This window comes from Ornithodoros turicata, chromosome 3 (genome assembly GCF_037126465.1).
Source record: "Ornithodoros turicata isolate Travis chromosome 3, ASM3712646v1, whole genome shotgun sequence".
NCBI classification, from domain to species: domain Eukaryota; kingdom Metazoa; phylum Arthropoda; class Arachnida; order Ixodida; family Argasidae; genus Ornithodoros; species Ornithodoros turicata.
In genome coordinates this window covers 33,888,086-34,009,179 of record NC_088203.1, presented here as the reverse complement: position 1 = coordinate 34,009,179, position 121,094 = coordinate 33,888,086, and the positions used below count along the sequence as shown (strand labels likewise).

General features: G+C 46.3%; 3 protein-coding genes and 2 long non-coding RNA genes across 5 annotated transcripts; 3 read left to right on the top strand and 2 right to left on the bottom strand.

The window, feature by feature from the left end:
• The first annotated feature begins 4,137 nt into the window (after positions 1 to 4,137).
• LOC135390186 (uncharacterized) lies at positions 4,138 to 16,378 on the top strand. The gene is made up of 3 exons (XM_064620156.1): positions 4,138 to 4,283; positions 15,820 to 15,972; positions 16,028 to 16,378. The coding sequence occupies exons 1-3, from the start codon at positions 4,143 to 4,145 to the stop codon at positions 16,253 to 16,255; spliced, it is 522 nt and encodes a 173-aa protein (XP_064476226.1). The 5' UTR covers positions 4,138 to 4,142; the 3' UTR covers positions 16,256 to 16,378.
• Positions 16,379 to 21,417: 5,039 nt separating this feature from the next.
• On the bottom strand, positions 21,418 to 35,271 carry LOC135390185 (uncharacterized). The gene is made up of 3 exons (XR_010421756.1): positions 35,212 to 35,271; positions 22,795 to 22,914; positions 21,418 to 22,461 (listed from the first exon to the last, which is right to left on the bottom strand). It is a non-coding gene; the product is annotated as an uncharacterized LOC135390185 (long non-coding RNA).
• LOC135390184 (uncharacterized) lies at positions 21,826 to 77,756 on the top strand. Its single transcript, XR_010421755.1, has 3 exons — positions 21,826 to 21,925; positions 38,817 to 38,944; positions 77,657 to 77,756. It is a non-coding gene; the product is annotated as an uncharacterized LOC135390184 (long non-coding RNA).
• LOC135387660 (uncharacterized) lies at positions 55,116 to 65,015 on the bottom strand. The gene is made up of 7 exons (XM_064616768.1): positions 64,737 to 65,015; positions 63,255 to 63,278; positions 63,065 to 63,125; positions 62,886 to 62,954; positions 61,181 to 62,822; positions 55,503 to 55,567; positions 55,116 to 55,277 (listed from the first exon to the last, which is right to left on the bottom strand). Exons 1-7 carry the CDS (start codon positions 64,817 to 64,819, stop codon positions 55,116 to 55,118), a joined length of 2,106 nt encoding a protein of 701 aa, XP_064472838.1. The 5' UTR covers positions 64,820 to 65,015.
• LOC135387659 (BEN domain-containing protein 5-like) lies at positions 67,127 to 72,497 on the top strand. Its single transcript, XM_064616766.1, has 7 exons — positions 67,127 to 67,325; positions 67,401 to 67,513; positions 69,197 to 69,494; positions 69,556 to 69,623; positions 69,727 to 69,949; positions 70,003 to 70,205; positions 72,303 to 72,497. Exons 1-6 carry the CDS (start codon positions 67,127 to 67,129, stop codon positions 70,185 to 70,187), a joined length of 1,086 nt encoding a protein of 361 aa, XP_064472836.1. The 3' UTR covers positions 70,188 to 70,205; positions 72,303 to 72,497.
• Positions 77,757 to 121,094: the final 43,338 nt, after the last annotated feature.

Genomic DNA, 121,094 nt, shown 5'->3' with positions numbered 1-121,094 from the left:
ACCCTCTCCTATAACATGTTAAAAATCTGCTGGCGTACGTATTAAACTGGACAAAAAATTTGCTAGCGCATTCGCACCCCTCTCTGTGAAGTACCATTACTATCTTTTTACAACGGTAGCTCCATGAGGGAACTTGTTTCTCAAAGGACGGCGTAGGTCCTGACTAGCGACTCGGCACGCCATTCGTTCGCGCAGCAGCAAATCGGAGAGCACATGAAAAGACGTCAAGAGCCTCGCTGCGTCGTTGCAAACGTTGACAAAAACGTTGACGTTGACAAACCGGGGGGGGGGGGGGGGGGGGCTCGTACCTCTCGGTTGGCTACCTGCCACAGGGCGACCCACTCGAAACGTGCGAAGGAGAAAAAATAGTATATATAAAGGGATGGGGGGGGGGGAGGTTCAGCGTGACCATCTCTAAGTTTCTTATCACACTTAGTTATCGGCGTCCAGCATGAGGCAGTCTCACCGCTCATGACACCCCATATGTAAACGCACTAGGAAACGTTAACGTATTCTATATACTCGCCTCGCGCTGTGCACAAATTTGAGTGTGTGTGCATACCCAGTGTAAGCGGCGTCGGGGAGGGGGGAGGGTTTTTTTGTATCGAGCCCCCCCCCCCCCCAACTTTTGAGGTCTGGCTACGCCACTGCCCTGGATGCAGCATGCCTCATTCTGCTCCATCATTAGTGATTTCTGTGTTTCCACCTCAGTTGCATTCCGTCGTCCAAAGCAGGCGAAAAATCGGGAGGCGTGACCTTTCGGTCACCTTATTGGTCGCAAGGATATCGTTCTCGGCAGCTCTCGCCGACGTCGTGAAACAAGTTCGGCGCGGCAATTTTTTAAGGCTCGACGTCTGTCCTCTCCCAACCCCCTGAAATGCGCGTTTATTTCGCTCACGACGTCGCGCCGGGCGCGTCGCCAAGAGAGAACTGGCCCTAACAGTGTCAGGTGATCCGAAACGATGACGAAGCTGTTATGAAGCAGCGGTTGTGAATACCCGTGATAGAAGAGTTGCAGGCGGAATTCCTTGTTTGTCTCGCCTAAGAATAATACTCCTGTATATTTTCAAAATGAAAAAGAGAAGTTCTCTTTTCACAGGAGAGGGACACAATGACGTCACTTTTTACTTCATAAACGACCTCAACTAACGCGGGGGCTGCAGAGAAGTCTGATGGCGATTTTTTTTTTTTTTTTTCACGTTCAACACAAAAATATACTTGTGAATTTTCAATATGCTATAGGAGAGGATCCGTTCCTTCACTTCCTACACGGCCTCTTGGTGTATAAAAAACTTCTTTTTTACGAATGTTGAATGTTTTCTATTGCCTAGTTAAAAAATGAATATAGATCAGCTTCATATGTTGACGAAGCTAGTCTCCGTACAGTAGTTTATGAGCACACATAATCTAGGGCTCCTGCAAGGATGCTAACTTGCCGAAAATTAGTTGTAAAGTTAGCCTCAGCACGTAACCAGATTTGTCCTCCATATGCCCTTCGAGAAGCTAAATCGACCCTTCGCCCCCTAACACCGGGCAAAAAAAGCACAGGAATCTGTCAGGAGTCGCGGAACTTATGACACTTCTTCGTGTTTGGGCCAAGTTCGAGGGGATCAAGATCAATCAATAAATCAACAATGATCAAGAAAAGAAAAGATTGGCCGCCCTCGGTGGCTTAGTCGGTAGCGCGTCCGCCTTCTGATCCCCAGATCGCGGGATCAGATCCGGCGCAGGACGGTGGCAACTGGGTAGAAGGGTACAATTTGCTTAGACACGCAGTCTTCCGCGAGGGACGTTAAACGTGGTGTGCCCTGTATCGAGATTTCGAGGCACGTTAAGGAACCCTCAGGTGGGCAAAATTAATCAACGGACCCGACCACTGTGGCGTCGCTCATGATCGCAGTTGTCTCGCGACGTAATGCCACGAATTATTGTTACTACAAAATCTTGAGAAATCCGCTATGCACACTTTTTTTTTCAGCTAAATCGAAGAGGGTTGAGCTACACCGCTGACTGGTGTCGGCTGGAATGGCCTATAGTTGTGATTACTGATTACACGCACATTTTGACTACACGGGTCAACCACAACGCTATAGTCACAATCGACGCGTCTAGAACACAGTTCTGCAATATGTTTTTCTTTCTTTAATGCGCTTCGCCACGCAGGAGATAACTGTGATCTGTTGTAGATTTGCTTTCAATGACGAGTTCTGAATGTCGGAATATTCCAGTATTGGATTCAATAGCGAATTTTAGTACATATATACGGAAAGTGTATCGCAGCGTGGCTCCCGTGACGTCGTCCCACAATAGACGACTCCCAGAGAAAATCCCAGAGAGCTTAGCGCCGCTTTGAACTATGGGAACTTGGTTATCAGAAAGAAGGGAAAGGTCTCCAAACTTGTTCGATTTCTCCTCTCTCGGCCTATTGTCGACGAGGTGTCAAGGTCAGCGAAAACGAAACGTGGAGGGCTGTTCTCTCTTTCTGATGACAATAATCTCCCAGGGTGCAACGGGTGCGCAAGGAGCAATGGGATTTCCTGAAATCATCTATTCAGTGTTAGAGGTGCTCGAGAGTCGACTCGCAGCCTATGCTACTCTCTGTGCCAGTAGCTGGAGTCGATGACGTACTACGGCTCTCCTGTGAATCTTGCTTTCCCTTCAAAGTAGACAAGGAAGCACAGAAGGAAGTGTCTTGATGAGAGGGCAGCTTGATGTTGTAACACTGACAGCGTGATCGGACGCGAGCGAAGGCTGCCAAACGATTATGTAGAGGAGCACCGGGCTTTCGAGGTGTTAACCTCGCCAGGTGATCGTGCCATATACCGGGTGTCCCACCGAAATCTCCCGGCTGGATAATTCGTGAACAGATGGCGCCATCCAAGTCCGATTGTTGAGACTGGTTTGTGTGTGTCTCACAAACCCGTCTCAACAATCGGACACTATATACCGCGGCCGAAAGATCGCCCACCGAATGAAAAAGCACAAGGTGTAGTCTATAAAATTCCATGCACCAAATGCAGCGCATCATACTTCCCAGAAAGGCTACGGCAACATGAGAATGATGTACAGAAGTCGGACATCGAACGAAGCGCTCTCGCCGAACACTGTCAAGTTCGAGACCATCCTATCGACTTTCAAAACGCCTGCATCATCGACCTTGAGTGTAATCAGATCAAAAAAATGTAGAGTCGTGTCATATACAATCCACACCTGGAAACCTTAACCGATCTGTTGGAGCGTTACCCAGCGTATGCATCAGCGGCCTCCGTCACGTGACTGAAAAACAATCCGACGAATCACGAAATTCGAACCACGGCAAGAACGCTGCTGCCAACGGCAACTACAGTCACCCCTGAGGAAGGAGCCGAACTGGCTCCGAAACGTCGGGTATCCCCGTCCTGTACCTTGGTTGGAGATTTTCGTTACTATCATAGTTCTCACCCAACCAGACACACTAGTGTCGAATATGTTCGCTTTCAAGTGTTTCGTGTGCGCGTGTGCGCACTAGAAAATGACTTCGCCACAAAGCACGGTGAAGGTCAACCATGACAAAATAACGATACCGTTATCACGGGGCGTACGCCCTTTTATGACTATAGTAACTGCATAAGTGTCCCAGAAGAACACCTCTCGTTTTCCAAGAGAACTGTGTCATTCATGATGACGGTTGGTTAAGGGCGTGCTATGCGGTGAAGTTCTGTTTTAAGAGTGTGTGGCAAAATTTTGTTGCAAGCCTGATTGGAACGATAAACAATAATAATCGTTTCACTGATATAAGCTGCATGTACATTAGCATCCGCGCGCCTGATACAGGCGTATCTTATACTAGATGTAATCATGATCTGTACCTTTGGAGCGGTGTGCCTTATAAGCGTGCCGTCCCGTGTAAAATAAAACTTATAACCCTACAAAATTGCATTGAAAGTATTTTTAAGGGTACAGACTAAGGGGTAAGGGTTTCTTTTACTAAGTTACGCAGGTAACGGGACGACACCAGATTTCTATTTCTTGTATATTTCGTTGCGGACATACGATATGACGGTCCCTTCACTCTGCCATCGGCCGGACCCGTTGCGATGACTGGGGAGTTAACCAGCACACGTTCCGCCTTGTTTCAGAATGACTAACTCAACTTCAGGGACATGCTAAAAATACCACATGACGTCGTTCAGCTACTGTCTCTGACGGTACATGGTCGGTGGTCAATGTACACTGAGAAAACGAGGCCCCCGGGAGGAATGAGAAACTGCAACGAGACCATCATTGGCGACATCCTCAACTACGTATGGGCTTTCATCTATTAAGTTCGTCGCTGGAAGTAGCCTGGCGCTTTCGACTTGGTGTCAAGAACACGCCACAGGGTTTAAGAACTATTTCCCCTCGGTGCCATATCTATATTGCAACATACGTGTATTCGGAGAATCGCCTCATGGTTGGCGATTAGACAGAAATACGATTATCAGTTTCCCTTTACGTGCACATGGTGCACAAGCATCTCTAAGTGTGAGGATTCTCCTTCGAAGCAGCCGACAATATCCTCCCTGCACGCGTCAGCTGTCACGTATAGTAGCATGTTTCGGTCTATGCAAGTATTCAGATGATTATGCTCACCCTTATGGGCGTGAAGGTATAGCACAACAGTCCTCTCCTGTTCACGTACTGTCTCTGGTGCTTCCCGGTAACCTCTCCGTCTCAGCTTAGATGAAACAAGGAAAATATGGAGGGACTGGCCCTACTGTACTGGCCCACCACGCTTAGGGTGGCATAACTGCACGGGCAGTATTTGTAGGTCAGTATTTGTAGGTCAGTATTTGTAGGTGTTCAGTGTGCTGCCCACAGCAACACCGCGCATGCGCAGATGGCGTGTCTTATATGTAACCAGTAAAGTGATCTATACAGGCGACTGACAAGTCACCTATTGTTTTCTACATGTCAAGGGTATACCGTTGAAGTTTCTCTCGAATGCACTGTGTTGCATAGCAGTGCAACACAGCCGATGTTGCACTTGCGGAGAGCATTCGCACTGCTGCGTTCAGTGTGCTGCCCACAGCAACACCGCGCATGCGTAGATGGCGCGTCTTGTATGTAACCAGTAAAGTGATCTATACAGGCGACTGACAAGTCACCTATTGCTTTCTACGTGTCAAGGGTATACCGTTGAAGTTTCTCTCGAATGCACTGTGTTGCATAGCAGTGCAACACAGCCGATGTTGCACTTGCGGAAAGCATTCGCACGGCTGCCTTCAGTGTGCTGCCCACAGCAACACCGCGCATGCGCAGATGGCGCGTCTTGTATGTAACCAGTAAAGTGATCTATACAGGCGACTGACAAGTCACCTATTGCTTTCTACATGTCAAGGGTATACCGTTGAAGTTTCTCTCGAATGCACTGTGTTGCATAGCAGTGCAACACAGCCGATGTTGCACTTGCGGAAAGCATTCGCACGGCTGCCTTCAGTGTGCTGCCCACAGCAACACCGCGCATGCGCAGATGGCGCGTCTTGTATATAACCAGTAAAGTGATTTATGCAGGCGACTGACAAGTCACCTATTGCTTTCTACGTGTCAAGGGTATACCGTTGAAGTTTCTCTCGAATGCACTGTGTTGCATAGCAGTGCAACACAGCCGATGTTGCACTTGCGGAAAGCATTCGCACGGCTGCCTTCAGTGTGCTGCCCACAGCAACACCGCGCATGCGCTGATGGCGCGTCTTGTATGTAACCAGTAAAGTGATCTATACAGGCGACTGACAAGTCACCTATTGCTTTCTACGTGTCAAGGGTATACCGTTGAAGTTTCTCTCGAATGCTCTGTGTTGCATAGCAGTGCAACACAGCCGATGTTCCACTTGCGGAAAGCATTCGCACGGCTGCGTTCAGTGTGCTGCCCACAGCAACACTGCGCATGCGCAGATGGCGCGTCTTGTATGTAACCAGTAAAGTGATCTATACAGGCGACTGACAAGTCACCTATTGCTTTCTACGTGTCAAGGGTATACCGTTGAAGTTTCTCTCGAATGCACTGTGTTGCATAGCAGTGCAACACAGCCGATGTTGCACTTGCGGAAAGCATTCGCACGGCTGCCTTCAGTGTGCTGCCCACAGCAACACTGCGCATGCGCAGATGACGCGTCTTGTATGTAACGAGTAAAGTGATCTATACAGGCGACTGACAAGTCACCTATTGCTTTCTACGTGTCAAGGGTATACCGTTGAAGTTTCTCTCGAATGCACTGTGTTGCATAGCAGTGCAACACAGCCGATGTTGCACTTGCGGAAAGCATTCGCACGGCTGCGTTCAGTGTGCTGCCCACAGCAACACTGCGCATGCGCAGATGGCGCGTCTTGTATGTAACCAGTAAAGTGATCTATACAGGCGACTGACAAGTCACCTATTGCTTTCTACGTGTCAAGGGTATACCGTTGAAGTTTCTCTCGAATGCACTGTGTTGCATAGCAGTGCAACACAGCCGATGTTGCACTTGCGGAAAGCATTCGCACGGCTGCGTTCAGTGTGCTGCCCACAGCAACACTGCTCATGCGCAGATGGCGCGTCTTGTATGTAACCAGTAAAGTGATTTATACAGGCGACTGACAAGTCACCTATTGCTTTCTACGTGTCGAGGGTATACCGTTGAAGTTTCTCTCGAATGCACTGTGTTGCATAGCAGTGCAACACAGCCGATGTTGCACTTGCGGAAAGCATTCGCACGGCTGCGTTCAGTGTGCTGCCCACAGCAACACCGCGCATGCGCAGATGGCGCGTCTTGTATGTAACCAGTAAAGTGATCTATACAAGCGACTGACAAGTCACCTATTGCTTTCTACGTGTCAAGGGTACACCGTTGAAGTTTCTCTCGAATGCACTGTGTTGCATAGCAGTGCAACACAGCCGATGTTGCACTTGCGGAAAGCATTCCCACGGCTGCGTTCAGTGTGCTGCTCACAGCAACACCGCGCGTGCGCAGATGGCGCGTCTTGTATGTAACCAGTAAAGTGATCTATACAGGCGACTGACAAGTCACCTATTGCTTTCTACGTGTCAAGGGTATACCGTAGAAGTTTCTCTCGAATGCACTGTGTTGCATAGCAGTGCAACAGAGCCGATGTTGCACTTGCGGAAAGCATTCGCACGGCTGCGTTCAGTGTGCTGCCCACAGCAACACTGCGCATGCGCAGATGGCGCGTCTTGTATGTAACCAGTAAAGTGATCTATACAGGCGACTGACAAGTCACCTATTGCTTTCTACATGTCAAGGGTATACCGTTGAAGTTTCTCTCGAATGCACTGTGTTGCATAGCAGTGCAACACAGCCGATGTTACACTTGCGGAAAGCATTCGCACGGCTGCGTTCAGTGTGCTGCCCACAGCAACACCGCGCATGCGCAGATGGCGCGTCTTGTATGTAACCAGTAAAGTGATCTATACAGGCGACTGACAAGTCACCTATTGCTTTCTACATGTCAAGGGTATACCGTTGAAGTTTCTCTCGAATGCACTGTGTTGCATAGCAGTGCAACACAGCCGATGTTGCACTTGCGGAAAGCATTCGCACGGCTGCCTTCAGTGTGCTGCCCACAGCAACACCGCGCATGCGCAGATGGCGCGTCTTGTATATAACCAGTAAAGTGATTTATGCAGGCGACTGACAAGTCACCTATTGCTTTCTACGTGTCAAGGGTATACCGTTGAAGTTTCTCTCGAATGCACTGTGTTGCATAGCAGTGCAACACAGCCGATGTTGCACTTGCGGAAAGCATTCGCACGGCTGCCTTCAGTGTGCTGCCCACAGCAACACCGCGCATGCGCTGATGGCGCGTCTTGTATGTAACCAGTAAAGTGATCTATACAGGCGACTGACAAGTCACCTATTGCTTTCTACGTGTCAAGGGTATACCGTTGAAGTTTCTCTCGAATGCACTGTGTTGCATAGCAGTGCAACACAGCCGATGTTGCACTTGCGGAAAGCATTCGCACGGCTGCGTTCAGTGTGCTGCCCACAGCAACACTGCTCATGCGCAGATGGCGCGTCTTGTATGTAACCAGTAAAGTGATTTATACAGGCGACTGACAAGTCACCTATTGCTTTCTACGTGTCGAGGGTATACCGTTGAAGTTTCTCTCGAATGCACTGTGTTGCATAGCAGTGCAACACAGCCGATGTTGCACTTGCGGAAAGCATTCGCACGGCTGCGTTCAGTGTGCTGCCCACAGCAACACCGCGCATGCGCAGATGGCGCGTCTTGTATGTAACCAGTAAAGTGATCTATACAAGCGACTGACAAGTCACCTATTGCTTTCTACGTGTCAAGGGTACACCGTTGAAGTTTCTCTCGAATGCACTGTGTTGCATAGCAGTGCAACACAGCCGATGTTGCACTTGCGGAAAGCATTCCCACGGCTGCGTTCAGTGTGCTGCTCACAGCAACACCGCGCGTGCGCAGATGGCGCGTCTTGTATGTAACCAGTAAAGTGATCTATACAGGCGACTGACAAGTCACCTATTGCTTTCTACGTGTCAAGGGTATACCGTTGAAGTTTCTCTCGAATGCTCTGTGTTGCATAGCAGTGCAACACAGCCGATGTTCCACTTGCGGAAAGCATTCGCACGGCTGCGTTCAGTGTGCTGCCCACAGCAACACTGCGCATGCGCAGATGGCGCGTCTTTTATGTAACCAGTAAAGTGATCTATACAGGCGACTGACAAGTCACCTATTGCTTTCTACGTGTCAAGGGTATACCGTTGAAGTTTCTCTCGAATGCACTGTGTTGCATAGCAGTGCAACACAGCCGATGTTGCACTTGCGGAAAGCATTCGCACGGCTGCCTTCAGTGTGCTGCCCACAGCAACACTGCGCATGCGCAGATGACGCGTCTTGTATGTAACGAGTAAAGTGATCTATACAGGCGACTGACAAGTCACCTATTGCTTTCTACGTGTCAAGGGTATACCGTTGAAGTTTCTCTCGAATGCACTGTGTTGCATAGCAGTGCAACACAGCCGATGTTGCACTTGCGGAAAGCATTCGCACGGCTGCGTTCAGTGTGCTGCCCACAGCAACACTGCGCATGCGCAGATGGCGCGTCTTGTATGTAACCAGTAAAGTGATCTATACAGGCGACTGACAAGTCACCTATTGCTTTCTACGTGTCAAGGGTATACCGTTGAAGTTTCTCTCGAATGCACTGTGTTGCATAGCAGTGCAACACAGCCGATGTTGCACTTGCGGAAAGCATTCGCACGGCTGCGTTCAGTGTGCTGCCCACAGCAACACTGCTCATGCGCAGATGGCGCGTCTTGTATGTAACCAGTAAAGTGATTTATACAGGCGACTGACAAGTCACCTATTGCTTTCTACGTGTCGAGGGTATACCGTTGAAGTTTCTCTCGAATGCACTGTGTTGCATAGCAGTGCAACACAGCCGATGTTGCACTTGCGGAAAGCATTCGCACGGCTGCGTTCAGTGTGCTGCCCACAGCAACACCGCGCATGCGCAGATGGCGCGTCTTGTATGTAACCAGTAAAGTGATCTATACAAGCGACTGACAAGTCACCTATTGCTTTCTACGTGTCAAGGGTACACCGTTGAAGTTTCTCTCGAATGCACTGTGTTGCATAGCAGTGCAACACAGCCGATGTTACACTTGCGGAAAGCATTCGCACGGCTGCGTTCAGTGTGCTGCCCACAGCAACACTGCGCATGCGCAGATGGCGCGTCTTGTATGTAACCAGTAAAGTGATCTATACAGGCGACTGACAAGTCACCTATTGCTTTCTACGTGTCAAGGGTATACCGCTGAAGTTTCTCTCGAATGCACTGTGTTGCATAGCAGTGCAACACAGCCGATGTTACACTTGCGGAAAGCATTCGCACGGCTGCGTTCAGTGTGCTGCCCACAGCAACACTGCGCATGCGCAGATGGCGCGTCTTGTATGTAACCAGTAAAGTGATCTATACAGGCGACTGACAAGTCACCTATTGCTTTCTACGTGTCAAGGGTATACCGTTGAAGTTTCTCTCGAATGCACTGTGTTGCATAGCAGTGCAACACAGCCGATGTTGCACTTGCGGAAAGCATTCGCACGGCTGCGTTCAGTGTGCTGCCCACAGCAACACTGCGCATGCGCAGATGGCGCGTCTTGTATGTAACCAGTAAAGTGATTTATACAGGCGACTGACAAGTCACCTATTGCTTTCTACGTGTCAAGGGTATACCGCTGAAGTTTCTCTCGAATGCACTGTGTTGCATAGCAGTGCAACACAGCCGATGTTGCACTTGCGGAAAGCATTCGCACGGCTGCGTTCAGTGTGCTGCCCACAGCAACACTGCGCATGCGCAGATGGCGCGTTTTGTATGTAACCAGTAAAGTGATTTATACAGGCGACTGACAAGTCACCTATTGCTTTCTACGTGTCAAGGGTATACCGTTGAAGTTTCTCTCGAATGCACTGTGTTGCATAGCAGTGCAACACAGCCGATGTTGCACTTGCGGAAAGCATTCCCACGGCTGCGTTCAGTGTGCTGCTCACAGCAACACCGCGCGTGCGCAGATGGCGCGTCTTGTATGTAACCAGTAAAGTGATCTATACAGGCGACTGACAAGTCACCTATTGCTTTCTACGTGTCAATGGTATACCGTTGAAGTTTCTCTCGAATGCACTGTGTTGCATAGCAGTGCAACACAGCCGATGTTACACTTGCGGAAAGCATTCGCACGGCTGCGTTCAGTGTGCTGCCCACAGCAACACTGCGCATGCGCAGATGGCGCGTCTTGTATGTAACCAGTAAAGTGATCTATACAGGCGACTGACAAGTCACCTATTGCTTTCTACATGTCAAGGGTATACCGTTGAAGTTTCTCTCGAATGCACTGTGTTGCATAGCAGTGCAACACAGCCGATGTTACACTTGCGGAAAGCATTCCCACGGCTGCGTTCAGTGTGCTGCTCACAGCAACACCGCGCGTGCGCAGATGGCGCGTCTTGTATGTAACCAGTAAAGTGATCTATACAGGCGACTGACAAGTCACCTATTGCTTTCTACGTGTCAATGGTATACCGTTGAAGTTTCTCTCGAATGCACTGTGTTGCATAGCAGTGCAACAGAGCCGATGTTGCACTTGCGGAAAGCATTCGCACGGCTGTGTTCAGTGTGCTGCCCACAGCAACACTGCGCATGCGCAGATGGCGCGTCTTGTATGTAACCAGTAAAGTGATCTATACAGGCGACTGACAAGTCACCTATTGCTTTCTACATGTCAAGGGTATACCGTTGAAGTTTCTCTCGAATGCACTGTGTTGCATAGCAGTGCAACACAGCCGATGTTGCACTTGCGGAAAGCATTCGCACGGCTGCGTTCAGTGTGCTGCCCACAGCAACACTGCGCATGCGCAGATGGCGCGTCTTGTATGTAACCAGTAAAGTGATTTATACAGGCGACTGACAGGTCACCTATTGCTTTCTACGTGTCGAGGGTATACCGTTGAAGTTTCTCTCGAATGCACTGTGTTGCATAGCAGTGCAACACAGCCGATGTTGCACTTGCGGAAAACATTCGCACGGCTGCGTTCAGTGTGCTGCCCACAGCAACACTGCGCATGCGCAGATGGCGCGTCTTGTATGTAACCAGTAAAGTGATCTATACAGGCGACTGACAAGTCACCTATTGCTTTCTACATGTCAAGGGTATACCGTTGAAGTTTCTCTCGAATGCACTGTGTTGCATAGCAGTGCAACACAGCCGATGTTGCACTTGCGGAAAGCATTCGCACGGCTGCGTTCAGTGTGCTGCCCACAGCAACACTGCGCATGCGCAGATGGCGCGTCTTGTATGTAACCAGTAAAGTGATTTATACAGGCGACTGACAAGTCACCTATTGCTTTCTACGTGTCAATGGTATACCGTTGAAGTTTCTCTCGAATGCACTGTGTTGCATAGCAGTGCAACAGAGCCGATGTTGCACTTGCGGAAAGCATTCGCACGGCTGCGTTCAGTGTGCTGCCCACAGCAACACTGCGCATGCGCAGATGGCGCGTCTTGTATGTAACCAGTAAAGTGATCTATACAGGCGACTGACAAGTCACCTATTGCTTTCTACGTGTCAAGGGTATACCGTTGAAGTTTCTCTCGAATGCACTGTGTTGCATAGCAGTGCAACAGAGCCGATGTTGCACTTGCGGAAAGCATTCGCACGGCTGCGTTCAGTGTGCTGCCCACAGCAACACTGCGCATGCGCAGATGGCGCGTCTTGTATGTAACCAGTAAAGTGATCTATACAGGCGACTGACAAGTCACCTATTGCTTTCTACGTGTCAAGGGTATACCGTTGAAGTTTCTCTCGAATGCACTGTGTTGCATAGCAGTGCAACACAGCCGATGTTGCACTTGCGGAAAGCATTCGCACGGCTGCGTTCAGTGTGCTGCCCACAGCAACACTGCGCATGCGCAGATGGCGCGTCTTGTATGTAACCAGTAAAGTGATTTATACAGGCGACTGACAAGTCACCTATTGCTTTCTACGTGTCAATGGTATACCGTTGAAGTTTCTCTCGAATGCACTGTGTTGCATAGCAGTGCAACAGAGCCGATGTTGCACTTGCGGAAAGCATTCGCACGGCTGCGTTCAGTGTGCTGCCCACAGCAACACTGCGCATGCGCAGATGGCGCGTCTTGTATGTAACCAGTAAAGTGATCTATACAGGCGACTGACAAGTCACCTATTGCTTTCTACGTGTCAAGGGTATACCGTTGAAGTTTCTCTCGAATGCACTGTGTTGCATAGCAGTGCAACACAGCCGATGTTGCACTTGCGGAAAGCATTCCCACGGCTGCGTTCAGTGTGCTGCTCACAGCAACACCGCGCATGCGCAGATGGCGCGTCTTGTATGTAACCAGTAAAGTGATCTATACAGGCGACTGACAAGTCACCTATTGCTTTCTACGTGTCAAGGGTATACCGTTGAAGTTTCTCTCGAATGCACTGTGTTTCATAGCAGTGCAACACAGCCGATGTTGCACTTGCGGAAAGCATTCGCACGGCTGCGTTCAGTGTGCTGCCCACACCAACACCGCGCATGCGCAGATGGCGCGTCTTGTTTGTAAACAGTAAAGTGATCTATACAGGCGACTGACAAGTCACCTATTGCTTTCTACGTGTCAAGTGTATACCGTTGATGTTACTCTCGAATGCACTGTGTTTCATAGCAGTGCAACACAGCCGATGTTGCACTTGCGGAAAGCATTCGCACGGCTGCGTTCAGTGTGCTGCCCACACCAACACCGCGCATGCGCAGATGGCGCGTCTTGTTTGTAAACAGTAAAGTGATCTATACAGGCGACTGACAAGTCACCTATTGCTTTCTACGTGTCAAGTGTATACCGTTGATGTTACTCTCGAATGCACTGTGTTTCATAGCAGTGCAACACAGCCGATGTTGCACTTGCGGAAAGCATTCGCACGGCTGCGTTCAGTGTGCTTCCCACACCAACACCGCGCATGCGCAGATGGCGCGTCTTGTTTGTAAACAGTAAAGTGATCTATACAGGCGACTGACAAGTCACCTATTGCTTTCTACGTGTCAAGTGTATACCGTTGATGTTACTCTCGAATGCACTGTGTTTCATAGCAGTGCAACACAGCCGATGTTGCACTTGCGGAAAGCATTCGCACGGCTGCGTTCAGTGTGCTTCCCACACCAACACCGCGCATGCGCAGATGGCGCGTCTTGTTTGTAAACAGTAAAGTGATCTATACAGGCGACTGACAAGTCACCCATTGCTTTCTACGTGTCAAGTGTATACCGTTGATGTTACTCTCGAATGCACTGTGTTTCATAGCAGTGCAACACAGCCGATGTTGCACTTGCGGAAATCATTCGCACGGCTGCGTTCAGTGTGCTTCCCACACCAACACCGCGCATGCGCAGATGGCGCGTCTTGTTTGTAAACAGTAAAGTGATCTATACAGGCGACTGACAAGTCACCTATTGCTTTCTACGTGTCAAGTGTATACCGTTGATGTTACTCTCGAATGCACTGTGTTTCATAGCAGTGCAACACAGCCGATGTTGCACTTGCGGAAAGCATTCGCACGGCTGCGTTCAGTGTGCTTCCCACACCAACACCGCGCATGCGCAGATGGCGCGTCTTGTTTGTAAACAGTAAAGTGATCTATACAGGCGACTGACAAGTCACCTATTGCTTTCTACGTGTCAAGTGTATACCGTTGATGTTACTCTCGAATGCACTGTGTTTCATAGCAGTGCAACACAGCCGATGTTGCACTTGCGGAAAGCATTCGCACGGCTGCGTTCAGTGTGCTTCCCACACCAACACCGCGCATGCGCAGATGGCGCGTCTTGTTTGTAAACAGTAAAGCGATCTATACAGGCGACTGACAAGTCACCTATTGCTTTCTACGTGTCAAGTGTATACCGTTGATGTTACTCTCGAATGCACTGTATTTCATAGCAGTGCAACACAGCCGATGTTGCACTTGCGGAAAGCATTCGCACGGCTGCGTTCAGTGTGCTTCCCACACCAACACCGCGCATGCGCAGATGGCGCGTCTTGTTTGTAAACAGTAAAGTGATCTATACAGGCGACTGACAAGTCACCTATTGCTTTCTACGTGTCAAGTGTATACCGTTGATGTTACTCTCGAATGCACTGTGTTTCATAGCAGTGCAACACAGCCGATGTTGCACTTGCGGAAAGCATTCGCACGGCTGCGTTCAGTGTGCTGCCCACACCAACACCGCGCATGCGCAGATGGCGCGTCTTGTTTGTAAACAGTAAAGTGATCTATACAGGCGACTGACAAGTCACCTATTGCTTTCTACGTGTCAAGTGTATACCGTTGATGTTACTCTCGAATGCACGGTGTTTCATAGCAGTGCAACACAGCCGATGTTGCACTTGCGGAAAGCATTCGCACGGCTGCGTTCAGTGTGCTTCCCACACCAACACCGCGCATGCGCAGATGGCGCGTCTTGTTTGTAAACAGTAAAGTGATCTATACAGGCGACTGACAAGTCACCTATTGCTTTCTACGTGTCAAGTGTATACCGTTGATGTTACTCTCGAATGCACTGTGTTTCATAGCAGTGCAACACAGCCGATGTTGCACTTGTGGAAAGCATTCGCACGGCTGCGTTCAGTGTGCTGCCCACACCAACACCGCGCATGCGCAGATGGCGCGTCTTGTTTGTAAACAGTAAAGTGATCTATACAGGCGACTGACAAGTCACCTATTGCTTTCTACGTGTCAAGTGTATACCGTTGATGTTACTCTCGAATGCACTGTGTTTCATAGCAGTGCAACACAGCCGATGTTGCACTTGCGGAAAGCATTCGCACGGCTGCGTTCAGTGTGCTGCCCACACCAACACCGCGCATGCGCAGATGGCGCCTCTTGTTTGTAAACAGTAAAGTGATCTATACAGGCGACTGACAAGTCACCTATTGCTTTCTACGTGTCAAGTGTATACCGTTGATGTAACTCTCGAATGCACTGTGTTGCATAGCAGTGCAACACAGCCGATGTTGCACTTGCGGAAAGCATTCGCACGGCTGCGTTCAGTGTGCTGCCCACAGCAACACCGCGCATGCGCAGATGGCGCGTCTTGTTTGTAACCAGTAAAGTGATCTATACAGGCGACTGACAAGTCACCTATTACTTTCTACGTGTCAAGGGGTACCGTTGATGTATCTCTCGAAGGCACTGTGTTGCATTTCACGGCTTGCGTTGTGTCGCACATTCGATCTGCTGTAATTGTAAAAACTCACTCTAAAAACCTGCAACCCATTTTTCAGACATGCGTTAATAGCACCGATGACCGATATCGTCAATACCGAAACGCCGACGCACAGGACCGTGTAGACCATGAGCGGATTACCCGGGTCATGAGATCAAGCTACACTTATTGGGAGGGAGCCTACGACAGCTGGGCGACCATGCAAATGAAAGTGAGTAGCCTCACAAATGACAGTGGATAGGAAATAACCGGCTTCCGTGTTTCAGATGTGCAAGGCATGTCACGACAGCACGCATCGTGGTGGCTGGGTCGTGTTTGACCTCCAGTACGCCGACGTCCATAACATCTGTAACACTAATTTCGTACAAGGTTTCGGCTACGTCCGCCGCATTAAGGACTACATGTTGAAACCGATGACCGAGTGTGTTATGAACGAGACGGTTGATATCGTCGAAAGGGGTATAAGACAGGAGTGGCTGTTGCCTCCTTCATAGGCGTGTGTTGTATGTTCAATTGATACAGTGGGCAGTCGAGTCTCGCTTCATATTTATGTTGTAGAGGTGCTAATGGTCGCAGATAGAAACATAGATTAAAGTGCAACGAGGTTTTGATTTGAATGTCACGTGGTTGTGTTGAGTGGGGCGTGCGACAACCCAACTGGATATTCTAGTGAAAAAAAAAACACGGGGCAGAAATTGCGTATTATGTTGAGCATTCGCACGGGGTTTTAGCACACTTTTCAGACAACAGCATCAGTATTTCTTGTCTTGTACGTAATATCCTGAGGCTGGGCCGCATTGCACGAAAAGACGCGACGTTCAGCGCATGTTCTTACGCAGCAGCGGATAGCTTGTTTGAATACACGTACTTGAACTGGACAGGAACTTGACAGGAACTTGACAGTTGGCTGAAGTCTGTCGACGGCGTTGATATGTGAACGGTTAACATCAGGAATATCAGATACCCACGAACGATTGCAGTAACGACTGCACGACTGGAGAGAGCACAGTGTGAACGACTGCAGAAAGACAATACTGTAAAAAAAAAAAAAATGCTGTGGATGTCTAACGTAGGTATCTTCGACAGGAGTGAAAACTAGGCGGGCAAGTTATCAAGGTGGTGCAATTTGGTCCGTACGGCTGCGCCTTGTGATCGGAAATTGTGGCACCAAGTATGACCCACTGTGGACAAAAAAAAAAAAAAAAGCTTCAACTAACGTCCGTGTGACAGTGTTGTATTATCCATGTGGGTCCGCTGCACTGTGTGTACCGCTCGTCTGTCTGGCCTACGGGTAATGAAATGAGTCCCTCCCCCCGCCCCCTTTTGTGGATTTTAGAGGCCTTCCTGTTGGCTGGTTGGTGTTCCATGTGTAAGTGCAAGTGGGATATAAGTAAGCTATAAGTAACGCCAGAGCGCCATTGCAGCCGGAGGTTGCGATCGCCCTGGCGCACTGCGGCCGCAGCAGCTTGAGGCGTCCTATAACATTAGCGGCAGCATGGCTGGCATGGCAACGTGGGTGTTGTTTATGTGTAGAATCATGCCGCGGAGCCTGTACACAGCATAAGTATCCGAGGTCCTTATTGCCGTGTGGACTGGAACAAGAACAAGACTCGCGTGAATCTCGAAATAACCGCTCCGTGTCTCTATATGATGTCGTTCGTTGATGTGTACAGACGGAAGTGAACGTCGTATTGTGGACCCGAATGTGCTTATACGTGTACCTCGATACACTGTACAGACTTCTCAGGTACTTTTTTTACATGTCACATTCTCGGACGCGTTCGATACAACTGACTATCCTGCAACCCTAATTTGTACGTAATTCATGTCATTGATGAAATAAAGATCGTTGCGTCAGGAATTTCTCCCAAGGCCCTTTTCTTTCAACAATTCTGCTTCTGCCCATCCTACGTGAGTGAAAGTGCAAAAACACGTCCAGATCTACTGATGTAACCACCACAGAGCTTGATGAGCCCTACAAGCGTACGCCACACACACCATAGAAGTCTTGTATATTTCTTTCAAAGTCATATATTTCTTTGACCAAGGTCACCATAATGATGAGCCGTCGACCGTCGATTTAAACAATGCATCTGATTGGCTGGAAAGACGAGCGCCAGAGCAACCAAATTTTTGGATACGGCAGCGCCAGAGAATTTCTGCCGCTCCGGCGCTCTGGCGCTTCCGCCAAAAGCTTTGGAACCTCTCCTGCAGCTGGTGCTGTGGCGTTGTCGCTGTGGCGCTGCAGCTCAAATTAGAGCTATGGGACCCGGACTTACGACCTTAAGACGGGTGGCGTTCGCATTTTCATAGGCATGATGCAGTGCCAAACGCAAAGCAATGATGAAACAAGACTGAGTATATGGACAACACGAAAAACCACCAGCTTTTCGCGTCCACGAGCTGTCCTGCGTTTACGCTATTTTACCAATCACAAACGCAAAGCCTTCAATTTAAAAGCCTTCAGCTTCATTATTTATATCTGCGGCGCAAGTACTCCTTGCTGTGTGCTGCAGAACAAAGGCGGCTTTATTCTACCCTGTTATCCCTAATAAGATATTCACTTTTTGAAAGTAGGCATTTGGTGCATTGCTGTGATACCAAGAACAACCAAAAATATTGCATATGTTGAGAGTCTTTACTGCGTGTTTCGAAGATTTTTAGTCCCTAGTTGCATGCGTATTTTGGGAGTTTTTAGTGCACATATATCTCTCTACCCATCACACTGCGTAATGCCGTTGATGGCTTTGTTGGCCATGCGTTCCATGCATGGAAGAAAGCACGACCTACTAGGTCATGTCGTAGGTTGTGCAAATAAAAGAAAAGAAAAGAAAGTGCTGAGTTGAAGACGACAAACTGAACGAAACCGTATATTCACATGGGCAACATTCCCAGGAATGTACTAGCGGGTGATGCGGAAAACGTCATACTTTTCTGCTGTCATTTCTTTTCTGTTGTCTTTCCTGCTGTTTCATCTGTCACGTAGGAGCGAGCGCTCAACATTATTGTCTTCTCATGCACTGCTGACTGTGGGGGGATATCCTGCAGCATAGACACAAGATATTCTATAGCGGGCGATAGGAAAAGACAAAGACATGTATTGGCTTCGGAGCGGAAGACCAGTCACACAGACTGGTTCCCTCTAACGTTTCACGCCGACTTGACTGTAGGGCTACGTATAGACGCCAACTGCGTATGTGACAACGTATGTGCGTATATATGCCTGCGTATGTGACAACGGCGCAATCTACATGGCCACCTAATAGTGAAGCACAAACGTATACGACTGTCACCTTCAAAGAGGACCGTAGATGTCTGCCACCGCCTTGCGAAGTGCACAGCTCCCAGCACTGCTCTCTCTCTCTCTGCGAGGAACTGGGCGAATTCCTGCTCGTACACGATTTAGCACCTCGCCTACAGTACGGACGCGGCCACCCTGTGTTGCAGTACGGCGAGCAGTCCACACCTGGAAATAGATCACGACTGCCAGAAAAAGGGACTCTTTCCTATCACGATGCGGGACGGGAGGCTGGAAGAGCAATTGAATCGCACTCCACCGAATCCTGAGGACGCCAAACAGGACCTCAACTCTGTACAACAGCGTATCGAGCACGAAGCGGTCATGAAACACATGCTCCGCAGTCTCGTGATAAGCGCAGAATGGACAGAAAGAAGTGGCAACTCCGAACTGAGAAAGAAGGTCCCAAAGCGGCAAAACTTCGTGTGCCAGGCGCCATTGCAGGCTACGTCGACTCAGATGCTGCCGTCTGCCAAGTGCACAGAGCCCCAAATGCCGAATGCTCAGCCGAATGCTTAGCGCAACTTCCGCGTCGTGAGATAGTTTTGCGTGCTTTTTGTCTGTTTTTCACTAGAATATTCCGTGGGGATGTCGCTCGTGTGAATATATGGGAAGACGAAGAAGAAGTCATAAACTAATCTCTGCCGCGAGACTATGCCATAGCGAGACGGAATACAGCAGTGGTCATGGCGGAGAAGAATCTATCGGCGCCAAGCTTCTTTCCTTTCTGGGCCGACGTGGCTCGAACAATTGTGCGCAAGCTGATCTCTCCACCGGAAGACCTGGAGCTCCTGGAGCGCATCAGACTCTGTCCAAATGATTCTTTAATTTGCACTCAACTATCTACAAAACAGGGAAGCTACTCTTCCTACTACGGATCCGTGCCAGAGTCCGAATTCGATAATCTGGTGAACGTGGACATATGGCCCGAGGGCTGTATATTTCGACAGTTTCTCGGTGTTCTCAGGGCGAAGTCAAGTGATGAAGAACGAAACGCGCATACCAAGTGACGCTGTGTGCTCACTTGTTCAATGTCATCATGGCGCACCTGCCCCTCCAACTGCATAATCATACTCACATCACCATATATGCGCATATTTGCCTATGGAGTTCTGCTTTGCGGCATGATATCATACAACGCCGTATATGCAATCTGCTCCGGACTGTGTCATATCTCGCTGACCGAGGGCTATCAGCATCGCCAACGAAAACCGTGGCTATGGAGTTCATGCGGCGGTCATTCTGCAGCTATACCCTCTCTTCTTGACAGGTTCAACACTGCCGTTTATACCTTGGCGTCGAAAGAACAAGAAAAACAAAAACGCGTAGGACTAGGAGATCTGTACGTCTACTGTATTTATCGCCCGGGAAGACGTTGACTCGATTGCGGAAGAGCATGGCGTGGAACTTCCCAATGACTCACTAAACCTCCAAAGCTTCAGGTACCACCACACCGGTGTAGGAAGAGATTAAGCGGAGAGACCCTGAAGTTCCAGAACGTTATTACAATGACCTCCGCTTGCTAGGAGTGAAGGCAAGACGCTTCTTCGAAGATGCGCAATGAACAAAATAAAGAAAGAAAATGGTGTTCCTTCACGGTGTTCCTTTATCCAAAAAGACCACTGGAGAGGACCTTCTTAAAAATAACCGGATTTTTTTTCAACCCTGCCCACCATCCCACCACCACCAACATACTTCCCCCTCCCGCTGAAAAAAATTATGGCTGCGCCCATGGTTACATGATGATGATGGCGATCAACATTTGAATGTGAGCAGCAGCGACGAAGTCTATGTCTATCTAAAAATGTGCCGTTATGACATTTTAAAGCATTTCTATACAACATCATAAATTGAAGTGATATATTTATTGAAATGGTTGGCATGGGGAAAGGCACACCAACGTGATGCATGTATGATAAGATACGTATACTCCTTATGGCCTATTGTTTTTGTTTTATTTTTACTAAAGCGTTAGCATCAGAAGGCACAGCAAGAAGAAGAACAGCACGGTTACGTAGTTCGATCTTCATTTACTTTTGCCTTTTGTATGCGTTATAATATACGGAAGTTCAGTGGCATTTTGTTGGTAAGGTTTTCGTGTGTCTTATGCCGGTTGATGTATGCAGACGAGATCTACTGAGCATGATCATCGAATACGGTACACACATTCGTATCTGCGTCTTGAGCTTTCGTTTATATTTTGTTAAAGTGAACATATCCCCCCGTCTTGACTATTATTAATCACAGTAAGTGAGAAGACTCCCCATTACTTGGGAGGAGAGAGCGGGGGGTACCAACGGGAGGCGTATTCGCTCCCGGCCGGCCTTGACTTGAATGACAGCTGCTTGCCACTGTGGGGGCACACGTGGTCGGGTCGCCCACAGCAGTTTGGCACATGCCTAAATTAACTGAAATCTCCAACCACAGTTGGTGGAGCTTAACTTCAAACAACGTCTAATTTGCACGCAGCGGGCCGCCTAGAGCGCTTTCACAGGTGCCCAGCTTAATTGCAAAATTGAACCACAGTGGGTGGAGCTTAACTTGAACCACCGCGGTACCGGGCCGAGGCGGGTCTCATCGGTGACCGATTCATGTTGCTACACAGAGCGTATTTAGCATTGGTTGACATATAATTATTTGCTACACACCAGCTGACATTGAACTGATTTTATCATTTTGCTAGATACGCACCTCTACAAACAATCACTACTGGCGGCTGAGTGGCGCGCTTTGCTGTATTTAAACGGAACGCGCCTCCACACTCTCCAGATTTCACTCCTTTTTGCAGAGCTCAAGTCGTCTAGACCGAGTAGTCTACGTACCAGGATAAAGAGAGGCACCTTGATTGTGTTTCACATGCTGCTAGGTAAGTTTCGTCATTTCTGTTCCTTTATAGGTTAGGTGTCATTTGGTAAGTGGCGATGAAATTCCCCATTCATCATCTTCAGAATAAAGTTGTTGTTGTTCTGGTTTATAGTTAGTACAGATGTGCGGTCTCTGATAAGCTGTGACAATTAAACCTGCCATTAATCGTCATACACAAAGTCTTACGTATACAATATGTACGATACCCAGGAGAAGCTTTAGGATAGATACCAGGGTTAATAAGCAATTGCATTGCCATATTCAGTTACCCTCTCTGAGGTGTGACATCCACTTACGCTCGACGCCAAAAATACTGCCGCAATGATTCTTCAAGGTATGCACTATCCAAAATCAAAAAACAACTGTTGAATGGAGTGAATTGGAAGAGGCATATTTGCAGCAAACGGAGGGGACTGCGCCTTGGGTCGCGTCGCCGCGTCGAAGACAAATCTCTCGCTCTAGAGATGTTCCATGGAAAAAGCAGAACGGAAGGCAGAAATCTTCATATTCACTTGGCGTCTCGATGTCTGGTTCCGGCTGCGGATAAAGAGAAACAAATATGAAACTGCAGCGCTCAACGTAAATAATTGCATGCTCAGCAACTAAGGCTGGTGATGCCGAATACCTAATACTTCTAGGTTAAAAGGAACAAAGGAGAAAAGACCACTGCGGCGTATCAATGTTGTTTCAAAAGTATAACACCACAAAATTTGTGAGAGTCAGTTGGTGTATTTAGTTATGTTGGTCACCCCCTGCACCAATTTTTAATAAGGTTCAGTTGCGTTGCTACCAACCAGGACCTAAGCCTGACCTATGATCTAATAATAATAATAATAATAATTATAGTATCTATCTAGGAGCAATATGGACCTTCAACACTAGTTTGGTCAAGGTTTCACTGGTGGCTTCTAGTGAAATCCGCAGCTGGTCTGTAGAGCTGACAGGAGACTTGCAGAGTAGATAATTTTTTATTTATATTTTCCAAGGAACCTGTAAAAAACAATGTCACCTGTATTCAAAGACATACAAATATACTTTGTTTTAGCTATGTGCATCTTAGCAGATTTCAGGTGAACGATGACACACAATGGGCGTCAAGGGTGAGAACACAAGAATACTACCACTGCAGGCACTGTTCTGAAATTATAAATCACCATTTGTCAGAAAGCAATGACCACGCACAGCCTAAGGATCATATTGAGCTCCTTTCACTATTGTTTTTATTGACAGCATGTTGCCCGCCATCGAGTTCATGAAAGTGACCTTTATCGTTGAAAGAATGGTTCAAGAGTAAGCGAGCTGGTGATGGTGTCCATGATGGCGAGACCTGAAGAGGAGATACAAGAAGGGACATACATACACTATGTTGAGACATTTTATAGTCCCTTCCTATCCCTCGTCTCAGGGTTTCTCGCTATGGACCTTCATGATGTTTCCTTCCGGAAACTCTACATATTTTTATGTAGAATAGTGAAGGTATAGCCAGGCGCTGTTAGCAAATCACACAGTACTTTTCTAGAAACATGAATCCATAGAAGGTACACAGTCATCTTCAGCATTGCACACATCTATGGGACATGTCACTTTGGAATGTCACAGACATGTCATGGAGGACGGCACATGATTTGTGGTGTTGAACAGACAACTATTTGTCATATTTTAGGCACAAAAAGCAGTTTTGGCACCTGCATGTTGAGACAGATGTATCTCTACATACTTTGCCATGACACAAATATATGAAGCAACAAATGTACTCTCCGCTTTATTATAGTTATTAGTCACCACTGCCAAGAATGTGGGAACACGGTCTTGTACCACCAACACTCTTCAAAATTACCTTCACACACGACACACTGTAGGTCAACGAGACTCCAGAATGATGTCCTCTCCCTCCCCATTGGCTGAAAAAATTTTTCTACTAATTTGCATAAGGGGAAGTTAGTACAAGAAACGCACACGTTCCTTTTTTGATCAAATCAGTATTCAGAGCGTTATCATACCGTGGTGGGCCCGCAGTGCATTACGTGGTACAGCACACACTGTAAAAAATTTCACCGTAGAACATGTCCTCCGTTCTAATGACAGACTTCTCCAGTTTTTCAAACTGCCATTTCCCATAGTGCTTTATGGTATGACACAGTATGTCTAAATAGTTACTGTAGCTTACAGGTTGTAGCATCAAAAGATACCACTGTTTCCGATCACAGGACGCAAGCCATAAGTGCTACACGGCAACAGTGCATGCTGCTGTCCAGCAGTTGTTCGTGTTTGGACATGGTATGGTGCATGCAGGGCAAATTCCATGGTTAAAATATCCAAACGTGAACAACTGTTAGATTACATGATGTAGAATGCTGTATAGTACATAATGAAGTAAACACGACGCAAAGGACAAAGGGACAGAGGAACAGGCAGGAGACGCTCGTGCTGTCTGTTCCTCCGTCCCTTTGACTTTTGCGTCGTGTTTACTTCATTATACATTTGCACCAACTAGCCCAATTGCTCCTCGTGTATAGTACAGTAAAACCTCCAAAGTCGGACACCTCCCTACCTCGGACAACTCCCCATGTCGGAGAAGATTTCATTGCACGGTCAGGCTCCCATTGAAACTACATGGGGACGAAATTCTCTATGTCGGACACCTCCCTATCCCGGAAGTAGGACAGGGTTTTCCCTGCTAAGTCGGACAAAACCCTGGCCAAATTACCTCAATCTCGGCCCATCTTTGCACCAAAAAGACCCAAAATGAGCCTGGAAGGGAGTTGCCTCAGGACAGAAGCCACCGATATTTCGAACAGAGACTGTTCTTCTTCTGGGCACCGTCCTCATCATTGGCATGGTATTTAAAGGGTTAGGTGTGACGTGTTTAAAGGTTCATGCGAATTGTGGGTCAACAGCCAGGAGGGAAGAAAGGTTCCGTACGGGCTTCTACGGCCGGAGTGAATGGCTGCTTTGTTAGAGTGTGGAGGGGACTATGTAAACGTTGTGATCTAGGCTACAGACCGGTTACAGAAGAATGGAAGGTTCACGAACACGTGGACGAAACGGGACAACAGGCAAGAATTGGCAAGCATAGCGACAGATAAGGAGGTTAGTGGTTACGTGGGGAAAATTCCAGAACCAGCAAAGGTTTTTTTTTTTTTTAATAATATTTGTAATACAAAGTTTTGGCATGCAATAAAGAAAGTAGAAAGCAGTGGCTATGCAGAACATAACAGATGATAATGGAGGTAGAAGGGAAAATCATATTTTATTTGTGAAGTGTTTCTAGGGTGCCTTGTGATTTGTTGATACCGGACGGGTGAAGAGCGTTGAACTTGTATAAGAGATAAGACTCCCTATCACGTCTGTCACGTGTGGATCTAAACCCGGTTTCTAGAATATATAGTTTAATGTTGTCAAAATTGTGACCAGGAACGTTAAAGTGTTCGGCGATTGCTTTGGGGAGTTTGTTGGACGAAAATGAGCCAGTGGCCTTGACTTTTTTCCCCTATACTGGTCTCAGCATTTTGTTGTTTTAGTTTTTCGAGTCCAAGAACAAGTGCTGTCAGTCTACATTGTAATTCTTTGTGTGAGCACTTGTCTTCGGTTTGTCTAGACCTTTTGAACGCGCACTGCACCAAAGGAATGAAAAGCGGGCTGACGCTTCTGGGAAAAGTCCTCGCTGCTCGAAAAGCTCCAGAGTTAATGCCATTGAGTGGAATCTGAACGGAATTGAATCTACAAAAATCAGCAATAATTATCAGTGAAGAGTAGTAGAGGTACCACTAAGGACCATAAATTGAAGAACGGGGAATTTCTGGCAACACAGCTGTGATCTTTTCCATTTTTTGTTTCCCTCATATTCTGTAATTCGGGCACCTCTATAAGTAGGACACGCTTCGGCTGCACCGCGGGTATCAAACACAGGAAGGTTTCACTGTATTTATACCCGTGTCATGTGACCAAAAACAATATATGCTTTTGTTCATGCTGCACAGCACAGGCGAAATGAGCTGCATGTGAGGATAACAACATAAAACCCGAGGCGCGGAGGAAAAGGCATGACTTTACGAACTCTGTGCGAGTTGTTTCATGCTGTAATTGCATACCAGCTCACCTGTACCTGAGAATAGGTTTGATGCATTGTACACGCACCTTAGACATGCAGTGTGTGGTGTGTTGTGATAGTAATGCCAATGCCAATTGAAAGATAATGCTCCAGGTTGATTGTTTCGGTACATTCTTGAACTAAGCATACCAAGGGGTATGGCATCTGCGTGGCAGGTTTACCTGGAGGTAAGAATATAAATGTTAGCTGAAGTCATTGCATAATTAACATTATCAATATACTGCTGCAGATCATACCAACAATAGCACACAAGATGCTCCGATATGTTCTGCAGGAATGTTCTTGTACTCACAATATTAGTACAGCGGCTACAGAAAGGCATAAAACAAGTTTTTGTATACATGACACCACATGAATGCAACACAAGCTTTTACGGCAATGCCAGAACACAACAGCGGACAGATTTACCATACTTCAGCTGAGAAAACGAATGTACTGTTACACACATGATGCTGTTTGAATGTAATCCTGAAACTTCTCGAAAAACATAATTTATTACAGAAATACATAAACTGGAAGATTTCGATTTACCTTACTCAAAACTGAGAAAATGTATGGGCTGTTGCACACTTGAAACCGCTTGAACTGCCCTTGGCTCTGGAAGAACACCTTATTTGTGACCAAAATACAACAGCTGGGCCAACATTTTAATTTATACCTTACTCAAGATACACAAGATGTGCTGCCGTGCATATGATACGTTGATACTGGTTAAAAGTACTCTGAAAGCGCTGGAGTAAGAACACAAACACCTCAGGCATGGTTGCTCTAAGCTAGCGAGCAACAGCAAGGGTATACGAACACAAGAAATCGAGCACAAGTGATGCAGTGCACTTGATTCATGAGAAAATGAAACGCCTCAGTACCAGGTGTTACTGTTCCGTCAACAAAAACAGATGAGCTTTGAAGGGGCGTTTGGTTGGCACTGGTGACAGCCTTCAGCTTGAAACCCAGACGGTAATAGCTGAGACGTCGAGTGCAAGCTTCTCGGTGGTGCAAGAATGCCTGCGAAATCATTTAACAAATAAGGCAATTCCAGATCTGTACTGAGAGTACACCCGCTGGGGCCTAATCTCTGAAGGATGAAGCAGTAACTGACAGATAGCGTATTTTCTTTTCTATGTGGTGGCATTTGCACCGCATGACTGATTTGTCTAACATTACGCGTCTTACCTTTATCTGCTGCCTAATCCTGCCCCTGCAATATCCTGCTGCAGATAAGGTTGGCACAGCATCCTGGACGAGACATCTTCGGCTTCGTGTGAAACAAGTTGCGCATTGCTTCCGTAACATTCGTACGAGCGAAATGAACAGATCAAATCGCTGCTTTGGAAGGTGGCACCCAGTCGGAGTTGTAACTGATTGTTGCAGTCAATAGCTTTTTCTTTCGCCTTTCGGAAAGTCGTGGTTTGAAGCATTGGAACTGCATGCTGAAGTGTTCTTGCAGCTGGGAGCAAAACGCTCACGCATTCTCGGCACGCAGCACACGAAACACACCAGCAAGTCTGTACTGGCCTAGCAAATGCTTTGCAGTCGAGGGAAGCAAAACTCACGTTCCTCGTGGGTTCAGTGAAGTCCAGAAATATACTGGCTCCCTAATGGTATGGTGAGCTAGAATGACTGGTGTGCTTACCGGCCTATCCAATGCATGGGAGCGCTTTGTCGCGGCCTTGGCACTCGACCACGTGCGATTGTTTACATGGATGCGCTGAAGCTCGCTGCGCGCCTTGCGGAAGGATTTTTGTGGGGATCCGAGGTACTCTCCTGCTTCGTATCACATGACGTTTCCGAGAAATGCAGAGGATCGCACCGCGCCGGCCGAGAAACGGAACAGTGTCGATGCGTGGTTTATCAAGAGCATCACGAGCTCAGTGCAAGGTCGTTGCTTGCTGAGGTTATCTCTCTCTCTTGCAATTGATAATTTGTTGATTACAACAGTTATCATAAGCGATGCAACAGTGGTCGGTCTGTGCATATCGCCGTATTCTCGCTCAGACTTGAGGGATATTTGCGCTTCGGGGAACCCTTCAAGAAGGATTGGCAATGCGTTGGGCATTCGCTCGCAGCGCGTGCACAACCTATAAGCAACTTGTAAAACTTGTACCCCGCCGAAAAGCAGATAGCCCCCTGAGCCGGAATTGTATCCATAACCTGACCCCAAACAACTGAGGGTTTTAGAAAGGGGGCCTCCATAAATCACTGATTGTAAAATACGCGTACAGTTGGTTAGACGAAGTGCAATGGCTATTCCTTGCAATCTAACCGTGCTTGTTTTCTCTCATTCGAAATCGGCTATCGCATAAGGATCGCGTCCAGGCGCAAGTATGCAAGGATTGTGTATCGAAGGCAAGGGAAGAGTCGTTACAGGACCTCGCAGTATTACCCGAGACAGCACGGTTTCAATAGAGAAAGCAGCAGCAACAAATTGTATATTTTCTCATTTCACACATTTTTCAGAAACCGTTTCTCACAGTGATTCACAGGTTAGAGCGCATGAGTCGGATCCGTGCGTAGTGCAAGAATTAAGGGCTTGTGATGCGTATTCTTTCGCGTTTTATTAGGCCGGTAAGTGGCCGGGATAAGTAGGGAAGCGCACCAAGTGTGCGGATAAACAGTTTTCCACGGTTTAATCACGGGTCAGATAAACCCTCGTCGCTTCGGACACTGACCGGGTGGCAAACGTAGGACCGCGCAGTGCTTTACAGACGATTGCCTCATCAAATACCGCGATCATATGCACTACACCGCAATGTAGTTGATGCGATATAAATTGCATCTAGGCATGCGACATTATCTTCACTTGTTATCCCTTAACTTTGAGCAACCCGACGTTTCGTTGCTTTTCTATTCATCCTGTTCTGAACCCCTTAGCTGGTGTACGTACAAGTGGAAAAAACTTCGGCGATAATGTGCCTGCTTTTCACAGTCACACCATAACTACTGCTTGTTGCTCGCTATTTTCAAGAAATGAGACTCCATGTGAGAACGGATGGAAGAGTGTTTGGGGAACCCACTCATTGTTTTAGCCCGTACTTGTATGTGTACATCTCGCGCTTTTTTTATTGTACACACCAGCATATAAGGCCAATAAAATTTCTTTATATATATCTGGTATTATTGAATGCCAGTATTCAATAGCAAGCAATGGAAGAACGTCGCTAAAGTTGGAAGTAAGAACGACAAGATAAAATCGGCAATAAAATAAACATTATACCGTCCTTGTTTTCCGAATATTCACCAACTGAATAAGTGAAAGTGCGGGTAGTCAGATAACAATGCCGAATTTCTGAAGAAAAAGACTATAGATTATGCAACAGCTTCGTTTGCAGCGGACACAGAAAACTTTTCTTTAAGAACGAAGATGACGAAAATAGCAGCCGCGCTCGGCATGTATCATGATACCTGATAACAGCGCGATGAAGTCTTTCTGTAAATGATAAAGATTAGTGAAATTACGGGGGGGGGGTAACCCTGAATGCTGTATCAAAATAGCACGGTATACACAGTCTGCTTAGCATAAAAGGTGGTGGACACAACCGAGCGACCTGCCTGTCAGTCTGGCGGCACATGCTGCTCGAGGTGGGGGGGGGGGGGGGGGGGGGGGCTTCTGGACAGACTTCACAGGCAACTGAGCTGACATTTGTCTTAAAGTGTACGAGGAAAGCCCAGCCTCAGACAGCACAGCTTCCTCTCAGATTGGAACCCACACTCTTAAAAATGAACTTCACCACATAGCACGCTCCTAGCCAACCATCACCCCGAATGACAATGTTCTCGCCCTAGATTTGTTGAAAACGGGAGGAGGAGCCTATCTAGGGCGAGAACATTGTCATTCGGGGTGATGGTTGGCTAGGAGCGTGCTATGTGGTGAAGTTCATTTTTAAGAGTGCAGGTCACCTCCCAGTCTCGGTATGCCATGTCAGCATAAAGGGCATAACACATAGTGAACCCCAGCACCAGGAGGGACGCCGCAGATTTACCAGCGTTCAGGGAGTGGCCCGGACTTGACCCCCTTTGGAGTTGCCGGTTCTGCTGAAACTATCTTCCCAAATTTGGGCGGATTTGTTAGGAAGACATCTGCTCCTGAGCACTAAAGTTATGGAAGTTCTCTTTCTCTCTTTTTATCAGTCATGATGTACTTTGCGAACTTGGCTGCTCTGTGGCGGCGTCCATGAAAGCAAAGTACTGGTCACTGCTAAGCATGGAGCGAACACTAAGGACTGTTGCGCTGAGAATGCGCCCCCGTTTTGAGAGATGCTCACCTCATCCAGTATAGGACGAGTTTATTCTGCTGGAACTGTTTATGCTTTCCCCTTTGGTACGGGTACCAAATTTACAAAGTCGGGAAAGGGGGTTTCGGTAAAGCCGGGAAAGGGGAGAGCAGTGATATAGTGTATAAACCCTGTTCTGAAATCGTAAGCAAAAACCATTGCTTCTACGACGAAGGTATAAAAGAGACAGTGTTCCTACATGATGTGACTTTCTGTCTAAACAGGATCTCACCTTGTACTACCTCTAGTACGATGTTCGCGACAAATACATAGTACACCCCGACTTTTGCTTGTCAAACGACGCGATTACATGTTATGAGGTAAATAAGGAGATGCTCTTCAGCTTGCATAATTAGATGTCAAGAATTGGCTGAGGTATCTGACTGATTTTCCAAATGCTCTGCATCTATTAGTACATGACGCTGTTTTTGGAAATGGAAAAACTTCAGGGCCACGAGTATGGAATGATTTGTGTGACTTTCAGAGCGTTTGTCACGATGGTCCAGACTGTCGTGCCCAAAACTTTATACATTGTGCACCAGTGTATCATTGCATTATATCACAAGCGCATCATTTTGGATTGTACAACAATGGCATGTAACACATCCTACAGCCAAAATTTTAGCCAACATGTCTCAAAACGGAGGTATTTTATTACCAAACAGGGGCTGGGCATATACAGACAAGCAGCAAACCAGTATGTACTTTGCTGTGAATGCAAACTACCTCAAGTATACCTTCATGACTATCGAAGTCACTTCCATGTGCATTAATTTATACATAACGTATCTGTGTGATGTACGCAAGGAGACTGGAATGGAATGCCTTTGTGCTACCTCACAAAACATGTGAGAGCTTCACACAGAATTGTACATAACGAAAATACTCTACTCAAGTTACTTTACCTTAAGTGCTTTTGGGAGTAACTTGGTATCTTACAAATACTTTTAAAAGGCAGTATTTATTATCTTGACTTGAATACTTTTTTTAGTATATTAATATACATGCTTGCAGCAGTGAAAGTCCACTCCATTCCTCCCTTTTATTTATTTATTTTTTTTCTTTGAGTTATATATGGCTAGGCGGACACCCTCTTGAATAAAGTATGTAACTACAAGGTCACTAATTACCTAAAATTCATTTATTAACCTCTTTAATTAGGGGATTTCGCGCAGAAGCGATGTAGCAGAACCAGAGATATTCCTTATCCCCCGAAGAGAATTATCTCCCGATTATCCCAAGAAGGAATCGAAAGGCATTGAAACACTGCCTTTACCGCAACATTCGAAAACGCGAACTTCTCCGTCCGTCGTAATCATATCTCCGAAGCGTGACGTGTCAGCACGCCCACATTTTTTTCTCCCTCCCCCTGTATCTGCCAGATTGCTTCAATTTCGGCCATCCCGGGAACTCCCTGCCGCTCCCAGGTGCTGTTTGCGCATGCGGTCACGTGGCCTTGAGGGCGCAAGAAGCGGCAGCGGGCCGAGCCCTTGGTAGCCACCTGTCGGCAGGCCCGTCGTCACGACCCGGTTTCAGTTGCCGTTCAGCACACCATTCATTCTAGCTCACCATACTAATGGTGAACTGTTTATCACCTCCCCAATGTCAATCTGCGCACCAGACGGCTCGGCATGACGGAAGAAACCAAGCCAAATGTCATGCCAAGCTGAAGCACGGCAGACCACGAACGTGTCGTCGACACAGCGTATGCGGGCCACAAGGCGGAATGTCAGTGAAACTAAAAATTCACTTTTTCGAAAAACCGTGAGGAGTTTGGGATAACTATTTTGCACACATAATCAGTGTTCCCTTATGAACACATCGTGTGAGTACCATTTCATTCTGTAACACTCGAAAATCGGCGTGGCTGAGCTTTAACACCGTTAAACTGGCAGCCGCCCAGTGAAGCTCAAGTAGTATGAGACATCACGTGCTCCTAAGCTGCTTCGGAAATGATCTGCGACAGCGGGAGCGCTCAGCGGCCGATCGTGTCGGGCGGACAGCCCAGTGGGATCGCAAAAATATGACCATAGGTACAACGCATTTATAAAATAGTGGTGCACCATAATTCTTAATAAGCTTACACTCCGTTCGGTTCTTTCCTTGCAATCTTAAAATTTCACACCTGTTGTACTTTAAAGGTACTGTAAAGTAGCAGGCATACGATTTTATACAGCTGGGCTCATTTGGCCCCTGGGGGTTCAGTATGCGAACACCACAAATTTCATTCAAATCCACCCCGTATTTGTTTTAGAAAATTCAGATTTAATATCACGGGCAACCCTGCGTCGGAGACCCGACACGAACATCGCACTTCCCGCCACATAGGGTGATGAACATAATTTAAATGACAATAACAATGAGACCGTGTAAGGACATCTGTATACCGCTACCATCACTCTAAATCCGGCACCCGATATGTACCGCATGAAAGAGGACCCACACCTGGGCCAAGCGGTACACATGAGGTACAGTCCTCAACCAGCACGCACAGTTCGCGACGTACGCAGGCTTGCTGGACGTGGTGCATTTTTCCGCACGTGACTCACGTGATGTTTCTCCTGCGCAGTTCTGTTATTCATTTCCACGGTGTGAGAATATTCTTGAATTTTGAGAGAATTTCATGACATCAGAACATCACGCGATAGTAGGAACTATCTCGCTCAAACAAACTTTTCAAAGAAACTTCAAGAAGCCGGATACTTAGCGCATCACTTAGACGATAAAGGGCAGGGGATAGCCGCCGGGTCTAAAGCGAAACGCACCGCCTCCAAAATACTGTCGCCACCGGCGCAGCTGATCTGAAGATCTCTGATTGGCTGCGCATTATATGTGTAAATATTTGGATGATCATTGGTCTCCGAGAACTGGCGTCAGTTTCCTTCGTGGTGATTGGGCAAGAGTCATATGATTGAGGTGCGAGTATCCGAAAGGTCGGTCGAACGGAGGAGAAAGAAAAACAGATGGAGGAGACATCATGTTTGTCCGGCCACGTGTGTTCTCTCGGACTACAACCGTTGTGCTCGCAGACGTTAGCGGGTAGTTTAGAGGGTTTTGAATCCTTCAGATTTGGATTGTGGTGAACAGCTAATGTGAGAACGGAATGGCACATCCACCTGATCATCACAACAGCGGGAAGACGAACATGACAGGGAATCCCTGCACCTCCAAAGGAAGCAGAAATCGTCAGAGAGGAAAGCATGGTTCACACTAGTGCGTTCTGCTGCGTGCGTATGCGTGCGTTGTAAGCAATCCGTTCCGCTGTTCACATACCTGCGTCCGAATGCGTGCGTCACCAAACTGTAAGCCAATGAGCGCCGAGCGGGATTTGCACCCTGGTGTCCGCCATGTTGAAAACAGTCTCGCAGAGAGAAACCTATTGCGCACGCTCGGAAGGCGACATCTCGATTCGTTCTCCGTTTGCGGGCTGCTGCGTGCGTCGGAAAAAGTTAAGCTCGGGCGAACTCCTTGCGTTCTGCTGCGGGAGGTTGCGCACGTATCTGTTGCCACGGTAACCAGCCCTGTACGCATCCGCACGCAGCAGAATGCAGTAGTGTGAACCATGCTGAAGTCTGCACTCTTTCGGATGTCCCTCAGTCAACGGTAAGACAAGGTTGGTTACTTTTTGTGACCGAAGGAAGTAATGCAGGTTTATCACGTTAAATGTATTACGTACAACATTTACGAGTCACTGGGTACGTTATCGGCGTTCCATAGTGCAGTGCATTGCCGTAGCTTGTGCTTTTCGGATATGCCGCTAATCAAGTTATGTGTGGTTATGCTACACTCTTAAAAACGAACTTCACCGCATAGCACGCACCTAGCCAACCATCGTCTTTAATGATACCGTTTTCTGCCCTGATTTGTTGAAAACGGGAGGCTTTTCTGTGACAATTATGAACAGCATAAGTGTCACAAAAAAGGCGTACGCCACAAAAAAATCCATGGCAGCAGGCCCGGAGGTTTCTCATAAGTGCGCTTGCATGCGGGGTAGTCGACGCTTTCGATACTTTACACAGCCCAGCTTTCATGCCTGCTTTCACTTGTGCACAAGGCCAAAATCTATGTCGCGAGGTCCACTCGCTCCCACTAAAGGCCACAGCGTCTGCGTCTATCGCCCGACATACGCTGACGCCCATCTTTCACCCCTCAGTGGCGTCAGGGGAGCGCTGAAAACGGGAGAACATCGATATTCCCGGATGCGAAATGCCCGATCTCGAAAATATTTATTTCACACACAGGTCAGGTATTATTTGATACTCAGGTAATTAAAACAAAGTTCGTTGTTGGCAGTTTCCAGCGCACGACTGTGCATTTTATAGTCGGGTAAGATTTATTTACAGCAGTTTATTTTGCAACGGGTATTTCGATCACCTCATTTTCAGGTACACCCGCTAAAAACGACGTGCGTTGTCGGTGAGCGAGGCACGGAGTGTGCAGTTAGCACATAACGGCGCCGTATACGCTCGAGTGAGCGTGGCTTCAGAGTTTTCCGTGCATCGAGCTGTTTAATAATGATTTCTAACCGCTGTCAGACGAAAATCATCTTTGGGGTACGAAAGTACAAAAGCTCCAACCGTTGTGCAAGACTTTTTGGCTCCAGAGAACTGGCTCTGATTGTAGCTCCAATAATATGCCAGTGTATCGTTTTGGCTAGCGATCATGCGCGGCTCGGCCGCTTTTCCAATGCTTCCCCGATAATTCCATCCCTCGTGTCACGTGTCATCTCTGGCGCGAAACATCGGCGAACTGAAGGGCTCGAAGCATTGCATTGTTTATATTCCTTTGATCAAAGCTGTCCCGTTACCTTCTCTATTGAGATCGCAGTGCATTAACACAGTGGGGGGGGGGGGGGGGGGCGGAGGAAATACAAAGCATCTCGGAAGGGGTCCCATGGAAACTTACCCTTTACACTTTGGAGGAGGACTTCGCTGTCGTTCTCACTTCGGAGGCGACAAGTTTGGCCACCTGGTGGACACGTAGTCAAACCGCAGCTTCGTAACTGGCCAGTGGGGCAATGTAGGTCTAGAGCTAGAGATTGGAAAATCACAAAACCAAACACGATACCATCGTCTGAGGGGCGTCCCGATAGCACGTCGTTCGAGATAAGACGCAATAAAACGTGGGATACAATCGAACTAGCCCGGAAGTGCAAGCACACGGCCAAGTTTGACACGGGCAGCAGACATCGACAAAGCTATTGAATGAGATTACAATAAAAGTGATAATGACACTTTAGTCACGAAAGTGCGAAATGGGACTGAGCAAAAACATACAGCATGCGGCTTCATGATTTCCGTTTCACACACAGCAGTGCGGCATAGACAAGAAATAATTACACAAAGTGCTACTGAAAATTTGTCGTCAACTACATTTCAGGAATGGGGAGGGCGACTGAATGTCTCGAAGCTCCCCTCTCGCTTCGCCCCAGGGTAACATGTCTCCCACTGATCCTGGCCGAAGACGCGGCGCAGTGCAAGCTAGGGTGCCTATACAAGCCCCCTCTGCATAGGGTGAAGACAACCGCGCTGTATGCTACGAATTTCCGCCATTCGGACGTCCATGCGCAGCTCGCGATTCACTCACAAAAGTGTAGCTATACACTTAGCGACATAGTACGCTTTGGAGTTGAGTAAATACATAGCAGAGGAGGATTTACAAAGTGTGTGAAATCGGTATGTATGCATAGTGAGCATGGGAGTCAACATGGCAGCTTTGCGGCATCCGCGACTGCAAAGGGTAACTCGACCCTACACAGAGGGAACTATAGTACTCAGGCATTCAGTCAGGTATCCTACACTCTTAAAAATGAACTTCACCGCATAGCACTCTCCTAATCAAATATCATCTCGAATGATACCTTTGTCTGCCCTGATTTGTTCTAAACGAGAGGCGTACGCCTTTTTTTTTTTTTTTTTTTTTGCGACACTTAATTATACTGTTCATAATTGTTACAAAAAAGGCGTACGCCTCTCGTTTTCAACAAATCAGGGAGGATAACGATATCACTCGAGATGATGGTTGGCTAGGAGCGTGCTATGCAGTGAAGCTCATTTTTAAGAGTGTAGTGCAAATTGCTTAGCCACGCCGTATTGCGGGAGCGGCGTAAAAAGCAGTACGCCGTGTGCTGAGATGTCGGTGCTATTTAAAGGGACAGCGTAGACCCCAGATGTGATCCCCTAATGGGCCTTATCAGATAACCCCTTGTATCTTTCATAGCCACCATTCAACACAATTCGTTTATATTCGGCTCGGAGAATTTGTAATGCAATCTTCAACTTGCATTTGTTGCCTCCGACTGATAGTCACACTTCCAACAGTCGTGGCGTCAGGAGTGTTCTCTTTCCTGTCTTTGTGGCATCTGCTCGGCTCCTTTCGGCGGCCTGTGTGTTGTGCTTTGTGCGTCGCTGTACCTTGTGCCTGTACTTTCAATACGCATGGCATTACTGCGTTTCACTAACAGTGGTTCGTTGTTGCACATATGGCAGTGTTGTTAAGTGATGAGGCGTAGATGTTGTTTAGTGCATCGTGAGAACAAGAAGGAAAACGCAACTTGCGTGTCGTTTTTCGGGTCTGCACAGACCGAACCCCTAAAGCAGTTGCGGATAGTCCGTATTCACCATAAATCACGTTCTGCATAAAATATCGGTGCAGTACCAATGCCTTTTGAAGAGAAAGTGTTACTAAGTAACTACACTGTTAAAACAGAACTTCACCACATAGGACGCTCCTAGCCAACCATCATTCCGAATGATATCATTCTGTGCATTGATTTGTTGAAAATGAGAGGAGGCGCCTATCTGGGACAGATTTTCTTGTCCCAGATAGGCGCCTCCCCCCCCCCCCCCATTTTGAACAAATCATGACATTGAATGATATCATTTGGTATGATGGTTGGTTAGGAGCGTGCTATGTCGTGCGTGAAGTTCTGTTTTAGCAGTGTACCTCGTTCTCGTGACACATTTGGCCTACGCTGCATAAGCATTTGCAACACTCTTAGAAATGAACTTCACCGCATAGCACGCTCCTAGCCAACCATCATCACGATTGATATCGTTATCTGCCCTGATTTGTTGAAAACGGGATAGAAGGCATACGCCTTTTTTTGTGACACTTATGCGGTTCATAATTGTCCCAAAAAAGGCGTACGCCTCCCATTTTGCAACTGAATTTTTCAGTTTTTGAAACACTCGACCCGTAAGGGGTCAACGGCTTTCTTGTTTATTATTTGTATTGTAGACATACGCCTGCCTGGTGGTTGATGATAACCAAGTCTGTAAGACTAAGTAAGGTGTAAGTAAGTAGGTAAGTTGATAACCAAGAGTGTTTCAAAAACGGTGAAAAATTCAGTTGCAAATTGTGTAATAACTAATGCCTTGAATAGAACATGTATCCATAGAATGAAAGCGGGCTGTGAAGGTCAGATTCAAAGGCTGGTGGAAGCAGGGTACCCTGAGGGAGTGGTCAGAGATATATTGAAGAGGATGATAAGGGGATGTGTTTAAAAAGAAGCCAAGAGTTGTGGAGGAAAAGAGGAATAATTTTGGAGTGATAACGTACACACATAAAGCCTCACATAGGTTGAAAAAAGTTGGAAGTAAATATGACGTGGACGTTGTTTTCAGGAAAAAAAAACAGGGGTTGAGATCTTTAATTACGAGAGTAAATCAGGAGAAGGCCACCGGATGTATTATCAAACACGAAAAAAGGTTTATAGATTGTAGAGTGGGGGCGGTTTATTGCATACCTCTGAAATGTGGGCGCGAGTACATTGGGCAGACCTCACGATATATCAACACATTGAAAGATTGAAAGATCATTCAAAGATATTCTATGAATAGGGGGTATAGTAGGGGTATGGTAGACCATCTGAGGGTTTGTCAGGGTTGTTTTTTTTTTTTTTTTCAAATTTGAATATACAAAATTATTTATAAAGGAAGGAAGTTGGGCGCGTTACTGTACCGTGAAGCTATGGAAATTAAGAAATCTGGTTTAAAATGTGTAAGCTCGCCGTCTGTGCACTTATCAGAACGGGTACAGGGGTTTCTTGGTGATAACTATCGTTCAGCTATTGATAGGAAAGAACAACAGGGCCTTGTTAGAGCATATGATCAGACAGACCAGTTGGAGGAGGATAAACCTTGAGAAGAAGGCGGAGCTGAATCCGAGAAGAATTTAAGCTGGTTTGAATGACAATAAAGTTATTGGTTCGTCAGTCAGTGCATGTGTTTGTGTCTGGCTTTTTAGCTCCCCGGCACTGGGGTTTTAGCGCTTTTAATCATTTGGAATACACTCCGGAGGTCCGGACTGTCGCCTTGAGGAACCCTCAGGTGGGCAAAATTAAATCGCGGACCGATCACTGTGTCGTCATTGATGTTCATAGTCGTCTCGCGACGTAACGAATCATCTAATGTAAAAGAGTGAGGTAGATGGTGAAAGGACGAAGACGTAAATGCAAGAGCATTTTGCAAGCAAGAAAATTGTTTACTGTTCCGATTTGTCCTTTGCAGCATGCATCTTTATTCACGCCTCTGCTGGGAAGGCTGTTCATGGAAAACACACAGATATCGAGGAACGCAGTGACTGTGCAGAAAAAGAGAAATAGTACTTTCGTAAGAACATCATCGAAAACCACGGTGTGAGTACCCAAGCAGCAAAATGCACTGAAAGTCGAGTGCGATGGGGGTGGACGGGTAGATGAAAGGCCTTGAACAGATTCATGAAACTACAGAACATTGATAAGACACATACTGTCCACCCCTAATGCACTCGACTTCCAGTACATTGTGCTGCTTGGGTAGTTTTCGTTTTTATTTACGGATTCGGTACCAGACATGGTGGGGGCTTTGTACGTTCTTCTCTATTTCGCGTGATTTGCAGCGGATATGTAGCGTAAAAGGTACCGTAGGCAGGCAGCTTAGAATCTGGTGTCGAGTTTGTTGTTTGTAAAAATATCCCGCCACAGCGTACACGTGATATGTCGCTTTAAAAATTGCTAACTTCGATTAAATGGGACGGGGAGACTCCTGGTGTCAATCAACCCTAATTTCAGCGACTAACCTTGCCGCCCATGTTTCCAGCATTTTGTAGTGACAGCTGTTAAAGGAACAATGAGGTGAGATTTAACATCGCTCGAAATCCTGCCTCGTCTGTCAAGCTGTCCACCAGGAGTCACCATGCAAAATATTTTTGCTCAGTGCTGCGTTATAGCTGTGCAATCTAATTTACAAAAAAAAAAATATATATATAATAAAAAAAATGAGTCGGAGAAAGCAGCCGTGGGTGGCTGACACGGTACTCCTGTAACGTGGTGAAGGCTCCGTGACTTCGTTGTTTGTTTTTTTTTTCAGCCGCTCACGCCGCGCTTATACATCCTAGAGCTGTGCAGGTGTACGTCACGGTCACGTGATGGGAGTATCATACACTCTTAATATTTTTACACCCTTTAGGGTGTAATAAGGGTGTAATCCCAATGTGCGATAACTCACTCCCTTTAGGGTGTAATATCACACCCTTTTCAACCGGCTACAACCTCAAAAAAGGGTGTAATTTACTACTTCAAAAACACCCTTTAGGGTGTAATCCAAAAGTGCTATAACTCACTCCCTTTAGGGTGTAATTTAACACCCCTGGTAATATTACAGCCTTCAAAAAGGTGTTGTCAAGTAATACATGTGCTACTTGAGAGATAGATGCTATAGTTCTCACAAATGCCAGCAGCCAGAAACTGTGAACCTATGTACATGTACGCAGTCCAATAAATGAGGACTTGAATTACTCATACATAATTCAGTATATCAAAGTGTGCCAAAGCTTAATGTGCCCTCAAGGAGGAGCGAAAGAGCGAGCAAGGAGCAGCGGCTTTTTCGCTTCACAGGTTTTCTTGAATGCTCTGGAAAAAAAGTCATATTGAGCTGGACATGTACTGCTGGCGACATACTGTCTGTCATTTGGGTTTCATGGTTTCGCTGCTTTCTGCGGCATGCTGCAGGTAGTGAGTAACAAACAGGCACCGCAGATTTTTCCCGACCTGCCTGCTGCATACTACTTGCAACGACTCTTCACAGAGGCTGCAGCATGCTGTGAAAGCCCGAAACCCAAACTTCAGACAAGTACGTCTCAAATAGGTACAATGCACATTCTAAACCCATTGACGGATAGGTGCAGCCTGATCAACTGGTACATTTCACAAAAAGTGCACCAGATGACTTCAAGAGGAAGCATGCGAAAGCTGTACGTGCCCTGTGCCCCCTGAAACAACTGGTACGACATCGCTGCCGACGTCAGGAGCCACAGTGTACCGGATGTAATGAAGGAATGCTTGTACCAACCAATACACGAGACACATTATACCTCTCGAGTTCGCTAACAGAAAATGATCTCCAGGCTTCGCGAAAAAAAAAGAAAAAAGAAGAAGAAGAAAATAGGGAAAAAAATCCACCAAGGACATCGAACTTGAACCACCAAATTTTATTGGCGTGCACATACCTTTAAATTTCATCCAGTACATCATCGTTGGCTGAATGGAAAGCATACACGGTTCACTAATCCCAACACACACATATGAAGCACACGTTGCATGGACACAACCCCTCCGAAGCACCAGGCTGGCACTGCAAAGCTCAACCAAGATCATCCTTAGTGACGAACACGACAGTTCCCCAAACGAAATGGCCGACGAATAATTGTCCGAGCATGTGGCACCAGACCCCTCTTCGATGTGAGAAGCAGTTGCAGTTTTGCACGCATATGCGTGACCGTTGAGACAGGACACCTGACAGGATACCTGTAAAGAAACCGAAGGGAACATCACGCTGGTATTGTTCAAACGTTAATGCTAGAATATTACAGCTTTTTGTAACTCACGTCCTTGCAGTCGATACAGTCCCACGTTCACCTGTAATGAAAGAATACAATTAGCCTTTCTTGTAATATAAATCGTCCCTTCACCGATGTAGCCGATCCACCCCTGCCGCCATTTGCAATGTGTCCATCGTCTGCAACAGAACGATTGTTAAACACAAGTAAAACGCAGGCGTCGTACGTTGCATCACAGCCAGGTTGACTTACCTTAAGCAAACATTAAACTTGTAATTAAAAAGCAAGGTTGTCGGCCTTTCAAAGGCGAGGTTGCAGCGCACATAACAGGCACGAACGCAGCGACGAATGCACTGCGGTAGAATACGCGGTGCCACGTCACTCCTCACGGGCGGAGCGCGGAACAACGTAGTACGCTCCAGCGAAGGCACACATATTCAGCCGGCACACGGATTATTCGACAAGCACACGAGTATACGGCTCAGGAGGCACACATATTATTCAGCGGGGCACACATATTTGGCGATAGGGATCGTTGAGCTTGCTATTTGATAGCTGCTACGGCTGCTTCCAGACGGTTACGGCTGTGTACCGGCTGTACTTTCTGAGGGAACTTTTTTAACCGGCACATGTTCGTCACTGGGTTTAGAGTATAGACTCAACATTTCTGCTGAGGTGCCCTATTGTATGCATCTGTAGGTAACATGAAGCATATCATGTGCTTTCAAAAGAAATACAGTTCATGTAAAAGCGCTATGCCCGGTACACCCATTTTACGCCTCTTTTACACCCGAGCTCAGTGGACGTTGTAAATAAGGTGTGACGTTATTACTACACCCATTTAACACCCCTCATCCCAGGATGTTTCTTCGAGCTGGTGTAATTTGGGAGTAAAAATTTGTTTACACCCCAGTTACACCCGGATTACACCCTAAAGGGTGTTTTAAATTTAAGAGTGTACGTCGAGGCACCCTTTCATTCTGCTATGTCTTTTTTTTTTGCGGAACAGAATCCTAGCACTCGCTCTGTAGGTCAACTACGCTCATCGTTGTTTCGTTGGAAGCGATTTTATTCGTAAGAGTCAGTGTTCCTTTAAGGACCCGGTTTGGCGAGGATCCCGTCCTGTACGTCGCATCGTCGAAAACACTCATCACTATGTATAAAGGCTGGATAGCGCGTAGGAGAGGGGTTCGTGGGAGACAGGTGTGGCCTCTTTGGTGATTAGCGCACATTCTTCTTAGGAGACAGTACGTTGATGTATTGCAACCGTGCTTCAGCGGTGTTCCTGTAGTTTTTTATGGCAATTGCCGTCTTTTTCTTCTCCGCTGCCTGTACTCAGAATATGGGGCCGTTAGTGTCATGCACGGGAAGCATATGCATTTACGCATGAAGAAATTCGGTGAATGACAGCCCATAAAATTAATTCCTTTTGCTCAGAAAGGGTTTACACTGTTTGTTATTGGAAGGTAGTTTCGTTTTTTTTTGTTATTCTTTTTTTGTGTGTGGTTTTCATTCGTTGTTCGGTTTTCGTGTGGTGTTCTGTTGTTTTCGTTCGTTGTGTAGTTTTTTTTTTTTTGTGGTGTTCTGTACTTTCCGTTCATTATTGTGTGGTTTCCCTGTGGTGTTCCGTGGTTTTCGCTCTTTATTGCGTGGTTTTTGTTTGGCGTTGTGTGGTCCCCGTTTGGCTTTTCCATAATCGTATTATGTTCTACGAGTGCGTGTGTGTGTTCTACAGTAGGACTTCGATCCTTATTCTGAAGGGCCTCATTATTTCATTCGCCACATCACCAGGCCAGTGGGGTAGAGTATCGCCCCTTGCGATGAAACTTCCCGTTCCTAATCTTAAAATAACGATGTTGTTACCAGTGTGTTTCCGTTGTTTAGCTGCCGGAGTAGTCAGCCCTATGCACGAAGAGCATGAACATGCATGACTTATTACACGTGCTGTAGGAGGGTGCACTTCATTTACGAGGTTGACGTAGCGGTTTATTTACTTCGACCCTACCTCACAAAGAAAAGTGGAACAAATTGGCATATTTAGCTTCGTACTGCTTAAAATGATTCCGAGATGAAATTGGGTAAAACGGCACAGTAACTTCACTGCGAACATGACATGTATAAATTAAAAATTAACATTGAAACACACGGCTTCTACGGCCATGAGTCAGAAGTCATGATTCTGAAGATTTGTACTGAGTTCGTTGGATCAACTACCACATTTAGAACTGCCACACAGCTCCACAGGTACCCCAGCAAATTCTAATGTGCTATTATTGTGTTTACCTGTATAGGAGGTGCTGCGGAAAGTGAAACTTTGTAAGCACAGCATAGGGTCGCACAGTTTGCCCTGTACACTCTAAGTCGTTTAACACATTTAAAGGTGTAAAATAGGTGTATTAACAAAGATCACCAACCCTTTCACACCCTACAACTTTGTTTTGGAAGTTCCTGAGAGTGTAACAATGGTGTACTACACCCTCAGGTGAGATATGGTGATAAGTGTGTCGCCTGGGTGTAGAAAGGGAGTATGTTCATTTTCGTTCACATGAACAAAAGTAAATATATACAACAACAGGGAACGGGAAGTTACATTACAAAAGTGCATGACGTGGATTTACAACACGTCTACCATCTGGTAAGGTACGCAGATTTAGAAGATCTGTTCAGATAGTGCTTAAAATTTTTAAAACACGTTGCTCCTTATTGCAAGACAGAACAAATACGTGATAGTGCTCATCATACTCAACTGTAGTTAATGTTCGTATGAGAAAAATGGTATCCGAGTCAATAACATATATGCCCTGCTATCTCAACGAACACTGGTAAGTCCTCCTCGGAAGATCCTTTGGAAACAACACAGCCAACAGCAAATGTGTTATCATTATCAACTGCACTTTTGACATAGACTGTAGACTCTGCGTGAACATCACGGTCGTGAATGTAACTCTGAATTGCTTCTGGGGCATGTTGAAGTAGAATCTCCTTAGAACCATCAGTAGATGTGGCATTTCTGATGAAGGGCTGCAACCACACATACATTTGATAAAATTGATGTCTTCTTGCTAATGAAAGGGTTATGTTCTTAAAATGTCGAGTTTTTCTAGCAAGATCTTTAAAATGCTGGTGTTTCCCTTCGAAACGCATACACCATACAGCTAGGAGAGGACGAAACATCCTGATGAGTCGCGGATAATGAACAATGTAATGCATTTTACAGGGGTTAGATATTTGGGGTGCAATACTGCAAAGCCTAGATGAAACGAATAAATGCAACGTTCTAAGTAATGAACATGCATATGGGGGAGGTGCCTGCTCATGAGAAGGTCTACAATTTCACGAAAAGCTATATACAGCTGCCATACTTCATTGCCATGTACAACTGCCATGCCATACATGATTGTCTGTCGGCTGTGCATGTTTACACACATATTTAATTACCTTGATGTGCATACATATATGGACCTCAATGTGATGATTCTATGCAATATGCTGGTAATTGTGAATACACAGTTACCAGCATATTGCCATGAACCCAGCAGTTTTATTCGGCGTTACACCCTTTACACCCCAATTGCCATGAGGGTGTTAAAATACACCTTAAAAAGTGTGTGCCATGAACATTTCGATTTACACCCTTTAAGGTGTAAAACGATTTACACTGTACGATCGAACAGGTCTCCTTAATGTGTCTCCCGCAGAGCACCGAAGACTTAGATGGGGCCCTAATTTTTGCGACGCAGGTTCTACACCTGCTTCGTCGACGCGGTGTGGTGACTGCGAGGGAACCTGTATAGCACAAGCGCATTCAGGCATATGTCTGCACAGTTCCCTTAGAAGTCGGCGCAGGACGCACATTCGCCCGGGGCGGTAGTCGTGACGTTGCCCACCTCTGTGAGGCCGGCAACGGCGCGCCCTTTCACCAGCACCACCACCACAAGCCATAGTTAATAGAAGATACATGGTTTTGAGATTGATAAGAGCAACTCTAAGCAACCCTAAGGGCAACTCTAAAAGCAGAACTTCACCGCATAGCACGTTTCAGACCTACCTTTGTACAGTATGGTATCTTTCGCCCCTCGGTTTCCACAAATCACAAATGACAAAGGCATCATTACGTGCAATGGTTTGCCTTCAGCGTGCAATGCGGTGAAGTTCTGTTTCAGAGTGCTCCGCGGCCGAGACAAGGAGGTAGTAATCTTAGTAGTAAGTACTGGACTCTCATAGTGCACAATGCTCAACTGTCCTGAACACGATTTAATTAGCAATTAGAGCTAATTGACACCCCCCACATTAATCAGCACCCCCTCAGGGAGCCACCACACTAATTGGGGAGAGTCTAAGTCGTGTCCAGACCAGCTGAGCGTTGTGCACTGCGAGAGTCCATAAAAAAGAAAAAATAGATAGAGATAGAGTGGAGAGAAGGAGTTTAGTTGAAGATCAACGACGCCATCTTGAAGAAAGCGGCCCGGAACGGCCGCTGACCGTCGCTGGGCGACGGAGCGCAGAGGCAGGTTGCAAAGCATCGCAGCTGTGACCACCAGTTCCGGACATCCTGTGACGTAAGCTGTGACATCATCATGGCATGTCTGGGCAAGTTAGGACAGCTCTGGACATGCAAGGAGAAAAACACTCTTAATACAGAGGCTGGGAAAGCAAGAGTATATATGCAAACCATCAATAGCTAACAAGAAAATAGAATTAGTTACACAACAAATGATCCCACCACAACAGGAGCGCAGAATGATGAGACTGCTCTATCCGACAGCCAGGCAGAGAACTGACTCGTAATGGTTTTTTTCTCCTGTATAAAGCCCCACAGCTGCACCCCCTAGCGGTTACTTTCTCAACTAAAAAATTATTAAGAATCACGCTAGTGCTACTCCTGTTCCCAAGGCAGAAGAAGATAGAAAATGGCAGGGATGCCCGGACAACAGCAACCAGCACTCGACGTGCACTGGCACGAAAATCGCAAACAAAGCGGGAACAAAGTTGGCGAAAGCAGTAGTTACACAACAAATCAGCTCACCACAGCAGGAGCGCAGACCGATGCGACTGCTCTCCGCGACAGCCAGCGAGAAACTGACTGGGACACCACTCTGCGGCCGCTACTCATGCGCACTTTCCTGTGCCCCCTGCTGACCGTTCTCATTGGTCGTGAGGCTAAGAGAGAAGAGCATTCCTGCGCCCCCCCGCTGGCCGTTCTCATTGGTCGTGACGTCATCCTATTGTCTCAGGGCTACCCTGTTTTTTCCACTAATGCTCCTCTAGACAAGGTCAATCTGCAGTGAAGCCACGATATGACGTCATCATGCACCTGCGTGGCTCAAGGACGCTTGTGCTCTAGACAGGGGACCTATTATTTATTGAATCACTATCCCAAGATTATTTCCTTTATTCTTCTATAACGATTGAATAGGAAACTATTGCAGAAGAGCACCATGCATGAAACCTGATCGTAGGAATTCCAAAGTCTTACTAAATGAGACTTGCAAAAGAACAAAATATCCTAACACGTAACTCCATCAACGGCAAATAAGAGGAATAGGCACTCAACAAATCAACACAGAGTATGGGTAACCAGGAACGCAGAACTTAGGGCAGCACTATCGTCAAGACAACAATGTTTCTTGTCAAAAAAGAAAAAAATACAAAGCGCCAACAAAGGAAAGCATGCATGTCGGGGCATGTCAGAACACGTCAGGACAAATTGCACAACTGCTGGGCAACAGAGGAAAACAAACACTTGAACAGAGTGAAAAGACACTCACCATCATTTTTCACGTTCACAGCATTCCCCCATTGTAAATCTGCTCGTCACAAAATCCACCTGCATCGTCGAACACCATTCACCAGTGACGAACCACACATCCGCACCCCATCAGAGGCAGACAGAACCCCACCGAAGCTACGCTCTTCCACTGACAGCCAACGCAATTACCAGGAGCAGAATTTGCGCGTCCAGACCCGTCAGTCTTCAAGAGAGAAGTGAATCCTTGCGCCCCCTGCAGGCCGTTCTCATTGATCGTGACGTCATCCTATTGTCTCAGGGCTACACTGTTTTTTCCACTAATGCTCCTCTAGACAAGGTCAACCTGAAACAATAGTCTCGCGGTATGACGTCATCATGCAGGTGCGTGGCTCAAGGACGCGTACGCTCTAGACAGGGGACCTGTTATTTATTGAATCACTATCCCTAGATTATTTCCTTTATTCTACTATAATGATTGCATAGGGAACTATTGCAGAAAAACACCATAGACACGAGGAGATTGTAGCATTTCATTCCCAAAGTCTTGCTGTACAGGGAAAAAAATGGTTCAGCAAGACATGTCCATCCCAGCCAAGAGCCATGCACCTAACTAATAACGCTTTGTTCCTCCTGAATAAAGTCACACACCTGAGCCCCTCACGGTTACTCTCTGAACTAAATGAATCGCAAAATTATTAAGAATAGCTCTACTCCCATTCAAGGCAGCACTATCATCATCGTCAAGAATATTCCTTGTACAAAAAGAAAAAAAAACTACATGTAGAAGGAAAGCATGTCAGAACAGGCCCAGGCATCTCAGCGCATGTTTGTCAGACAACAAGGGGGAAAAAGCGAAAAGAAACAAAGAAGAAAACCAGTATCAAACTATTTCTAAGCACACGCACTCCTCTTATTCAAAAACAGTGCTCATCATAAATCCGTACAGGGCAATACACACCATTTTTCTATTGCTACAATTTTTTTCCAGTAACGGTCAATGCATTGCTACAGACTGCGTGACGTCATCACATCCTGTCTGAAGCAGAAGACAGCGGCAAAGACTCCTATTATTCATTGAATCGCAAGATTATTTCCTTTGTCCTACTCTTAATGACATTCATTCTCTCATTAAAATTCAACAAAAAAGCACCCTTCATATAACGATTTTCACCCCAAAGGCTCATCATGGTCATTAGAATTACAGTAAACTACCACTGCTCTTTTAAAATAATAAGTGAGACCACTCAACATCACCTCCAGGCTTATGTAATACATGACCCTTTCTATGCTCATACATTCGTTGTCTGAGGCTACACCTGCGACTAAAAAGGCGCGGAAGTCGGGGGGCAAAGTTCCATTCGCGCATTGCGAGCAAAAAGGAGGGAAAGCCTGGGAGCAAATTTCCATTCGCGCACGCCAAAGCACAAGACAGAACGCCTTTACGGGAACATGATGGCATTCTTACCATATTAATGATTTTCTACCTTGCATTGCCGTTTAGAAAAACTACTGCAAAACTATAATTTTAGGAGCTCATTAAAATTCTACTTTCTATGGAAACTATAATTGCCCTATTACTTGGATCGCTATTAATGAAGCGCTCCAATTTTTTCTCTCTTCCCATTTCAGCCTTGCCATGCAGTGAAGCAGACTCACATCCAAAATAATTAATTTACACTGAGGGTGCCGTGCTTCAGGAATTCCTATCCTGCGCTCAGATGCAAGCATTTCTTCACGGATACCTTTAACAGCTGACTTCCTCAACATACCGAGCTCCTAACAACATCTAACAAACAATCAGAGAAACCCTATTCTCAGCTGTACCATGCGACTTTCTTCGGCGTAAAATCGGTGATTTGAGGAAGAGAGCAGCGAAAAATTGCGCGCACTTGTGCTTGACTTAAAAAACCTGAAACATATGCTAATAAACTAAGGAAAAGACACTCATGTCTGGTATCTGATAGTGCCACATACACAGATGCATTGCCCTTGCGTAAAGAAAGCACAGGACAGGGATACACAAATTTCCTTAGGTGAGCAGGGAAAAGGCTTAAGACCTCAGGTCACCACACATCGTCACGCGGCTAGCACAACATGACACCAACAAGATACTAGCAGCAGGAAGAACTGCAGCACTGCTAAACAAGTCCACACATGCCATGATGACGTTACAAATCAAAGGAAAAAAAAAACAGGAAGGAAAAACAAAAGGGAAAAAAGCACACGCATGCACGCACAGAGGACAACGCATTAAACACACGGAGCGCTCAGGAATATTCGTAGCTTTACCGCACATCGCTACGAAGCTCAACGTCTAACACAAGACGACAACAACAAGATATTAGCGAAGGGTAAAAATCGCAACACTACTGAACAAGTCCAGACATGCGACATCGCATACAAAACACTGCTCATCGGGGAAAAGGCCTAAGCCCGCGGCGGATCATCATAGAGCATACACAACTTCATTTTTCTATTTCGCGTAAACTAAACGCGGTCTGCTTGGAAAACGACGTACAAATTTTCTTAAGGAGCAGAGAAATATATAAATTTCTACTCCGTGCTCAGATACCAGCATTTCTGCTCAAAAACCTGCAAAATTAAGCACTGCTTACTTCGTCAAGATATCGAACACCCAACCAAATCAAACAAACAACCCCACTTCTTCTGGTAGAACACTATTCAGCTTTTACGCAGGAGGCTTTCTTCTACATAAAAGTAGAGAAAATAAGAAAAGAGCAGCGAAACATTACACGCACTTTTGCTCGCATAGCTATAGGAGAAAAAATAAATAAAATAACGACGCACACGCTAATAAACTGTGACAAAGACACCATTTCTGCTATCAGATAATTATTGCATAATGCTAAACACTCATTTGCATTGTCCCTGCGTGAAGAAAGCACGGGACAGGGATACACAATTTACCTTAAGCGAGCAGGGAAAGTCACTCCTGCTCGGACAGCTTAATACCATAAAGTCTGAATTTTTGCAAAGAAAATAAAGCTTGAACAGCGCTGCGAAGGTGACAGACACATACTAACAAACAAACAAACACTTCTATTCATTTCTATTGATAAAGGCGTAAACCACACTGCAAGAACAAAGCACACTGCTTCAGGAAAGCGTATCAAATGCAACGCAACAAGACCGGCTCTCATAAAATAGCCTGCCCAAAACAAAGACGTCACCAGGTTCGCGAGGCAATTCCATTAAAAACGCTCTCGGTCTATCCTACAGATAGGAATGCAAGCGCTGCTACCCTTATTTTTTAAACCACTATTCCACGCAATAGTACATAAATGTATCACTCGTGTCACATGAAAAGGCACACACAAAGAAGTTACTTGTCAAGTGGGATCCCTGGTTCAGAAAAGCGCGCGCACACACAGAGACACACTCACATTTTCACACTCACAATCACAAAGTCTATTCCCACAACCACATAAATCCACATTATTCCTCAGGTCAATAATTATCCTACCATCGTCAAAAGATGTCTCACTCTTGTATGCGATCGCAAAGCGATAGGTCCTCGTTCCGGATGTAATAGGATATCGCCCCTCGACCGACGCGAACCAAAAAAGAAAGAAAGGAATGCACGTTCGCTATACCTCCACGAAGAAAACGGTGCCGTGCTTCTACGCAGCGATCATCATACAGGAGTGAATTGTCTTCTTCGTTTTCCTTTTATTTTCTTGTACCCATATATTTTTCAAGAGTACTATAGAGACCCAACAGAGCAGTGCGCTCCCAGCAACACACCTTGGGCTGACCTTACACACCCGAAGCCTTTTCTGAATACATTCTGCTGGCGCTGGAATAAAAATATTTATCGCCAGGGTACAACAATGTCAGCTCTGCTTCCCTTGAAGTGATAACACAGTGCGCCTGCTCGGGGAAACGGATCGCGCGCGTCCAAACCGCGAGGCCCGCGTTGCGCTCGCACGGGGAATCGCGCGCGTCGCGTTGTTTTATCACAGTGTTTGTTTGTTAGTATGTGTCTGTCACCTTCGAAGCGCTGTTCAAGCTTTATTTTCTTTGCAAAAATTCAGACTTTATGGTGTTAAGCTGCCCGAGTAGGAGTGACTTTCCCTGCTCGCTTAAGATAAATTGTGTATCCCTGTCCTGTGCTTTCTTCACGCAGGGACAATGCAAATGAGTATTTAGCATTATGGAATAATTATCTGATAGCAGAAATGGGTGTCTTTGTCACAGTTTATTAGCGTGTGCGTCGTTATTTTATTTATTTTTTCTCCTATAGCTATGCGAGCAAAAGTGCGTGTAATGTTTCGCTGCTCTTTTCTTATTTTCTCTACTTTTATGTAGAAGAAAGCCTCCTGCGTAAAAGCTGAATAGTGTTCTACCAGAGGAAGTGGGGTTGTTTGTTTGATTTTGTTGGGTGTTCGATATCTTGACGAAGTAAGCAGTGCTTAATTTTGTAGGTTTTTGAGCAGAAATCTATATTTCTTTGCTCCTTAAGAAAATTTGTACGTCGTTTTCCAAGCAGACCGCGTTTAGTTTACGCGAAATAGAAAAATGAACTTGTGTATGCTCTATGATGATCCGCCGCGGGCTTAGGCCTTTTCCCCGATGAGCAGTGTTTTGTATGCGATGTCGCATGTCTGGACTTGTTCAGTAGTGTTGCAATTTTTACCCTTCGCTAATATCTTGTTGCTGCCGTCTTGTGTTAGACGTTGAGCTTCGTAGCGATGTGCGGTAACGCTACGATTATTCCTGAGCGCTCCGTGTGTTTAATGCGTTGTCCTCTTTGCGTGCATGCGTGTGCTTTTTTCCTGATTTGTAACGTCATCGTGGCATGTCTGGAGTCTTTTAGCAGTGTTGCAGTTCTTCCCGCTGCTAGTATCCTGTTGGTGTCATGTTGTGCTGGCCGCGTGACGATGTGTGGTGACCTGAGGTCTTAAGCCTTTTCCCTGCTCACCTAAGGAAATTTGTGTATCCCTGTCCTGTGCTTTCTTTACGCAAGGGCAATGCGTCTGCGTATGTGGCACGATCAGATACCAGACATGGGTGTCCTTTTCTTAGTTTATTAGCATATGTTTCAGGTTTTTTAAGTCAAGCACAAGTGCGCGCAATTTTTCGCTGCTCTCTTCCTCAAATCACCGATTTTACGCAGAAGAAAGTCGCATGGTACAGCTGAGAAGAGGGTTTCTCTGATTGTTTGTTAGATGTTGTTAGGAGCTAGGTATGTTGAGGAAGTCAGCTGTTAAAGGTATCCGTGAAGAAATGCTTGCATCTGAGCGCAGGATAGGAATTCCTGAAGCACGGCACCCTCAGTGTATTTTGGATGTGAGTCTGCTTCACTGCATGACAAGGCTGAAATGGGAAGAGAGAAAAAAATGAAGCGCTTCATTAATAGCCATCCAAGTAATAGGGCAATTATAGTTTCCATAGAAAGTAGAATTTTAATGGACTCGTAAAATTATAGTTTTGAGGTAGTTTTTCTAAAGTGCAATGCAAGGTAGAAAATCATTAATATCGTGGGAATGCCATCATTGTTCAGTAGTGTTGCAATTTTTACCCTTCGCTAATATCTTGTTGTCGTCTTGTGTTAGACGTTGAGCTTCGTAGCGATGTGCGGTAAAGCTACGATTATTCCTGAGCGCTCCCTGTGTTTAATGCGTTGTCCTCTGTGCGTGCATGTGTGTGCTTTTTTTTCCTGGTTTGTGACGTCATCGTGGCATGTCTGGACTTGTTTAGCAGTGTTGCAGTTCTTCCTGCTGCTAGTATCTTGTTGGTGTCATGTTGTGCTGGCCGCGTGGCGATGTGTGGTGACCTGAGGTCTTAAACCTTTTCCCTGCTCGCCTAAGGAAATTTGTGTATCCCTGTCCTGTGCTTTCTTTACGCAAGGGCAATGCATCTGTGTATGTGGCACTATCAGATACCAGACATGAGTGTCTTTTTCTTAGTTTATTAGCATATGCTTCAGGTTTTTTAAGTCAAGCACAAGTGCGCGCAATTTTTCGCTGTTCTCTTCCTCAAATCACCGATTTTACGCAGAAGAAAGTCGCATGGTACAGCTGAGAAGAGGGTTTCTCTGATTGTTTATTAGATGTTGTTAGGAGCTCGGTATGTTGAGGAAGTCAGCTGTATCCGTGAAGAAATGCTTGCATTTGAGCGCAAGATAGGAATTCCTGAATTCACGGCACCCTCAGTGTAAATTAATTATTTTGGATGTGAGTCTGCTTCACTACATGACAAGGCTGAAATGGGAAGAGAGAAAAAATTGGAGCGCTTCATTAATAGCGATCCAAGTAATAGGGCAATTATAGTTTCCATAGAAAGTAGAATTTTAATGAGCTCCTAAAATTATAGTTTTGTAGTAGTTTTTCTAAACTGCAATGCAAGGTGGAAAATCATTAATGTGGTAAGAATGCCATCATGTTCCCGCAAAGGCGTTCTGTCTTGTGCTTTGGCGTGCGCGAATGGAACTTTGTCCCCCGGCTTCCGCGCCTTTTAGCTCGCAGGTGTAGCCTCAGACAACGAATGTATGAGCATAGAAAGGGTCATGTATTACATAAGCCTGGAGGTGATGTTGAGTGGTCTCACTTATTATTTTAAAAGAGCAGTCGTAGTTTACTGTAATTCTAATGACCATGATGAGCCTCTGGGGTGAAAATCGTTAATATGAAGGGTGCTTTTTGTTGAATTTTAATGAGAGAATGAATGTCATTAAGAGTAGGACAAAGGAAATAATCTTGCGATTCAATGAATAATAGGAGTCTTTGCCGCTGTCTTCTGCTTCAGACAGGATATGATGACGTCACGCAGTCTGTAGCAATACATTGACCGTTACTGAAAAAAAATTGTAGCAATAGAAAAATGGTGTGTATTGCCCTGGACGGATTTATGATGAGCACTGTTTTTGAATAAGAGGAGTGCGTGTGTTTAGAAATAGTTTGATACTGGTTTTCTTCTTTGTTTCTTTTCGCTTTTTTTTCCCTTGTTGTCTGACAAACATGCGCTGACATGCCTGGGCCTGTTCTGACATGCTTTCCTTCTACATGTAGTTTTTTTTTTCTTTTTGTACAAGGAATATTCTTGACGATGACGATAGTGCTGCCTTGAATGGGAGTAGAGCTATTCTTAATAATGTTGCGATTCATTTAGTTCAGAGAGTAACCGTGAGGGGGACAGGTGTATGACTTTATTCAGGAGGAACAAAGCGTCATTATTCAGTTAGGTGCACGGCTCTTGGCTGGGATGGACATGTCTTGCTGAACCTTTTTTTTTTTCCTGTACAGCAAGACTTTGGGAATGAAATGCTACAATCTCCTCGTGTCTATGGTGTTTTTCTGCAATAGTTCCCGATGCAATCATTATAGTAGAATAAAGGAAATAATCTAGGGATAGTGATTCAATAAATAACAGGTCCCCTGTCTAGAGCGTACGCGTCCTTGAGCCACGCACCTACATGATGACGTCATACCGCGAGACTATTGTTTCAGGTTGACCTTGTCTAGAGGAGCATTAGTGGAAAAAAAACAGTGTAGCCCTGAGACAACAGGATGACGTCACGACCAATGAGAACGGCCTGCAGGGGGCGCAAGGATTCACTTCTCTCTTGAACACTGACGGGTCTGGACACGCAAATTCTGCTCCTGGTAATTGCGTTGGCTGTCAGTGGAAGAGCGTAGATTCGGTGGGGTTCTGTCTGCCTCTGATGGGGTGCGGATGTGTGGTTCGTCACTGGTGAATGGTGTTCGACGATGCAGGTGGATTTTGTGACGAGCAGATTTACAATGGGGGAATGCTGTAAACGTGAAAAATGATGGTGAGTGTCTTTTCACTCTGTTCAAGTGTTTGTTTTCCTCTGTTGCCCAGCAGTCGTGCAATTTGTCCTGACGTGTTCTGACATGCCCCGACATGCATGCTTTCCTTTGTTGGCGCTTTGTATTTCTTTCTTTTTTGACGAGGAACATTGTTATCTTGACGATAGTGCTGCCCTGAGTTCTGCGTTCCTGGTTACCCATACTCTGTGTTGATTTGCTGAGTGCCTAGTCCTCTTATTTGCCGTCCCAGATGAAAAATTTTCCAACTGGGACCAAACCAATTTGCAGCTGGTCCCAGCTTGAACTGGTCCCAGTTCAATAACACAGTTTGAGCTGGTCCCAGTTTGAACTGGGACCAGTTGAAAACCAGTTTGCAGCTGGTCCCAGCTTGAACTGGTCCCAGTTCAATAACACAGCTTCAGCTGGTCCCAGTTCAAACTGGGACCAGTTCAAAACCAGTTGGCAGCTGGTCCCAGCTTGAACTGGTCCCAGTTCAAAATACCAGCTTGCAACTGGTCGCAGCCGAAGCAGAAACGTTTCTCCTCGAAGTGGAACTGAGCCACCCGGGAGCTCATTTGGGTCGCCATGATGAAACCCACATATGCATGATACTGAAATAAACATGAATTATTTTATTGTGCACTTCTGAAACAAACATTTTGTATTTCACGATGCAGTTTCTCACTGACTTTACAGAAACGGTTGAGGAAAACAGGAAGCATTCCGGGCAGCCGTGGAAGCGATGTCATCAGTTGGTTTTCGGCGTATAGAACTGCCAGAAGACTATCATTACTAATTCATTTAGTTCACTACACACATATGTCGCAGACACTCACCTTTCCTGTGTATCCCCCGTTACAGGAGGCGCTTGTGGAGTCCGACATATTGCTTCGCAGTCGTTCTGTGAAGCACAACATTATCACCAAAACATGAATTGAAAGGCACAACCACTCCACAACGGACTCACATGCTTTTCGGATCCACGCCACGAGTACTCTGGTGAGCTATGCGGGTTCTAGAGCAACCCGTGTTTTCCGTGTGAAGGATCTGAAACACGAGAATGACGTGCATTAAAAGCGGGAACGCGCAGACTAACGGCACATGATGAATAAAAGAAGGAGAAACCAAGAGACACTTTTCACAGCGTATGGTGTGCAAAAAGTTGCTTTGTTAACGTTAACATCGCATTTGCATAAACCGGGCGTTGGTCGTGAAAGAAACGCGTTCATATGTTCTCGTGCAACACACTGGGGAGACAAACCTTACGTGCAGCAGGACGGCACCATTATTTATATTTCTGCTTTGTTCGCAGGAAGCAAAAAACACTTGAGCATAGTACTCACGATGAAGCAGTCTTCGCAGCTGCAGCAGAGCCGCAATCGCATGACACCTGTCTGGTCGTACTGAAGCCGATGACGCTCACTGTAATTTATATTGTCGCATGTCACGCTAATAACATTAAGAGCAAAAATGTCACTTGGGGCATGCTGAGACGAACGCGAAAAGTCAAAACACGGCAGACCCTGCTGGAAATAGCAAGCATGTTCTCACTGAACCCTTCTATCGTCTTGGATGAGATTCAATGTGAAAAATTACACCCACTTCGTGCAATGTGCTCAGAGTGTGAATTTCTCATTGAGGAAATGGGGTGTCGTGTAAGGAAGGAACCTTGACGGAGACAGCCTTCAACATGCTGTGTAAGGAAGTTAGCTTACAGGAGCCAGGCACCCAATTAAAGCAATGGGTCTAATGGGAACGAACAGGAATGAGTGCTTTCCAATTGGTTTGATGTGAATACAGGACCAACTGAGTCATTTGGTCTAATGAGTATCAGTGAGGAATGGCAATTTCAAATTCATGCAATGTGTATACACAACCAATTGGTGTAGTGGGTGTAATGAGAACAAATGATCAAAATGATTTCTACTTAAATGAATGTGACTTAAACACCAATTGCTACAGTTCGTCAAATGGGGACAAATGAGAAATGATGACCTTATCTTTAAAGTATATGATGAACCAACTGATGCAATATAGGTAAAATGCAGTGATGGCCAGTAGTTAACTACATGTAGTTAAACTACTAGTTAAACTACCTGATTGTAGTTAAAAAGTAGTTATCAACTACTTGCAGAAATGTAGTGGCAACTACTAGTTAAACTACTATTTTAAGTAGTTAACTACAGTAGTTAGGTTACTGAAGGCGCCAACTACTTCCGATTTTGCCGTAACCTTTACGGCACGATTGTGCTTCCGACTTTTACCTTGAGCTACTTGTTTGATGAGAACGGAGGTGCAGAGCAATTGTGTCGTGCATGTGTACTATATCTTCACTTTTAATGCTTTAAAACAGGTTGCTTTAAAACAATGTTTAAAACAGGTTGTTGAACGTACACCATAGCTGGTCTGTTTATAAGTCCCAAACGTCACCACACCAGCATTGGACAGCTGTTTCGGCCTTATTGGGCCTTCATCAGCAATTCCGGCGTCGGAAGGTCACGTGGAACGTGATGTCCTCCCGTCAGGGTGAGTGACTCACCTCTGAAAGCCCAGTGCGAAGCCAGTAAAGCGAAACCATAGCTGATCTGTTCTGTTTCCCACCACTGTACTACCGCACATGCTTTATCTGTTGTTTTTTTGTAACGTCCGCAGTTTGATTCCAAAGCGTAAGGATTTGTGTAGTTTGTTGCAATCCTGTGAATGTGACCCTGTTGCACTTACTGAAACTTGGTTATTGCCATATATAAGAGACAGTGAGCTGTTACCAGAGTGTCCTGGCTTTACGTTCTATCGCTGTGATCGCGTAAATAGACGAGAAGGTGGTGTTTGACTCGCCGTTAAAAACTGTTTTAAATCATATCCTGTTCATTGTACACTTCCTATCGAAGTAACGTGGGTATTGATTGACTGCGTCACGTGTAGATTAGTAGTTGGTGCATGCTATCGACCTCCCTCAAGCAATGCATTCATCCCAGAATTACACAAATCACTACATCATATATTCCACAAATTCCCAAATTCAAAGGTTATTCTTCTTGGTGATTTCAACTACCCCTCAATTAATTGGAGATCCACCTCAGCCTCTGGCAGTGAAGAACGTTCTTTCATTGATTTGTGTCATGTGTTTGACCTTCATCAGGTGGTTCATGAACCCACCCGTGTAACTCCCACCTCATCAAACATCCTAGACCTAATCCTCACTAACGACCCAGATATAGTAGATTCTGTATTTTCTCCATGCGCCTTGAGTGATCACAAAGTACTACACTTTACAATACCTCTCCCCAGCGTGCCCCGTCGTTCCTCGTGCAAACGCATAAGATCGATAAGGGTAACTACGACCAAATAAATTCTGAATTATCCAATTACTTGGCTAGCTTTCTCGCTAATTTTGAAGTACGGACTGTTGAGGAAAACTGGTATTTATACAAATCCAAGATTAATGCACTTATTGAAGCCTATATACCCTCCATTATCATCAAGACACATTGTCATGCCCCATGGTACATTCATGAAATCAAACTGCTCGCCCGTAAAAAGAAACATCTGTACAGGCTTGCTAAGCGCTGTAAGTCTGCATCATCACTGCTAATATCAAGAGTGCGCCCGGAAATACATCTCATTGGTGACTTCTTCAAAACGCAGGTTCTATAGCGAGGGCCTCGTTAACCTCTTGAAGCACAACCCCAAAGCATTCTACAAAGTTATAAACCAAAAATCTCCATCGGTAAACATCCAACTGAAAGATTGTGATGGTAATTTTGTTAGAGATAACCAATGTTCTCTTATCTAACGCATTTGCAAGCGTGTTCACCAACGAAGACACAACTCCCCCTGCCGCGCCTCCCACATCCATCTTCAATAGCATGTCACCGATAGCGATATCTCCTGCTGGCATTGAAAAGATTATCTCTTCCATCAAGGTTTCCTCCTCTGCTGGTTTCGATGGAATAAACAGCAAAATTCTTAAAAACACAAAGGCTCACTCGAGCAGATTTCTTGCTGCAATATTCCAACAATCACTTAATAGTTCATAGATGGGTAGAAATCCAGCGAACTGGTAGAGATGTAGGAAGGGAGTTGCCTCAGGACAGAAGCCGCCGATATTTCGAACAGAGACTGTTCTTCTTCTGGGCACCGTCCTCATCATTGGCATGATTCAAAGGGATAATTCGCATGAACCTTTGAACACGTCACACCTAACCCTTTATATACCATGTCAATGATGGGGACGGTGCCCAGAAAAAGAACAGTCTCTGTTCGAAATATCGGCGGCTTCTCTCCTGAGGCAACTCCCTTCCTACTTAATAGTTCAGTTCAATAGTTCAGCCAGAAGACTGGCGTCGGGGAATGATAATACCAGTGCATAAAAGTGGTGTCACTCATTCACCGTTGAACTATAGACCAATCTCCATTACCCGCGTCCCCAGCAAAATCATGGAACACATTATATATTCGCAGGTAATTAACTCCCTAGAGTCAAATGCTTACTTTTCCCCCTGCCAGCATGGCTTCCGTAAAAATTTCTCACAACTATATAGCTGGTTTTATCCACGACCTCCACTCAAATATGGACAGTTCTACTCAAACAGATGCCGCGTTCCTGGACTTTGCTAAAGCCTTTGATTCTGTACCGCACGCTAGATTAATGGTTAAACTCTCACAAGTAGGCCTTGATGCACATGTTCTCTCCTGGATTAATATATTCTTAAGTGACCGCCTCCAGTCCACTTTCGTGAACAACCATTCCTCGTCCTTTTGTCACGTATCAACTGGTGTCCCCCAGGGTATGGCCTTTGGGGTATGTGAATAAATAAATAAATAATGCTTGTCTAGTGAAGCCTCATTTGCTGTGAAATAATTTTGCAATTTAGTTTATCGCGTAGGCACAAAAAGAATTTCGCCGCAAGCTTTGTGTTTGGCGATCGTAGCAATGGCTTGAGCTAAAGTTTATCATTGCTTGTGATTCATATTTAGGTGTCCAAGAACACTACAAGGGATTGGTGTTGATGGACAACGTTAAGTAGTTATAGATGTAGTTAAACTACATTGCAGTAATTAAAGAAGTAGTTTTAACTACTCCCCTGAAAAGTAGTTGAACTACTAGTTAAACTACTCAATCGCAAAGTAGTTAGTAGTTATAGTTAAACTACTGTAGAAGTAGTTATTGGCCATCACTGGTAAAATGAATACCACTTCAGGCAATGTTATTTGTGCTGCATCGACATCAAATAAGATGAACAGATATAAAAATCATAAGATAATACACACTGGTTTGCTGTGAAGAAACATCTCATTTCCAAATACTTTATTTAGTGTGCTGTAGTACGTAATTGGCCAATGTCAGAAACACACCAATAACATGAACATGCTGTACTGCTTCCTACAGTGCTTAATGTTACTCCTGACAGGGATGAATTACATGGACAACATGTTCAATGCTTCACAATGTTGAACAATTAAGACAAGATCAAATGAAAGGGGAGTAATTAATGGTGAAAGAAGGAAGTCACTGAAAGGGTTAGCCAGCTGTAGAATTTGAACCCACGTCTTCTGTATTACCGGTCTAGGGCTCTTACCAATTGAGCTAAGCTAACACGTGTCACCAGTGACTTCCAGCGATGAGTCATTTTGTACCTTCGAAATGACGCAACTCTGGAAGTGACCGGAGAGGTGTGTTAGCTTTGCTCAATTGGTAAGAGCCCTGGACCAATAACGCAGAAGATGTGGGTTCAAATCCTACAGCTGGCTAACCTTTTCAGTGACTTCCTCCTTTCGTCATTAATTTCTTAGGCACTTGAAGCCTTGTATGTATTTGTCCTTTCTATGTATTCCAGCCTCAGAACATCAATTCCCATCATGGGCAATACTTAGTTATGAACTGCAAAGTTGAATGACCTATTTAAGAGTAGCTTTCAATGTAGGCAACATTATTCATACTCAACTTTGTTCGGCAGCTTACCAACCACAAACTCTGCATCATTTAATGGCATGTACATGCACCTGTGTGCCAAAAGTTCAGGAGCACACACCCTAATTTGTTTCGAAAGAGCACAAACTCTCAGGTGGGGAGAATAGAACTCACGAATGTCAGTGTATTCTAAAAGGATCAGAACACAATTCATCTCACCATCACTTCTGTAAATGCATATGCGCAGTAACTCCACATAGATACCATTCGTCAGACAAACTGTCCGGTTGTTCCTACGCCGAGACCTAGTGTAGTCTGCAGAATGATACATAGTACCCCTAAGAATCATCCGCTTGTAACTCGTACAGGATGCAGGTAAAGTCAATGTCATGTCATTAAAGCTGTGAACAGCCCCGTGCTTTGTTCCTTTTCCAAGAACGCGTGCCAGACCTACTTTTAGAGTCTGATGCAGCATGTCAGGTATAAAGAGATGATCTGCGTAGTCAGTCACAAACGGCTGCACATTATACAGACAACTGAAATAGGGCACTGAGCGGAAAAGTAGAAAGTTGCGAACCATTTGCAGAGATACTGATTTCGTACCCTTGAATAATTTTCGAAGAAGACCATTCGCCGTTTCAAAGGGAAACCCTGAATGTGCCCAAAGAGGACCAAAGTCCACAACACTTCTTGTCAGGTGTCCGAGGCAATGCACATTGAAGGCCCTGCTAATGGAGCCTTGCAAAAGCAGAAACACTGCTCTGGAGAGCAGTGCAAAGTGCTGCAGAAAGTCATTATGGAGGATACCGTGGAGACACGGAAAGACGTAGTACAATAACCATGCTTTCCATTCAGATGCTTTCCAGAACCGGTGCTCAGTTATATCCCTTGGTAGCCTTGACACACTGCTTGGTGGAGACATTTCAATTATCCTGCTATTGATGATATTGGTTGTCGATTTCTTACCAATGTAAAACCTCTCCTTCGCTTCTGACAGCCATAGTCCTGTGATTGTCCTTACAACACCCAGAAGTACAGCATGCATATAATCTGGGACAAATCCTGACACTATTCCAAAATGTGGCATGTTAATTAACGCTGCTGGACCTTTAAAACCACATACAGGATGCCGCTTCTCTTTCAGTGACTGCTGCATTTCTCTTATAGCCATGTCATCTGTTCGCTCCATAGGCGTGTCGATGGTGATTGGGAACCTGATTGCCGAAGCGTGGTATTCACCTTTATGATAACACCAGCTGCAGCCGAAGTAACCATGAAATCCAACATGGTTCTGCATGGGTGCTCTTGCAACAGAATCGACACAGCAGCACAGCCCAACAAATCTGCTCCTAACTACAGTTCCAGAGTTGTTTTTCCACTTCACACCATCAAATATCTTTTTGGCATCATTGACAAAGAGTCCAAGAAACGTGTTCATATCTGGCTTTCCTTTTCCACACCAGAGCCCTGCTAAAAGCATATGCTTTTGCCTAACACGGGGAGGCAACTCGTTTATCATGACATGAATGGGCCAGGCGGAGGTTTTGGCAGACTTAAACACCTGTGCCCCATCAGTGTTAAAGGTGTACGAAAAGTTATTAGGAGACGACAAGAACTGTCCGGGCTGAGACAGGCTTTTGTACTTTGCACCATCCAGGATATCATCGAAGCTGGTCTTTTTGCTTTTTGTTCGGTCTGTTCTGTAACTCAAATGCTGCTGTATTGAGGGATTGTTCTCCAAAAGAAATCGAATCTGGGGACCTAGAGGCAGCATGATCAGTGAAGGTATATCATTCAAGTTCCATTGGGTGTTGCAGTTGGTACACTTGATCTTTTTGCGTGTGGTGCTGGTCTTACGTCCAAGATTAAGTGAACACTTTGGACAATATAGGTGATGTGATACTTGCTCGGCTTCTACGGGGAACACTTTCCTGAATAAATACTGCGTTGTTGGCAAGATGCTGCTCTGGAAGATGGTGTTGATAAGCAGTAAAAGGTCAAGCAGTGCAGCTGTCGTCGGCTTGTGTCTACTTACGTATGCTAGGGCTAACACCAACACATCCGCAACAGTTGTTGACACACAGTTGCACACCTTCACATTCAGACTGTCACTGTCAAAAGGGTGGCTTTCCTCATGGGTTCCATCATCTGATAAATACTGTTCTGCATCACTGGTTGAAGAAGCAGAATTATGAGCACCTTGGTCAGCACAGCTTGCTTCTTCACTGCTTGAACATGAATAAACCTGTGACAGGAATAAATGTCATTAGTTATCAAATCATATCCAGCAGAGCTCAGTGTTGGTTACCTCCTCTAAATGCATTTCAGCAGGGAGAGCAACGTGATGGGTGGGACAAGGTTCCTGTTCGCTGCCTACCTAATGTGTGACCAAAAATTAGGATCACCACTGGCCGTGCTGTCTTAACCAATTGGAAGTGCAGCAAAGCTTTTGTTTCTTCGCCATCTGCACAAAGAAGCGTTACTTACGTCCTCCAAAGAAGTTTCAGCAGGAAGGGCAAGCTGTCGGCTTCTATGCTGTTCGTCCAGACTGAAATGCTGAGGTGAAATATGAAATCAGCCATAGGAAAAAAGCATGCAATGCCGAGCAGCTCACTGTGCAAGGTGCTTTTGTGCCTCTGCCGTACACCCACTGAAGCACGACTTCGAGATCACTCACCTCCTCTGATCCTGTGTCAGCAGGCTGCAACACATGATGGCTGGCACTGCCTTGATCCAGATCGCAATCAAGCTAGAGTATAATCAGAAAATTGAGAGCCCCCCATGGAAATAAGACACATCCAGTCCTATACAAGTGAAAATGCTCAGAGCTTTCGTATTTCGGTCATCAACGTGTTTTACACATCCTCTGACAAAGAAAGGTCAGGGTAGAGAGAGGGAAGGGGGCACTACTCACCTCTTCAGAAGAGGTTTCTATAGAAAGGGCAAGGTGTGGGCTTTCATGCTGTTCATCTACACTGCAATGCTGAAGCGAAACATGAAATCAGGACCAGCATGAAACAGGAAAGCACACAGCGTTCCAAACATCTCAGAGTCCAAGACGCCATTGTGCATCTGTCATTCACTCACTGAAGAGTGCCATGAGATCACTCACTGTGTCAGCAGACTTCACAACATGATGGCTCGCATGCAGTTCATGTTCACAGTCGAGCTGAAGTGTAATGAACGAGAGCATGAGCAAAAACGTGCATGAACTCCAGAATAGTACAGAGCTTTTGCTCAGATTTTTAGCTCCATGTCTAGTTTAGATCTGCCACTCAATTTGTACCTTGAAATCTCCATACCTGGCTGTAATTCTGCAAGGTGCATCGTAGCCTGTTATTAATATGCGGTGCTCGATTCCACAAATTCCTCTAGAGAACTGTGTTTCACGCAAAGTTTCGGCAGCAGCGGCCGTGTCTTCTCCATGCACCCATTGTTTACCAACGAGTGCCTTCGCACATCTCACCCTCTTCCCGGCATTCTTTTCATCTGTTCTCACTCGTCCATCATTAGGAACACATAGCACTTCGCTACCAGACAGCAGCCACACTTGCTATGAAAGTGCATTTTACGCTTTTATTTGACTTGAGTGGCCGCAGGTTTTTCTGAAGTGCATTCTCCTATAGATATCTGCGTTTTCATTGACCTCGTGAAGAAATAATGACGGAACCACTATACTTGACAACAAATGCACGAGTGCAAGGGGGCTGAACGCCTTACAGGGACAACAAGAACACAGATGTCTATAAGAGAATGCGTGCCATCGTGGCAGACGCTTCAGAACACTGTAAAATAGCTATCTGTGGCCACTCTGACTCAAATGCCAGCGTCAAATGCACTTTCATGGCAAGTGTGTCTGCTGTCTGCCAGCGGAAGTGGTACGCATTCCTAGCGACGGGCGAGTGAGAACAGGCGAAGAGAATGCCGGGAAGAGGGTGATGTGTGCGATGGCACGTGTAGGTAGGCATGGCTGCTGCTGCCAAAACTTTCCGTGAAACACAGTGCTCTAGAGGAATTTGTGTAATCGAGTGCTGCATATTTATAACGGATTACGACGCACCTTCCATAATTACGTCCAAGTATGTAGATTTCAAGGTTCAAATCGAGTGGCGGACCTAAACTAGACATGGACAGATTTTTCTGCCATCAGTGTACTCACTTCCTCTGAAGAAGATACCGCAGGAGATGCAACCTGTGGTCTCCCATGCTGTACGTCTGCACTGCGATGCTGAAGTGAAACATGAAATCAGGACCAGCATGAAACAGGAAAATGCACGCAATTCCAAACAGCTCAGTACGCAGGATGCTTTTGTTCTTCAGCCTGTCAATTGCTGAAACATGGCTAAGACCACTCACCTCCTCTGAATCCGTGAGAGCAGGTTGCACAGCATGGTGACTGGCATGGCCTGGGTCGCAGTCACGCTGGAATAAAATACCATGGCCAACTCACTAACCACAAAAATTAACGTAGCACGCAAGCGTAACAACTAGGATGCTGAAACACACTATGTGTATTGCTCACAGCACTGGTCAGAATTCGCACTTAAGTACGTACATTGATATGACACGCAAAGTTAGCACTCCACAAACACCATGTAAGCACGAGGAGTCACAGAACACGGTAATACTTACTGTTTTCTTTCGAAACCGTCGATAGTATGTCGTACGGGGTGACTCTCGTTTCTTCGTCGACGGCCCTAGGTAGCGTTTGTAGTGGCCTTTTCTATTCATCGTCCTACTTGTGGTTAAATTTGTTGAAGCTTCCGAAACTCTTACGAAGCTCCGAGCTCACGAAGTACACGTACATAACAGAGACCAGGTACACAGTCACGAGCACAAATGGCTGAATGCGAAACAGATTCAGGGGCATGTACAAACGAGACAATTAGCAGTAGCTAACGATGTCGAACGACGCGAACACATACAACTCGATAAAACGGGGTAGGGCGCACACTACTGGTGCATGATGTTGAAGGAACAAATAACAGAGAGACACGGGACACGAAGACAAGCACAAGAGTTCTCAGGCACAGTAATAATTTAATAACGTTTGATCAAACGTTATTAAATTATTACTGTGTCTGAGAACTCTTGTGCTTGTCTTCGTGTCCCGCGTCTCTCGGTTATTTCTTCCTTCAACACACAAGTCACAATGACACAGTTCCAACTGGGACGCGGAAGTATAGGTACTGGCTATGACTATCAGCCGGAAAGCGAACTGGCTAACTAGAAGCCAACTGAATCCGATTCGGAGCTGTCAGCGGCCAACAGGGTCATATTTGTAAGTCGCTGCCAGCCGCGCAGCGCCTGTTGTACTGTTGGGGACACGGTTGTCTAAAATCTCCAGCCCGTGGCCGAGCAGTCCCCTATCGGCGATGTCGCGCACGAAGGAACTATACCATTACAGTCTCCGAGGTAAGGCCACGCAGCGCCGCCTGTCGAGGAGGAGGAGGAGGAGGAGTGTCGTTGGGAGGAACCCGAGAGGTCTACCTGCCTGATTAGGCGGCATGTTTCTGGGGAAGGGAAAGGTGGTGGAGAGGAGGAGAGGAAATGGTGAAGTTGAAGACCGAGCGGAATCCGCTCGGGGGGAGGATAGCTGCGTCCATGGGCCGACTTCAGGGGAACTGTGCCGGCATACGCCTATTACACATCTGAGGGAAACCCAGGAAAAACCCCAGACGGCACAGCCGGTCCGCGGATTCGAACCGCGGACCTCCCAGTCTCCAAGCGCACGCGTTACCGCTGCGCCATCGGAGCTGGTGCGCCGCCTGTCGGGAGCGAGTACCATCGCATTCTCAGCGTCGTCTGCTACGGAGAGCAGTTCAGCGCGGCCTCCCCTCGGGGAGGGTATTGGTGTAGTTCCTTCGTGCGCGACATCGCCGACAGGGGATCGCTCCGCCACTGGCTGGAGATTTTAAGCAACCGTGTCCCCAACAGTACCTCGAAGCATTTGTTTTTCTTCTGGCGAAACAAACAAGCGCTGGAGACTGGACTCGAGTTGAAGACCTCAAGCTTCTCACGCACATAAGTGAACCAACTATGAAGAAAAACACCGTAAGTTCGCTTTATAATACGTTATGTTTCGATGCAGTGCAAATTTCTTTGTTAGGCCTACTCTGTTTGCAATATCAGATTCATCTCAAAATGCACTATACATCGAAAGTTGCACAGTCAAAGCTTACATGCCCGAGTTATGAGCATACTTCGAGCAATGTGCCAGCTTCGTGTGTTTACTATGTTGATGGAAATCAGTGTAGCGAACGAAATGCACATTTTCGCGGCGGTCAGGCTTAGCAGGGCGGACGGGCTGGAGCAACCCAAAACGAAGGAACGTTGGTTAATTCAAGTTCGCAAACGTCATATGTAGTGCTCTAATGAGAGCAAGGTAAGTTGAGGTTCGATGAGTAGTTCTCCGCGTATTGTAGGCGGTGCCAGCATTAGACTGTTGTTTCGAGATTTTGAACATGTGGTTTCTTAACTCTGGGATATCGTGATACCCCCCGTCTGGGTCTTGAGCTCAGTGAACGCCTGTCTTTTCAGGGCTTGAGGATGACGGCAGCGTACGTCAAGTACCACCATTGTGGCAAACGTGACGTTGTAGACGTTTCCCAGATACTTGATTTCGAGCCAAAGCACGCCGCGGACTTCAACGCACGCCACTTGTACAAGATATGGTGGGAACCGAAAGAGGACGACGTATACCTTGGCGAGCCTGGTTATTACAAAGGACAAGTGTTACTTTTGGCAGGTTGTAGCAAATGTGCATATCAGTTTAGGTTTTGTGTTCTTCGTTGAAACACTAACGTGTTTCGCGATATTGCAGCATCGGAGAAGGAACTTCAACAGAAAATTGCAAAGAAGCGGATTCCGACACCAAAAGTTGTAGACATCGTGTCAGACAGCGGTTGTGAAGATAAACAGGCCACTGACAAAAGGGCAAGTAACTACTATTTTCCATTTGTATGAGATATATACTCATGCTCCATCACAGATCAATGTGCCATGCACAAATATTGTGGTGGGTGCCAATTGTGCCACTGTAGACCGTAAAATATGTTCGTTTAGCCACGATGGTAGATAGCATAGCCGTACTATATGGTTATGTGCACACCAGGACGGTAACCAAGGTATTACGCAGGCCACTACGGTCGTCAAATACAAAGCTTGCGACAGGATTCTTTCTGTGCCTACACAATAAACTGAGTTGCAGAATAATTTCACAGCAAATGAGGCTTCACTAGACAAGCATTAAAAGTGAAGGTTTAGTACACATGCACGGCACAATCGCTCTGCACCTCTGTTCTCCTCAAACAAGTAGCTGAAAGTAAAACTCGGAAGCACAATCGTGCCGTAAAGCTTGCGGCAAAATTGGAAGTAGTTGGAGCTTGCGGTAACCTAACTACTGTAGTTAACTGCTCAAAATAGTAGTTTAACTAGTAGTTGCCACTACATTTCTGCAAGTAGTTGAATACTGCTTTTAACTACAATTAGGTAGTTTAACTACATGTAGTTAACTACTGGCCATCACTGAATATATATATATATATTTAATTTTGTCGTATTCCGAAAAGCGAACAGCTATGTGGATGTCAGTATGGTCATCTAAGCTTGCATTTACTACAACGAAAGATAGGTTTTCCTTGCTTGTCTATTTTGTACTGACGATGAATGGCATTGTTTATTTCGTATTTCACTTTTGCTAGTTGGTTGTTGCCATCACTCACAAAATGTGTATTGCTTTGCATGCGATTAAATCGACGCTCTCATTCGGACTTCCCGTCCATCCCGACGGAACATAGCTGCAGAAAGAATCTGATTTGTTTTAATAAACCATATAAATGTCAATAAGGACACCTTGAATTTGCTTGAAAGTAAATGCCGAAAACCGTAAACTCAAGAAGCGAACAGCGAATCTAAAGCAGGAGCCGCCGGCAAATGAATTTGCAGTTGTCACTGATATGACACAGTGGAGGGGGTAGATCCCAATTTCGAAAGGAAGACCAAGAGAAGCCTTATTGTTTTCAATACGAGTTATTTTCTCCTACGATGAAACCAGTGTGCAAACATGTGCAGCAGATGACGTGTGTATAGAAGTTTTACCTTGAAGCTTTTGATACAATGTAGTAAAATAAATGATATGCAGGTCGCAGAAATGAAGACGTTCACATTTACTGTAAAACAGGGTGCGCATATCACGTGAGTAGAATTTGCGGGATACATCATAATTCGCTGTCGTGCCAAATGATGTGTGTTCAGTGTTGCCTGCGTCAGCCGGGCAGGGAAATGAAAAAAACCTCATATTTCCCTCGGTTCTCTGAGCTGCCAAGATGCAGCAATATGAGTAATGCAGATTTTGGGTACCAGAAACGCACTGATTATCGCAAAAGTCGAAAAAAAAAGAAAGCTGCATACGGCAGGAAGGAGAGAGCGGGTTCACCTTCAGTGCTGTTTCACACCTCCTCGCCCCTTGGGTGGCTTGGGGAGCTGTCATCGCCTCCTCGAAACACTAGCACATGGAGTCTATATATCACGTTCACGTATAATCTTGAATCTGATTATATAATGGTGTTCTGTTCTGTCAAGACCATGGAACTCTATCTGGTTTCTTTTTCATGACAGAAAGCTATTAAAAGCCAAGCAACTTCTGTGATCAGGGAAATAACGAAACAAAAGCTTCAGGAAAGGAGAGAACACCCGCTAATCAACTCCGAGGACAGTGATGATGATGGTGCCGTGGTCCCACAACGCATATATGACGAGCTAAAAGAACGCTACGAAAGCTTGAAGTGCCAACTTCGTGAGCTGAAGTCAAAGCCAGATTCATCACAAGTTCAACAAGAGAGTACCATTGTACATTTGAACACCATTCATGGAATACTGCAGCGAATTGAAGAGAAGTTGGAGCAGGACAGACGAGGTTGCTTTCATGTAGAGAAAATCTCGTCTGGGGAGTAATTACCAAATATTTTTGTATGCAGTTTCTTCGGAAGGTGCTTCTGCCGAGCCCTGCGTGAAAAAAGCTAAATTCACAACTGACGGAAGCAATGTGAGTACTGAGTTCAGCTAAAATATTGTATTACATTAAAACAAATTGTTTGCTCGTGGTCTTGCTTTTACCCCTCATGGACGCTGGATTTATATTGTTTCAGGTGACTATCAACGATACAGTGACTTTGCCTCTGTATCAGTGGCTACATTGCCAACGGGAAAAGAAAGAAAGCCTCTTCGTTCGCGGCATGGCACTGGCCCTCTGGGATAAGGAGACTCTCCAAAACAGGTCCACTGAAGGGAAAGTGTCCAACCGATTCCGTAAAAGTCCGGATGCAACAGCAAAACCCCAGCTTTCCCCAGAAAAAATGGCAGTTCTGGAAGGTGTGTTGACAATTGTTTTGTGTTAGTATATTTATGTTGCACCTGGCTTCTAGATTGTTTTGAGGACTGGTTGGTCGACCATGGAGCGTCAGGCCCCTGCTTAAAGGAACGTCTTGGCTCTCTCAAGGGCCACCTCATTGCCACTCTGAGGGATGCAGCAAAGGCACCAAAACTTCGAGACCTTGCCAGTGCATCACTGGACACAACTGCTGAGAAGGTGTACCCTGATGTTGAATAACTGATACCCAGAGCTCAGGTAACACACCACATTTAAGCCAGTACCCATTCCTTCTGTTCCCTTACCTACTTGAGAAATCCCAGATTTCATGTGAAACTTGATTTAAATGGAATCCTCATCAAATCAAGGCTGAATTTAAATTTCTCTGTGAAAAAAATTAAAACCCAGTTGTGGGATTTCACGCAGGATCAGGCAGGATGGTCCGATCGACGTCCCCAATTTTCTTGTTTCAAACATATACTAAAGCCTTGTCCCTACGAGGCATATTGACACTCAAAGTAGTTGAAAATAATTATTTTATAATTAATCATCATTCAGATGTGGGCATTTCGACCATTGCGCTTCCTATGACACGTAAGTTTGACACCACGTATCTTCATAACTACTTGACATATTCAGCTGAACTTTTTTTTTTGCGTATTGTCAGGGTTGGGTAGCATTGCATCCTAATTTCTGAAGATTCTGAGGTTAGCCTTTGAGGAGATAAAAAATCGCAAATTTGTCTCATTTGGAAAATATGGTACGTCTTGGGAACCTCACTAGTCGTCTCCCAGTTGCGATATCCAAAACTAATCTACATCATTGTGTTCGTCTCGAAATGCCCTTCCTTCTCATAGCAAATACATTGTTTTCTTTTTCTTTTTTTGATGTGCTGTTTCAAGTCGTCATGACGAATGTTTGTGAGTGAAATGAACGATGCGACGATGGGAATATATGTGATACGCGCTGTCGAATTTACGTATTTTCGGTAGACACCCCTCACAAAAAGACCGCTGGGAGCGTTGCCCCAAATCACTATACGATGTACTTGCTATGAGAAAAAAAGCAATTTTGAGACGAACACAATGATGTAGATTACATCCAGGTATCACAACTGGGAAACGACTAGTGAGGTTCCCAAAATGTACTGTATTTTGAAAATGAGGCAAATTTGCTATTTTTTATCTCCTGAAAGGCAAACCTCAGAATCTTCAGAACTTAGGATGCAATGTTATCCACCCCTGACAACATGGGGAAAACAAATTCAGCTGAATATGTCAAATAGTTATGAAGATACGTGATGTCAAACTTCGTAGGAAGTGCAATGGTCGAAATACCCACATCTGAATGATAATTCATTAAAAAATAACCACCAATTATTTTCAACTACTTTCAGCGCCAATATGCCTCCTAGGGACAAGTCTTTAATGTGTTTGAAAGAGAAAAAAAATATGGAGAGGTCGACCTGACCACCCTGCCTGATTCGGCGTGAAGTCTCCCAGTTGTATTTTTTTGGGTGTCAAATCAAGTATATGTTTTAAATATAGGTTTGTCATTCCATGTAGGAACTCAGTATGTGTGTGGTATGTCAGTGTTATTTGACTTGGACAGCCATTTCTACTTAACTGAGTTTGACGTTTCAGAGGCTTGCTGTCAATCCAATTGCTCAAACATCTGCTATGATACTCATGTTATGATATGAGGTTAAAGCATATAAATAGCTAGTCTTCTCATTAATGCAATATGCCTGTGCGGTCCCCATCCTGCCACACATGAAAATAACTTACAAAAGGTTCAGAAGAAAGCTGCCAGATTTATTTTGCATATTATCACACATCTCCATCACCATTATGTCGCAGTGATAATTTGGTACCAGTCGAACAATGTTTCAAGCTACAGTGCCTAAGATATTTCTTTCAGTTGATGACAGGAGCAAGAAATCGCATTTAAAGCAACTCGCAACAGTAATCGCTTTTGGGGGTTGATGAGAATGCTGAGCTTGCCGCAGCACTTCCACAAAGGTGCGCAGGCAAATATTTGTCCTGTTCAGTCATGCACTATGTATTCTAAAAGCACTATGTATTGCATGTCTCATACGGGCTTATAGTGGAAGGGAAATGCAGGCTGTGCACCAGACCAAAAAGATAACGGCCTTACATTCCAGTACTTACATTTCAAGCATCACCAAATGTTAACGAATGCCGGTTGCTTTAATATGCGAGCGTAGAGATGTATATGTCTTAAATAATGACACGCGTCTAAAAATCTGATATGTACCTTGCCAACACCCTGCATAAAACTTGCAAATGTAGCATTTTTAACTGTTTCTTTAAGGTTTGATGTGCTCTCTTACAGATCACACCTCCAGGAGCATCCCAAGATTTGCCCAGCTTTGCGGGTACGAGGAGCATTTTCAGATGCCAGCCCTGTCATCGCTTGGAGGTGCTTCGGTAGAGACTGTTTTTCTTTTCTGTTTTTACTCATATGTGCATGTTAAGGCACAGTGCATATGGTAACGCAAATCACTGATACTGTTTCATTCATTGTGGCAGCGAGAATGGGGACAAGAGACTATACAAAATAAGTGTTTTCTAACAACTGACTTTGCTTAAGGACAACCAACGTCTGAATCAACATAGGACAGCATCTCCCCCGGCTAGCACATTCCTGAACTCAACATGGAATTTTATACATCACCTAAAAATCGTAGCTCTCGCTCGGAGAGATCAGTAGATGGCCTTCTTATGCATGCATTACTGTTCTTAAAGTACAGAGCATCGATTATCTCCCGTCCTTACATCTTGGTGCCTATTCAGTATCTTGGCCTCATGGAACTTGACGCCTCATGTGCATCCCATGACGTGGCTAGCCAAAGCCGCATCTGCGTTACTTACCAACGAATTTGCATGAGCCCCTAATCTGTCACACACCATCTGGTTTGTCCGGTGTGTCCACTACTGCAGGACAGGTCGACACTATAAATTACTTCTGGCTACATTCCACATATGTATTGCTATGCATCTTCACCTGTTGCTTGCTGATCTTGTTTACAGCATTGGATAGCATTTACACCGTACTTTCACACGCGAAAACCACCCCACGTGAAGTGTCTACCAGCTTTCTTAATCTTGTGTGATACCCAGTGATGGTGAGGCACCTTGACTGCGGTGAGCACGCTGTGCTTGTGGTCCTCTATTGCCCGTACTGGTAGTTGACTTTGTGATATCCCAATTTAGTTTTTGAGGAATATTACTCTAATTGATGATGATATAAATTGCAGTAAAAACGGGTTCTACTGGGTTCAACTAACACACACGGCCCTATCTACACATCAGACAAATCAGTTGTGTAAATGACAGATTACGGGACTATGCAAGCTTGTAATAACGCATGCAAGTTGTTGAATAACCAGTATGTGCCTTTGCCTAACCATGTCATGGGATGCTCGTGAGATGTCAAGTTCCAAAGGTCAAGATATAGGACAGGCACGAAACTAAGAGAAGCCAGGATATAATCAAGGTCCTGTGCATTGGATACACTAACGTATGCTGATCTCTTCTAGCGAGAGCTACCATTCTTAAGTAATGTATAAAATCCCGTCTTTGGTTCTGCGATATGCCAGCAGTGGGGGGACGCTTGTTGTCCTACCTATGATGATTTAAATGTTGGGTGTGTCCTTGAGTAAACCTAGTTGTTATAATGTGCTTGTCTTGTGTGGTCTTTGTACCCATTTGCACTGTCATGATAAATGCAACAGACCAAGCCCAATGTGATTCTTGTTTCTTTTATCATATAGCAGCACGTTTACATGTAACTTTTACATCAGGTTGTAAGTGGAAGTACAACGGGCACAACACTTGTGAAATGTGATATTTTTGTATAATCCTTTTACTTGGCCTATGCAGGTTGTTATTCGTCCTCTATATGCTGACAGCTACCTGTAATAGTAATACATTATCCATATGAGGGCCTGAGTGATATATGTTAAGAGTATGTTTCAAAGACCAACTTCAGACATTTTAGACACGTTTTTTATGCTGTGTTGTCGGTCTTCAAGCGTTATTCATATGGTATGCTGCATTGCATATAGAGCTAGTCAAAATAACTGTGATATGCTATTTCAGCAGGCGTAGAGGCAGGTAGCAGTGTGGCATACGCGAAGTGTAATACTTTAATGCAAGTTTTATGTGAGTATTTTTATATTGTATTTTGGCTACAAGTGCTGGTCATGCTTTATTTAAACATGCTGCATTCTTTGCATATTCTCCCAATAAACTTTCATACACATGTCACATTGAGTTTCATTCATTCCTATACATAAACATCATTCATACAAGTTGCACAAGTACAATAGTTTAATGGGAGACCAGTTTTGAAGTCTACATTGCCAATGTGAATTACAAGATGATGCCAATGAGAAAATTTTGTGCTGTGGCACATTACCCCAGTGATAAACTGCTGTGTCATCTAATTGGGCTTTTTAGTCCAAATTCCTTTTAGGCCTCATTAATTTCGAAACTGGTGGCTCATTGGCACCCATTGAAATGCCTCTGTTTCTACACATTGCCAATGTGAATTACAAGATGATGCCAATGAGAAAATTTTGTGCTGTGACACATTACCCCAATGATAAACTGCTGTGTCATCTAATTGGGCTTTTTAGTCCAAATTCCTTTTAGGCCTCATTAATTTCATAACTGGTGGCTCATTGACACCCATTGAAATGCCTCTGTTTCTCAATACAATATTTGTTCCAAATCATCTATTAAGAAGTGGACTTTCTGGTGGACATTAAATTAGATTTTCATGTGTGATTTCCAACCTAGTCCAATGAGATTTTCATAATGTTTTCAGTGGGATCATTTCTAGCAGGGGACAAGCGCGAACGCTGCATCTGGAAGCAGCAAGCGACCGTTACACCTTGTTCAAACGCGTCATTCATCAGGGGAGCAGGAACGCGCAGAATATGCAAACATAATAATTCCAAATTAGCTTTTGTTAACATTAGCGCATCTTCAAAAAAATAGAAATATGATTTTTTTACTATAAAGTTGCTTTCCGATCGTCCCCCCAACCTTCTTTCGTAATCTTCATATATGGTATTACAAACCTAACCGAACTTCCCAACCGAAACTTCTCCCAAACATGTCAGCTGGTAGAGCTTGAACTGGCACCACTTCACTTTCCAGTTGCCACCCCCACCTTGAACTGGTACCAGGTCATGTCCAGTTGCCTCCAGCCCAGTTTGAACTGGTACCAGTTCATGTCCAGTTGCCACCAGCCCAGTTTGAACTGGTACCACTTCACTTTCCAGTTGCCACATGCCCAGCTTGAACTGGTACCAGCTCACGTCCACTTGCCACCAGCCCAGTTTGAACTGGTACCAGTTCATGTCCAGTTGCCATCAGCCCAGCTTGAACTGGTACCACTTCACTTTCCAGTTGCCACCAGCCCAGCTTCAACTGGTACCACCTTAGTTTCCAGTTGCCGCCAGTTTGATCCCACTTGGTTCCAGTTCATGACCAGTTGGAGGCAACTGGGAACAAACTGGTACCAGTTGACTTCCCAGTTTATTTTTTCGCCTGGGGTTGATGGAGTTACGTGTTAGGATATTTTGTTCTTTTGCAAGTCTCATTTAGTAAGACTTTGGAATTCCTACGATCAGCTTTCATGCATGGTGCTCTTCTGCAATAGTTTCCTATTCAATCGTTATAGAAGAATAAAGGAAATAATCTTGGGGTAGTGATTCAATAAATAATAGGTCCCCTGTCTAGAGCACACGCGTCCTTGAGCCACGCAGGTGCATGATGACGTCATATCGTGGCTTCACTGCAGATTGACCTTGTCTAGAGGAGCATTAGTGAAAAAAAAAAAAAAAACAGGGTAGCCCTGAGACAATAGGATGACGTCACGACCAATGAGAACGGCCAGCAGGGGGCGCAGGAATGCTCTTCTCTCTTAGCCTCTCGGAGGTGGTACCAGCTCCGGTGGCGCAGCGGTAACGCGTGCGCTTGGAGACTGGGAGGTCCGCGGTTCGAATCCGCGGGCCGGCTGTGCCGTCTGGGGTTTTTCCTGGGTTTCCCTCAGCTGTGTAATAGGCGTATGCCGGCACAGTTCCCCTGAAGTCGGCCCATGGACGCAGCCATCCTCCCCCCGAGCGGATTCCGCTCGGTCTTCCACTTCACCCTTTCCTCTCATCCTCACCACCACCTTTCCCTTCCCGAGAAACATATGCCGCCTAATCAGGCAGGCAGACCTCTCGGGTCCCTCCCAACGACACTCCTCCTCCTCCTCCTCGGAGGTGGTCGCCCCAGAGGGTGCTAGGAGCGCGCATGCGTAGCGGCGGCGGAGCAGCGTCCCAGTCAGTTTCTCTCTCGCTGTCGTGGAGAGCAGTCGCATCGGTCTGCGTTCCTGCTGTGGTGAGCTGATTTGTTGTGTAACTAATGCTTTCGCCAACTTTGTTCCCGCTTTGTTTGCGATTTTCATGCCAGTCCATGTCGGGTGCTGGTTGCTGTTGTCCGGGCATCCCCGCCATTTTCTATCTTCTTCTGCCTTGGGAACGGGAGTAGCGCTGGCGTGATTCTTAATAATTTTGTTGTGAGATTAGTTGAGAAAGTAACCGCTAGGGGGTGCAGCTGTGGGGCTTTATACAGGAGAAAGAAACCATTACGAGTCAGTTCTCTGCCTGGCTGTCGGATAGAGCAGTCGCATCGTTCTGCGCTCTTGTCGTGGTGGGATCATTTGTTGTGTAACTAATTCTATTTTCTTGTTAGCTATTGATGGTTTGCATATTTACTCAAGCTTTCCCAGCCTATGTATTACGAGTGTTTTTCTCCTTGCATGTCCAGAGCTGTCCTAACTTGCCCAGACATGCCATGATGACGTCACAGCTGACGTCACAGGATGTCCGGAACTGGTGGTCATAGCTGCGATGCTTTGCAACCTGCCTCTGCGCTCCGTCGCCCAGCGACGGTCAGCGGCCGTTCCGGGCCGCTTTCTTCAAGATGGCCGTCGTTGATCTTCAACTAAACTCCTTCTCTCCACTCTATCTCTATCTATTTTTTTCTTTTTTATGGACTCTCATAGTGCACAACGCTCAGCTGGTCTGGACAGGACTTAGACGCTCCCCAATTAGTGTGGTGGCTCCCTGGAGGGCGCTGATTAATGTGGGGGGTCCCAATTAGCTCTAATTGCTAATTAAATCGTGTTCAGGACAGTTGAGCGTTGTGCACTATGAGAGTCCAGTACTTACTACTAATCTTTACGTTTCCCGGCGCGTAAAGTTCGACTCGACGATCAGAGAGCGTCGCATCCCTGTTTTGAGTGCTTATTCTTAGAAATGAATTTCACTATATATCACACGCTCCCAGCCATCCATCATCCGGAGTGATATTGTTTGTTCCCTCAGTTGCTGAAAACGGGTAGCGAACGCCATTTTTGTTGCAATTATTCAGTTCATAATTGGCAGAAATATGGCGCATGCCCCCGTTTACATCCAGTCAAGGCAGAGAACGTTCTCATTCGGAATGGCGGTGGGTTAGAAGCGTGCCACGTGGTGAAGCGTTGTTTGTAAAGTGTTGTGTGTGTTCAGTGTATAGATCCATACTTATTCAGAATATATTTGATATAAAATACAGATGCACTTGCCGGCGAGTTCTCTCGTACTACACCTCCATCCATGACAAGTTCTTATTGAACATGACTTGCAGGGAAAAATTGTCAGAGTCGCGTACTATTCGGAATGTTATTACGTCTGCACGAAGCCAACAAGAAAACAACACAACCTTAAGGACGGAACCGTATGTGTGGTAAGAACGGCTATTTATATTATGCACTTTTTCATATAAGCTTCCATCTTTATAGAACACATTCTTAGACTCAGAATTACTTGTGAACGTGTCCAGACGCTGTCGTGTTCAAGGTGCATCGTGCCGAATGGTAGTGATTATGCACTCGTCCGATCAACCTGCGAACAAACTTTTCTTTCTTTATACATAGAAGTAGTAAACCTAACTTCATTGGCTGCAGAATGCACCCTAAGCATAGCGTAACTTATACGAACATGTATACAGGGTGTCCCAGAAACCGTGTCATTGAATTATAATAAAAAAAACTACGCCACCTAGAATCATGCGGTCAACAGCATTTGTTCTTATTAGTTTTTGCCACCTCCTAATGTGAATGTCATGTACTCCAAGTTTAATTATGTAAATATTTGCGAACTGAACTCGGAAATTTGCCAAGTAAATGTCACTTTTTTACCCCACCAATATGAAGAGCGTGCTGAATTCACTAAAATTCACGATAATTCAAGTCATGTTCACGAGCTATCCCATCGGAAAAAATAGCCGAATATCATGCTTTTCGGAGCACCGGACTGACTTTTTGAGCGCAATCGCTCTCAGTGGGACGAAAGGAGGTTCCGAAGCCAGCCCACAGAGTTATAGTAGAAAAAGTAACAGTTCCTAAAATTGGGACAGGGAAAGCATTATCCCAGCGAAAGTCGGACATGGTAAGCCGTGCCTGTTCTATCTCTTTCTGCGATGTCGGGGAGGGCTGGGTTTCCAACCACCTTTCGTCGGACTGACAGAGATTGCGCTGAAAAATTCATCGTGCAGCTGTTATGTGCGACCTCCGTAGAGCACGATGTTCGGCTATTTTTTCCGATGGGATAGCTCCAGAATATTCCTGTCAATTATCATTAATTTGACTAAATTAGACACGCTCTTCACATTGGTGGGGTAATAAAGTGACCTTTACTAGGCAAATTTCCAACTTGAGCTCGCAGAAATTTAAATAATTAAACTTACGTTACACGACATTCATATGAGAGGGTGGCAAAAACCAAGTAGGAACAAATGCCATTGACAGTATGACCCTAGGTGGTGTAGTTTTTTTATTATAATTCAATGACACGTTTTTTGAAACACCCTGTATATTTATCTCCGTACCCCCAACCATCAGCCTGTACATATATGCTGATACTTTAATGAGTCCGGATAGACACGTAAGTACATGTAAACACAGAAAAGGTAAAGAAGGGAGTCAGAAGACTTCAGGGAAAGTTATAAACGGATATTTATTGGGCGATTTCATTCAGAATCAGGCAGGGCCCTAACCTTTGGGTCTCGGATTTTTTCCGTTATTTTTTATGGGATAGCCCCACCTGTGGCATGAACACTGGCGTTGGTCCCAGGTTCCGAGACGACGCGGTAGGCGAGATATAAAATCAGGAGCGTCAGGGGTGAAAACAACGGCTGTGCTCCGAAGCGATTTGTGCCTACTTTGAAGCGATCTACTCCGGCGTCTGTAACTACCACAGCCTCCAGTCTTCCGCAACCTATTCACCATGTCATTGGCTCTGGGGCTGATTAATAATTATTGTCTCCGACGAGCGAAACCTTTTGTAAAAAATCCTAGAAAAAGCCATCCCTACCGAATTTTACGCATTTTTTGTACCCATATGTCTGCGTTCGTGATTTTAGCAAAACGATGAGCTACAAGTTAAACGAAAGCCTAATTTTCGCTCTGTTCAACGATGTACAGCACAATTCTCTATCCTGTTTCGTTTCGATAAAATTTGCGCCGCAGGTGTCAGAGGTACGAAAATTTTGTCAAAGTTCGCGAGGCGCGTGCGTAAAAAGGCCATGATGGATTTGTAAACAAAAAATTCTGGTTCACGACGAATGCCTTAGCTTTCTTTTGACATACAATTCATGGTTGCTAAAAGCTTCGTGACTGAGTTACAGCGCTCACAAACTGCCATACTTCGCCACGCCCGACGGACCGGCGTACTTCGCCATCACTTGCTGTTTTCAAGCATGTGCACTCACCACAAGTTTATAAATGCTGGTGCATGAGCCACAATACACGTACCAGTTCATAACGAATATATATTCGCTTCAGAAGCATTCCACTTTGCAGAAAAATGAAGGAAAACCGGTAAAGAGAGGAACAAGGAATGGCAATGAGATCAACAGGCGCTTAATTTTCCATATTTTATTCAAAGAGAACAGTGCCTTAAAGATGCATTAAAGCGTGGTCGTCACTTCACGCATTGTTCTCCCAAGGGAAACATCCTCGTGTGCACTTCTGTCAGCTTTGTACCAAACGTGACATGAACGAAGGCCGGGTACTGGCCGCACCGACCATTCGGTCTGTTTCGATTCCGTGAATGCTGCCACTTCATCTGAAGGCAGGTGCACGATATGCGTTGTGTGCCCTCGTTCTGTCAGCACCGAAACGAAGTCCTGAGCCGACCGAATTACGTGCGTTGCTTGAGACCGCATGTTGTACACACTTGCTGCGTGTTTAAGCGAGCCCCTTACTCCATCACAGGCATTCTTCCCATGTCCACTCGCTGAAAATATCCAGTGTGTCAGCAGAGTGTTACGGCGCATCTCGTGTAACTGATACCTGTTTTTGAAATACGCCGCTGCACCGTCCGACACATAGACGACGTGTGAGAACACCGGCAGTATGTCATCAAGGGTGTCCAATATTGTCTTCAACGCAAAAAGCGCGTGCGCTGTATCATGGCGCAGGTCATCGCTTACCGCTGCCAGGCTAACGGTGTAAGATTTTGCCGTTGCAACGCACGTGAAGAGCGATACTTGGCTTCTCTGCCAATAGTGGCTCTGGACTTCATAAGGCAAATTAATCGTCCAGTTCTCCGCAAAATCGAAGTGAAGGACAGTGTGTCGGAGCCTCGGGAAAGATTTCTCATTCCAAATGGCCTCTGAATGTTGCGAATGTGGTCGTCCTTTATGAAGAGTGCAACCCCCTTGCGGAGCTCCTTGACGAATGCGCGACCGCTCATCGTTTTTCTTATGAGGTCGCCGGACTCCCACAACGCGAGAACAACTTCATCTTCTGCACTTATTTGTAAAGTCTTCACTGTTAACTTTTTAGCTCCGGCGCATGCTTGGCACTCCTGGAACAGGCATGCTTCACTTGGTGGGTCACATAAACACATTAGTTTAATGCTGTCTTTACACAGATCACGTGCAGAGATTGTGTTCACGGCAATAACGACAAGTTCGAAGTTGGCACAGTACGTGCAAACACACTGAAACTGATGGGGTGTCACTCGAACCCATTTCGGCCGAAGTGTGTAAAACTTCGTCAATCCTTGCTTTATCACCGGGTGGTCGTTTTTGAACATGTGGTACGTCTCTCTTATGGATCTCGTCATGAATCGCTTCACAACTGCTTGCTTTTCCCCGTCCTGCCGTATGCGAATGACATCTTTCTTATTCGGGCTTCCTTAAAGGTTGTACTGCGTGCATCCCAAGAAAAAAAAGAAAAAAAAATCAGACACTACGAGCCCGCTTACGTGCTCGTATTCACCCCATTCGACTTGTTCGTTTCTTTCCATCCTTTCTTTGTTTTTTATTGTTTGCAAAGTGGAACGCTTCTGAAGTGAATATATATTCGTTATGAACTGGTAGGTGTATTGTTGCTCATGCACCAGCTTTTATAAACTTGTGGTGAATGCACATGCTTGAAAACTGCAAGTGACTGCGAAGTACCCCGGTCCGTCGTACGTGGCGAAGTATGGCAGTTTATGAGCGCTGTAACTCAGTTACCAAGGTTTTAGCAACCATGAATTGTATGTCAAAAGAAAGCTAAGGCATTCGTCGTGAACCAGAATTTTTTTTTTTTTTTTACAAATCCATCATGGCCTTTTTACGCACGCGCCTCGCGAACTTTCACAAAATTTTCATACCTGTGACAGCTGCGGCGCAAATTTTATCGAAACGAAACAGAATAGCGAATTGTGCTGCACATCGTTGAACAGAGCGAAAATTAGGCTTTCGTTTAACTTGTAGCTCATTGTTTTGCTAAAATCACGAACGCATACATATGGGTACAAAAAATGCGTAAAATTCGGTAGGGATGGCTTTTCTAGGATTTTTTACAAAAGGTTTCGCTCGTCGGAGACAATAATTATTAATCAGCCCCAGAGCCTATGGCATGGTGAATAGGTTGCGGAAGACTGGAGGCTGTCGCAGAGGCAGACGCCGGATTAGATCGCTTCAAAGTGGGCAGAAATCGCTTCGGAGCACAGCCGTTGTTTTCACCCCTGACGCTCTTGATTTTATATCTCGCCTACCACGTCGTCTCGGAACCTAGGACCAACGCCAGTGTTCATGCCACAGGTGGGGCTATCCCATAAAAAATATCGGAAAAAATCGGAGACCCAAAGGTTAGGGCCCTGCCTGAATCTGAATGAAATCGCCCTATTACAACTAATTACGGGAAAAAACGAAGTTTTATTTACATGTTACAGGGGCTAACGTTTCGGCGACAGCTTCGCTTTCCACGGAACTAAGGGGGGCTGTAGTGTGTAATCGCTTATAAAAGTGCGGGAGCGGTTACTGGAGAGGGGGAATCCGCACGTGAAGCAAAACCAACCCCAGCTTCCGTGACGTCACGGCTGGAAGACGCTGACGATTGGTTAACACAGACTCACCGCTCAATATAGCACTAGAAAAGTCGGCCGGGGCTCTACTTCGACAAGAGTGGTTTTATAGCGGTTCGCAGCAATGCGAGGAGAAAAATATAGCGGAATGTTTCTAGCGCTATGTAGGGAAGCGGTATATGTGTGGGAACTGGCCTTAAGGCTGCGGAGTGTGAACAATATGTCCGGGTCTTCGTTTATTGTGCACTAGAATTTATGGATTAAGTACGACTCACGTTGTTGACTGCTGCGGTTTGATGTGAAACCTGGTTGTAGAATGAATACAGATAACTGTATTCATTTTAGTCGTGCAGTCCGAGTCTTGGAAACGCTGGAGCTGTAGGCTATAATGTAATATGTGTAGGCTCCTTGTACTGTCACGTTCTTTAGAAACTGTCCTCTGAGCGCATATGCAAAACTGTAAGGCTGTCTGCAACTCACCAATGGTAAGCTCAGACAGCATTCACTTACGTATAGGTGCATACTACACAACGCTCTCATTACTCGTGGGGATTCAAACTGTTCAAACTGTTCACGGATTGAGTGCTCGAAATACGTGTGGGCTTACGCTGATGGCGGGCTTCTCCATAATGTTGCAGTGCAGCGAATGATTGCTCCTCTGAGTGTTGCAAATTTTGTGCCTACATGTACCCTTGAAGATCCCAATATTCACGCAGGAAAATAGGAATAAAAGCTTCGCTGTGACACAGTCAATGAGAGAAGTGTACGACTGGAATCTGTTGCACGTGCTTCTGAGGTCGAATTCGTCGTCGATTGCTCAATCTGCTGGTACTTGGCATAAGCGCCTCGGCTTGCAAACACTGCGTTGTGACGCAGGCCACGAGAACGATAGCTTCCAACATGAACGGCGATACCAAATTACCACAGCACTCCTCACATGAATAATTATTTCGAAAGATATATGCTCGGGTGCCAGCGGCCCACCGACTTTGGTCTCTTTGGTACGGTTCGTATTTAGGGCGACAAGGAGAATTTTGGTAATGAAAATTTGAGCGCCATTGAGAATTTTGGATATGTGTTGCGAATTTACCAATTGGGTATTTACGAAAGTGGAATATTAGGTATTGGAATTGGAATTCAGGGAATTGGGAATAATTCAAAATTTAGGAAATTGGGAATAGATAACTGGGATAGAGAATAAATTGGGAATTCGGAAGTGGGAATTGGGAATTTAGGGAGTTAGAATAGGTTGAATCGGAATTGGGAATTTAGGAATGGGAAAGAATTTAACATGCACAGTCTGGTGTCAGATCCATTGGACCGGCTGGCGTTTGCTGTGGGACGGGGACAGTACTCGCTGTTTGACGATCGCAACGTATGTGTACCGTTTGAAGCTAATGGGGTTCCATTTCACCCTGTATCCACCTCTGTAAATCAACTCGTAGAGCACCAGCCTGCCGATCGGAAGCTTCCGGGTTCGATTCCGGACCTTACACTCTTAGAAATGAACTTCACCGGTTAGCAGGCTCCTACACTCTTAAAAATGAACTTCACCGCATAGCACGCTCCTAGCCAACCATCATCTTGAATGATATCGTTATCTGCCCTGATTTGTTGAAAACGGGAGGCGTACGCCTTTTCTGTGACACTTATGCGGTTCATAATTGTCACAAAAAAGGCGTACGCCTTCCATTTTCAACAAATCGGGGCAGATAACGATATCATTCAAGATGATGGTTGGCTAGGAGCTTGCTATGCGGTGAAGTTCATTTCTAAGAGTGTAGCCAACCATCGTTTCGAATGATATCGTTATCTGCCCTGATTTGTTGAAAACCGGAGGCGTACACCTTCTTTGTGACAATTATGAACCGCATAAGTGTCACAAAAAGGCACACGCCTCCCGTTTTCAACAAATAAGGGCAGATAACGATATCATTCGAGATGATGGTCGGCTAGGAGCGTGCTATGCGGTGTAGTTCATTTCTGAGAGTGTAGGTTGCCGCGACACGTAGACCACCGCAGAGGACGGCAGTTATACGCTGTGCCGCGTGCTGACTTTTCGGCGCACGTTAAAGAACCTTCAAAACTAGTCCACCGACTGACAGCTGTGGCTTCGCTCATGGCCACAGTTGCGTCGCGGGGTAACTTATTACAGGAATTATTATCGAAATGCCTTCTTCTCCTATGCAAATATAAAATGTAGTGTGGCCGCTGCTACGGATCTGCATTTACCGGCGCTGTCGTGCATGTAGTACCGGCAGTACTTTCGACACTACTTCCAGGGGGTCTCCGGGCAATAAATGTACGCTTTGTAACTGTATTTCAGGGATGCCATAATGCTGGCGGCTCTATTCGCCGGGATATGCACTCATATAGAGGCACTTGCAGAAACGGGAAATGCTCCTGATGAAAGAGAATGTGAAACGGCGGGCTACTTTCCTTCTTGCCCGTGCCGCTCTTCTCTTCAGTCTTGACTCGTGTGAGTATCGAAACAAAGGCTTCTGTGCAGAGATGACCTGCACGAAATTTGCAAATTGCAACAAGCTACGGTGTCACTTAACGTTCCACGTAAAGAGTCAATCTCGATTAATTCTTCGGTTTTCGTATCTCTTAATGCAAGCCAATGTCGTCTCGTGGACAAAATAAATTCAGCACGTGTTCACTGCAAGTTTGGAAAAGTCATCTGTCCTTATACTTTCGCTTGTTCATCTACATGTCACCCAGACGGTGATGTAGAAGGGGAGAGCTCCGGATGCCCTACCCTTTCCTGGCGATTCAATTTCTGGCGCATACACTCTTAAACCCGTACCTTTTATTGTAACTTTTAGAAACATGTAACTTCTGTATAGACGTAGATTTCGAGATTTCTTATAGGTTACACCACTGTAACGTATATTTAGATGTTAAAAGCGACCAAGGTCATGTCTTTACAACACGAATAGAAGTTACATCTCGGAAAAAACAAAAACAGCTTGTTGTAACTTATAAATGTACCCTCTACTCCGACACTGTAACTTCTAAGCGAAATCTCCAACGATAATCTCTTTGTTAGTTTCTTATCGTTTGTTTTCCTTTTGTTTTTCAGCATAATGCCGCGTTTCAGCCTCCCATTCGAGACGACAGTTGCGAACTACGCTGTTATTTTTTATCTGTTTCAGTGTCACCTATACGTCAACTACATGTTATCAATGCTGTATGGACACAGATTATAAGTTCGCAGTCTGAAATACTGATAGTATGTTTCTTTCTAAAGCGTGGAAAACAATTGTCAATGCCGCAACCACCAAGATTTCCGATTTCGCTGCGTAGCCGAGCCTGGTCTAGGTCTATCCACACTGAGAGCGGTTTCCTTGAAACGCTTAACGCTCGTCGTCCGTCCGTTAACAAGTGTAATCTGTTTTAATCAGTGGTTTTCCTCGCGTTTATCATAGTATCGTCAGGAACAACGGAAAAGCTAGATGTCGCTAGCAAACAAGTATATTTTCGGTGTTCTCAGGGGAAAGTGTAGTGAGTGCGAAGATTGCAAAGAATATATAACCGAAAACGAACGTCACCACCGCAGCCCTAATTCACACACTTCATACACTGGGTAAGTGTACATTTTGTGCTAGGTACGTGCGTTATTTTGATAGCAAGAGCTCTTAGCGCAGGTTTGTTGTGGTTATGGCAAGCGTTTTGCGGTCCTGCATATGAACGCCACTTACGCTTGCTACTTTTCTGCTCTTACTTGGTCGCCAAGTCAATACACCGGCGTGCATTTTGCGATCTGCGGATATATGCATCGAGATATATATTTCGCAGCTTCCTACGTGTTGTATTCTTACGATATTCTAAGACTCAATCGCGGAGTGAACGCCTTCCCGCATTTATGGTGCTTTGTACCTTGTGCTTTGTACGGATTTGAATGGTTCCGTAAATGTTACTCTCATTGCCCAAACTTTTGTTCCCAGGATCCCACATGCAGGTTCACATACCGTCACCAGCGCAATGCAGTACCTCACAAACTCGTCCCAGAGCGCCTCCAACGCTGATAACGCAGTAATGTAGTGTCTCCTGCGTTACTGTACACTCATATTCCTCAAGGTTGTGTGCGTTTTATGTAATACTGTATTGCCATTTGCGCTCGCCTCTGCAACACGAATGTGGAATAAATTTTTTTCTGCTGCAGTTCTCCATTTCGTTGGGTGTGTTCAGCTTAGCAAACATAGGTCAGTTGTTTTGACTCGCTAGCTTCCTCGCACTTTTATGCATTGCTTCTCACTTAGAAGATAGTTCTTTTTTCCAGATACATGGTAAAGCGACCATGGTTTCTCCTCACACCAGAATCGCACTTGTGCACAATGTGTCACCTCCCGACAGACTTCTGTTTTTGTAATATACATATGTTCAAGATCTCCTTTTCTGCTGGTTCATTTTGGTACCTTGGTGTGTTCTGTAAATGTCTGTCCATATCCCACGCACAGGGTGTTTGTTTTTATTCGCATCACACCAGCGCTCATTTGACAGGTGGGTTATGTTAATTTTCGCAAATTAACCCACCCGTAGTTACAAACATTTCCGACATTTCCTGACGCATGTGTTTGTAACTACGGATCGACTAATTAGCAAAGATTCACATAACCCACCTGCCAAATGAGCGCTACTCTGTTGCGAATAAAAATGAACATCCTGTATAAAAAGCCGCACGTTGGCGTAACCTTTACGGGCAGGTGCTGGATTGAAGGCCGTAACCTCTAATTAGTGGGTTTCCTTGTAACTTTTATAAAAGGTGTCACTCAGAGGGTACCTGGTAGCTTCTGAAATAGAGGGTAAAATATTGCGATTTTTTACCCTTTACTAAAGGGTACGGAGTTAAGAGTGTATAGTGCTACACTTGGGCTTAAGCTGTACATGTATAGCATGCTGTCCAAAACTGGACACCCCCGTCACGAAAAATCCTGGCTCTGCCCCTGCGGTCACCGATGTGTTAGAAGTCACGACTTTTTCATGTAGAGTTCACGGATATCATAGTCAGATGTCCAATGATGTGTGATTACTCATTTCCACGCTACTGGTGCTGGTGCTGTGGGTGGCTCACTGTCTCCTTACTTCACGCTAATATTTGAAATATCTCACGGCTAAGGGTTTTTCTCAATAAAGACGTGCACTGTTGTTAATCTTTACACACGTTTTTGGGTACCCAGCGGTATTCAGCGGTATACCCTGACTAACTTTTTTCCACCCTTGGGTATACCCTCAGACGAGAGTTCACCCTCTCGAAAAGGTGTTTGTTGTTAGGTTTTAACATCTTCTAGGTTGTAATTCAGGAGTGATCTGACCCCTTTGAAGTGTATGTCAACACCCTCGCACAGGAGTGCAACGTGCTACTATACACCCGTCCAAAATGGTGCTGTGCAATGCTAGGGTACTAATAGTGTATCTGATTACGAGATCCTCTTCGACCTGTACGATGATTAACGGTAAACGACCTCGGTAATATCATTACGTTCTCAGTGTTTAATAGACAGTGTTTAATGACTCGCTGGATTACTTTCACCATTATGTAATTGTAACTGTAACTTTAAAAAAATGTAGCCAGCCATACGCTCACAGCAGAGACACGTCTCGTAAAAAGTGCTGTGGTCGTTCACGAAGCGCTCCATCATGTTCGAGGTGCGATTTGGAAACACTTTATATCCCATTCAAACCCGTTATACATCACAATAGACGTCAACATAAATACGTTTTCAGGAATCTCGTATATAATAATTGCAATGAAAATCTGAATACTGCACACACCCAGACTTGTATATCTAGTCACCCCATATTTGACGTTTATCAGTCCCCTATATGTGCTTCCTCTGCTACAAACGAGTGGGTACATGCAGTATACACTGTAAGAAAATATTCCGTTTCAAAACGGGAACGAATGCTGCTATCCGTTGATGCCAGCCAAGTGCCCGTAGTCTTCCGTTACGGCTCTGATGGTAGACGGCGAATGTACAGGAATGCATCCGTAACTGAGAAAAACGGTGTTGAGTCTGTTGTGAACTGCCAACGGCTACCACTCAGTAAATAGCACATCATCACCGAAGTGCCGTTTGGGCAAGGTACTGCTATATATCAGTAAGTATAGGAAACTGTACTCGTGATGTGCCTCTTCATTACGGCAGCAATTCACTAATTATAATGACGGGGCGCTGTCCAGTAATGAAACGATGATTCCGCTTTAAAACAGGGATAAATGCTGTCGGCCATGATGCTAGCTGGTTTCCTGTTGTTTTCCTTTACAGTCCTTATGATCAATGTGAGATGTCCAGAGATTTTGTTTCATTGTTAATTGTTCAATTCTCATGTTTTGTGTGTCCAGAGAGGATAGCTTTTCAATAATAACCCTTTATTTTGGAAATTACTGGAAAGACTACAAATAACTTGTGCATGACTTTGGTGGCGGAACATTTGACCGCTATGTATCACATGAGCTGAAAAGAAAAGAAAGTATTACTGAGCCTCCTTAGTCATAATACTTCCACGACAAATTAAATTATTTGATGAATAAAGAAATGTAATATGCTCGTAGGAAGCATTTACAACTTACATGTTCCCACTTCTTGCTATGTTCATCTGCTGCCCTCACTGCCTCACGCATTTATGTATGTAGCCCTCTTGATTTTTTTTATGCCTGCTGGCTCCATTCGTTCTCAATGATACCAACCAGGTGCCTAAAATCACAACCAGTTAATAAAATTTCCTTATGAGTATTCAAAATAATTGCATGAAATATTCTTAGTTTCACATGGTGTAATGATCAGGACAAACACTCCATTTCTCTACCAACTATTCCAAATAAGTTTATGAAAAACACTACACGCCCACCACTGCAAGTGGCACAACAAATTTCTGAGCACATAGATAGGATTTTTTTTTCATCCGTGAAACATGCTTATCAGCATAGTTCAGCATGGCAGAGACATCACCATATGTGAAGCATATGAATGTCTCTGAAAGGTTAGCAGTTGATATGGCCTCTGCTATACGTATGTGTTACACCACCTGCTGTATTTACTGCAGTATGTATCGTACCAGCCGAGTAAATATGTAGTATAATATAAGGAGGGTTCTTGCGAGACAGGCCCGCAGATACTACTACTACATGACGTGAGTTTCAAAATGCTATATTTTACCTGTATGTGATATGCTCTCCTACAACATTTCAATGCATGTCACAACATTTTTTTTTTATATCTGCTGTACTCTATCCAGGTAAGCCATGCAAACAGCAAATATACCTGTGAATGAATATCAGGAGTGCCTCCCACCTTCAATGGATATGCAGGGCCATGACGCTGCCATGTGTGCCACTTCCTGTTGTTGAGAGGGAAGCAGAACATTGTCTGCTTCCAATGCATCAAGTACTGTCTTGCTGAGGCTCTCCCAAGGGTAATAAATTCGTGAGAGCAGAGGCATTTGTGGGATTGGTGAAGGTGCACTCACACATGTTGACTGATCTAAACAGGAAAGCAAAACAAAAAATGGCACTTAAAGCCCCAAGCAAGAGGGCAAAGTGGCATCTGGAGATGTATGCACTATACCTTGTTTCCATAGTCCATTTTTAACAATGAAAATGTCATCGAGGCATTTCTCAGCACCAGCAACACCATACAGCGAAGTGATAACTCATCCACTAAATACACCTAGAAACAAATAACTGGTGTTACAAAGATTTTTAGAACAACAATGCAATTGAAGCTCATACGAGCATTATAACAAAAGTGGCATACCTGTATGCCGCCTTCCTGACAAATTCGATGACCCACAGCAACTCTGATTAGCTCCTCAAGACATGTTACTGACACCAAGTTTTTCGTTTTCTGATCTCTACTCCTGATCTTCAGAAACGCCTAGTAAAAAAAAGAAAGAGAAAAAGCAGCAGCATTGAGCAAGCTTTGAAAACCACACACATATGTAGCAATCACTGTAGCACGCATAGGGAAATATATGTACCTCTCATATGGAACTTTCTGTGTCAGAAAACTAGAAGTTAGTAAGCGAAACCAGAAGTATTGTATATATTCGGCAAAAATTTGGTTAAACAGACTATATATACCTCCATAATCATGGTTGAGCAGTGATATTCTGGGGGAGACAACAATAGAGTTTATTACTTCATAAGCTGAATATGGATGACTGTCCATTAATTCTGAGGGTCGCACACAACAATATTCACTTGTACCTGAGATTCAAGATGGTATAGCATGAGGTCTAGTAGGAAGGTTGATGGCGTTATGCGAAAAAGAAAAAATTGGCATCACCTCCGGGCCAGTTTCCACAAAGATGTGTACCAGTTTCCCATAGCACAGGTTGTACTCGTCTCTGGAGACCACAAGGTAGTGTCCTGTTGTATGTTGAGTCCCATGGATAGTGACTGTCGAAGCACACAAGAAGGGGCTGTCAACTCACAGTGCACGATGCATCTGTAATGAGGTGATGTTTTCAGCGTGCAATATGTGCTTCCCCACTGTCCACACTGCTGGCTGCAAGAAGTCAGAGAGCAAAACTGTTGAGACAATACTTTTTGTGTTGAATGTGTTGGCATTTCGTCAGGATGACACCTGGAGGAATTGGTTCTATAGTTCTTAGAAGCAGCATTAGGTCCCTCTATGGTGCAAGGAACACCACTTGCAAAATCTTCATGTGATAGCAGATGGTCGAAAAGAGCTCGACGAGATGAAAATTTCTGCAGGAACAAAGTGCACCCGTATACCACCTACCAAGAGAGTGCAAAAAAGGGATCCATTTATGTACAGCCTTCAGCTGTGCGAGCAGGAAACTGTTACTGGTGAAAATTTTGACGCCGCTTTGACTAGTAAAGGTACATTTGTCTGGAAAGACTGTGAAATGTGACCTCTTTGATGAATTGTAAACTGTAGAGGATTGCAATTTTGCAGACAGGAGGCCTTCCTATAGTGCAAATGCAACAGATTTCAATGGAAAGTATAACAGGCCATATCGGAATGATATCCACTTTGGAGATTGGGACACCTTCAGGTGAACCTTCCACAACAGAGGAATTCTGTTTACTCCAGCTCCAAGGGGGAAAATAGAGTCACAACATTTATCAATTTTTAGTGCGAGATCACAGCAAAACACAAATTATTTCAGTAGCCTCCCCCTGAATAACTAAAGGTTAGGTAACTCTTTACGTTTCTACTCATGATCCACACACAGTGACACACACAGACACTGCTCTCCTGCTGTTGCACAACGTTGCTGAAACGCGTCTGCAACGAAACAATTTTTTCAACCATGCATACAAGTGGTGCTTATTTGACTTGGTATGGTAGTGGAACAACGAAACAGAGTTTCGATCTCACCTTTGCTTTGCGGGGGTACAGTCGGCCAAAGACCAAACACTAGATGCACTTCTAAACACTTAAAACTTCACGGAGCGTCTCATGCGTCTACGAGGAAAGAATTTCGCGGGCTTCCAGTTAGCGGCTCAGGTGACAATGGTGTATTGCTCCGCGCTGCGCACTTGCTGACGGCGAGACGCCGGCGTCCTTGAGCCTGCCACATTCATCCGAGCAAAAAGTTACGCCCGAATATCGCGATATCAGTGTTGGATATCGTTTAAAAACTGTAAATATGTGCTTCGCTGAAGACATGTATCGTCTTCCATATTTCTGCTAGTATAATCGTGACGTGGTCTGAACAAAATATTTCATTTTCAGCGATATTGCTCTACTCATTCCTGGAAAAGACGACGGGATAGCAAGGGTTCATGTGCCGCTACGGAATTGGAGCAGCAATGAAAAAGAGAAGCTCTGGTTCCGTGGGCGCTTTTCCGTAAATTTACGGTCTTTTTTAACAGTGTATTTCACAAAAGCGTATACAGAAAATGCATCGCTTCATTACACCCTTTCTACACCTGCCTTCAGACAGATTGTTGTGCAGAAGGACTTGTTATTCTTATATACTCAGCTAGGACACCACATGCAGATACATTTTTTACAGAGGGTGCGACAGGGGTGTAGTGGAAGGGATACAGCCTATTTACTCCATAATTATACGTAAGGCGGCGTTGGACAGTTAACACTTGTGCGTCCCGAGTTTGTTTGCGGTGGACAAAGAAGGAAAAAGAGACATCAGAAGGCGGGGAGGTAGGAAAGGACGAGGGCAGTTAGTTCGGCTATAGTTAAAGAAGGTGAGAACTCCTATCTGCATGTAATTAGTTACCGGTGTAATAGGTGTAATATTGTTGTTCTACGCTTTGTAATTCTATTTACAATTTATTGTTCAATACATCTTCTTCATAACGTGTGCAGCGTTGATACAAAAACGCACTTATTTTCTGATACGGGCGAGTAGACGTACCGTCATCCAGGTACCTCTATTCATTGTTACGTCATCTGAAGAATTGTAGCACCCAATCAGACGCCAACGCGGAGGTACACATAACATTCTGCTTTACATTCTTTAAAATGAACTTCACCACATGGCACGCTCCTAGTCAACCATCATTCCGAATGACAACGTTCTCGTCCCTAATTTGTTGAAAACGGGAGGCGGAGCCTATTTTGTAGTCATAATGTGATACATCCACATAATATGCTCCGCCTCCCGTTATCCACAAAGCGGGAGCGAGAACGTTGTCATTGGGGATGATGGTTGGCTATCAGCGTATGTAGTGAAGATTCGGACCTATCAGATTCATCTATACAAAAGGTGTCACAGGCAGCAAGTTAAAATCGCCGTTTGGAGCCGACACAGTCGGCGGGCCAGCTTGGTAGAGTTCATAGCCATATAAGGTTCAATGCAAGGAGGCTATACAGGGTGTCCGGTGAGAAAGTGTCATTAAATTTCTAAAAATAGGTTTAACTTCAGAAAATTATGAAACTACTTGGAATACACACAAACAGACTTTTGCCACAGATTCAGGCCATTTGCATTCGCGTCACACATTGATTAAGCTAATTTTGCTAATTGAACTCGAAAATTAGCCAAACAAAGGTAACGTTTTTCTTCATGAATTCAGAAGCCAATGGCCATAGAACACTATTCCGACCGAAATCACAGGGTTTTTTTCAGAAGATTTGTACAAAAATTTCACTATCACGTCCGACTTTCGCTGGGATAATGCTTTCCCTCTCCCAATTTTAGGAACTGTTACTTTTTCTACTATCACTTTGTGGGCGCGCTTCGGAACCTTCTTTCGTCGCTCTGAGAGCGATTGTGCTCAAAAAGTCATAGCCCACTATGGTCCGGTGCTCCGAAAAGCATGATATTCGGCTATTTTTCCAATGGGGTAGCTCGTGAATATCACTGTGAATTATCATGAATTTGAGTGAATTCGGCACGCTCTTCATATTGGTGGGGTAAAAAAGTGACCTTTACTTGGCAAATTTCCGATTTCAGTTCGCAAATATTTACATACTTAAACTTGGGGTACATGACACTCACATTAGGAGGTGGCAAAAACCTAATAAGAGCAAATGCTGTTGACCGCATGATTCTAGGTGGCACAGTTTTTTTATTATAATTCAATGACACGTTTTCTGGGACACCCTGTATACTAATACTTCTGGAGTTAGAGAGGCGACCGAGCGGTGATGCCGGGACATCGCCATCTGAGAATGGGCTGGAAAAAAAAGCGAAGAAATAGACACCTGCTCACTAAGGTAGCTCTAGAATGTGTGCTTTTATGCCAACATATAAAATAATCACGTAAAAAAGGCGTTCGAGTCATCTGCCCAATTTAAATGAAATGTGAGCTACAGCTGCAAATCGCTGGATAAAACTCTCATAACACACTGGCAAGTGCGAGCATCACCTTCCAAATCGAAGATTTAGTCTTCCAAAAGACTATCCTCAGACGAACTGATTTCTTTTTCGGTTTCCCCACAAGACGCAGCTCCAAAATAAAAAAGTAAATAAATACAAAGGCAAGCTCTGCCCACAACGATACCGGCGGTGTCAGTATTTACCACTGTTTTTTGCCCCTTCCAATATGGCCGTCGGCTTCACCCGCTCTTAGGGCCTCGAATGCGGGATCACCACTCCAGAAGCTCTGGTATATAACCTCCTTGGTTGAATGACACACGTGGATCACGGCACTTGTGTGAGGAAGAAGGAAAAGAACGACACAGCAGACCTTCCTTCGTGGCTCACGGCCATCATTTGAGAGGAAAATGGAGTTGGTGCCCAGGAGACTTCGAAGTAGGCAGACTTGTCGGAACCTGCGGAGCCGTCACCTTGGGTCTCTTGGAAGTTGCTTTGAATTGGGGTCAGTGCGTTAAGTATTGCTTGTGTGTGATTAAACATTTGATTTGGAATTAGGATCATACGTGTCTGGCCTCTCCTCTCTCGGGTTATCGGCAAACGGCTTAGAACCCCCCGACTGGGAAGATAGTCCCATACACAGTTTACGAGCTTCTATGGCCCAGCCAGTGATGGGCAAAGTACGTCAAACTTGTACTTAGGCAAAGTACCAACTACCTGGCATAATTAAGATAACGCATTCCGAATATACTTCAAGTAAAGTACAAAGTACTAGGCAAAGTACTTCAAGTACTCGCCAAGTACGTACGCTGCAAATTGAATTTGTATCACATTGCATTTCACTGTTTAGTAGGTGTTTTGCTTTTTTTAATGAGAACTTTAGCCTGGGAAGGTTGGAGCCGGTGCGCCATATTGTTGTACTGCCTCCGTTGGGCTTACGTTGTGTGGGTGCGGTGGAACTGCGTTGCCGGGAATAGCTATGGTGTTCTGTGCAATATTTGGGCGTTCCACCCGGTCCCACACAAAACAGCAGAAACTTGAGCGAAACGTGAAGGACCTACGGTTTTTCAAAATATCGACGGTAAGACATGGGGAGTGTGAGAAGACGCGGGAGCTTTCAACTAAGCGAAGAGCGTTGTGGGTCTCCAGGATACGGAGAAGAGACCTGGATAGTGAAAATCTCGACAAATACAAAGTGTGTTCTGGACATTTTATCAGGTGAGCGAATATTCTTTTGTGGGAACATAACGCAGCACTACGTAACGCGTTTTTCTTTTTTGTGCAGTGGCTCTCCTGCACAATTGTTTGATGATTGCAATCCCGATTGGCCTGCAAGCCTGCACCTCAGATACGGCTCGTCGCCATCCGAAAAAAACATGGAGCGCGTTATAGTCGTCTATGCACCCGAAAGAAGGCTAGTCAGAGTATGTTCATGCTTGTCCCAGGCGAACGCCGTCTGTTAGAAGATCGCCTTCCACGCCAACTGGGCCCGATAGAAACCGCTTCAAGGTTGCAGGTGTGTTTATTATTCCGATGCTTCTTTTAAGGGGCCAGCATATGTGACGTACTGCTACATCCATCTGAGCAGCTGCCACAGGAACAACCAGGTACTTGATCTGTTGGGATTTGAGTTCCACAGTGGTGTTAGAATACACTCTCACAGCAGAAGGAAGGAAGTTGCCTCAGGACAGCAGCCGCCGCCGGCTTCTGTCCTGAGGCAACTCCCTTCCTACATTCTACCGGTTCGCTGGATTTCTACCCATCTACTCTCACAGCAGAGACGGTCAACTTACATTTTGCTCCATGAAACGTCTCACGTCGTGGATGAATGCCCCTCGTGGGCTTTCGATCAATCGTCGTAGAACCAGCGCACCTTTTATAGTCGCTACATCGCTCTCCTCCTCCTCGCATTGCGACGGTGCCGTTTGTACTTTGACCACCCCGCCTTCCGTCTTTCGCGCCTTTTTTCTTTGCGATGTCGCATATGACAATGATACCATCGACGTTGAATAAAACATTACACTAATGTCTAACACTCTGGGACGACTTGTATATGACGACGAGAAGACCCAGTGTGGGATTCGAACCCAGGAACCTCCTACACTGGACGCGATACACTAACCACCAGTCTAATTTGTGCTGCGTGACGTTTTTCGTATTGCGGGGTTCGTGTCTACACACGTCACAACATGTTCAAACACGTCCAAACATGTTCAAACACGTTCAGTGATGTCATAGAGAGGGAGAGACGAACTAGTGTGTCCAGGGGCGACTTCGACGGTTCGCCGCCCATGTCTGAACACGTCCAGACATGTTCAAACACGTTCAATGACGTCATAGAGAGGGAGAGGAAAAGCTTTACTATAAACGGTCGAAGCGAACGTTTGATCGTCATTCTCGCACCATCATGCTCAGCTTGGTAGATCCTCGTAAGTAATACCCATGACGTCATCATCGATATGTTTGAAGGGTTTCGTTTCCAGTTTACAACACTTTTGCTGCGCATGAAGTCGGTTTTTTCCCGCCTCACATATTTCGGGAGATTGGCAGCGCCCGCTTCTTCTGCACCAATTGCGGTAGATTGTGGTCGAAAGGTACCCTTCCTCGTTCTTTTTTAATACGTTCTATAATCGTTCACATTTTTTCAGAGCAAAAGCATTGGACGGACCGATTGATTCGCCCGTTTCTCGGCTGTCGGACGGTACCGTTCGACGTACGTTGCGAAGGACTTCGACTATTGAAGAAAGATGGAGAAGATGGACCATCAGTGTCACTCTGTGACTGAAGAAGATTGTACGTGTGTGTGTTTGAGTTAAAAAAAAAAAAAAACACGCGTTTCTCACGCTCCTTTCGTTGCAGATTACGAATGGCTACTGACTGGAGATCTACCCCTGGTCCTAACCTTCAAGCCTCCTCTGAAAACCTTCTTTTTGCGGATCGGCGATCAGCTGACCACCTGTCGCTGCGGTGGACTCTGGTCGAGAAACCCCAGCCATTGGTTAGACTCGAGCCTTCGTCCGTATTTGGGCTGTCTTCCCGGCTACGAAACCAAAGCTGGAGCCTAATTCATGTGTAACGTCTCACAAGAAATAAAAAATGTTGTCTACTCTCATTCCGTCTCAGTCATGACGCCCGAGCAGAGGTTTGCAACCTCTGTGCAAACGCGAATGTAACGGGACTTGCTGCGATTACGCGATTATATTCATGGCGATAGCTGCGAGGGAGACTTTTGCTCGATTCTCAAGACGATACCCTTACGTCTGTTCACCGTCAGTGGGAAGATTGCAAAGAAAATGAAGCGTTTCGTAGATTACAAGCTCGAGCCGTTGGAAAAGTATAGAAGAGGAGAGACAGTTGACCCGTGTCTCATCAACGCGGGTTTCAACCGACCTATCGTCTGTCGCTACTGGCTTCCCCACATATCCCTCGACGTCGCGGTGACCGGCGACGACGAGCGTCGGGTCAGCACGTTGGAAGATCGTCTCGCAAGCGTCTTGTGTATGTCGTGAAAAAAAATAAATGGACTATTTTACGAAACGAGTTCGCTCACGAGGAGACGTTTTATTGTTTCGTCATTGTCTTCAAGGTTACAGGAAAAAATGGATACACAATTTTTCAAGCTGTAGCGTTTTGACATGCGCATGGCTACGTAGATACAAAAAAGCCCGAGTAAGGCGAAAAGGTGATTGAATACACTTGTCGTTATACTCGTCCACTGCAGGTAAAGTCCTTCGAAGGTTTGCTTCGATGGGGGGAAGTCCGTAGCTGTCGAAAAACACGGCAGACCCGTCGTAGTTTTTCAGGTAGAGCACCCAGTGCTGGCCGCGCTTTCTTCGCTCTTCCGTATTGATGACTAAATAGCCGGGCTTGCGTAAAACGAAGGCTTCGTCAGAAGCGCAAATGCCTCTCAGCATGGAGGAAGCGAGGGCGTTCAGGGACACGAGTTCCAAGATGTCACTCTCTCGTACATCTTTTCTATGGGAAGGTGACCGTACGGTCCTTGTCGACGCACATGAGCTTGGGACACTCGGAAATCAAGAGGACGGTGACCGCGTGTGGAAGGGCTTTAGCGAAGCGTAATTGCAGGCGAACGTTTCCTTTTCGCCACTCGTTCAAATGCGAAGGAGAAGAACACTTGTCCACATCCAAGTTGAAGTAGAGAAGGAACCCGTTCGTTTTAAATCGTTCGTAGCTAAACTTGAAATGTTTTTCACCCAATTATTGCAAGAAGTCAAAGTAGGGAATTTTGACGAGGTCGTTTTGAAGGTCGTACTCGGCTCGCACTTGCTGCCGTCCACGGAAAGCATCGAATGAGGCAGGTCGTAATGACGGAATTTGTAGGGGTTCGATTGGATGTCGCCGAGAAAGTCGGACGTGGCGAGCAGGACGACGCATAATTTGGAAGGTACCCTTTCGGGGTAAACGTTTTCAAAGTGAGCGTCCAAGCTCCCGGACACTCAAGCTCCGCATCTTGGTTTCCAATCCGCGTAACACGTAGATGGCCGGCGTGGTCTGAAGCCGCCGCTCGTATTCCAAAAACAGGGAAGGTGCCAGCGTCACCTTTTTCAAGTGTAACGTCATTTCTTTAATGTCCACCTCGTAATTGTACGTTTTCTTGTCATTGGGGACCGCTATGAGTTTAAATTCGTCGTTGTTTAACAGGAAAACGACTCGAATTTCGACGGCAGGTACCATCAGGCGCGGCTGTTGAAACAGGTCGGTATTGATCTGACCGACCAGGTTAAAGTATTTTCCACCCCCTTCGTCGCTTCGTAACGTTGTTTCGGACCGCGAGACGGGACGTCGAAAATTGGCGCGCTACGGGGAGAGAGACGCGTAGCGTTTCTCCGTGTCCCTCGACGGCTGTGAGATGTAGCAGCTTGACAAAGGGTTCCGGTACGTGCAACCCTTTCGGTGTTTTCAGAGAGTAGACGTTATCCGCGAATTCTAGCGAGGCGTCCAGCTTGTGCGTCTGGAAATACTTGTTTAGTGTGTTCCGTAGGGACGTGGTTTCCGAATTCAAAGTGACAACGCCGAAAGCGACGGATGCGGCGTGCTCCAATAAGATGGAGGTGGCTTCGCGTTCGCTCAATTTGGGAGGTTTCACCGCACGACCTGCTTCGCGGGACGCTAGCGAGCCGTCGAGCGCCTGTGCGAGCCGAGGGTCCAATTCCACGGCTTTCACGTCCATGGGTAAGACGAAGTCGTATCGCGATTTATTGTACGCGAAAGAAACGTTAAATTCCGAAAGGGCTTTTCCCAAATCCCTCTCGAGATCCGAGGTGACACGGAAAGTTCTGCCAGCTTCGACCGTGTCCTCGAAAGAAACCTCGATTTTCGCATCTTGCCTTTCGTACCCGATATTTAAAAAATCGTTGCTTATGCTGAGATCCATCAGACCGACTTTATAGTGATTCGAGAGCTGAAGCGGACTATCGAAAGCTACCGTGAAGGCGCTGAGTTTATTCGAGGGAAACTTATCCATGCTGGTGTTCGAGAGCAGGTGGACGTAGATGTCTGACATCATTTCCCAATCTTGACCACGTCGCTGCTCGGAACCCAACTGTCGTGTTCTTTGTCGTAACCGAACCAGCGAACCAAGGAGAAGCTCTGACCGTTCACTTGCTTCTTTCTCAGCACTTTCGTTACTGGCCAAGGCTGATTGGCGTCTCGGGTTACGACGAGTACCTCCTCCGGGTAGAAAGATCCGTCCACTTCCTTACCCCTCTTCCAGGTGCACGACGGGAGGGGAGGTGTCTCTCAGGCGGGAGACGGTAGTAGTATATTATCAGTTCAAGTATCCGGAAACTCACACAGTCGCCTGGACGCCATTAATTAGCAATTAGAGCTAATTGGGACCCCCCACAATAATCAGAACCCTCCAGGGAGTCATTACACTAAAAAGATAGAAATAGAGTGGAGAGAACAATTTATTCGAAAATCAACGATGCCGCGGCGAAGAAACGGCTCCAGGGTGACCAGCGCTTGTTGACGTCGGGTAGTTGCAGAGATCGACGACAGGTGGCCACTTAGTTGCAAGGCATCACACCAGATGGCGCCACCATCATAGCTCTAGACGAGAAAGACAGAGAACAAGATACTAGCGGCAGGTAAAAATGACAGCACTGCTAAACAAGTCTAGGCATGCGAGAGAAAAGGTCTAACCGCTACTGCTAAAACAGCACGGAGAAAACAGTACACATCGAGGGAAAAGGCTCACGGGGGCGATCGCTTAGGCCTAACCACAACACTATGCAGCTAACACAAGGCGGGAACCACTGGGCACACATCGCTAAACATGCGTCAACACGAACAAAAGGCTTGCTCACCGCAAAACTAGTCTAAACATGCGAGAAAAGGCTTAACACGAGCGCAGTCAAATCACTCGTTGGTCACCGCTAAACACGGCAAACATACGAAAAAGGGAGCGCGTCAAATCACTCACCTTTTCCCCGCGGCGACTTCCAGCAAGAAACTGAGCGAGCGCGGGGAGCGCACGTCTGCTTTCCACGACAGCCAGAGAGAAACTGAGTGAGGCGACGCGCAGCGGCAGCTATGGATGCGCGCGCGCCCTCTGCTCCACCCGTCCGCGCATGCGCGCGCGCGCTCGTAGCACCCTCTGCGCTGCCCGCGGGTGTTTTCGGTTTCGGCTCTCCACAGCGCGCGCGCTCCTAGCGGCGACGGGTGGCTTCTGAGTTTCGGTTACACTCTCGCTTCTTTGCACGCGCGCGTTTATCTGTATAAAGGCAGCGCGCACCGCGCTCGCGTCATCACTACGTGAAGATGTTCAGCTACCACTCGTTACAAAATTGTTCCCGCACCCACGCTTCTTGGGAAGAAGTGGAGAAGGAATGTTTCAACGGCGAAAGTCCCCGCAACGAGCTCGTCATCACTGCTTTTCGTTACGTGATAGACATGGTAGGCTTTGGCAATATAGGAGAGATCTCGCCGGGGCCGCTGCAGGAGATGGTGCGTCGAATTTACGCCCGTTACAAGAACGTCTGCATAACGGTTCCTGACGGACCCCTGGGACTGATGAGCGAATTTGTGAGCTTGGCCAACGCAGAATTCAACTACATCGCTGCAGACATCGTGGACCTTCTCGCTCGTGCCATCGCTCATATTAAGCACGCCCTGCGGAAGCAGCGACATTTGCAAGCAGTCTACATCGTGAACTTTGATTTATTGAAATACCGCTTAGTTATTGACACGCAACGCATTAAACAGTCCGAATAACGTTGACGAGACTCTGTGTTTGCTTTCACTGAAACATGTTTATTGAATACATACAAATGACTCGGTCGGTAGGTGCCTACACCCTCCCTAACTTGTCTGATCTAACGAACATTACGAGATGATCAGACGTGCCAGAAAAGGGGAATCTTCATCGCAGCGTCGTCATTGCGCGGGTCACGGTACCAGCACGATGATGGAATGGTCATTCTTTTCGTACACCCATTCCGCTACCACACTGCCACGATGACCCGTGCTTCTCCTGTCTGAGGGAGAGAGAAAGAGAGAAGCATGTCTCGACTAGAACTTTTATTCTCGATTACATGCGCGTGCAGCTCTTTGTTCCGCGATTACTCGATGCCTGACGACGACGCTCTCGGGCTCTCTTCCGGGTTTTCCGTTGCTGCACAAAGAGAGAGAGCACTATCGTAATCCTATACGCGTCAAAACACTAGGAAAGCTTACCGTATTCGCAGCTTCCATAAGGGAAGGAGTGTACGGCATCCACGAGATAGCGCTTGTCCTCGTAGGGGACCAAGCTCTTCTTGAGTCTCGAAATGGTGTACATCGTTTGCTTTATACTCTGGATGGTGCACTGCTTCTGAGAGACTGTCTTTTCATTGAACAGAGAATCTCGGTACACTTCGTGCAATAAGTGTTTCCTCACCACGTCTTTCTTAACTCCTTTCGCTCTCGCGATCTGTTTGTGTGTCCCAGCCAAGAGAATGCTGTACATTTCCGCTCGGATGGCTACGACTTCTTGAATAACACCACCTCCCGTCTCGTCTTTGAAGTACCCCATCTGATTCGCGTGCTCGTCATTGAAAAGCGGGTGGTTCGGTGGATAGGAAGACAGATCTAACTCATTCTCAATCTTCATCAGCTGCTCTTCCAGGCTTTCACACGTGAGAGAAAAAATTATGCTGTCCGTATCGCTATAGATCAATTGCACTGGGCACGTCAAGCGAGAAAAGAGCGACTCGTAGATGAAGCTGTACATTCGGACTTTGGATATCTCAAGAATGGCAAAGCCCACGTAAAGAGGGTGTGTGCATTTGATGCGACGCTGTTTCATCTCATATAAGATGCACTTGTCACCCAGAATGAGAAAATGCTGGCAGTCGACGGAGCTAGCTTTTCGGAGCGCGGTTTCTTTGTCGTAGGCTAGGACATACTTTTTCATGCGTCTCACATTTTGTATCGTCTTACCGAACGTACTATTCGACATGGTCTCGTACAGAAGTCGCTCGAATTTCGTGGACGCGTCATTCCTCAACGCGACGTTCCTCTGCACGAAGGTTCGCAAAAAGTTGTCTTGCCGGAACGAGAGGATGCTGTGAACACGTTTTATTTTCATGCCCAACCTCACGTACAGTGCGAGCAATGCATAATGAACGACGTAGCGTTCTTTGTCGTAACACGTCAGCAAGAGTTTTTTTGTGGGAGGGGTGTTCAGCGCCAACACATCTTTCAAGTGCTGCTGGTAGGGGGACAGTTCGTTCTCATCCACACACCTGTGTTCGGGCGCCAGGGGAAAATCCCTGGTGAGTGCGTGCAGTTCTTCGGGATACGACAAGTCTACTACGTAGACGTAACCCACTTCCGAATCCTGAGGAATGTTGAGAAAATCGATCTCGCTCCACCTCGAAGGATCGACCCATTCAAAAGCACCTGTCGGGAGATGGAAAGTCAGACTATTCTCTAGAGATCTGGCCTAGGATTTTCCCTCTCCCTCGCGCGCCCCGCCCACCCGGAGCGCGCCAATGGGAGGACGCGTGGGCGGAGTCGACTTTCATTGCCATCTGGGGGCAGAGGTTCGAACGTAGACGGAGACTTGCTTTTCGCGATGCTACGTCCACTAGGTCGTTCCATTCACCATGGCCCTGAGTTGGCCCGTGTTCCATAGATTGCGCTGCTCGATCTGTGAATCTAGGGACGCGCGTTCCTTGGGACCACGAAAATGGTCGGCGATAAGTGCTGCGTCTGAGCGATGCTCGCGTTTGTCTGTTTGTTTTCGCTTTTAATGAACGTTTTATGATGGCTTGTTTTTGCTTTTAATAAACGCTTCATGATCGGCATCCTTGGGCGATGCACGCGTTTGTTTGATTTATTAAACATATGGAACACGCGTTGTTAGAATGATCTTGATAAGACGTCCGCACCGACCGCTGTGGCGTCGCTCATGATCTCAGTTGTCTCGCGACGTAAACCCCCAATTATTATTATTATTAAGACGTCCGCGGAATCGTTGCGCCCGTGTTTGGGTGATAGTAGGGCGTTCTTTGGCGTGTGCCTTCCCTTTTATTGAGCATGTCATGCGATTCGTGTGAGAGGCGCTGTGGACCGGACGCGGGCGGTGAGAGGTATGCCCCGCTTTTGTTTTTTTGTCGTTTCGCGGGACAATGCGTCATTATGGACTGTTTCCCTCTGCGTTTTTTTCCCTCTCCCTTTCATACCCCCTTTATGTCTTCACTGCGCCATGCGACACGTGTTGTTACTAAAGGAATTTGATAAGATTCCATGCCCGTGCCGTTCTTGTGCGTACGTTTAGGTAATGACGACAGAAGACTCTGGTTCTTTTCCCCCTTTTACTGAACATGATGACACACGTTGTTACAGAAGGACTTTGACGAGACGCCCAGGCCGTTTCTGTGCGTATGTTGGGTAATGCTGGCTAATGACGACAGAAAACTACTGTTTTGGTGGTTTCTTTCATTAAACTTTGGTGGCACCGTACCGCTGTCAATTGACTGGGCGCGCGTCATCTTTCTATGTGAAACCAGGAGACGCATGCAACTGACCACAGCGGGCTGCGAAATTAATGCACATGACATTTATTGCAAGGAACTGCATGGACAGGCTTTTGTTGGCGATGACAACGGTACATGGGGTTGAGGGCTGTCCTCTGAAACCCTGTTGTCACACTGTCTTCAGGGAAGGCACACGCCAAAGAACGCCCTACTATCAACCAAACACGGGCGCAACGATTCCGCGGACGTCTGATCAAGGTCATTCTAACAACACGTGTTCCATATGTTTAATAAAGCAAACAAACGCGGGCATCGCCCAAGGACCCCGATCATGAAGCGTTTATTAAAAGCAAAAACAAGCTATCATAAAACGTTCATTAAAAGCGAAAACAAACAGACAAACGCGAGCATCGCTCAGACGCAGTACTTATCGCCGACCATTTTCGTGGTCCCAAGGAACGCGCGTCCCTAGATTCACAGATCGAGCAGCGCAATCTATGGAACACGGGCCAACTCAGGGCCATGGTGAATGGAACGACCTAGTGGACGTAGCATCGCGAAAAGCAAGTCTCCGTCTACGTTCGAACCTCTGCCCCCAGATGGCAATGAAAGTCGACTCCGCCCACGCGTCCTCCCATTGGCGCGCTCCGGGTGGGCGGGGCGCGCGAGGGAGAGGGAAAATCCTAGGCCAGATCTCTAGAGAATAGTCGAAAGTCATCGCATATGGGTACAAACTGTTGACGTCGAGATACTGGATAAAAGTATTTTCTTTCTGGGGGTCGTAATCGTCGCACCCCTCGTGATTAGCCCGACAGTATCTGTGGAAGCTGTTACAAATGCCTCCCCTGATTCCCTTCTCGATCGTTTTGTATATCTCTTGGTCGCTTATGAGCTCGAGTTTGACATTGGTGAGCTTCAGAGCGCTACTTCACGCGTAACTGGCGAGGGACACGGTGCGTAAGATATCTATCCCATCCGTCTCTAGCGCAACCTTTCTGAAATACAGCACGATGTCGCACAGCTGACAGGTGTCGAGCGTGATGTAGAGACGCGTGTAATCTCCTAGATCCTTACATTCGAACAATTCGAAAATCTCGAGGGCGTACTGATAGTCGTCGTCCGTGATCTCTTGGTCGTTCAGGTCACTTTTGAAAGCTTCCTTTGGCGGTAGTGCGGGCAAATTGTACGCTTCGAAACTGTCGACGAAGGTGTACGGGTAAATTCCCTTCTTGAGGAGGCGCCGGAAACGGTCACCAAACATTTGACGGGTACAATGAAACGCGCTCTCGCCACCACTGGCGAGGAGGGTTTCCACCAGGTTCGACAAGGACAGGTTGAAAAACTGCGTGGTATCGCGGAAATGGAGCTTACCAATATTGAAGCCTCGTATTTTTTCTGTGGTAGACGCTAAGATCCACGGTTCTCCCATATATAGAACGTACATGTGGCGGAGAAGGGAGCTCAAATCGTATTGCAGGTTGTGCACGCACACGACGAGTTCTTTGGTGTTACGACACGTAAGGTTACACGTATCACACAGCGTCGCGACAAAATTCGAAGAACCGGACTCTACGAAACGGGTGTGGTCGTGATGCGACACCTTCCGCGTATGTCGGTTAAATTCGCACGCGCAAAATTCGCAATGTGTCGCGCTCGCGTGCCGAAAGTGGTCTTCCATACTCATGACCAACGGTGAGGGAACACGGTTCAGCCTATCGATTTGTTCGCTAAATCCCTTCATTGCGAGCAAGCATTTTTCTGGCGCATTAGGTCCCAAATAGCCATCTACGCCCATTATTTTCCTATCACAACTTCTCACTAGCACGATGCTATACGAGCTCATCCTGTGCACACTCGAGGCGTCCTTAACGAGCGCATCCTTTTCCAAGACGCCCTCCGTGTCCAATACCGCAAAATAGGGGTAGGGATGCATGTACTGTATCTTGGTGAAGGAGACGCTCTCCCCCGCTTTTGGCATTTCGAGGATCACTTCGATTACGTCTCGACACAGACGTTCGTGCTGCTCCAACGCCCCTCTCGTCCTATAACCGCTCGTGCATTTCTCACAATAAAAATAGTCACTTCGTCCCATGAAAGTGCTAAATTTTCTGATTCCATAGAAATGCTCCTTAACCTCGAGCAGATGGACTTTATCCTGATAGAGCGTGCAGGGAATCCGCCCGGTAGATATCGAATTCGTCTGCTCGTCGAACACGTAGATGTACACGGAGATTTTGTTTTTTCTCTCCCACTGGGTAATGTCTTCGTAAGTGACTGGGAAGCAGGGTAGCCAGTACGTTACGCGCGTCTCCGGATTCGAAGGATTCATGTATTTGTGGTATCTAACATGAAGGTTTGGTTTGCTCCTCAACGGATGAGAGTGCCAGCACGCTATACTTGAAACACTCGTTTTCGTGATTCGGTGGGAGTTTGACGTTTGTGAGAGTCTTTGTTTTTCTCTTCAACATTTCGGGAAGCTCGATAGTGCACCCAATCCGCTTCGGTTTTAAGCGCGTTAGTTTTAAGTCGACACATTGGACGTCGTTCGAGGTGAAACCAGACCCTTCTCTCGCATAGTTTTCTACGCGTTGCGAGGATTCTGCGATAGCAGCATTTATCGCGCCTTCGATTTCTTGGCGATTATGAACCACTCTCATGTGAAGGTTCACATGAAGGAGATGAGAAGTCAACCCGTCGGATCCGTCCTTCACCATGAGCGCCTTCGAGCACAGACAAAATTTGAAAGGCATGGGACGCGCGTGACTACTGGAGCTATGCTCGGTAGATAAAGTCGTAAATCGTCGACGTTGTCGTCGTGTGGGGAACAGAGAAGCGTGTACCTAGTAGCCGTTCCGTCAAATGCCTCGTCTGTGACAAAGAAAGGAAGGAATCGTCTCTCCGTGATGGAGGGATGATTCTCTACGACGTGTTCTAGTAATTCTACGACACTGGACAGGCTCAGCTTCGTTTCGAAATTCTGGGCTTGCATCTGGTGATTCATCTCTAGCCCTAGCAGACAGAGGAATGAAATCTGCATACGACTGATCCCCTTCCCACATGAGCAATTCGTCTGCACTGTCGTGCCCATCTAAGGGTTCGTCGTCGTCGCCCGTCTCAGGTATTACGAAAGGCGGACTACTGACTCTGTTGTCGTCGTCATCTGAAAGGACGACTGGGCTATTACCGAGATTCTCTATTCTAGCTTTGTGCTCTCTTTCTACGGCCACTAGCATGGCATCGATGGGGTCGTACTGACATACGAGACAGCGCGGCACTGCGGTCAAACAAAATCAGTACGAGATTCCCCCTCACGAAACAATGCTCACTTTTCCCTTCAGTTGAGGAATGCTTGAGATTGATGATGAGAGAGGATGGGATGAGTCCCTGTGTGTGTTCAGTATCATGCGGTGACAGCGGCTATTGGTTCCTGGAAAACAATGCCATATAGAATACACTCACACAGCGGAACCGGTCAACTTAGATTTTGCTCCACGAAACGTCTCGCGTCGTGGATGAATGCCCCTCATGGGCTGTCGATCAATCGTCGTAGAACCAGCGCACCTTTTATAGTCGCTACACCGCTGTCCTCCTCCTCGCGTTGCGACGGTATCGTCTGTACTTTGACGACCCCGCCTTCCGTCTTTCGCGCCTTTTTGCGATGTCGCATATGACAATGATACCATCGACGTTGAATAAAACATTACACTAATTTCTAGCTAACACTCTGGGGCGACTCGTATACGACGACGACGAGAAGACCCAGAGTGAGATTCGAACCCAGGATCCTTCTACACTGGGCGCGACACACTAACCACCAGTCTAATTCATACTGCGTGACGTTTTTCGTATTGCGGGGTTCGTGTCTACACACGTCACAACATGTTCAAACACGTCTTAACATGTCCAAACACGTTCAATGACATCATAGAGAGGAAGAGAGAGGAACGAGTGTGTCCAGGGGCGACTTCGCCGCCTGTGTCTGAACACGTCCAAACACGTTCAAACACGTCCAAACATGTTCAGACATATTCAATGACGTCATAGAGAGGAAGAGAGAGGAACGAGTGTGTCCAGGGGCGAGTTCGCCACCCGTGTCCGAACATGTTCAAACACGTCTTAACATGTCCAAACACGTTCAATGACGTCATAGAGAGTGAGAGGAAAAGCTTTACTATAAATGACGAAGCGAACGTTGGGATCGTCATTCTCGTGCCATCATGATCAGCTTGGTAGATCCTCGTAAGTAATACCCATGACGTCATCATCGTCGAAATGTTTGGAGAGTTTCGTTCCAGTGTACAACACTTTTGCTGCGCGTGAAGTCGGTTTTTTCCCGCCTCACATATTTCGGGAGATTGGCAGCGCCCGCTTCTTCTGCACCAATTGCGGTGGATTGTGGTCCAAAGGTACGCTTCCTCGTTATTTTTTAATGCGTTCTATATCGCTAACATTTTTTTTCCAGAGCAAAAGCATTGGACGGACCGATTGATTCGCCCATTCCTCGGCTGTCGGACGGTACCGTTCGACGTACGTTGCGAAGGACTTCGACTATTGAAGGAAGATGGAGAAGATGGACCATCAGTGTCACTCTGTGACTGAAGAAGATTGTACGTGTGTTTTTGAGATATAAAAACACACATTTCTCACACTCTTTTCGTTGCAGATTACGAATGGCTACCGACGGGAGATCTACCTCTGGTCCTAACCTTCAAACCTCCTCCGAAGACCTTCTTTTTGCGAATCGGCGATCAACTGACTACCTGTCGCTGCGGTGGACTCTGGTCGAGAAACCCCAGCCATTGGTTAGACTCGAGCCTTCGTCCGTATTTGGGCTGTCTTCCCGGCTACGAAACCAAAGCTGGAGCCTAATTCATGTGTAACGAGAAATAAAAAAAAAGGTTGTCTACTCTCATTCCGTCTCAGTCATGACGCCCGAGCAGAGGTTTGCAACCTCTGTGCAAACGCGAATGTATCGGGACTTATTGCGATTACGCGATTATATTCATGGCGATAGCTGCGAGGGAGACTTTTGCTCGATTCTCAAGACGATACCCTTACATCTGTTCACCGTCAGTGGGAAGATTGCAAAGAAAATGAAGCGTTTCGTAGATTACAAGCTCGAGCCGTTGGAAAAGTATAGAAGAGGAGAGACAGTCGACCCGTGTCTCATCAACGCGGGTTTCAACCGACCTATCGTCTGTCGCTACTGGCTTCCCCACGTATCCCTCGACGTCGCGGTGACCGGCGACGACGAGCGTCGGGTCAGCGCGTTGGAAGATCGTCTCGCAAGCGTCTTGTGTACGTCGTGAAAAAAATAAATGGACTATTTCACGAAACGAGTTCGCTCACGAGGAGTCGTTTTATTGTTCCGTCATTGTCTTCAAGGTTACGGGAAAACATGGATACACAATTTTTCAAGCTGTAGCGTTTTGACATGCGCATGGCTACGTAGATACAAAAAAGCCCGCAGTAAGGCGAAAAAGGCGATTGAATACACTTGTCGTTATACTCGTCCACTACAGGTAAAGTCCTTCGAAGGTTTGCTTCGATGGGAGGAAGTCCGTAGCTGTCGAAAAACACGGCAGACCCATCGTAGTCTTTCAGGTAGAGCACCCAGTGCTGCCCGCGCCTTATTCACTCTTCCGTATTGATGATTAAATAGCCGGGCTTGCGTAAAACGAAGGCTTCGTCGGAAGCGCAAATGCCTCTCAGCATGGAGGAAGCGAGGGGGTTCAGGGACACGAGTTCCAAGATGTCGCTCTCGTACATCTTTTCTTATCGGAAGGTGACCGTACGGTCCTTGTCGACGCACATGAGGTTGGGACACCCGGAAATCAAGAGGACGGTGACCGCGTGTGGAAGGGCTTTAGCGAAGCGTAATTGCAGGTGAACGTTTCCTTTTCGCCACTCGTTCAAATGCGAAGGAGAAGAACACTTGTCCACGTCTAAGTTGAAGTAGAGAAGGAACCCGTTCGTTTTAAATCGTTCGTAGCTAAACTTGAAATGTTTTTCACCCAATTATTGCAAGAAGTCAAAGTAGGGAATTTTGACGAGGTCGTTCTGAAAGTCGTACTCGGCTCGCACTTGCTGGCCGTCCACGGAGAGCATCGAATGAGACAGGTCGTAATGGCGGAATTTGTAGGGGTTCGATTGGATGTCGCCGAGAAAGTCGGACGTGGCGAGCAGGGCGACGCATAATTTGGAAGCCACCCTTTCGGGGTAAACGTTTTCAAAGTGAGCGTCCAAGCTCCCGGCACTCAAGCTCCGCACCTTGGTTTTTAATCCGCGTAACACGTAGATGGCCGGCGTGGTCTGAAGCCGCCGCTCGTATTCCAAAAATAGGGAAGGTGCCAGCATCACCTTTTTCAAGTGTAACGTCATTTCTTTAATGTCCACCTCATAATTGTACGTTTTCTTGTCGTTGGGGACCGATACGAGTTTAAAACGAGTCTTTAAATTCGTCGTTGTTTAACAGGAAAACGACGCGAATTTCGACGGCAGGTACCATCAGGCGCGGCTGTTGAAACAGGTCGGTATTGATCTGACCGACGAGGTTGAAGTATTGTCCACCCTTCGTCGCTTCGTAACGCTGTTTCGGACCGCGAGACGAGACGTCGTAATCGTTCTTTAAATGTTCGTCGTCCTCGACATAAAGTCCAGCCGCGTGCACTGTTTCTTGAGCCATGGGCGTGGAATGAAGCACGACGTCCAAAATACTCCTGTAGGCGTATAACTCGTTGGAACTGACTAGCGTGTTGTTCGCATAAACGGTGACCGTCTTAAACATGCCGCTCAACAGGTGGTTTATTGGGAAAACGACATCTTTCTCGTCCATTTCTTCCCCGTCATCACGAACAATGCGCACGATCAAAGACACGAAACTGCCGTAGAGATCCAAGTGTGCCCTTTGCAAATTTTGAATAGAAAATTCGATCACGGAATTATTTACCCTGTTGACAGGATAAAAGAGTTGATACGAAGTATCTTCCACGCCGTATTGAATGGAAGGGGGTTCGAATATCATCACATCACTCGTTAGACAATGCGGTGACCGTTGCGTCTGTATTTTTGCTTTCGTTGACGTCATGACGGAGCGCGCGCAGCGGATGTGTGACCATCACGGCGTACCAAAGATATCTGCAGGTGCGTCGTGTGTCGACGCCTTTTGTTGTCTTTTGCGGCGTTTCTTTCCATTGTTGTTGTTTCCAGAGCCCTCCATGGAATCCAGCACGTCTCTCCCCGTTGCTATGGCCGTCTTTTTTACTGCGCGCGATATTCCTTCGCCATCAGCCAAATTCCGCGCCAAGCGCTTCAACGTTCTCTTGGCGATCGGTTTTATTTGCTGCCAGATGGGAACGATAAACTTGGATATGTTGCTCAACACACCGCCCCCTCGTTGGAAAAGGGGTCCCGTGTACACGGGAATTATTTGGGGGGAATTACGGTACATATCTGAAATGCAACGTTAGATTGGTTCTGCCTTTGGACCGCAACGGCAAACGTGTTTCCGTTTCGTCCGCGAGAACGATCATCACTGAGGGAATTTCGAATTGAGACAGGTTAAAATACTGGATGTTATCTAACGTGTAGGTGACGACGTGCTTGTCTTTCTCGTAATAAAAGGGTAGTATTTTTAATATCGTTTTTTTCCCGCTCCCCACGTACGTGGGTTCCACGATATCTGTGTAGACGATTATGTTGTGAAACGGGGGTTCCAGGAGTACCTCGACGGAGCTCGAGGCATCCTCCTCCCCTGTGAACACGGTACGCGATTCGAAGCCCAAAAGCACGGCCAGGTACTCGGAAAGTCTTAGGGTGGAGGTGCCCTCGGAAAGCCGAATTTTACATTTCTGTTCTGTTCCGTTCTGTTCCGTCGAAGCTGAAGTGCACGCGTTCGCCTACGCGCAGGTTAATCGCATCCAGAAGTACTTGCGGCATCGCATAATAGCCGGGAGGCAGATGTACTTGCAAAGATCGAGCAATTTTCGTCTTGATCGTGAAAGAAAATTGGCGCGCTACGGGGAGAGAGACGCGTAGCGTTTCTCCGTGTCCCTCGACGGCTGTGAGATGTAGCAGCTTGACAAAGGGTTCCGGTACGTGCAACCCTTTCGGTGTTTTCAGAGAGTAGACGTTATCCGCGAATTCTAGCGAGGCGTCCAGCTTGTGCGTCTGGAAATACTTGTTGAGTGTGTTCCGTAGGGACGTGGTTTCCGAATTCAGAGTGACGTCGCCGAAAGCGACGGGTGCGGCGTGCTCCAATAAGATGGAGGTGGCTTCGCGTTCGCTCAATTTGGGGGGTTTCACCGCACGACCTGCTTCGCGGGACGCTAGCGAGGCGTCGAGCGCTTGCGCGAGCCGAGGGTCCAATTCCACGGCTTTCACGTCCACGGGTAAGACGAAGTCGTATCGCGATTTATTGTACGCGACAGAAACGTTAAATTCCAAAAGGGCTTTTCCCAAATCCCTCTCTAGATCCGAGGTGACACGAAAAGTTCTGCCGGCTTCCACCGTGTCCTCGAAAGAAACCTCGATTTTCGCATCTTGCCTTTCGTACCCGATATTTAAAAAATCGTTACTTATGCTGAGATCCATCAGACCGACTTGATACCGATTCGAGAGCTGAAGCGGACTATCGAAAGCTACCGTGAAGGCGTTGAGTTTATTCGAGGGAAAATTATCCATGCTGGCGTTCGAGAGCAGGTGGACGTAGACGTCTGACGTCATTTTCCAATCTTGACCACGTCGCTGCTCGGAACCCAACTGTCGTGTTCTTTGTCGTAACCGAACCAGCGAACCAAGGAGAAGCTCTGACCGTTCACTTGCTTCTTTCTCAGCACTTTCGTTACTGGCCAAGGCTGATTGGCGTCTCGGGTTACGACGAGTACCTCCTCCGGGTAGAAAGATCCGTCCACTTCCTTACCCCGGTAATCTTCCAGGTGCACGACGGGAGGGGAGGTGTCTCTCAGGCGGGAGACGGTGAAAATCTGAGGCGACCAACTCCCTTCCGAGCTCTTATGAAAACCTTTTCTGTGTAGTAGGACCCTCACTGTATCCCCCACTTTGAGCTTCTTTTTCACGGAGGGTACGACGGGCTTCCCATTTATCTTATTGAACAGCTCCAATTCGTTTTCGGGCGTGACTTCGGACGGACTGATGCCCAAAGTCCTATGTTTGGTGTTGTTGTAGTCGCGCACGATCTTGGGAAGCGCGGAAACGAAGTGGTATTTTCCCGTTACTCTAAAATAGCGGAATATTCTGTCGCGTAAAGTGCGTAACACCGCTTTCAGCCTGCGATGCTTTGATTACTGGAGAGAAGGTAGAATACATGTGTACCTTCTTTCGTGAGAGATACTCCTTGACGGTCTTGTTGTAGAATTCCCCTCCTCTGTCGCAAAAGATGCGTGTAGGTAGGTTACCTCCCCGAAAAAGTCTTATCATGGCCCTTTTCATTTCGGCTGGGCGCTTCGTCTTTAGCGGGAGGGTGCGCAGAAAGCGGGAGAGGGAATCGATTGCCACGAGAATGTAGCGGTAGCCTCCGTTGAATCTCTTGTATTTTGGAGCGTGTAGGCATCCAGCTTTCTGAGAATGGCGAGAGCTTTCTTTTTGCTCAGGTGACGCGCTTTTCTATAGCGTTCCACACCCCCAAACCACCTGCTGGCTTTTCATATCCCTCCATAAGACATCCACGCAATGGAGGCCTGCTGCTGCTGCTGCTGTTGAGGCTCGCGAGATTTGGGCAGAGAAATCAGACGCAATAGCTTCGAGACTTTGGGGAACCAGGAAGGTTTCTTTCCCGTCTTACGCTGCAACAAATAATTGACGAGTTCGTAAACGGAGGAGTGTCTGATCGGCTTGCCCGACACGGAGACACAACCCTCGCGATCTCAGGAAAGAACCTTCTTTAATTCCGAGAGGACCCTTTCCGCTTCCTCTTCGTCCACCTGTGGAGAGAGGAGCGAGTAGTCAAAGTCATTTGTAGCGTCGGACGCCTTGTTTTTATTGTTGTAGGAGTCGAATCCGTACTGCTTGGGTATGCGATACAGTGCTTGCAGTATGAGTTTCAGTTTGACGTCGTCACTCTCCTTCGAGGAAAGAATGTTTCCGATGGAGGAGGTGGTCACTTCAATTCTCTCGGCCATTGGCGAAAAGGTTCAACACGGCGGAAAGCAGGAGAGAAACCACTGACGACAGAACGCCCTGTCCTCGCTGCTGAGACAGATTGCGCTTCAAACGTTGCGGATTTTTGTGAATCTTTTTGTAGGCGAGCCGTCATAAAAAGCGTTTGTGCTTCTTCAAACGCGCGAACGTGTCTGGAGCTAGAGCCACCTTTCCGTTCAATACACTGAGGCAAATTTCGGAGAGGTGTTTCATGTCGGACGAAGACGAATGTCTCAAGACGTCGCGACGGCGCAGAGGCGATAGAGTGGAGAGTACTTTGAGTAAAGTGAGGTGAGGGCGGAGATTCATTTCGGGGCGTTGATATATTGACGTTCGCCGGGAAAGATATTGCTACGCAACCTGTGATCCTCGTGCGTATAGTTGTGAAGATCCACAAGTAAATAAGCGTGGGGCGACGACATCGCTTGTTTATATGCGTCCAGAAAATACTCCAATCTTTTTCTGCCAAATAGCTGTTGGACGAAATGTTCCATCTGGTGCACGCTGCGCCACAGGACGACGTAACTGGCGTTGTAGGATATAGTTCTAAAATGCCTACTGTCGAAAAAGATGTTTTGAACGAGTAAGAAGATCGACGCGTTGGCGTGGTGAGAACCCCGAATGAAAAGATCGGTCACCTCCTTCAAGGAACCGGCGTCGGTCATGTGATCGTCGATGACGATCAGCGTAGCGCGCGATGTGTCCCACTCTCGTGGTGGCTCCTTGGTAAATTTTACGGAGTCCCCAAATTCGTGCTGCATGCTCGGCGAAGCATATTTCTGCACGTAGAATATTTGTGACAGAGGCTTGTCCACCACGTCGTTCAGGTTCCTCAGCACGTTCGCAACGAAAGTAGATTTGCAGCACATGGAGGGGCCGCTTAAGATACAGCGAAAAGGATGACGGAAACGAAAAGGTTCGGGGGAAGACGTGTTGCGTGCTTACACGTTGCACGAAGAGAAAGAGACTGAGACTCGAAGAGAAATGCATCGCTTTTTATTTACACATCGTCGTCGTCCTCCTCTACATCGGAACTGCGTTCCCAATACAGATTAACCAGGCTAAAGTTGGACTTCTTCTTCGCCAGTCTGTCCGCCGCTAAGATGCGGTCGAGCGTCTTCATCTTGTCCTGACACATTTCTTGACGTGCTTGCAACCATTCCAGGCGGTGGACTTGAAAGGCTTCCTCCACGATGCTGCGAATAAATATGCGAAATTCTTCGTTTTTTGTCTTTCCTCGCCGACGAGAAACGCAGGAGAATAAACCACACATGGCGTTTTCCACGTGTCGGTCAGAATGATGACGCCAGCGCGGTACGCGCTGCCTTCATACAGATAAACGCGCGCGCAAAGAAAGGAGAGCGAAACCGAAACTTAGAAGCCACCAGTCGCCGCTAGGAGCGCTCGCGAGCAGCGGAGAGGCGAAACCGAAACAGTCCGCGGTCGGGCGGCGCAGAGGGCGCTAGGAGAGCGCGCGGGCACGTATCCGTAGCTGCCGCAGCGCAGCATCCCAGTCAGTTTCTCTCTGGCTGTCGCGGAAAGCAGACGTGCGCTCGTTTGCTTCGCAGTCCCCGCGCTCGCTCAGTTCCTGGCTGGCTGTCGCGGAGAGCAGATGGGTGCTCGGTTGCTCTCCGCAGTCTCCGCGTCCGCTCAGTTTCTGCCTGGCTGATGAGCAGTCGCCGCGGGAAAAAAGGTGAGTGATTTGCCGCGCTCCTTTTCTCGCATCTTTGCCGTGTTTAGCGGTGACCAACGAGTGATTTGCCGATGTTTGACCGCGCTCGTGTTAAGCCGTTTCTCGCATGTTTAGACTTGTTTAGCGGAGAGCAAGCGTGTTGTTTAGCGGTTCCCGCATTGTGTTAGCTGCATAGTGTTGTGACGCTGTGGTTAGGCCTAGTCGATTGCCTTTTCCCCGATGTGTACTGCTTTCTGTTTAGCAGTAGCGGTTAGACCTTTTCTCTTGCCTAGACTTGTTCAGTAGTGTTGCCATTTTTTTGCCTGCCGCTAGTGTCTTGTTCTGTCTTTCTCAAATACAGCTACGATGGTGGCGCCATCTGGTGTGATGCCTTGCAACTAAGTGGCCACCTGTCGTCGATCTCTGCAACTGCTGGGTGCCAACTACCAACATGGCGGGCGCTGGTCACTCGGGTTTTGTGGAGTGGCTTCTTCGCCGCGGCATCGTCGATTTTCGAATAAATTGTTTCTCTCCACTCTATTTCTATCTATTTGTTTTATTTTCTACCTATTTTCTATTTTTTATGGACTCTCGTAGTGCACAACGCTCAGCTGTTCTGGACACGAGATAGACGTTCCCCAATTAGTGTGGTGGCTCCCTGGAGGGTCCTGATTAATGTGGGGGGTCCCAATTAGCTCTAATTGCTAATTAAATCGTGTTCAGGACAGTTGAGCGTTGTGCACTATGACAGTCCAGTCATTACTACTCATGTCAGAGGGATGATGAACGATATCAATAAAAAAATATAGAAGCTGCATGATTTGTTATTTCCTAATATACACAGCACAATAGGGTGCGCAAATTATACAGAATCACCACGAGGGACTTGGTATTCCGCCAATATTAGCGTATATGTAGAAACCTATTTGCATGTAGGACCCAACGTAGGTCCCACAATAAAATAGGATCCTGTTTATATGTAGGATCGCATTTGCATGTAGGTCCCACAGCCAAATAGGATCATGTTTATATGTAGGATCGCAATGGCATGTAGGACCCACAATTAAACAGGATCCTATTTGTATGTAGGTTCCTTCATTATGTAGGACCCGGTGTCATAATACCATATGGAGTCAAGTAGGAATTTCCAACAGGGACGTACCAGACTGTACGGCATGAGAGCATCAAATAAACAGCGCTTTACAACGTTTCTCCAACGTTGTCGTGACGATAAAAATTACACGTTCCGTGTAGTTTTACATTTATTATAGTATATATCCTTAACACTTTGAATGCCCATTTAGACATCCCAGGTCTGGTATAAAAATAATTTCGCGGGAAAGTGGGGAATAGAATCACTTTATTACCCAAAGCACATATGGCATAGGTGTTGACTTGAATTAGCTATAGCCCTCGTGTTTATCGTCTGCACTACTGACTTCTGGTTGTGCTGGGTCCTCTGCTTATCTGTACACGTAGGCACTTGGACGTTGCATCTGTAAAAAATCGTGAAGTGCCAACTGATGAGCTGCTCATGCCTGTGTCAAGACTACTTTGTGGTTATCTATGTTTGCAAACCACACAGCGTCCGTTTATACAGATCACGATCACAATATCGCCACCTTATGTAAATAAGGAGGATCGTCGATGTTACTCACCAGCAAAATTAGCTCGTGTCCTGCCTGCTAGCGACGCAACTGTAGCCTCTGTCATTTGTTGCCTTATGAACGGCTACCGATTTCATTGTTGCTTCGTGTTTTCCAATCTCTGGAACTCACCGGCCAAGTAGAAGTTCCGCCGTCGAAACACACTCAGAAAAACGACACAGACATGATACAGATATATCAGTGTTAGAGAATTTACCGATTTACGTAGCGTTCTTACCTGTAGCACATTAGACGGTAAATGATTCCAAGCTTGCTTAAAGGAGCATTAAAGTGGTATCTAACATGGCCCAAAACTGCTGTCATCTTGTAAAGCAGTATGTCAAAAGCATTCTCACAAAATATTTCTGTCCAAAGTTGTATCACCACGGTGCAATTAATTTGGAAAATCGCTGCCGCGGTGATAGGCCGGAGCGCTCCAACTGCAGACCACACCCACTCTAGTGTGACGTTCGTGGTAGAGAGCCCCTCATTCGTTCGTAGGAAAAACCGTCTGCTACAAACATTGCTAGCTGCTGCTTGTTGATTTCTATTATTTATATGATTTATATCACGTTTTCTTTAAAAGAAGAAGCATATACGCAGCCTGAGAAAATAAGATTACGATCACAAGAGTAATATATCCGTGGCTTCTGTGCAATCTCAGAATTCACAGCAGCAGAAAGCTATTGCGAAGCTGTATTGTGGAAGCGGTATTGTGGCGCCACCTGTTAGCCACTGAACCAACTGCGCGGTGAAAACTGTCGGACAGGCTGCACACTGTCGAGAAGCACGGGGTTTTTGCTGTACAAACGCAGTTAATTTCGGGCTGCACCACTCGTTCTTCCCGCGGTGCCTGCGGTCCCAAAAAATCGTGGTTGTGTCGTTGACAGCCTTCAAACCCTCCGTTTCGGACATCACGAAGCCGGAGAACGCATGGCGTCTCCCAAGCGGTAGCAGACGCTACGGCCTGGGCGATGTTGCTCACCTCGATCATGTGATCCCAAGTCCAATGAGGAGCATCCTCACCACTTGCGTCACATAGTGACGTGTGTGGTGGCGCTCATCACGTGCCTATCGTGAAGGCGAAGGAGGGTGTTTCGCGCGCGGGAGGTTCGGGGAGCTATTGCAGGCGTCCCAATTTAGCTACGGTTGCACTAATTGTGGGAACACTGTTTTCGGCCGCCTAACATTCCATACTGACCAAAAACAGAAAAAAAAGTTGTGGGCCTGTAGACTGCTCCTTTAAAGATACACTTTCCGAGCCCTAAAGGAACATGTAATATGAAAACTACAGTGAATCGACCACAAATTAAAAGTAGCACACGCACGCTAATGTGCCTACAAGCACAGCAAGGATCGTTTTCCTTGTCATGAACTCGGTGGGCTGAATCGACTGGAAGAACAATAGAGTCTCAAACGAACACTAATAAACAAAGACACCACGGCCGTTTACCTGTATAGACTGGGGCCGTATGTGGTGCATCCGTTACCTACGAGGGTCCCTCACCCAACCTGAGCTGGAGCTGTTCGCGCTGGAAATTAACGCACTCCAGCAAGACATCGAGACGCCGTCTTGTTTCTCAACTCCATCCTCCAACGGTGTCCGGAAAAGTTTGAAATTAACCGCTGCAACGGCGCAACGGGATAGGGCATCACGTGATTCTCTCTTCTGCGCCTGACGAAAAAATATGCCTTCTGCGGAGATTTCTCCTGTGTCCGGGTGACCGGGCGCCAGGCTGGCGGTGGTACAAAGGGGATGAAACTCGCAAGTTCCTTTGCGGACTAAAGTGAGGCGCTGCGAGCCTTCCGCGTCATCAAACGTCATGAAACGTCAAAATTTTTACGTCAATAGCGCGAGTTCTCTACCGAGAGCATCCCATTGGCTCCTGCGGCCGCTCCCCTGTTATGCGAGCGCTCATTGGTCGGTTTGAAATTATAACCCTTTCGTGGCGCGGGATAGCCGGCACCGCCGTGTCTGGGGTGCCGGAGTAGCTCGCCGTAAAGTTTCGAAATATGGTGCAGCAGGGAGCAGGCACGCACGCAAAGCATCTTTGCCGATACCGCTTTAGGTGGTTTTTAGTGCCCGTCGATACCGACTCTGCAAAACTTGAATCCTCTTGGATACTTCTGCAAGTGAATTCAGTGATAGATAAGTGGAAGGCAGGTCTGCTTCGCTTGCTTGGCGCGACAAAGATTCAAGAAGGATCAATACTGTGTTTTCCCACTCGATGGCAGGTAAGTCAGTTCCTATTTCATTCTGCCACTTAGCGTAGCGTAGCATAGCACCGCACCTGTGGCATATACGCAACATTTCGACCGGTAGAATTTTTAGGTTTCACGTTTTCTGATCCCTGTTCTGGTCTTTCTTGCTCAGGTATCAACTAGGTACTGCTCAACTCATATCTGCTTCAGAAAATCATGTGCATGGACGCAATAGAATGGATATGCCACTCTGAGTGGTTGGAACATCATCTTCTGGCTTAGCAGCTGCACAGGTTCCTTTGTGACGGGTCAGCCTTGACATGTGACACTACACAAGCAGCAAAGGGATATGGACATGTTTTCTGTCATGCTGGATTTGTGAATGTGTGTGCCTGTGCAGTGAATTTACTGATCTACTGTGAAATCTTCCACGTGAGACATATCAGCTAACAGTGAATGCGAAGTTGCTTCGTCATATTACTCGAACTTCAGAAACAATGTTCATGTGAAGTTTGTCTCTGGCGCAGATACAGAAGACTGCACATGTGTGATTTGGAAATACCAATCCCGAAAAATAAAGCACCTTGTGCAACAGAAAGAGCCAACGCTTCCGTGTTTTATTTATTTCACTGGATGCGAACGAAAATCCAGAACCGCCAAAGCGGGGGGAGAGAACAGAGGGGAAAGGGGAAAAGAACGCTCGGCAGCGTCGCTTTACGTCACCCGTCACCAAGAGAGACAAAATAAAACAAAGCAAAAATCTACTCTACCGAGGCCCAACGATTGGCCTGACGTCAGAGGTCACGTGAGTTTTTCCCAACAATAGAAATATACTACACGTTCATTCCCCTGGTGGTACGGTTGTGTGGGGGGCTCAGACGGCAGAGGGGCAGAGTTAAGACGATGGGGTGAAGGCGGATGGCGGAGAAAAGGGGGCTCAAACGCCCAAACTTTTACTTTCCTTGAAATGAATGGGATTTGATTATAGGTAGGGTTTCCAAGATGCTCTGAATTTTATAAAATACCCGTGTCTGGATTACTGCGTGAGGACTTACTAGTTTTCTTTCAGCTATAGGTTTCCCACGTATGGAATTACTGCCATATTAATATTTTCTTTGTACGATCTTTTGCAATGTTAATAGTAGCAGAACCACGCAAAAACAACCTTGGTAAGGCGCCTTTGAACGGCCTGCGCGGGAGGAGATCCACATATATGCCTGCTTTTTGCTAAAGGCATGAGGCAAAAGTTTCGCAAAAGCAACATTGTATATTCGACGTCTGTCCTTCTGTGACTTTCCATTACAG

Coding starts and splice junctions, on each gene's coding strand:
- LOC135387659 (XM_064616766.1), top strand. CDS start 67,127: ATGACGGCAGCGTACGTCAAGTACCACCATTGTGGCAAACGTGACGTT. Junction 67,326..67,400: donor ACAAGTGTTACTTTTGGCAG/GTTGTAGCAAAT, acceptor GCGATATTGCAG/CATCGGAGAAGGAACTTCAA. Junction 69,950..70,002: donor AAAAATGGCAGTTCTGGAAG/GTGTGTTGACAA, acceptor CCTGGCTTCTAG/ATTGTTTTGAGGACTGGTTG.
- LOC135390186 (XM_064620156.1), top strand. CDS start 4,143: ATGCTAAAAATACCACATGACGTCGTTCAGCTACTGTCTCTGACGGTA. Junction 4,284..15,819: donor TTGGCGACATCCTCAACTAC/GTATGGGCTTTC, acceptor CCCATTTTTCAG/ACATGCGTTAATAGCACCGA. Junction 15,973..16,027: donor GGGCGACCATGCAAATGAAA/GTGAGTAGCCTC, acceptor TCCGTGTTTCAG/ATGTGCAAGGCATGTCACGA.
- LOC135387660 (XM_064616768.1), bottom strand. CDS start 64,819: ATGTTTCACTTCAGCATCGCAGTGCAGACGTACAGCATGGGAGACCAC. Junction 63,279..64,736: donor CGGTATCTTCTTCAGAGGAA/GTGAGTACACTG, acceptor CATGTGTTGCAG/CCTGCTGACACAGGATCAGA. Junction 55,568..61,180: donor TCTTCGAAAATTATTCAAGG/GTACGAAATCAG, acceptor TGTGCTTCACAG/AACGACTGCGAAGCAATATG.